Consider the following 126,487-nt stretch of genomic DNA (forward strand, 5'->3'; position numbering starts at 1 on the left):
GCACATCCAAAATATATTTTTTTTCTTGGATGCGTTTTTATCTGGGCGTAGAATTTTTTTGAAAAGTGGATAAAGCAACTTCGCCTTCTTTAGTTATGGTGCTTACGGTTTTTTCAGATATTCCTGAAACAGGAAAAATGATTTATTTTATAAAGCCTACTTTATTTTAAATTAAAAATAGCTGTGTATATAATATGTAGACAGCTATTTCTTACCAATAATGTTCCTATTTACATTTTTACCTAATTGTATCAAATGCTACCAAATGAAAATTGTAGTTCTAACTAAAAAAATAGAGGTCAGCTTGGCATTTATATTATTTATTTATTCAAAAAACCACTCAAGGCGACTTATACTAATTGACAATGATTACTCTATTCAATTATGAAATCATATAATATATTAAAAAGACAAATATAAAGGACATAGAACTTGTATATCTAATTGAAGCAAATGATTGATTATATTACTATAAAAATAAAACATACAAAAAACATCACAAGATAGTTACTGTACTCGCAATAACAACAACAAGCAGTCTAACATTTATGGTGAGAGAAAATCAAAGTTGACGCGACAGAAATTATGTACCGATGGCGGTAACGCTAGGACATCAAGTTTCCACTAAAATTGGGAAAAGTACTAAAGATGGGTAACCCTAATTTACATACCCGTCATGGCGGCAACTCGTTGATGAACATTTCCAAATGGAATTAAAGGAGCATTATTTTCTTTTTCTCTTTCACAGAAATCACGCACCGATAGTATAATATTTCTTCCGCTACTTTAAATTCTTTTCGGCATGCTAACAGATGAAATATCACAAATATGAAAGAAAAACGCTAGGAATTTCACAAAACGACTCGACAGGAACACCAACATATAGAAAACATATAATGAGTTCTATCAGAGGTATAATAACTGTGAACTGTGTAGTGAGTAGTTCTTAATGTAGTACTTACTTCATCTTTGATCGGCATCAGAAAATTATTGTTAGAGTACTTGACTTAAAAGTCTTAGTTACTTGTCTTAGAAAAAAAAATCATTCCTCTAAATAAGTCAATGTCAAATAGTTGAAAGATGAACCATGTGTTCAGTGTTGATGATTGACCTAAGAATATTAGCTTTGAAGAATTATTTTTCTAAACATTTTGAAATACATATTATGACCTATTGGTTTGATTAATATTAGGTCATAATGCCACAAACACATCGTGCAGGGAACTTGAAACAGAGTAACAAGGGACATAAAACGAGACATAGATCGAAACGCGGAGTAGCAGCAGCTGTAAAAGGTTATGTTTATTTACATAGTTTTTGCTTATCTTCTTCTATATTCAAATCAAATCAAAATCACTTTATTCATGTAGGTCAAGAAAATCATACTTATGAATGTTTTAGTTTTCATTTTACATTTACCGCCACCGTTTTCGCAAAGGCTTAGCTTTAACGAGAATAAGTGGCAGTGGCAACATGTTAATGGAGAGAACCATCACTATTAAAGGTCCATCATCTTACCTCTCTCCTAAGTCAGTTTGGAAAGGTTTACCCACGACCTCAATAGTACCCTAACACCTTTCTGTCAGATATTGTAATATGCAGATGACATTGTCCTGTATTCTTCTGACAAGTCTATACAAGATTCATCTAATCATTTAAATAATGCTCTTAATTATCTTGCTGAATATTTAATGCAACATGGACTGTCTCTATCATCATCTAAAAGTAAGGTAGTTTTATTTACAAATAAAAGAATTCTTCCTCCTATTAAAATTACAATTTATAATGTTGATCTACCAGTTGTTAAAAATGTTAAGTTTTTGGGTATTTGGTTGGATCACAAATTATCAGGCATCAAGCATTTTGATTATGTCTCACAGAAATGTGAGAAAAATATTAATATTCTTCCTCATTGTCTGGTGTCTGGTGGGGAGCTCACCCCATCACTTAATAAATTATTATATAATGCGATAATTCATACTCATTTAGATTATGGCACCATTTTTTTAATCCCAGGAAACAAAGCAGGTCTAAATAAATCAGGCTAAATGTTTATGCATATTGTTGGGAGCTATGAAATCAAGTCCTATTAATGCAATGCAAGTAGAATGTGTGGATCCTCCCTTTCCACTATGTAGACAATTCCTTGCCAATAAATTTTTATTTAAACTAGCTGGCTGCCGAGTTCATCCCTTACTCCAAAAAGTTTGAACAATTACTTGTTTTATACAACAATGATAATAATATTGTTCCTGAAGACAAAACACCTTGCAGTATCAATAGTTTCCTTTTATTCTCTCAGCTCCCAAACCATCTCTTACAATATTCTAAATTGCCTTTATTTTCAATACCTTTCAGTGCTCTTACTTTCCAACCCTCAGTAATTTTAGACTTAGGTATTGCTAAGATTTCCATAGAAGCAAATAAAACTTTTTCTCATATAATATTAGACTCAGATTTTCGAAATTGGTACAAAATCTACACAGATTCTTCAAAAACAGACATGAGTCCTGTTGGTGCTGCAGTATGGATTCCCTCAACAAGAATTATACTGAGTTATAGCTGCCCACCTACCACTTCTGTGTTTACAGGGGAATCAATTGCCATACTCAAAGCTATACTTTATATGGCAATACAATGTTTGCTGGGTCAGCTAGTTGATACTATACTTTTATTAATAGCAATTAAAAGCTCAAATCCTTGAGGGCCATTCATAACCAATCTTTCTTATCATCCAAATAATTATTTTGATTGAAATAAGTTTATGTTTAATAGAGGCTTTGTGCTTGTAGAGGGACCTTTCCATTATGTTTTCAGGAAGCTTATTATAAAATAATACAATTGCCGATAAATGACTTGTTGAGTTTACTTAGCCTAGAAGTGGGCATTAACAGTTTATAATTGTTTCTGGTATGAATAATATGTTTTTCATATAATATTATATAATTCTATTTTAATTAATGACTCTTTACAGGCAAGGTCAATGTAAAAGAGTTTGTTCGTCGAAATCGTCATATTTTGAAGAAAGATGAGCGTCGTCACCAAGCCCAACAAATTCGCAAAAATAAACGCGAGGAAACTATATCAAAGAAGCGAGCCCTTGGTGGATCTCGGAATCCTCCGTTTCTTGTATGTGTTGTACCTCTCAATGTGCAGCTTGATGTGAAGTCAGCTCTAGTAATTCTAAGGACTTGTTATGAAGACGCAACATTTAATGAAACGGAAAATGGTATTTTACACATTAGGTGAGTTATTCTTAAAATAAGATTTGCATTATTAGTCATGAAATGAATTTAAAGTTTTAGTTTTACCGTTTTTACCACAATTTTTATCATCAAATATATGATAACAAAGATGTAAATTTTACATCCTCACCCTCTCCGTTTAACTTGATGTGGTATTGTTTGTGAGAAACAGATGTAGTGAATATCAAACTGATATTGTTGGATGGCTAAAGTTTGACTGCATTAATTACGTTCAATGGTTTTTGTTACATTGTTATATTCAATAGCTCTTAGCCATATTTTGTTTATATAAATTTTTATGTTGGGCTTTTGGGCATACATTTGCGTTTTGTATTATATTTATTTAGAATTATTATTATAATTTAAAATTTAAATAAACCACTCATTAAAGGATTAAAACACATGTAAACAATTTAAACGCCGTCCACCACCACCTTGAGACGGCGCAGCCGGCCTTGTGTTTCCTTACGGAGACGCAGATATCTCGACCTAGCGATACGTCATATTTAACGTACCCCGCGTACAAAATTGAGCATAATTTTTTGCCTCATGCCGGGGTATGTGTGTGCGTTAGGGATGATATCTGATGTTGCCGTCTCGGCAATTTTGAGGGTAGGGGCCTGTCTACTCTCTGGCTCCGCGTAGATTTAGAGGACCGCGTCCGCATCTATGCGTGTGTCTACAGGTCCCATAATGGTAACGCAGAAACGGATCACCTCATGGGCTGCGTTCAAGCGGCATTTGATGACGTGCTTGCACAGATCCCCTCGCTGAAATCGTAGTCTTGGGTGATTTCAACGGGCACAATGCCGAATGGCTTGGATTACGGCGTATCACAGACTACGCAGGGCGATCTGTGCATAATTTTGCATTGTCGTATGGTCTGTCCCAATTGGTTGAGTCGCCAACGCGACTCCCGGATGTGGATAGCCAAATGCGGACAAATAATAAGGACATTAGATCTTCTGCTGACTACACATCCCGATAGTTACCAGGTCACCGTCGACGCCCCTCTCGGAACGTCCGACCATTGCCTGGTCAGGAGTGTAGTGCCTATCCGACGCCAACGTCGCAGACCACCAGCGACCCGCCGCGTTTGGCACTACAAGTCAGCAGATTGGGATAGGATGCGTTCCTTTTTTGCATCCTACCCTTGGGCAAGGTTTGTTTCCCTTCGGATGATCCTAGTGCCTGCGCCGTTGCAGTAGCCGCTGTGATACATACATATCATACACGGATATTTTTGTACCAAGCTCTGTAGTACCGATCGGTGGCAGATCACAGCCCTGGTTCAATGCGTCAGTTAAAGCAGCATCTGGCAAAAAACAGGCGTATCGAACTTGGGTTGCGGCGCTTGGCTCAAAGGATCCGAACTGCATAGTTCTGAAGAGGAAATATAACCGTGCCTCCAGATTTTATAAGCGGCAAATCGCCCGTGCAAAATCGAAGCACGTCGTCAAAATTGGCGAGCAGCTTTCCAGTTACTCGACCGGAACACGCAAGTTCTGAAGGTGTACTCGCAAAATCGACAACGATACATTCGGAACGATACGATAATACTCCGAATATATGGCAACTACCCTACTCTAACGAATGTTCGAATTCCTTATCGTTTATCGTTACCATAGACTAATATTTTGATTTTTTACGATGTTAGTGTGAATGTAATATGTTCAAACCCAAACATTATCTGTGCTTTGTCGCTGTGAAGTGTCAAAAGTCAAAACATAGTGTAGGCGCTAAGGACCATGCCAGACTCTGCACCACCAATTTGGTATCATTTACACATAATGTAAATGTAAAAAAAAATGTAATGAATATAATATGACCATTTAAAATTGAATAAATAATACAAAAGTAGCGGATAATAAAATGTAAAAAAAAGTAACTCAACCCTTCTCGTCGACTTCCTATTTCTCAGGCAGCCATTTGCATTATTTCTACGCATAGACGATCAACAAAATGACTTAAATAACTTAGTAGTAAAAAAATCCTATTGAATAGTAAATCACATATAATTATTTTAATAATATTTATTAACTATGTATATTGTATGGCAAATATATCTATACAACTTGAAACGATAATAGCAACGACAGCCTAGATGGTGTCGTTGAGATTATAGTAAAAGTGACGTTTGATTATTTGTGAAATTCGAATATTCGTCTCTGACATTTTCAACTAAGAGTAGGGTTAGGACCGATAATATCGAATAATGTTTCGTTCGTTCAATCATCGTTTCGACATTGAATACGACGTAACTAAGAGTAGGATTCGACACGACTAATGCCACGATTTATCGAATATCGATTTTAGGAGTAGGCCCCCTGGTCTATGTCAAAAGCTGCTCTTGGTAACTTCAACCAGCCGTACATGAAGCCGTTGCACATGAGGAATGATACCCTGGCCCATACGGCAAAAGAGAAAGCCGATCTCCTGTGCACTCTTTTTGCCTTCAACTCGACTCTTGACGACAACGGAAAAACACCGCCGACCATCCCGCGGTGTCAGAGCTCCATGCCTGAAGTACAGTTTAGACAAAAAACTGATCAACGGATACGGATCCGGCAAACTACAGGCCTATAGCGTATATATATATATATATATATATTACCTCCCTGCTTTCCAAAATCATGGAGAGCATAGTTAACCGCCAGCTCTCGGTATACCTCGAGGGTCACCAGTTGATCAACGACCGGCAGTACGGCTTTTGCCATGGTCGGTCGACTGGCGATCTTCTGGTATACCTAACACATAGATGGGCGGCGGCTATTGAAAGCAAGGGGGAAGGCCTGGCAGTAAGCCTGGATATAGCGAAGGCCTTTGATCGTGTATGGCTCAAGGGGCTCCTCTCAAAACTTCCATCATTTGGGCTTCCCGAGAGCTTATGCAAGTGGACCTCCAGCTTCCTCACTGGGCGCAGCATACAGGTCGTTGTCGACTATTATTGCTCGATTCCAAAGCCCGTGAACGCTGGAGTGCCCCAAGGCTGTGTGCGACGGGCTATCTCCCACGCTGTTTCTTCTGCATATTAATGATATGTTGGACACCTTTAACATACATTGCTATGCAGACGACAGCACTGGTGATGCCGTATACACGGGCCATGCAGGTCTCTCGGGAAATCGTCGACCAGTGCCGAGAGAAACTTGTGTCTTCTATCGAGTCCTCTCTCGAGAAGGTCGCGGAATGGGGTAAATTGAACCTTGTCCAATTTAACCCCCAGAAGACTCAAGTTTGCGCGTTTACCAGTACAAAAACCCCATTTGCCGTATCACCGCTCTTCGACAAACTTCCCTTAAAGCCTCGCCTAGTATCGAAATGCTGGGTCTCGACATCTCGAGTGATTGCCAATTCCGTGGTCATCTGGAGGGCAAAGCCAAATTGGCTTCGAAGAAGCTGGGGGTCATTAATAGAGCACGGCAATACTTCAAGCCGGCACACATTCTAGCACTCTACAAAGCGCAGGTCCGGCCACACATGGAGTATTGCTGTCATCTCTGGTCTGGCGCACCCCAGTATCTGCTCGATCCATTTGACCGCGTGCAACGCAGAGCAGCTCGAATTGTCGGGGACCCAGTGCTCTGTGAACGGTTGGATCACTTGGCGTTGCGTAGAGACGTCGCTTCATTGTGTGTCTTCTACCGCATTTATCACGGGGAGTGTTCCGAAGAGCTGTTTAACTTGATTCCTGCCGCCGAATTCCACCTTCGCACGACACGCCACAAATTAGGATATCATCCCCACCATCTGGATGCGTGGCGGTCCTACACAGTGCGGTTTTGAAGGAGCTTTCTTCCTCGTACTACTAAGCTGTGGTATGAGCTTCCTTGTGCGGTGTTTCCGGGACGATACGACATGGGTATCTTCAGAAAAAGCGCGTACACATTCCTTAAAGGCCGGCAACGCTCTTGTGATTCCTCTGGTGTTGCAAGAGAATGTGGGCGGCGGTGATCACTTAACACCAGGTGACCCGTACGCTCGTTTGTCCTCCTAAAAAAATGTAATTGTAACTGTGTTTTTACATTACTTATTAAATTTTAATTATTGTTTTACAACACTTACACTCATTGAGTTACGCGGTAGCTCGCGTATAGATCAGATGTGCATTTTGCGCTCGCGACGATTGCGTGATTGCGTGTAGTTTGTTATTTTTTGTGCGTTGTGTACTTGAATGAATAGTATTTTAACATGCTCATGTGTCAGGGGTGCAAAAATTGTAACTACGCCTCAGCTCGTAGGCGTTACGAACAAAGATATGCAATTGACACTTCCGCTTGGTTTGGAGTTGCCGTCTCGTAATGCTTTACATTACGGTTAGCGTCCACGAAAAATTTTTTGAGCGCCGTTCGTGAGTATCTCCAAGAAGAGTATGGCACGCCGCGGTTTCCCGACCTCACGCCGCTCGACTTTTAACCTTTGGGGACAAGTAAAAGAATACGTGTTCCGAAAAATTTGTGACACTGAGGAGGAAATTTGAACCCGGATCGTTACAGTAGACTGACACGGTGGTGCTACAATAATGTCGTGAAACGTTGCACTAAATGTTTCGGAGTCAGTGGCGGACACGTCCAGAAGAAACTGCGGTTGAGAGACGCTGAGCAAGTGGATATAATAATGAATTATGTATTTAATAATACGAAATGTGCGTTGTTTGTTGCCCCCCGCCCGCAAACCGCGCATCCTTCGCAGGTAGCATGAAGGAAATGGGTGTGTGGGTGGAGAAAGCAGGGGAAGATATAGTATAGGATTTTTTAAGATCCTGTATAATTAAAAATAGTTTGCACATCGAGTCAGTTTAAATATCACTTAAAATTCAAAAAAATCTCAATTTAATGAAAATTATTTAATTTATTTAAAAAAGTCTAATTTCAATATTTACGTTAATGATACTGATACTGTCAACATTAAATTAGAGTATGGCCTGATGTTAAGTGATCATTATTGCCCACATTCTCTTGCAACACCAGAGGAATCAAAGGAGTGTTGCCTGAGATAGGTTTATCAAAAATAACCAATATCACAAAAATCCAAAATAGCCATTCTTATTTGCAATCATGAAAATATTACTTCAGGTTAGTTAGTTCAGATTAGTTAATTCTCCTAAACTTTATTTCAGCATGCCAAATTTCAAACAGCGGTTTTGTTTTATAAGCCCAGAAGTTGAAAATGATTTTAGTCTCCTAGATGTTTTGAAAATAGCTGACACTGTTCTCTTTGTGTGTTCTGCTTTGGAGGAGCCTGTTGATGAATGGGGTGAGAGGGCCTTGGCATTATCAATGGCTCAGGGAATGCCAACACCTGTTGTAATAACTATGGATCTAGAAGGAGTTCATCCTAAAAAGAGGACAACTGAAAAACAAACAATTCAGAAACTTATTTCAAAATGGTTGCCAGAGGAGAAAATTATGCAGTTGGACAAGTCATCAGATGGTTTAAATTTACTCAGAAGAATTGGCAATCAAAAAAGAAATATCATACATCATAGAGAGAAAAGACCTTATATGTTAGCAGAAGAGGTAAATTATGTGCCAGATTCTGAAGGTGACAATGGAACATTAACACTCAGTGGGTTTCTGAGAGGGATGCCATTGAATGTGAATAGTTTAATTCACATTACTGGTTTAGGAGATTTTCAAATGTCAAGGATTGATGGTCATGAAGATCCATATCCATTGTTGTTAGGTAAAGAAAACCAAAGGCCAGATGCAATGGATGCTGAGGTTAACAAGGTTACTATTTTACAAACTGCTGATGTATCCAAACAACAGAGTCTGGTTGCAGAAAACATACCTGACCCAATGGATGCTGAACAGACTTGGCCAACTGAAGAAGAGATAGAAGACGCAAATAAAGAGACAATAAAGAAAGTAAAAAAAGTACCAAAAGGTTGGTCTGATTATCAAGCAGCCTGGATTGTGGAATCTGATGCTGAAGATAATGGAGAAGATGAATCTAGTGATGAAAGTGGAGATGAAGATGAACAATTCATGTCTTGTGAAGAATCTAATTCAGATCAAGAGGCAGCTGAGGATAATGATTTTGAGTCAGTTACTGAGTCTGAAGTAGGAGTTCCTGATGATAAATATGATGAAACAATAGATGCAGAAGAAGAGCATGAGATTTTGAAGAGGCTATCAGCTGCTAAGGAAGACAAACAGTTTCCTGATGAAGTGGACACACCACAAGACCTGCCCGCTAGAGAAAGATTTAGTAGGTACAGAGGCTTAGAGTCATTTAGAACATCTGCATGGGATCCTAAAGAGAACTTGCCTGAGGATTATGCAAGGATATTTCAATTTAAAAATTATGATCACACCCGAAAAACTGTTTTTAAAGAACTTGAAGACAGCATTGAGAATACTGTGAGTACATATTTTACATATTATGTATACCGACATAACAGGCATTTGTTTAAAAGTAATGCTAACATTACTGGTTGTGCAACTATGGTGAATCATACCAAGTTGTATAGGGTAGACAGAAAAAAAAAGTTTGTAATTAGTATAACTTCAGTTGATTGTTAATTTAATGAGAATTGATCTGCACTAATATTGCTTCACCATTCAACGATCCATCTTCGACAGCCTGTGGTCACTTATACAACCTGATTGAGGTAGTGTCAACCTTGTCTGATGTCAAGAGCCATGTTTATCTCACTTAAAGACCTACACCTACGCCTTATTAGAAAGGGGGGGAAACAGTTAAAGTTATAAAAATCATCCAATGATAATGAAATTGAAACAATTTGTTATGTTTTTAAAGTCATAACCCTCACTTCTAGGATTAATACACAAAATAAAATTTGAAAAACAACAAAATTTTATGAACGATGCGGGACTCGAACCCACGACCTCCGGCGTTCCGTGTCGGTGCTCTAACCAAGTAGATCCTGTAGATGAAGGCACAACCTGAGAGTTGAACAAAGCATACAAGATTTTATAACGAGACGTCACTGCAACGGTTAGCTCAGTTGGTTAGAGCAATAGTTCAAATTTTATTTTTTGTGGATAATTTAATTACATTTTTCAATCCAAATAATTGAAGTAAAAGGTTACAGCTTAGGAAAATATGGTTAATCTCTACATAATATTTATTTTTGTTAGAAGCCCAAAAAAACTGCTGTGGCTGATTGGATGTTTGTTTGTTTGTAGTGACAGTCAATGTGAGCCAAAATTAACCTTATGTTTGCTTGTTTTTTGGCAGCAATTTAATTAGGAAGTATGACAAAAATATTTGGAATATTTAACATTTTCTCAAATTTCAGTATGGATTCTATGTGACCATTCATGTGAAGAATGTCCGTCAAGACCTTTGGAAAGCATTCCGGACTGGCAACCCAAACTCACCAATAGTTGCCTTTGGTCTGCTTCCCCATGAACACAAGATGTCTCTGATGAATGTAGTGCTGAAAAGAACTGGTGTCAGTGATGAGCCAATCAAAAGTAAAGAAAGGCTTATATTCCAAGTTGGTTATAGACGGTTTATTGTTAATCCAATCTTTAGTCAACATACAAATGGTTCTAAACATAAGGTAATATTTATTTATAAATTAACATTGAAACCAAACTAAATTAAGTTTACTTAAATATTGTCCATTTTGGTAAAATATCATTGTAATATTATTAAAATTTAAGTTAAACCCATTGATAATTTTACTCCTTAGATAATTTATATGAGTACATAGACTGACAGCTGTCAACACGTCGAAAAAAAGGCGGCGACAGTTAGCCTCGATTTTCAATTCAATTCAATTTTTGTGATATGGCGTGTGGCTGCACCAGTCGGGCGCAAATTATTTCGCCAATGTCGAGTGGAATTGAAGAGACACGTTATGGAAATTTTGTATGAATTTAATAATAATAATAAATTTAATTTATAAGTGGCAGGTTTTTTGAGTATAGTGTTATTTTATAGTATGGTTAGTTTCTAGCCTGGAACAACACAAATATACAAAATACACTCTACATTACATATTTACAGCTTAATATTATTATATTTGACATATTTACATAAAAAATTACAATAAGGACTACACACAGACGTTAACAAACATTCAACATTTACTGGACGGGGAAATTTCGGTGGAAGAACGTCATAAAGGGGATGAAGAAGTTTAGGACAGGAAAATATTATATGAGATACAGTACCGTCGTCCAAGCCACATTCACACAAGGAGTGATCTCTAACTCTGATCTTATGCAGGTGGACAGGTGTGCTGGAATGACCAAGACGTAGGCGACATATTGTGGAGGTAACCCATCTGTCTGCATATCTGTGGGAAAAAAACCATGGACGACTTGGTATATCTGGTTGGACTGATGCATAGAATTTACCTTTAACCAATTTTGATTCATTCCAGTATGTATTCCAGGACTTGTCGAGATAAGTTTTAGAAAGTGCACTCAGATCTTGCGAACTATTTTTATAATGTTCATGAGAACCCATTTGTATAGCAGATTTAGCACAAGAGTCTGCTGTTTCATTGCCTGCAATGCCAGAATGACCTGGAATCCAGACAAGTGTTAAATTTATTCCATTTTGATGACAGGAAAATAGAGCCTCCCTAATCTGAAGAATAATTGGATGTCTTGACTTACTCCGGAATGGGTTTTCCTTGATGGATGATAAGCAACTAAGGGAGTCAGTAAATATAACAGTTTGATTCAGGTTATGGGAGCGGGTAAACAGGATTGCTTCTAATAAGGCAATGGCCTCTCCTGTAAACACCGAAGACTCCGGAGGACATTTGAATTGTAAAATAACTTTAAAGCTGGGAACTTTGCTGAGACATCTTTGAAGCATCTGTGTAGATAAGAAAGTGATTTGACCAATTCTGATGAACTAAGCATTGAAATTTCGAATAAGTATCGGGGGCTCCTTTGACCAAACCATGATCAGTAATAATGGAGGAATTGAAAACCAGGGCTTTATATGATGTGGAGAATAGAGGACTCATCGATAAAGATAACAAGGGATGAGGGAGATTGGTAAACTTACGAAAACTATCCAATAGATAAGAAGAGGGATTGCGTGGGCTAAGGACTTGAGATAGCTGGTCCAATTTGGTCCACAATGGGTGGGAGGAATGCTGTAACATTTTGCTGACAAACCGGTCACATAGGTATTGCCGTCTGAGATGTAAAGGAGGATCAACACATTCGACTTGTAGAGCGTTAGTGGGGGAAGACTTCATTGCACCCAGAATAATTCTGAGGCAACGATATTGAATTTTATTTAGCTTCTCAGACACTGTTTTTTTTAAGTGGTCTAAAACAAACGAACAGTAATCAATATAGCTACGAACTAAAGCATTATATAAGAGTTTCAGGGAGTAGGCATGAGCACCCCACCAGACTCCCGCTACTGCGCGTAGAACATTGATGCCCTTTTCACATTTATTAATTACATATTCGGTATGAGCCAATCCGTTCAGTCTGTAATCAAGGATAACTCCAAGGAACTTTGCCTTATCTACCAAGTTGATGAGTTGGTCCTCATAGTAAAAGCTAAAGGTAGGGATAGATCTCTTCCTTGTAAACACAACTGCCTGGCATTTAGACACTGACAAATATAGGCCGTGGTCGGAGAGCCATTGCCCTAAATAGTACAAAGCAGAGTTGAGGCATTGGGATATTTCCTCTACAGAGCCTGAGCTATGATAAAGGACAATATCATCAGCATACTGCAAGATGTTACAAAAATTATTAACGGACAGTTCTAGATCCTGAGTATATATGCTGTATAGCAAAGGACTGAGAACAGAGCCTTGGGGAAGACCTTTCCACACTAATCTGGGTGGGATACTGGAAGACTGGTGTTTTACGATAACTGACCTGCCAGAAAGCAGGTTACATATGAAATGTGTTATCCTCGGCGGTACACATAGCTGGTGCAGTTTTTGCCTGAGCAACGGAAGAAGTACATTATCATATGCAGAGGCTACATCGATAAAAACACCCACAAGGTATTCACCCTTACCAAAGGCAGTTCGAATGTCTGAAGTCAGTAAACTGAGGCTGTCTACAGTACTGAGGCCCTTGCGGAAACCGAACTGCGAAGGGGCCAGCAGTCCTCTGCCTTCCATGATCCACTCTAATCGGTTCTTAAGGAGGATCTCCGTAACTTTTGCTAAGGTGGACGACAGTGCAATAGGTCTGTATGCATTGGGATCTGATGCTTTTTTCCCAGGCTTGAGAAGAGGGATCACTATTTGAGACTTCCAGGAATCTGGAATTATTCCTTTTTAAAAAAAACCATTAATCAAATTTAGAAAGGAATATTTAGATTTGTTATTTAAATTTACCAAAAAAGAGTAGGGTACACCATCTTCTCCAGGGGATGAATCTTTTAGGCCTCCAAGAGCAATCTCAAGCTCTGAAAAAGAAAAGGGCGCATCCATTTCGCACATTATATAGGGAATTAAATAGGGAAATCGTCCGGATGGGGAACATATGGTGGAGCAAGTTTGTCAGCGAAAGTACTAAGCCACTCAGATGGATTGTTGGAGTTTGGATCGGAGTAGTTTCTTAACTAACCTTTACAGTTTACAGTTCTGCGAAATCTTCTTATGTTTAGCCAAACAATAGAAGAAGGCGATCTGGGGTTAAGTGATTCACAGAACTTAGTTCAGCCAAGCTTTTTCTTCTTTGAAACCATCCTTTTAGTTTTAGCATCAATACGTTTATATTTCATGAAGTTCTCTTCTGTCATTTGGGCTGCGTACTCTTTCTCTGCTACCATTCTCTTATTGAACAAGTTCTTGCATTCCCCATCCCACCAGGGAGGGGAAGGCAAATTATATGAGACAGAGAGATTTTTACGGGGAATATTGGAATCGGCCGAAGAAATAAGAGATTTGACAAACTGTTCATAGTAAGTCAAAAGGGTAACCATCACTCTGAAGATCAGGAAGGGAGTCCAACAAATCATCCACGGTTTGAGCATAGCGAGACCAATCTGCGTTCCGCAATTTATATTTTAGTAAAGGGTTAGGATTGGGGCGAGGAATTGTCCTATTATTTAGAGTAAGGATAATAGGAAAGTGGTCGCTACCATAGGTAGTAGGAAGAGTTTGTCAGGATAGCTGAGATGCAAGGGAAGTTGAAGAAAGGGATAGATCTACTGCCGATTTTTGGTTCTGATTGGGGTAAACTCTGCGGGTCGGAGAGCCATCATTCAGGATACAAAGATTCATATCCTCAAAGATGTCAACCAACAACGGAGCAAACCCATCACAGTTGTAACTCCCCCACAAAGTGTGATGGGCGTTAAAATCACCCATAATTACAGTGGGATGGGGGAGAGAAGTTAGAATAGTTTCAATTTCTGGAATAAAGGAGGGGCTTGAATGTGGAATATACAAAGAGAGGAAGGAAATATTTACAGCTCTCAAGCTGTAAATATTTCCTCTTTTTTTCTTGTGCTGTGAGCAGCAACAGCATTAATCTGATTACTGTGAGGGGGGATAGGAATAGAAGAAAACGAAATGTTTTGCCGAATGAAAATTGCACTACCCGCATAGCCGTCATCTCTGTCATCCCGCAAACAGAAGAAACCAGGGACCCGAAATCGGGCTCAAGGCCTCAGCCATGTCTCCGAGATGGCAATTATAACAGGGCTATGAAGGTTAATTAATGATATAAGATCTTGTTTCTTAGCACGGATACTTTTACAGTTCCATTGCAGAAGAACTGTTGGGGCCATTGTTCAAGATCTTAAAAAGACGAGTTAGATTGTGGGCAACGTTGGGCGGTAATGGAAGTTCGCTGCATGGAGCAACGATGCTGAGGAGCAATGACGAAAGGTCTTCTAATATTTTTCCTTGGGATTGAGGGAAGTCGGGTTGGCTGTTACCAAGAGCACAGCCATTGGGTAGAGAGGAGGGTGGGAGATTGATGATAGCGTCATGGGCCTGCTTGTTGTAACCCTTTGCTAAGGGGGTACGGGGGCGAGGAGAACGAATAATTGTCTCCCGATAGGATCTTTTAGGGTTGGAGCTGGGTTGAGATGAGTTGGTAGGTTGGGAACAGTTAACGGGCAGAGGGGAGAATGTAGGAGAGGAGAAGAACTCCCTTGTCATCTCCGCATATGTCCTGCGGACTGGGGGGAAACGAGCCGATGCATCTATATACGATATATTATCCTGAGACATTATGTTTTCTTGGCGTAAAAACTCTGGACAGTTCTTATCTGACGCAAAATGACGCGAAATGAGCAATGTAAGCAGGAAGCTTTTTCTTTTGGAACATCGCAGGATTCACCTGTATGGAGCTGGGCACATCTGTAACACCTGGGCTTAGACCTACACTGTGCTTTAACGTGGCCAAAACGACAGCAATTCAGGCACTGAATAGTCGGGAATTTATAGATTTCTACGGGAAGGGACGTATAAAATGAAAAAATTTTGGAGGGAAGCATCTGGCCTCTAAAAGTCAAAACAACCGATTGAGTGGGCACCCACTCGACAATACCTTCAATAATGTTCTTGCGGTTTAAGCGGCGGGCTTTCAAAACCTCGCCACAGCCAATCGGTAGCTCTAGGGATTCGACAAAGTCCTCCATAGACCAGTCCACAGGGACACCTCGGACTAGGCCCATCCGAGTAATATTAAAAGTCGGAATTACTGCTTTATATTTTGTCAAAGTCAGAATTTGGTTACTTAGAAAGTCATTAGCTGCTTGAGCGTTTGAAAATTCGACACTTACTCTGTTGCGGCCAACACTTTTAACACCGTCCTTAACAATGTGCGTGAATTTATTTTGGTGTATGAACAGTCCAAACTTCAATGCACGGATAGATGTGCCTGCAGATGGGTCCGAGACCTCCCTGGAAACGTTAACTATAAACGGACCTTTGTCATCCCCACTGTAACCTTTAGGGCCTTCAGCGAACGAAGGATGCGTGTACATAGTTTGTACGGATGCTTGGGGCGGATTTAAACCTGATTTTTTCCCGCTTTCTGTAGCGGGCTCATCGGATTCGACATGCCGCTTCCGAGAGGAGGCAGCCTGTCGAGACGTATTTCTAGACCCATCGGGGTCTGGTGGAACCGGAGGGGGTTCCACCTACATCCCCAACACACTAAATTACACCACCACCAATAAACAATAGGTAAAACACAAAAACCGGCCACTTTTCAACAAAAAAAAACACTCCGAAAAACACCACACGTGTGTCAACCAAAGCCAACACGACGGTACTCTAGCCTCGATTTTCAGCAACACACATACTTTTAAACAAAGTGACTTGTGTCTTGCGAGTGTGAGTCAGCTGTCAAGCACACTAAAGTAAACCTCGACGGTCATGTGTTGCGTAAAAGCAACAGGCTCCATCTAGATCTATAAATTATCTATGTTTTAATCTTAAAGAGAGCTGTTCGTGCTATATATCAGCTTGGTTATAGACAGTCTCTCAAATAACAATTTAAAGAAATCAATATTATGACTGTTCATTGTCAGTACATTTATGAAAATTTAATATATGTTCACAAAAATCGTCACCTTTTTGCTCTTAATAGTGATTTTCATTATTGTAACACTAGAAATAAGGGATTGCGTGTAACTAATTCTAGTAGGCTTCATAAGATACATAATAGCTTTAAGGGTAAATAATAAACTTCTATAATAAAGTCCCAGCCACTGTTCAGGCATTATCTATAAATAAATTTAAATTTTTTATTAAAAAAATGGCTCTGTCGTTAATCCTATTACTCCACTGCTGAATATCTAAATGATCGGACAGCCTGGGACTAGATTGTGATTATTTTATAGCGATAGAAATGAATGTACAATATTGAATATTTTTAATGAAAAGAGCGCAAAAAAAAAATGCTGGGAGAGTTTCTTGCGCCGCTTCTTCTCTCTCAGAGCGCCATTTGTTTCCGAAGCGGTAGTAGTATCTGGTAGTTATCAGAAATGACATCAAAAAGAATTCTAAAGGAATAAATTTTGAGATAAATGCCTTTTTATAAAGGAGCATTACATCAGTTCTGCCAATATCTCGCCAAAATCTGGCACGAGACTCATAAGTCATGTGTAGAGGCGAAACACGTGTCGAATTGTTAAAAGACAAATATTGGCGGAATTAACACTAAAGAAAACTCAATTCATTTTTCTTAGTAAAATAATAAAGTTAATATTTTTCCTTATTCCAGTATGAAAGGTTCTTCCAGCCAGGCTCAACTTGTGTTGCATCATTTTATGCTCCAATCCAATTCAGCCCGTCTTCTGTTCTTTGTTTTAAAGTAAGTAAGCAATTATTTTATTAAGATAAATAATAATTTTATTATAAGGATTCGAAGATTTAAAAATATTAATAAACTTTAAGGTTTCAAAGGTGCATTGGTATATGGTTGGGAGTGAACAAGTGGCTCCCTGAAGAGTGGCAAAAGCATAGCCTTAATTTTTTTATTATAATAAGGGATGAGACGAACAGGACGTTCAGCTGATGGTAATTGATACGCCCAGCCCATTATAATGCAGTGCCGCTCAGGATTCTAAAAAACCCAAAAAAAAAAAAATTCTGATTGGCACTACAATTGCGCTCGTCCCCTTGAGACATAAGATGTTAAGTCTCAGACCGAAACACAATAATGTTACACATTACTGGTTGTTGTGGTACCCATAATCTAGCCGGCATCCTGTGCGAAGGAGCTTCCCACTGGTAAAACAATTTTTACACCAAAGTTTGCAACCAACATTTACACTTTAGATAATTTACACGTCTAGATAGACTGAAAACGTGGAAAAAAAATTGAGGTTGACAGTTCACCTCTATTTTGAGCAATGCACGCACACTAAAGTAATAAACCTGGCCTGTTTACATCGGTTGTCTAACAGCAACACGCTATCTAGACATATAATAGTTATTTATGCAACTGTTGTGTAATAAGGGGTATTAAAACGAATGTGGCTTTTATCTCACGAGGCGAAGCCGAGTGTGACAATAGTATCACATGAGTGTTTTAATAACTAATTATCAACAGTTGCATACAAGACTTTATCTACACCCATAATATGAATCCTCAAAAAGATTCTGAAACAGTTAGCTTACTGCTAACATTAAAACAGCCAGTCCTAGTAGTTACCTAATATCATCCATTTCTGATTATATACAAATAAACTAAGTATTAATGAAAAAATATTTTTTTTTAGTAGTAATTTACATTTTGTATACCTAGTGCAATAATTAAAATTCACTTGAATATTATGTTCTTTTACAGCGATTAAAATGAATCGCTCATTTTATGTAAACATAACAATAAAAATATCGAAAAAAAAATGACGGGGATACGAATAACTTTGTTTTTACGGCGCGCGACGTTCTGGTAGTGTGGAACGCGCGTAAACGAAAATGTTCTTTTTTTGAAATTCATACAGATACCACGCATTGTGCAATTAAAATGTGGCTGTCTCTTCAAATTCTTTGAGTATGAAGGGATCGAAAAAAAATAGGAGTGTTATGAAATTCAGTACAACATTACAACACTCGTTTGGATGATGTATTCGTTATTAGAACATTGGGTGTTTTAATGTTGGCAATAAGCTGTTTCAGAATCTTTAATAGAATATTTAAAGCATCGGTGTAGATAAATTATCTAACATTATTTATATGTTAATAATGTACTAAATATTATAATTAGACCCAAAGCCGCAAGTTGATGAAGACCATTCCTTTATTCCACTCTTCACAGAATTCTTACAACCAGATATCTCTTGATTAGATTGTGTTTAAGAGTAACTATTTTCTTAAGAATACTTAATTTTGGTTGGGCAATGTATGACGACCCATATAGCCCAGTGGTTTATAACCGTGCCCACTGACCTGGAGGTCCTGGATTTGAATCCCGGTAGGTGCAAACATTTATATGAGGAATATGGATGTTTGTTTCCGAGTCACGGAGGTTTATATGTGTATTTATGTATGTTTAAGTAAGTATATTAAATACTTATATCATTGTCTTGTACCCATAGTACAGGTGTGCCTAGTTTGGGGCAGGATAATTTATGTAAAAGTGTGTCATTTTTATTATAATTATTATTATGTTTATTGAATTAGGCGTTACTTTGCGGAAATCCATAATTATACAAATGATTTAAGTCTTCTTTAGTGTTAATTCCGCCAATATTTGTTTTTAAATCTGGCACGAGATTCGTGCCAGATTTTGGCTAGACAACACGTCCTGAGGATACCTCGTGTAGAGGCGAAACACGTGTGGAATTGTTTTAAAAACAAATATTGGCGGAATTAACACTAAAGAAGACTTAAATCATTTGTATAATTATTATGTTTGTTTTGCCTTCTTTCAAAAATACTCTCAACTTACCATTAAATAATTTATGTGTCTTACACAAGGTTTCTCATTAAATTATTTTGAACATCTTACATTTAATATTTTTTGGAATAGTCCAAATGTTGTGATTTTTATTGAGTATTCATTCCTCTATGATTGATATTTTAATAAATTCTATACGTGTTTCGCCTCTACACGAGGCATCCTCAAGAGATGTTGACTCGCCAAATTCAATAAATCGTCTTATATGGAATAGCCCAAACAAGGGTGCGGGTTAAAAGATGTTCAGTGATCACCACCACTCACATTCCTTGCAGCACCAGATGAGTCTCGGGAGAATTACCGGGCCTTCTTGGTTGGTGTATCAGTCCATAGCCTGGTTTTCTTCGAAGCCAATTTGGCTTTTCCTTACGGATGAAGACGAAATTGTCAATACAATTGGAGACAGTGTGCCTTTACTTGATTAAGTGGCATTAAAGGGATTGTGTGGATTTTAAATGATTAATAAAAATTAGTTGTCTTTTTCTAACAATAATAATTAATAATATTTTGTTACAGGAGAAAAGGAATACAAACCTTCAATTAGTCGCATCTGGAGTGTTACTGTCATGCAATCCTGATAGATTAGTTATAAAACGAATTGTACTCTCGGGTCATCCATACAAGGTATGTTCTGTTATTGCTTAACTAGCTGACCCGGCAAACGTTGTTTTGCCATATAAAGTATAATTCACGCGATAGTTTTATAACTAATAAAATATTGCCTATATATATATTGTACATCATTTTGTTCTATTGTCAATAGTTTTTGCAGCGCACGCAAAAATAGGTTTTCGATTTTACACCTTGTGTTACAAAATAGCAATTTTATTACGGATCCCTAATTTAAAAAAAAAACATAGCCTTCCTCGATAAATGGACTACCCAACACTGAAAGAATCATTCAAATCGGACCAGTAGTATATATATATAATATGTATGTATATATATATATATATATATTATGTATTTTTTTTCTGTGTTCTTTAATGTAATCTAAGTTTTTGTCGAAAAGTATTTCTCAAATGTTTTAAGGTGCACGATAATATTTTTTTAATCAATTAGTTTTTTGTAATTTTCTTGTTATTCTATCAATCATTATTACGAATAGTCGCAAAAGGCTTTACTCTCTTATATTTTTGTAATTGTTAGAAAAAGTGCTGTGAAAAGATATAATTAAGCATGGCTTACGGCACCCTTCAGACCGAAATACAATAACGGCGGGAAAATACCCACCCATTGTATTTTATTACTGTCTTTCATGACTGTGCAGAAAACAGACAAAACACACTTAGGTAATCGCGGCTTACATCTTCATGCCTTCTGGCATAATTACCGGCATTATGTTGACGACTGGCTTTCAACAACCACGCGTTTCGATTCTTAGCTCGCACATACTCTTTGTCAAATCAATTACCGGCTGCAGTTTTCTCGAACCGATACGACTCAGAGAATGTCAAGGATAGAGAAAACTCCCACCTCAAAGGCCGGCAACACTTCTTTTGATCACTAGTTTTAAGGATGTTCATGGACGGTTGCCTCTGTACTTCCCGTAACTTGAGTCCCTTGTCTGTTTGCCCCATTTCCCTTAGTTTTAATAAGGACTAATAATTAACCCAGCCATCTTCTAATAGTTTTGGGGTCACTTGATGGTCATCAAATAATGTTTTCTGTTATGTTTGGTACCCATGTTAAAAGGAATAAACTATTAATCCGTAGATCATTTATGTCTAGATAGACTGTGACAGGTCTGAAAACGTCGAAAAAAAAATGAGGTTGACTGTTTACCTCTATTTTAGGCAATTCACGCAAACAAAGACAAAGTGACATACAAATCGCGTGTAAGACGTAGCTTGTCATGCACACCAAAATAATAAACCTGGCCTGTTTTCATCGGTTGTCTAGCAGCAAGAGGCTCTATTTTTTTATGATAATAAGGGACGAGACAAGCTGGACGTTCACCTGATACGCCCTACCCATTAAAATGCAGTGCCGCTCAGGATTCTTGAAAAACCCAAAAATTTTGAGCGGCACTACAATTGCGCTCGTCACATTGAGACATAAGATGTTACGTCTGATTTGCCCAGTTATTTCACTAGCTACGGCGCCCTTCATACCGAAACACAGTTATGCTTACACATTACTGCTTCACGGCAGAAATAGGCGCCGACGTTTTTGCTCGACAAATATAAGTATTAATCATTTGAGTGTGCTATTTGGTAATATTTTTATATTACTCATTACATTTATTCTATTTTCTAGGTGAATAAAAAGTCCGCGGTGATTCGGTTCATGTTCTTCAACAGAGAGGACGTGTTGTACTTCAAGCCTTGCAAGTTGCGAACTAAGTACGGTCGGACCGGACATATAAAGGAGCCTCTAGGTAAATACTTCACTATCATTGATTTATATAGCTACAACTTTATTGGTTTTAGATCTCATTGTAATTCACTAGCCAGGGAGCCATAGATATATAAATATAACTCTGAGAAGATAATATTTATGATTGTGATATACTTAGAATTAAGGACTTCAAACATATCATTGTCTATTCGTTAAATATTATAGCACTGTGAATATACTATGGTTTTAGGGTTCTGTTCCCTTGGGAACTATTATTATTGCACCTCTACTGAGAGTTGTCCATCCTTGTCTTCATTTCATCATCATTTTTATGTTATAAACCTTAATAGCGTTCAGCTGATGGTAATTGATACGCCATGCCCATTACAATGCAGTGCCGCTCAGGATTCTTTAAAAACCCAAAAATTCTGAGCGGATCTACAGCTGCGCTCGTCACCTTTAGACATAAGGTGATATGTTTCATTTGCCCAGTAATTGCACTAGCTACGGCGCCATTCAAACCGAAACAATAATGCTTACAAATTACTGCTTCACGGTACCCATAATCTAGTCAGTATCTTGTGCAAAGGAGCCTGCTCCAACTGGTAAATTATTAATTACTATAAAATTTGAATTGTTGATAAACCAACATATATTTAATTTTATTAATTATTTATTTAAAATAAATTATTAATAAAAGTTCATAGTGATGCATCTTGAGTGGTATGGAACCTTCTAGATGCTCCAAGTCACATTAGACCAGTTTTTAATGCACCATGCTTTCAATACCTACATAATGTATTTTTGTCATAGGAACCCACGGCCACATGAAGTGTGTATTTGATGGTCAGCTCAAATCTCAGGACACCGTGCTGCTGCACCTGTACAAACGAATGTTTCCCAAATGGAACTACGAGAACTGTATTGTGACTGACAGAGATCGTGATGATAACGCTATGATACAATAAAACTGTACATAATATTCATGTTTTTTTGTACCCTATTATACAATTACTTTCTATGATGTTGGGCAAACCAGGGTAGGAGCACTCGACGAAGTATAAGTGACCATTGCTGACCACAGTCATCCTAGTCCAGAGGAATCACAGAGCGTTTTGTAGTTTGTGGATGATAATTTAATTTTCTGGCTAGGGAGGCGTAATACACCTGCACCTACAACCAATTGGTTTGAAGATTCTCATTATACCTAATTTCGACGGAATATACCTAATTATTGGATAGCTATATGATTATAGAAGGATCAACAAAAACCAGCAACATGGACATTATTCTGGTGTGTAAGCTATATTATGGTAAAGTTTCATCAAAATCTATTCAGTAGATTTTGCGTTAAAGAAGTTCAAACATACATCCAGACATACAAACTTTCACATTTATAATATTAGTAGGATAATATCCAAGTATAACTAAAAGTACTCCGTGAATATATCTTGTCATTATCATGAATTGACAAAACAGTTATCTTGGCATGCCCAGTTATTTGTTTGCCATACCCGTGGACTATGACCAATTTGCCTTGGTGATGTTATAAATTCATTTGAACTCGATAATCCCTACTAATCCTAAAACTTAGCATTCGTTGAGGATTTGTAAAGGTACCTACGTACTAGACTTCTGTATGTGTCACATGTAATATTTAATCCGTAGTAAGTACTTATTAGAAAAATATCGATCTAAGGTTAAAAAATAAAACATTTGAGAACTTTTTTACAAAGAAATACTAAAATAATAGACAAATGTGCAGGATTGGTATAAATGAAACAAAAATAGTTTGAAATATTTATTGAATCATAAAGCGCGAGTTCTACGCAATAAATCTCACGTTATTGAACAATAATCTCTGTGAAGGCAGTGAGTGCGATTTCATGTAATTATTGACAATAAAACACAAACAATCTTAACTTATAATACAGCCAGTCAAGAAGCGGACCCATTGACAGAAGTACGGTCCTTGTTTCTTGCGCACTAAAGACTTTCCAACTCAATAATATACAGTGAACTCTTCAAAAACTGATATGTATTAGGCAGTGACAACCCTAAGTCCATAGAGCAAACTGAACAATATGCCTTAAAAGTTTCGGTCAAAATTCTGAGCGCAATCCGATTAAGATGATCATAACTTTTTGGAATTGGAACTTATAAATGTCCAATCCTTGGGATGTATAGCATTGCATGTTCCTGAGTAGGTATGATCTTTTTAATAACAATTCTTTGCTAAGTTACTTATAATTTCTATGATAAGGTTGTATCCCATTAGAATTGCTAGTGGAATATTTCTGCCAAACCCTAGCACTGGCCCTCCAAAATATAGATCAATTAAATCAGGAGTTAGGGTCATGTCCAAATATGTCTGACAAAACATACTTTCACTTATTATATCTATTCGACCGGAGTGCGTAGATAATAATCAAAATATGCATTTGAATACGATATTTATAAATTATTATAACATCATATTAATTTCTTTATGAATGCATACATTATTTCATTATATTCAGTGGCTAGTTATATTACTCGCCAATGCACTTGGCACAAGGCAAAAAACATTAGTTTTATTAGGAATTAAAAAAGAAATAGTCAATAAACAAAAGTTGAACGCTGCATCATTCCGTTCTATGAACGTAAAAGTTAGAGCGAGAGCACTGCAACATCGGCATTACTACTCTCTCTTTTTGTTAGGTATAAAATGAATACACAAGACTTTTTTAGATTTTTCATAATTCGAGCAAATACTATATTAAAATATATTTGCATCGGCAAATAATGAAATGTGTAGTAACATAGTGATGCACTTTAACGTTAGAAAAAAGAAAATTACAAACTTGAATATTACCTTAACACAAAAAAAATAGTTAGTGTAAAATTGTGATGAACATTATTAATAAAATTAATATTGGTATAATATTTTATACATGAAAACTAGTTAAAGTTAGAAATAAAGTTATACATTAAATAGTATCTTATTAAATTCATTGATACTGGCTGGTGTTTGATATTAATGTCCTAGTGTGGGCTAGAGTCATCGATAAATTATCTATATGTTAAATATCTATAGATAATTAAATTGATGTACAGCACGATTGATCTAAATTAATCATATTTAATATATTAATGTTTACCTACTATAATATATAAAGTATGTTTTTCAACTATAGCTACATATTATGTTATTGAAAGGAACTTTTTAGATTCTACATTCCCTTTTGACTATAACATGTAGATTTAAAGGAAAGAATATATTTTTTGTAGAATATCGATATTCTCTGCATTATCAATGAAAATTAAAATATTTTATGAACATTGTCATAAAAACAACTATCTATAGCAGTTTAAAAAAATGATTGTTAATGCTATCAATAACTCTGCACACACTAAACAATAAAAATATAATTTGGAACTAGCGGTGTAAATATTTAATACTTTAGCACTAAGAACATTTAAACGCAAATCGGTCACAGATACATTTATTTTTAAACAACAGTAGTATTAAGCGCGGTACTCAATGTCTTCAGGCTTTGGGCTTCTTGTTGCGTCGCTTTTTCGAGTCTGCATTATCTGTGGGCGATTGTTTAGGGTTGCCAGGGTTTGGAATCACTCCTGTCTTGCTGTAGAGGTTGTTTAGAAACTCTTCGAGGTTTGGATCATGCCTAGAAATAGTGATACAAATTTAATTATTACTTTATGCAGTTATGGTCATATATATCAATAGTTATATCGGGGAATTATATTTATATGAAAATACGGGGCGAGACGAGCAGGACGTTCAGCTGATGATAATTGATACGCCCTGCCCATTACAATGCAGTGCCGATCAAGATTATTGAAAAACCCAAAAATTTTGAGCTGCACTACAACTGCGCTCGTCACCTTGAGACATAAGTTGTCAAGTCTCATTTGTCCAGTAATTTCACTAGCTACGGCGCCTTTCAGTCCGAAACACAGTAATGCTTACACATTACTGCTTCACGGCAGAAAAAGGCGCCGTTGTGGTACCCCTAATCTAGCCGGCATCCTGTGCAAAGAAACCTCCCACTGGCAATGTAGTAATTAATAGATCTTAAATATGCAGTCAGATATTGTAAACTGCACAGTAATAGAATTATTACGTATTAAGCTTTTCACAAATTATGCCCAAAAATATGGACATAATACCCACTAACGACATAATAACACTAGGTACGTATCGGTATTATGTCTCTGTAGCGATTTTTAAGAACCTTTTCAAAGTTTCAAAGTTGAAACTGTTTTAGAAGCTATTGTCATTTCAATAATCGGTCTGTGAAACTTTTTTGTGATCTCTTTCTTCAATCCATCTATGGGATGGAGTATTAGAATTCTTTTTCTTGGTATTTGTATGAATATAAATAAGATTGAAATATTGAAGTGCTGATTGAGGATTGCGTCAGTCGAGTAGTCACTACATAGCAAGTTTATATTTATTCCTACACAATACTATGTGTATTGTACTTATATATGGGGTACACATTACCCAGGTTGTTGCTTGTTGAGATCGGGAGCGGCCTTATTTCCGAGCACGATGCGGTACTGCACTATGTGACAGTCGGGACGGAGTTGCTTCAAATTCTTCTTCTAAAAAAGAAAAAAGATTAGTTAGACCACCAATACAACGATATACCCAGCTGGGTAAGTAGAATTAATAATTTACAATATGGATATACGAGTGTGTGTGTGACTAAAACAGGTCATTATTTTCGCATAAGGGCATGTATAGATTGCATCGCCGCCGCGCGTTACGACTGCAAGTATTTTTTTCCTGTATTCAATCTCGGCATTTGCGGGACTACGAATTTTCAATCCCGCGGGATCTCGGTATTTGCGGGATCCCGCATATTGAAAATATGCACATTTTAAAACAATGAATTTATCAACTCCACAGTTATTTACGTACATATTACTATTAAAATGAGATCAATCATATTATACTGTTTTTTTTACAAAAAAAAAACAATAACAAATTCTGAATAAAAAGTAAAACAAAACAAATCGTTTTCAAAAAATACACAACGCAAAATTACAAAATCAACCAAAACAAAAAACACATTATAAACTGATAAATTATTACTTAATTATTAAGTTTTTCAGCTTTTAATAATTAACTGAAAATGTTTGCGTAGGAAATACAATATTTCCAAACTGTCGTCTGCCAAACTACTTTTACTCTATTGCCTGGTCAGAAAATGCCCTTTCTGCTTCCACCACACTTGTATTCCTTTTAAGGGCTTGTACGTGAATGAATCTTTCATTCACGTAGACACCCTTAAATTTTTATTCGATTCTAAAAGTATGTATCAATAAACATCACGAAAATACGAAACAGTTAATAAATTGAGTTATTAAGAATAATAATTCACGCAGATTATCCTATTTTGCACCGCATTGGAAGCGTGCTATACGAGTGATGGTTAACAATGTGTTCTTACAGTTACAGCAGCATGCCAAACTCAATGGCAGCAAGTGAAAGAGCGGCGAGTTCGGCGTCTACAACATGCTCTCAGTTGGATGAAAACATATGACTGGTGTTACGTGTTACTTTAAAATTAAATAAATATCGCCACGCCCCACAGATTTTATTTTATTGAGTCACCATGAACCATAACTTCTTCATTTTATGTGGTTACATTTTTCTACTTATGATATTGTCACTATAAACTTTTCATTGAGCGTGATGGTTACAAAATTTGTGATTTTAAAGTGATTTTACACTATACGCAAAAATGGTCGATGCGGGATTCAAACCTGCATCTTCAGTGGCCTAAGCATATCGTTGAAATCACAAGTCACACTCAAAAAATTCTCAAGGCAACACACCAGAACAAGAAAAAAAAGTAACATAAATAATTAAAGAATTATTTTCACAGCAGTTATAATTTGTTTTTGTCATAAGTTCATAATAACTAAAACTATATATATTGTAAAGTCAACGAACCTGGCAGCTGGCCCACTGCGTGATCTGGTAGACCGCTCCGTCCATACACGCGTAGTACATCACCACCAGACCCCACATACTGGACTCAGCCCATATGTCGCCCTGGAAATATTCTATTGATTAACGTTATTTAGGCATATTACTAACAATAATTTATTGACTACTAGCTGCCCCGACAGACGTTGTTCTGTAGATAGTAAAAAAACAACTGTTTTATATTTCAAAACATCAAAAATTATTTCGTAAATATGCTCCCTGTTGTTAGAATGAAGTTGTTTCACAGCGGAACTGTCAAACCGTGCGTCACTAAATTCTCTCATAGAAAATATGTCCATACAAAACAAATACTGAAAATAAAAATATTTATGGGTCCCAAATCGAAATAAAAACTACCCTATCTCTCAAGTTGGAGACCTCCTGGAGAGTTCTCTCAAGGACCAAACTGCACTCCATGAAGTAATCACCATTAAAATCCGTTCATTAGTTTAGGAGTCCATTGAGGACAAACATTGTGACACGAGATTTATATATATTAAGATTACATGTTACGTATTCACAGGCAAATTGACGTTTACTGTTCGCGTATTACTTACTACACCATGAAGTCGATATAAAAACTCCGCTTAGAGCATAGGTTCTCAACGTGGGCCGTAACGCCCCCTTGTGGGTGTTTCAGACTTTCGGGGGGGCAGTAGAAGACCCAGAGAAAATTAGGGGGCATTGAGATGGCGCAGATGGGGCGTGGGTAGATTAAAAAATATAGTCTAAAATGGCAAAAAAATACACGAAAATACTCTAGAAAAAAACATATTCTCAAAGTAGGCGGTGAGCAAAATAAGGTTGAGAAACTATGGTCTAGAGTGTCAATAGTAATTGTTGTATGTAGGCTTTTTATATTAATAATATAATTAAGTATTTTAATATATAAAAAATTATGGAAAAGGAGGACAAACGAGCGCACGGGCCATCTGGTGTTAAGTGATCACCGCCCACATCTTGCACCACCAGAGGAATCACAGGAGTGTTCATAAATGAATCTAGTGGGTATAGTAAACTGTGTGTACAATATTGTATATTTTACTAAAAAAAGAATGCTGGGAGAGTTTTTTGCACCGCTTCTTCTCTCTCAGAGCGCCATTTGTTTCCGAAGCGGTAGTGGTATCTAGTATATTAGAAATGACATCAAAAATAATTCTAAAGGAATCAATTTTGAGGAGATAAATGCCTTTTATGTGCCAGGATAACTTTCCTTGCCCGATGCGTTGATTGCGTGTGGTAGTGAGCAGACTTCTTTCATGATGCAGACTGAAGAGTATCTTTTGAGGAATATGGTAAGATACCTCTTTAGCAGAGTGCCGTATCTTGCACTGCGCGCAGTACCGCGCCGCGTAGCAAGGTCGCTCCGTCGCCACGCGCTTGTGGCGACGTCCGCAGTTCGTGCATCTGTCGACACCATTACAGGTTAACTGGACACTAACATACCATGAACACATAGTCAAGTGTGAGACAAAAAAAAATGAATTAAATAAATTATTGATGTGAAACATCTATAGCCGCACGTAAAACCGATTTCTGGCGTGGCGACGCATGCCGTGGCGACGCGTCGCCTTGTCACAGTAATACCGTCCTCAGAGGCAACATCGAATATAACTATTACCGAAGTCACTGATTAAACGAATTAAGTAGTCACGATTTGAAATAAATTCGTAAATTTTTGTATTAAATGAAAATAAATGTTTATTCAATAAATAGTCATCGTTATCTGGAAAAAATCGTAATATTTTATTTTATCATTATGACATATTTAGTTCCTATCACAATATGTTCTTTTCTGCATATTACTTTTACAAAATAATGTCGATGTTTCACATCTGCCAGGCGTCCCGTGACGGCTCACATTTTTTTTAAAAATATGAATTTAATCAGAGCTCTTTTTACGTGGCGGGAACTATACCTGATGGTGTTCGAGGCAAACTCCATTTTGTCGTGCAGTTGAGCGATCAGGTCACTGAACTCGCTCCACGCGGCCTCCACGTGCCGCGATTCCTGGGCCTTCCTCTCGTACTGCTCTCGGCGCTCCTGTAACGTCCATTAAGTATTTTAATATATAAAAAAACAAGAGCTTAGAGGCATCTGTAACAGTGTGTCCACTTGGTACGATTGTAGTTTACCTACTTTGGAATAAATTGAAAACTAAATCGAATAATTATTACATCGACAGTTCTATTATTATCGATTCAAATTGGAAGTCGAGTCGGCGGAGGGTAACCATAGAATTTTGAGAGGTAAATATTTCTGATATTTTAAGAAATATCTCGAAATAAACCCGTAACAAATAATTATATACAAAAAAATACATGTTATGTTAAATAGGTATAGCGTAAACACACAGACTGAATGTGCAAAGTGTCTCCGAGCTCTAGATGGCGTCTAGAGAAGGTCTAACAGTTTGTTTTTTTTTTTTTATTTAATTTGTTTCAAAATTCATTAACAATGCGGGGATTCGAACCCACGCCTCTATGTATAAATAGTATATGAACGGTTTTGTAAGTACCCATATCAAATGGTCTATCTGATTGGAAAACTAAGGAGTCACCTTAAGAACTTATATATGTCAAATACTTTAAGCTGGTATTACATCTGTGGGTGTTTCATTTTTCATTGCATATTTATGGTGCCTTTAGCTCAAGGATTACTTTTCTCCAAGGATATTAACTATATGGAAGGTGTAGGTCGGGGGTATGATGCTGTTGCGTGAATGGACAAAGGCATAAAGGGTCGTAAAATTATTTTAATTATTTTCAAAATTGATCCTTTAGAATTCTTATTGATGTCAGTCAGTTCAAACACTACCTACGGAAACAAATAGTACTCAGAGATAGAAACAGCGCAATAAACTCTCCAGCATTCATTTTTGCGCTTTCTATAATCTATATTAGAAAAGTTATTGCAATAAAAAAATCATAATCTAATGAAATAAAAGATGAAATGCATCCAAAAAGGGTTGCACTTTTGACCTTGTGGAGATGATGTCTTTCTAACCCCAAAAAAGAAAAAAATTCGTCGTACTATTGACGTTGTTAGTAATGTAACATGGTCATGTGAGAACATAGTGTTCCATGTAAAACTCTGCTGTAACTCACCGGTTCACCAATCAGGTCGAAAGCGTGCTGTAATATTTTGAAAGCCTCCTCTGCGCCAGGTTGCTGGTTTTTATCTGGGTGTACGAGGAAAGCCTGCCGCCGGTAGTAACGTTTTATTTCTTCATCTGAGCATGTCTCGCTTACACCTAAAATACTGAAAAAAATATATACATATCCAATGTTAGTTTGTTCTTTAGATATGGCGGTGTTGTACGGCGATGCGCGACTTTTAACATAAAATGGAGAAAGGGCTCATGTTCATAGGCACATAAGTGAATTTGCCAGAAACTGTCATAACCATAATGTTTACACCAGGAACAGACATAAACTGATGATGCCTACTACTCGGCTACGTCGAGTTAGTCGTCGCTTGCTGAATGCATATAACTTATAAGAATAAGGAAAATACAACTATTATTTTAAGTAGGTACCTTGTAGTGGCAATAATTAATAAAAATTATATGATTTTTCACTCTTATCACCTCATTTAATATTAACATTTGAGCTTAGTTCAACTTGATACTTCCACATATTCCAGAAATATCTTCACTTTGTTATGACAGACAGACAATTTAGTGACCCTAAGAGTTCCTATTTCCTTTGTCATTTATAAATATAATTTGGGATTTAAAAAAATATATAAAGCTATAGTATGTTTTGACCCCTACCCCCTTATTCATAATGGTCCGCTAACTTTAAACAGCCGCTAAGGAGTGTTTTTTCTCATTCTGACTTAGATCAATAGAAGGAGACAGAGTGAGAATTAGAAATGCTTTAAGTTAGCAGACTATTATGAATAAGGGGGTTAAGCGTTATATCTACAAACTCTAAAGGCAGGTTAAAACCTTAACTTGAGTAATAAAAATCTTTATCTAGAGGTCTGACTTACCTGTACGGATCTTTGCCCTGACATGCAAGTAATCTTTTCATAGCTTCTTCTCCAGTCGCCGGCAGCTGTATATTACTACATAACTTGTTAGATTCATTGTCACTCTCTGCATCCTTTTCTATAAATTAATATAATAGATGTTATTCTATAATCTTGATAACCTGTATAGCCGAATAGTTAGCGATCCTACCTACTAAGCTAGCAGTCCCGGGTTCGAATCCCGGTAGGTGCAAGCATTTATATGATGAATTTGGATGTTTGTTTCCGAGTCATGGAAGTTACAATGTATTTATGTATGTTTATTTGAATTTATGTATGTTTAAGTAAGTATATTGTATTAAATATATCATTGTCTTGTAACCCTTAACACAGGCTATATATGCTTAACTTGGGGCAAGATAATTTGTGTAAAAAGTGTGTCAATATTATTATTATCAATATAATCAGATTGCAACTAAGTAAAAGTCAACAATTGGTCAATTGCGATATTACCAAATAGGTATATGCATGAATTTTAAAAATACTTAAATTTGATTTTTCACATCCTAAAAATTATCAAACACATCAAATTATACATAAAAACATTCATATTCAATTAAAAAATAAATATTCTTTCCCGGCAATATATTTCGGCTGTTCAAACGTGCCATTTTGCGCGGGGTTTCTGTGACGTCATAGTCTATCCCAAGAATCTATATTGTACTGATAAATGTATGGCTGGCTTTTTCCTTCGGTTATAGGTACTGCGAAAACTACTGAACCGATCAGAATAATTCTTCGAATACTTTCGGAGAAGATTTTAGTATATAATATGTTGGTGATTACTTATTTAGAACCTATTTTTTTTACCGAGAAATGCCTATAAATTCGCAAAACAACTAATTCAGTCCATGATATTTCATTACATATAGTGATAATTCATACAATGAGCCGCTGCGTTTTTATTTAGTTTATAGTTTGATTGTTTTTTACTTTAAAAATGCAAAAACTTAAACAAAATCTTAAAACTGATCTCAACGAGAATCATATGTTAATGATCTTTAATAACAGAAAAAAAAAACAATGTATATGGTAATTCCAGTTAAATTATATCTTCTGCATTTATATATTATGTTTAGTTTTAGAAATTAATATTTACCAGTGGGAGGCTCCTTTGCACAAGATGCCGGCTAGATTATGAGAACCACAGCGGCACCTATTTCTGCCGTGAAGCAGTAATGTGTAAACATTACTGTGTTTCGGTCTGAAGGGCGCCGTAGCTAGTGAAATTACTGAGCAAAATGAGACTTAACATCTTATGCCTCAAGGTGACGAGTGCAATTGTAGTGCCACTTAGAATTTTTGGGCTTTTCAAGAAACCTGAGCGGCACTGCATTGTAATGGACAGGGCGTATCAATTACCATCATCTGAACGTCCTGCTCGTCTCGTCTCGTATTTTCATAAAAAAAAAGAAAATATGAATTGAGATAACTCAAAAATTAAATTAATTATCACATAATTACCTTGCAACTTTCAACTTTTTTAAATTCAGAAGAAATAAAATCTGGGTTCGAGACAAAAAAACACGTCATCAACCAGCATCATAAACGCATCTATTTTTGGAAGATTATCTGATTGTGTTTCAACAAATCCACTTTCAGTCATTGTAAATAATAATTATACAGGTCATTAAATAATAAAAAAAACATATAATTTAATATATCGCTAACCACCGAAAATAATACCTAGGAACCATACCATTGCTTATGTTTATCTAGACTTTGACGTCACACTGCACTTCAACCAATAGCATTGCGTTTGGATGTTTCATATTTCGCCGGTATTTATTGCATTTTTGTATTTTAATAATTATTATTCAGCACAAATAAAAAAAAAAAGATATTTAAGATAAAATAAATAATAATAAAGATTAGAAAATAATAATAATATTTCAACTAAATATAAGTTACATGCATATACCCTACTACCTGACCCGGCAAACGTTGTTTTGCCATATAAAGTATAATTCACGCGATAGTTTTATAAGTAATAAAATATTGCCTATATTATAGCCTGTACATCATTTTGTTCTATTGTCAATAGTTTTTGCAGCGCACGCAAAAATAGGTTTTCGATTTTACACCTTGTGTTACAAAATAGCAATTTTATTACGGATCCCTAATTTTGAAAAAAAAAAAAACATATCCTATAGCCTTCCTCGATAAATGGACTACCCAACACTGAAAGAATCATTCAAATCGGACCAGTAGTACCAGAGATTAGCGCGTTCAAACAAACAAACAAACAAACACTGCAGCTTTATAATATTAGTATAGATTGGATCACGAAATTTCGTGATTTGATTAAACAAAAAAACCGTGTAAGTAGAATTTCAATTTCAATTCAAGAAGGTCTACGAAAGTTGCCAATAAAGAGAAATTAATTGAAAAAAAAAAAGTGTTACAGGAAAGACCAATTAATAGTGTGTTGATAATGATGAAGGACACAATATTAATATAAATTACACTCACTCAGTTACTTTTTGATTTTAAATATTCAAATTTTAGAATTTGTGTATAAAGTTTAATAAATATTAGTGTATTCCATATGGAATACACTATATATAACCCACATATATATGTGGGTTGGGCTACTAAGTCATGATGTCATTTAAAGAGTGACAGTAGGGCTGCCATTTTTTTTTAGTCTGTTAATATGAATCATTTGTGAGCAGTGTCGTGTTCATAACTCAATTTCGATTAGTTTGGAACATTTTTCTGGAATTACGTCCAATTGGTGGTGCACCATAATATAAAATTAGTTTTTATTAAGTATTTATGAGCATTAATTATGTTAAATAAAATAATTTGGTTTTCAATATATAAAAAAAGAAATATATATGTACTTGGTATTTTGTTGATACATTTTCACATTTGTAGATAATAATATAATAAAAATAAATGTAAATAAATAAATGAGATAATTTCTTCGGATAAATTGTACTGGTTCCATAAGCTAGACATACATAGATAAATAATATAAGAGGATAATATAAAGTACTAAAAAAATTGCATTAATGTATGTAATGTTGCAAGAGATTGTGGGTGGCGGTGATCACTTAACAACAGGTGACCCGTATGCTCATTTGTCCTCCTATTCCATAAAAAAAAATAGAAATTCTTAATCACTTAAGAAGTACATATTATATTAGTAAATAATAAGAGTTATATGAATAAAGAAACCGCACCTTTCTTAAACCATTTCATCTTTCTCCAAAAGGCAAAACGTGAATGTCCAAATTTCCTGTCAATATATGTTATATATTTGTTGTCACCCAACTTGTTCAGCCAATCCTTGCAACTGCGCCATACTGCCTGTGAGCTCACATAGCACTGTGTGAAGACAGATGTACACCTAGAACCAACAGGGGGATGTGCAAGCAACTGCAATGTCTCAATAGTGCAAAGAATGCAAAGCATGATATTAATTGGTGTGATAATGTGGTAATAATGTGATAAAAATATTCTTAATATTTGACAAACATGAGAGTTGTTCTGGTTGAAGGGCACACTCAATCCATGAAAATTATTTCTAATATATAAAATTCTCCTGTCATGGTGTGAAACTTTGAACTCCTCCGAAACGGCTTGACCAATTCTCATGAAATTTTGAGTGCATATTGGGTAGGTCTGAGAATCGGACAACATCTATTTTTCATCCCCCTAAATGTTAAGGGTGTTCCACACGATTTTTTTTTAAATTATTTTGACATTTTTTTTTAAATTTGTTTGATTTTGAGTCAGCATTAAAAAATACATACAACTTCAAATTTTCACTCATCTACGATCAACAGTTACTTTTGTATCGCGATATTAATATTGGCAATACAACATTTGCTGGGTCAGCTAGTAATAATATAATATTGACACACTTTTACACAAATTATCTTGCCCCAAACTAGGCATAGCCTGTACTATGGCTACAAGACAATAATATATGTAATAAAATATACTTACTAAAACATACATAAAACATTCATCATATAAATGTTTGCACCTACCAGGATTCGAACCCGGGACTTCTAACCACTGGGCTATATGAGTCATCCTTTCCTTCACTACATCTAATTATAGTACCGACATGCTGAATGCAGATTCTACTTAAACAAACAACATAAAACATTTACTTTCAATTGCAAGATAATTAATTACTTGACTTTGACCTCTTTGCATACAAAACACAAATGGCTATCATATTATCAATTCTATGAGGTATATACCCTCACTTAAGCCATTAAAACTCCTGTGATTTAACAGCTGTTAATAAGGAACTTCTGTAATAGTGATTACTTACTTTGGGTTTCCTGCAGGCTAGTTCAGTCACCTTATATTATTAAAAATAATTATAACTTACACATCAAATATAAGATGACAACTCATACGGCAGACATCTGACAGCAGATATAGAAACCATACAAGTGCCTTCCAAGAAGCTCCTCCCCAGTGCTGCAAGTAGTTTTGAGCTAGACCTAAATAACCTGGTTTATTCCTTCGCACTTTGGGCTGAGTCGGTTTCTTCTTATCTAATGGCAGTTTTGTTGCCTTATGATAGCTCCTCTCCTTTTTCTTCTTTATTTTTGGATCATTTTGGTTGTCTTGCAGAACAAATTGTGAATTCATCTCATCATCATGTTTTATGTCTTCTATGATTTCATCAAAACTTTTTACTTTTTCAGTTTTTTTCACTTTTTTAAAAGATTTTTCTGTCTGGTTTTTTATAAATACAAATTGACTTTCTTTTTCTTGATGCCCATTGTTTTCATCTTCATTTGTAATGTCATCAAGAGAAGACCACTTTCGGGACATGTTGTTTCGTTTACTTTTAGATTTCTTGTTACATTTTTGATACTTCTCATTATCATCTGTTATAAAATCTCCCGAGTCACTACCTGATGAAATAGTATTGCTTAACTTTTTTTTTTCTATTTTATACTTGTTTTCATCACCAATAATTTTCATAGTTGAAATTTTTTCAGATTTAGAAGTTTTGTTACAAAGTTTTGGCTCCATACTGTTTGGTGATTTTACCTTTTTTGTTACATCTGGTTGTGTATTTTTTGAATTTTTACTCAATACATCTGAATAGCTTGGACGCATTGGTTTTACTTCAGCCACTATTCGTTTCTTGGTGCTTGTTTCGGCTAAAGGACTGTTCTCGTTTCTTTTAAGACAATCTTGCGCATAATGAGATATGTTTTCACTTTTGTGAGAATTAGGTAACACATTCATTGGGGAATCAGGGTGGTTCAAAGGATAATTTTGACCAAATGGTGAATAGGTGCCACTAGAGTTTGGCTCCCAATTACCAAGCACTTCTTTTAAGAAGTTAGATGTTGGTGCTTGATTTTTTCCTTCATGGCTAAATGTCGTATTTTGAATAGTTGCAGTTGTTGATTGACTGTTATTATTCACAGTACAGTTTTGATTCAGTGTAAACATGTGCGCAGGCTGAGGTTGGTGCAATGGAACCTCGCAAGGTGCATGATTACTGCTAAATAGTTCGTACTGACCGGACATTGGAAATATTAACTGTTGATTATTTTCGTCATAAATTACCCTCACTAATTGTCCGTTCCCTAAATTCAACATTGCGTTTCCGTAATTCTGTGGTTGAACAAGATTAACGTTGGAATTTGGATTAAATGAAGGTTTTTCTTCCACATTTGGCGCGCTATCGACTGCAGGTTGCATATTGTATTGATTGTATACTTCGTTACCGAAATTTACATTTGTATATAAGCTGTTATTCATAACATTGGTATTTTGAGTTAGTGGTGGTTCAGTAATTTCGCTATATCCACATTTTTCCCCGGCATCAACGTGATAATTCCATGCACTATTGGTAAATCTTGGGTCATCTTTTGTCGACCTTGCCATTTTTAGGTAGGCAGAATAAGTAGTTTTCGGGGGTGTATGTGAAACAAATTAACTCACAAAACTGCTGAATTTTACATTTTATAATTATATTTCAAACCTTGAATAATAAATGCGAATTTTGAACGCGTGATTATTATTTTATTTGACGACTGACGTACAAAATACAAATTGACATTAATTGAACATGGTTTTGCATTACTCTGTGACTCTCTCTCTCTCTCTGTGTGATTATCTGTGGTAACCAAAGAGAATATAATCGTTAACATTTTACCTACAGACAAAATATTCCATAGACTACATGCATTATGTTTTCTCATCTCATTCAGTGTTAAAATGATAAAATATGGCTAAATGTCTACAAACACGAGCATCCGACACATCTGACATCACTTTATTACATTCACGATGTAGTAACTAGTGAGGCGTATGTACTAGGTACACACTCCTATCATAATATGGTATTTAAACACCTACGTGGCGGTATACTGATTTACTGTAGGTACTGAGGGTCCCTCGCAGTGACTTCCCTATTAGGGGCGTCAAAACACGGTGGGAAATTTTACATTAAGTAGCTAGAATCTATTCACTCTTGTTTCAACAATTTATGGATATTTTACATTCTGCTATTAATGATTTTCTGTCTGTTAAGAGTTGAATGTGCTGGAAAGCTAGATTTACTATTTGTAAAAACGATACCGCGTTGAAAGCATATGTGTTCATTGCACTCTTGAAAAAAATTGTAATTCCCATCCACAGAGTACATTTTGTATACAGTACACCCAGTTCCTTTCCTTATAACTTCCCAACAGCAAACTACCTATTTAACTTTCATAAATCTCCTTGAATTAATAAATTTCTAAAATTTTAAAAATGTTATTTATGCTTACTACAATTCCTTTTGTACAATTTGGGGCACATCCGTCCATTATTTGTCCATATCCTTTACTCAGGGATTTGTCATATTTTAAATAAAACAAATATTTTTGCAAAGAAACATAATATTTTACATCTTACTATTTGGTAGGTATTAAGTTTTGTAAGAGCGGAGGTACTCTCACTACAAAGGAAGTTGTCATCGCCACGGTCGCTCACACTTTGATACACCAGAAGAATCAATAGAGCGTTGCTGGCCTTTTAGGAAGGTTTATGAGCTTTTTAACTACATCGTATCATGCTGGAAACACCAGGTAAGGAAGCTCATTCCACAGAGTGGTTCTAGGTACCTAAGAAATTTCCTTGAAAGTAGCAATGTATAGGTACGCCAAATATTCAAATGGTGAGGATATCATCCTCCTGTTAAGTGCATGCCATTCTAAGATGGAATTCAGCGGCAAGAATCGGGATCAACACAATGGTAGAAGGCACACAATGAAGAGATGTCTCTATGCAACGAGCACTTCCAATACTCAGCAAAGCATTGAGGGGAGTTTTGCCAAATAGCGGTCATATGACAAAAAGGGGGTTTTAATGGTTACTTTCCCCATTACGTGACCTTCTCAAGAGAGGACTCAATAGTAGATGCTGGTTTCTTCCACGATTCAGTGTGCACGATTTCGAGGCATCTAACATATCGTAGATATGCAGAATAAACTGGGTAGGATGGGTAGGTATCACTATTTTTCTTTGTATTGAATCTGGATTCATTTCTAAACATATACATATGAGTAAAAAAGGAAAGAAAAATAATGATGCTGAGTTCTGTTTGGTATTGACTGAAATAGTGCACACTATTTATCGCACCTACAAAAGTTATTTTGTGAATACAACTACAACGGCCACCTAAAATTTAATCTATAGTTTAAACATAACAAGGTAAATATGAATGTTCTTGTTTTACAACAATTCACAGTTCATTGTTAATAATGTTTATTAATTTCAAATGCAATATTTTGTGTATAGAAAGAGTTATAATTCAACGAAGCAAATACGTTGCGCAAGATTGTTATTAGTCATAACAATTTAATTAGGTGTCTGTTCAATATGTTGCATCATAGAATCATAATATTACTACGCTGAACGCTCCAGAGCAACAAACCGTTTTCTATATTCTTATATCCTATTAATTAATATATAATATTATAAATGTGAAAGTTTGTATGTCTGGATGTATGTTTGAACTTCTTTAACGCAAACACTACTGAATGGATTTTGATGAAACTTTGCAGTAATATAGCTTAGACACCAGAATAACTTATAGGCTATAATTTATAAAAATATTGTGTGAATTATCTATACATTGAAATAAAATTGGAGTGTCTGTTTGTAATATTGAAATACCGTTTTTTACTAAATGTATAATATTATGAATACATACGTACCGTATATGCACTAAAATAACATTTTTTACATTTTTTTGTCTGTCTGTCTGTTTGTTCCATCTAATCCGGTGACTTTTATTGGCAGGTAGCTGGAGGTAGCTGAAAATTAAAGCAATGTCCAAGAAACGGTCTAACTCTAAAAATAATTTAAATGGCAAAACAACGTTTGCCGGGTCAGCTAGTCTATCATATTCCCGCCTTAGAAATGCACAATGCTTATAATACCTACTAATATGAAATGTACCTAATAGTACCTACATGATCGAAAAAATTAAACCATTTTGTAAAAAGTTAAATCAGTTCCTAAAAAAAGTAATTTTACACAATAATTGAAGAATACCTACATATTTCGAAGATTAGTGTAGTAACAGGTTGGTTTTTGCTTTGGTTGCTACCTCAATACATACTATAAATTTTAATACTAAAATGAGATTTCATGTTTCCTACAGGTAAATAACTTTCGAGAAGTTTTTTCATTTGTGTATTTACAGGAATTCGATAATGAATGCAATAGCAATCCGAGCAGTACTGAGACCCCCGTAAGAAAGCTGATATCAGAGAGCAAATGTCTCTGTTCAGAACAGGGACTAACCTTTAAATCACTTAAGACGAAACCAAATCGGAAGCCTACAATTTTATTAGATCATTTTGATCAACAAGTAATATGGAGACTGATTCACAAGTTTCACATTACAAACATTTAGAAAATCCGACGGTGAAAATACTACACGCAAAATTAAAAAAAGAAGTAGGTAGATTATAGAGGTTGTGTCAGCACGATAGACGAAATACTACGACAGCACAGTCATAGTGTGTTCTGTTTACCGCTATATCACCCTCAGTTTAATCCTAATGAAAATGTATGTGGGATACGTGGTGAAATTTTATAACGAGGCGGTACTCGAACGGTTAGCTCAGTTGGTTAGAGCACCGGCACGGAACGCCGGAGGTCGTGGGTTCGAATCCCGCATCGTTCATAAAATTTTGTTTTTCAAATTTTATTTGTGTACGTAGTGAAAATTAAAAAAATTCACAATGATGTTAATGACATCAGCTGAGGAAAATTTTACTAACATAACTGCAGTAGATGAATAAAAAAATGTTTGTCTTCATGCCATTAAAGAGGAAAAGAAATTTCAAAGCACAGATGAGACTTTTTAAGGTTTTTTAAGATATTATAAAATTATTGCTTTATAATGTGTGTTAAGGACGTAAATTCTATATTGATAATCATTTATGTGTATGCCGATTTTTTGGCGAATTATGCTGTGCAACTACCAATTATTAAGAACTATGTTACGACGATTTATGTGAATAAATTTTCATCGGTTATCAATCATCATAGAATGAAGGTAATAAGAGCAGTTCTTACGTATTGATTTTGTATACAGTGAGAGTCCGTCGCAGAAACGAAGTACCGCGGCGTTAAGTCAAACTATGTTTTATATTAAACTAGCTGACCCGACAGATACTGTTCTATAGATAATAAAAAAATACTGTTTTATAGGAATTTGCCAATAATATTTTAAAACATCAAGAATTATTCCGTAACGTATGCTCCTTGTTTATCCATATAATGAAATTGTTTCACAGCAGAACTGTCAAAACGTGCGTCAATAAATTCTCTTACAGAAAATATGTCCATAGAAAACAAATATTGGAAATAAAAATAATTATGGGTCCCAAATCGAAATAAAAAGTATCCTATCTCTCAAGTTGGACTAAACTGTACTCCATGTTAGTAATCCCCATATAAATCCGTTCATTATTTTAGGAGTTCATCGCGGACAAACAACGTGTCACGTAATTTATATATATTAAGATATGTTTCAATTAAAAAAATCAATAATTAAAATAATTACATAATTGAAATTTTAGGTTAGCTATATTCCGTCTCAAGATCGTAGAGCCGCGTCTGTAGTTCTTGTGCTATGTTTTATATTATTTTCTGATATTGTGAAAAAGACATGGTGACATTCATCTATAGTGTCTCCCTTATCAAATATCCGTATTTTTTTTTAGAAATCATACCTGTAACCTACTTTCAAAATGTTCTATTTTCAAATACCGTAATTGGAGTTTAGTAATTTTACCAAGTTGATCAATGAGAAACGCTTCTCTGATCTCAACCAAGTCAGTTAAATAACATTTTGAGCACATGTGAGTGTCTGGTACCCAAGAGATGGGCATAGGAGCCGAGGCCGAAAAGCGAGAATATGGGAAGACGAGCCGGCAGATAGAATACAGTGTAAATTGTTGGAGGAGGCCTATGCCTCAAGGCACTAGCTAAGAGACATATTGTATATATAGTTACACAAGTATCAATAAGTTCAATATGTATGAAAGTTCGAAATAAATGGCTTTATTTTTATTATTATTAAATATATCAGGGAAGGTGCTATAGTGTATATAGAGTCTTCAAAGTTCAAAAGTTTTGTTAAACAGAAGACTGATGTTCCGCTTGGATTTCGTCCAGAACGATTCGATTAAACTCGACAAGTACTCTACACTCCTCGAAAGTAGTTCAGTATTACATGGTAGCAACACAGCTTCTATGTACAACACGTACGAGTAAAAAAAGAAGGACTACGCGCCGTGATATTAGGAAGTGAAGCACAGTTATGCTAGTGTGTGTGTGGTTACGGGGGATACTGTTACACAATTTTTTCTCCCTTAAATAGTCATACATGGCCACAAATACTTATATAGTATCGTTTTTACAGTTTTTCACAACGCACGACGGCATTTTTAAAATATTTTATTGAGACGCAAACTGATCTGTCACAGACGATGACAATTCTCATAATGGCCGCCTATCGGCCGTAGTAGTGTAAGTGTGTGCGTGGGGCTATGTATTTACGTTAATTAGCTTGTTTTGGAGCTACAATGTTATGTAAGGTGACACGCAGTCTTTATATTTTTACTTGTCCGTGATGTACAATAGTGTTCTTGAAATGGCGCCGAGAATATTTGACAAGATACCTACACATATCACAGAACTTAAGTTGACGTGTTTTAAAAAGAAACTATTTAAACTTCTACTGACAAAATCGTACTATTCCATACAAGACTTCTTTTCAGATACAACACTCAATTAACATTTTAAATATCATTTTACTTAATTTAATTACTTTTTACCAATTTCAATTATTATATGTTATGTTATTTCAAAATATTCGTAGTTAGTTTTTTTTATTGAATAGGAGGACAAACGAGCGTACGGTGGTGGTAAGTGATCACCGCCACCCACATTCTCTTGCAACACCAGAGGAATCACAAGAGCGTTGTCGGCCTTTAAGGAAGGTGTACGCGCTTTTTTTTGAAGGTACCCATGTCGTATCGTCCCGGAAACACCGCACAAGGAAGCTCATTCCACAGCGTTGTAGTACGAGGAAGAAAGCTCCATGAAAACCGCACTGTGGAGGACCGCCACACATCCAGATGGTGGGGACTATATCCTAACTTGTGGCGTGTCGTGGTAAGGTGGAATTTGTACGCCACAGCATGCGGGCAAGTAATGGAGAACTTTTATTGTGATTTGTAACATTTTATGTATACCAAATCACTACAAATAAATGATCTTATCTAATCTTATTTTACAACAATTAGAGGACATCTATTTTGTCTGCTGGCTGGAATACGGCGCGCATATTTATTTCCTAAAATATTATCGATCGTCTAGCTACAATAATCGTGTTTAGATATAGTATCTATATTCTAATATCCACAAGTATTTTCTAATTAAAAACAAAATCCGAACCTAATTACAACCACAATTTGTAAAACGAAGCTGTAAATGTTAATTTAATAGAGTGGCTATGAGTTTCTTGCCACTCAACCTTTTCCGAAATCCATCACTCCGGAAAAGGTTGAACTTAAATGTAGAAAGAAAAAAACTTAACATTCATAAGTGTCAATTTCTTGACTAATGAATAAAGTGATTGTGATTTGATTTTATGTGAATTAATTTGTGTTAAGGTTAAATTCGTTGAGAAATTTTGAATTTAGAACTATGAAATTAGAATGTGGATTGAGAAACCTGGCTTTGTGCCAAAATTCTATTCCTAGGTAATATAATAATAATAGGTCATAGGTAATATAATAGGTATATTTTTTTACTTTGGGTTACTCAACTACTAAATATCTATTTAAAATACGCCTGTTTTTCGTGAGAAAGCGCAAATTCACCTACCCATATCCTTAGCCTTGCACGATCGACGCTCTTCTATAAGGTAGATGTGGTTTACCTAGATTTCCGAAAAGCATTCGACACTGTCGACAATGACGTATTGCTACGGAAATTAGCGGATGTAGGTTGCTCGCCAAAAACATTACAGTTCTGGGGTTCTTACATGAGAGACAGACAGCAGTATGTATACTTTAATGGATACGAATCGGAGCCCTACTTTACGAGATCTGGAGTAAGTCAAGGCAGTAACCTTGGACCTCTCGAATTTATCGTAACGATAAACGATCTGCCGGTGGTCCTAAGGCACAGCAAATGTCTCCTTTTTGTAGATAACGTAGAGCTAATGCTGCAAATAAGAGAAAAATCGGATTGCGACCACCTACAAGACGACATCTCAAAATTGATAGACTGGAGCAGGGAGAATAAATTGAACTTCAATCCTGCTAAGTGTTGTGTCTTAAGTTTTACCCGAGCAAGTAAACCTATATTGTATAACTACAAGATAGGCACGGATACAGTGCAGCGCGTGAAGCAGATACAGGATCTGGGTGTTTTGTTTACATCGGACTTGATGTTTAGAGAGCATATAATTAAAACCTGCAAAAAGGCCTATAGGAATTTAGGGTTTATTTTGAGACACTCTAAAGAGTTCACTAACATCACAATCGTCACGGTACTTTATAATGCACTGGTAAGGAGTCGTCTGGAATACAACTCGGCGATATGGGGCCCGTATGAGGACAAGTACAGGCTGATGTTAGAGCGTGTCCAAAACAAATTCGTTAGGCACCTATACTTCAAGTTATATGGAGTTTACCCATTTTACCCACTTATGTATCCGACACTGCTTGTGCTGGGTATGGTGAGTTGAGCGTTCGTAGGGATTTTTTTCTAGCAGCGTATGTGGTGAAGTTGTTGCGCGGGAAGGAGCACAACCCGGGAGGTCTGTGCTGCTTGAGTCTTCGTGTGCCGGACCGGTACGTGTGGAGGCGCCTCCATCTGCCACTACTATCCATTCCGATGGCGAGAACAAATGTGTTGGCAAAGTCGCCTTTAACTAGAGCCCTTCGCCATATAAATGAACTCCACAACAAAGTGGACATTTTTGAGTGTACGTGGAGTGAACTCACAAGGGTATTGTTATATGTAGTATGTTATGGTAAATAGTAGTATGTTTAAGTTTTTTCTATTTCTGGTGTGATATATTATTTGTTATGTAATGTTTGATTTTATGATTAGTTTTAGTATGATTTGATTGTTGTTTGCTGTGTTTGTTATTCTTGTTTGCAAGCATATTTAAAAAAAAGTCAACATCTATTCAAAATAATCTTCGGAAAATGCAACATTAAAAAATAGGCCAATGAATCCTCAATAGTTGACAGCAGGCTTGGAAATTTGAGCTATAATTTGGGCTTGAAAATATTATATTATATTATATATACCTAGGTAACACTGAAAATGTTTAGAAAATGAAAAACGGCTTAATGTTGAAAGTTGCCAATACTTTTATTATTTTTCGAAGTAATCTCCGTTCCTCTCTACACATCGTCGCATTCGATGGAACCACTGAGAAAAGCAGTGGGCACATTCTTCGTACGCTTTCACCGCACCTTCAGGGCTCGTAAAGCGAATACCTCGAATTTTATCTTTAGTTCTTGGTAATAAATAAAACTCGCAGGGCGCCAGGTCAGGACTGAATGGCGGATGACTCATTATCTTGACAACGGCCATGGTCAAATATTCAACAGTCCGTTTTGCGGAGTGCGCTGAAGCATTGTCGTGGTGAAGGAGGATCCTGCTTCGAGGGCGCTGCTGTCGAATTTTTTCCAAGACAACAGGCAAACAGCGATTGACATACTAGTAAGTACTTCCATCTTCTAGCACAACTGTCGTGAAATGACTTTTCCGACCAAAGAATGAGGCATCATCCCCGAAAGGAAATACCCACTGAGCTGATTGTCTTTTGGTTTTTGGGTTCGTAGCAATATATCCAGCTTGCATCACCTGTGACGATGTCAAATACAGCATTTGAGTCACCGCTGTTGAACTTATCTAACATTTGGCGACACCAATACATGCGAAGGTGTTTCAGGTCGTCGGTGTATGCTGATCCATCTCCATCTGGTACAAAGCTTCCTGACGCCTAAAATATTTTCGTGTAATATTTTTTGAACTTGACTCATACCAATGCCTAGGCTTGCCCGTATCTGCTGATAGGTCACTCTCTTATCTTAATCTATCATGCGTCGCACATCACTGATGTTATCTTCAATAGTCGCTGTTAAAGGACGTCCCTCACGCGGATCATCATTGAGATTGCTACGTCCACGCTTAAACTCGCTAAACCAATTGTAAATTGTGGCACGAGATGGGGCTTCATTAAGAAATGCTAATCGCAGCCTATCATAGCTTTGTTGTTGAGTAAGCCCACAACGAAATTCATAATAAATCATTGACAGAAAATTTTCTCGCGTTAGGTTCATTTTCACGTGTGACAAGAGTTTTAGATTTACCGCCAATTCACAAAAATAAATGACAAATGAATGCAATATACTACATTAGGTTACCAAAGAGTTCTAAAATTGAAATTCAAAAAAGTTTTCGTTAGCAATGTTTCTAACTGGTCAGTTCTAAACATCAGTGTTACCAACGTATTATTTTATTTTATATATATAAGAGGGGGCAACGGGCTCACGTGACGTGGTCAAGTGATGCGTTACCGGCCTTTAAAGAGGAGTATGCTCTTTTATTCAAGGTCCCTATTTCGACAACCTTCTTCGAGATAATTGAAATTCGCTGTGCTGACTAAATACTCGTACATGCAAGTATCAGCCGGCAAAAGATGTATGAAAATCTATATCTGCCGTGGTTTAGTCACATGAGTAAATAAAGTAATGTAAATTCAAAATGGAACGATCTTTTACTCCATGCCATTCCAACCAAGGAGGTAACTTATCAAAGGTTTTATTTAAATTTAGAAATGGCTTGCAAATAGGATGCTATTTATTGGAAAAAAAAAATACAAATGAACAATTTGTAGCTTAGTTTTAACTATTCGTTATTCGTTCTTCGTTCATTATTCGTTTATATTAATTATTCGTTCGTCATTGATTTTGAAAATGAATTGTATTTGACAAAATGAGTTCAAGTGATGACAATGAGTGTGGTAAACATACTCTAACGCCAAATGAAATTCAAGAGGCCGCAAGAGTCGGATAGTTTTAATTTCCACGCATTATTAGGGAAATATCTATAGAAGCCTTGGCCACAACTTGTTAGGCATAATAATTGACGGACTGTATGCGCATTTACAGGTTCGTCCATCAATGCTTTTTTTGCTGGCAGCTGTGGTAATGTAGGTAGGTATTATTAATATAGCGCATTAGAAGAAATTTTGGATAGTGTGTTTTGACTTTTTGTTAAATTTTGTAACATAAGTAACATAAAATAACACGAATTTTACACTGAAATTAATAAAAATACAAAATACTTAGGTACTGATAATATGATCCTAGAGCTATTCTTATTTCTTGTACTATTATTTTTACCTTTGTCTATTATTTTTAAAGTTTACTACGCAACCCGGCATTTAAGTCTCAATTATTAGCAAAGTTTAACAGAACATGTTGGACGTCAACGCCACACATTGTTCGAGATTGGCTCGAGTAGGTACGCCCACTTGGGCGTAGCGTTAGTTGTCGCACATTGCGACTATGCTTGCGGTATCTACTTGGAGCGCAGTGGATCTAATCCTTATTTAAGAGCTAAACATTAATATTTATTTAAATAGAATACTAATACTAAGTATCCATATTACCATCTCTGTGCTAATAAATAATACATTGATCATAATTACAGAGGTTGTACATCTTTAACGATATTCCAACCCGTGAACAATTGCAGCCAATGCGGAACCTGAAAAGCAAATTTTCAGTCATATTTTTTTTTTTTAATATAATATAAACATGTTAAGTTGATGATATATTAGTAATGAAAATAAAGTACATGTCATGCCGTATATAGGTAAGTATTTTATTATCGTTATTTCAGTATTAATATAATTCAAATATCTTAAAATTATTAATATTATATCAAAATCAAATCAAATCAAAAATATTTTTATTTCATAGGTTAATCATATTACACTTGAAATATGCCATTTTTTTCATACAGCTCATTCGGAAGGCAGATTTCCTCAGAGAAGAATTAAGTAAGCAACTATAAGGTTGCTCTTTTCAAAACAGATTAGTTAATAAATATAGGCATTATGCGAACATTTTATTAAAAAAAAGTATATAATAACCGGCCGCACGGCCGCGCTGCTATCTGCTACCATGCCATCGTCGCGTCGCGGTCGTGCGTGCGGGCTGCTGTTGTCGAATCGTGAAAGAAATAAATCGTGAATAAAGGTACGCTTGTTACCTAACTTATAAATAGGTAGGCTACTACAGCATTTAAGAGAAATGGCACCGTGTGTGTAATTTTATTTAGCATGTAGTATAGTGCTCTCAAACGATTAGGTATTTTGTACTAAGTAGTTTAATACAAGATGCAATCGCAACTGTTATTATTTGTACAATTAGATCAGTCGACGGATGCGGCTGGATCGATGAGAATTAAAAAATTAAAAATTAATTAATTAATTAATCGCTGAATTAAAAATCAAAGGAAAATTTAAAGTAAGTTTCAATTGCTCCCGATTAGGTAAAAGACATAAATGCTTTCCCCTGAATGGAAAAATTGGGCGATAAACGTTTCATTTTTCTCTGAAAAGAAATTTCTGATTAATTTATAATTATTAAATATCAGGACAAATAAAACTTTTCCTCCCATTTTTCCCCTATCTTAAGTTCGAATGAAGAAGCCATATATTATCAGCTAGCTGATGACCGCGACTTCGTCCGCGTCGATAAAGGGTTTTATAATAATAAGCAAGTTTGGAATTGAAGATTATCTCATACCCTATTCCAGTTCTCGCTCCCATTCTCAACATTTTACATAAATCTCATTTCGAGGAAGATTGCTATGGCAAACTAAACCTACTATTGGAAATTTTATAGCATTATCGACGTGAATTTCAGTTTTTCACAAATCCCGCGGGAACCATTGATTTTTCCGGGATAAAATGTAGCCTATGTCCTTTCCCAAGCTCTAGTCTATCGCTGTACCAAATTTCATCATAATCGTAAAGCGTAACAAACAAACTTACATTCACATTTATAATATTAGTAGGGATGTCTCCCATTTTGGAGAAAGCATGTATGATTAAACGACCTATTTTACCCAGATTTTGACTTCGGGCGAAGATGTCATAATATTTTCCATTTTTCCCCATTTGTTGTAATTGTAACCATTCGTTTCAACCAACCAACCAACCGTTGGAACCACAAAAGATGGGATTCTTCAGATTTGCAGGCATAGAGTGCCGAACATAATTTTTGGGGTTTATCTATCTATCTATATAAACGAAAAACTCTTGACTCATTCATCCATTCAAATAATCACTGACTCATCATCGCCCAATCATCAAGGTCAGCTAATAAAAAGACATTCAGCAAAAATAACGTTTATTTAAGTTAAACCTAATATTTTTATTTTAATCATTTTTAATACTTAAAGAATTTTTAATAGCAGATCACCACAAATAAATAATTTAAAACCTAACTTACTAAACTTGTCAATATAAATAAACTTCCGCGGAAAATTAAATGTTATTATTTACACCATAAGTAACTTATACTAAAACTAAAATAAAACAAGTGTCACTAAAGTGAGATGCGCCGATAAAGGCACCATAAAATTATAACAAGTACCTACAAGTTACTTGACTTGTTACGGTTACGGACTGTTAGGTTAAGTTACAACTTAACCTAACAGTCCGACACTGCCGCCCGTCGCCCGCGCACGGTACCGCCCGTCCGAATTTATAATATAGAAAACAAGGAATAGTTATTTTTAACCTAATAAGTCATTATATTGACTCGCCAAACGTACACTTTGTGAAAAAAATCTAGTCAAAAATTTATGCGAAATAAAAATACTGAAATTCAACGAGGTTTAGAAGTAGTTTCTAAAATTCAAACAAAAAGGGTTCACTTTGAGATTTTTTCATATATTTATAACATTATAAGAATTATTTCAAACGTTCAAACTAAAATTTAAGGTCCAATAATAAACATATATTTTATTTGTTCATTTATAATCACTCAATAAACAACAGTTACACGGAGAAAACCTCTTGTTTGTTATCTACAAAAGCCGCGAGTGTGACGATGCCTGTCACGAGAAATCTACCGAACAAAAGAATGTTCATCGACATATAACGCTATGCTTACTTAATGCCTTACTTACAATTTACTATTTTGTTTCAACTTACATAAGTAATTCATAATTATTATTATTAGGTAATGCCTAAAAATATAACTGTATCTGCAGGTTTCAATTCATCATTTTTACTACAATATTTGTGTCAACCAGTCTAACATTAGGCAAGGAAAATTTAATACACTTGGTTTTATTTTCATTAAGAAGGAAATCATTCGTTGTGAACCATTCCACTACTTTGGGGATAGCATTGTTCACGTCATCACAAGCAGTCTGCTGTCTATGTAGTTTAAAAGTAAAGAAGTATTATCTCCAAACAATACTATCTCATGCTTATTTTGTACAAAGTAAGGTAAATCATTTATATTTACAAGGAATAGGAATGGCTCAAGAATCCAACCCTGTGGAACGTCCATGGTAACGGGAGGTCGAGCTGACCTCTTACTGTTCACCTCAACCATCTGACCCCTGTTGCCCAAATAAGACTTTAGAAGGCTAAGTGCTTCTCCCTTTATACCATATTGATGTAGTTTACTGATTAAGATTTCATGATGAACACAGTCAAATGCCTTGGATAAGTCACAGAAGATGCGAACGGCATCCTGAGAGTTTTCCCAGGCTTCAAAAATTTGCTGAATAAGCTCAACACCAGCAGTTGTTGTTGAGCGACCCCTTGAGAAACTAAATTGTTTGGTGCTCGTTAAATCATTACCATAAAAATTGTTAAGTAATTGTTGTAAAATATCCTTTTCAAATATTTTACCTAGCGTCGGTAGAATAGATATAGATCTAAAATTTGTGGGGTCAGAAGAACTACCGGCATTGAATAATGGAATGACTTTACTCCGTTTCTTCAAATCAGGAAACACACCATTCTCAACATACGAGGGGAGGCTGATAAGTAATCTACCTAACTATGAAAGAAAAGACATTGATGGCTAGTTTTTTTTTTATTTTTCTATATAGTCTCCTGCAAGTGAAATATACTTATGACATTTGCAAATAAGTGACATCATGCCGTTATAATAGTAATTTTTATTTTGCTCGTCAAAATGGTCAGTCACAGCCTCCTTCATTTCTTCGTCCGTCGAAAATCTGCGACCCCTCAATTTTTTCTTTAAATCTTTGAATAAGAAATAGTCACAAGGAGCCAGATCTGGACTATAAGGTGGATGGTTAATTTCTGTGAAGCCGTTTTTGCTCAGGGCTGACCTCGCCGTTAAGGCTGTGTGTACAGGAGCATTGTCTTGTAAAATCAGAACACCTTTGCTGAGTTTACCTCTCCGCTTTTCTTTGATTTGTTCACGAAGCTGGTCAAGCAAGTTTGCATAATATTCAGCATTCATTGTTGTATTTTTAGGCAAATAATCTATCATCAAAATCCCTTCGACATCCCAAAATACGGTGGCCATTAGTTTTCCAGCCGACGGCCGAACCTTGAACTTCCTTGGCGGCTTTTCTCCTTTAAATTTCCATTGCATTGACTCTTGTTTGCTTTCCGGATCCCACTGGCGAATCCAAGTTTCATCACAGGTCACAATTCGAGAGATAGTCTCTTCTTTTTTACCTTTGACCAGGTCTAGAAATGCCTGACAACATTCTACTCGCCTTTGTTTGTCAAAGGGGGTCAACATTCTAGGGACCCAACGCGCGCTCACCTTGGACATGCCCAAATGTTCGTGAATAATTTCATGAACTCGTTCCTTGCTAATGCCCACATCTCTGGCTATCTTCCACTGCTTGATTCGCCGATCTGCAAGAATCAGGTTCTTCACCTTTTCAACATTATCTGCGGTAACAGCAGAAATTGGCCTTCCACTACGTGGGTCGTCTTCCAGGCTCTCACGGCCATGTTTAAATTGCTTCGACCAAAACTTTATGACGAATTCAGAAGGACTTGAATCACCAAACACCTTTAACATGCGCTCTCTGATCTGCGTAGGCGTATTTCCTTCTTTACTTAGGAATTTAATCACTGCTCGATGCTCAAATTTCATCATTTTACAATTTTCTTTCGACATGGTGAAATCAAAGCCGCGCCAAAAAGACAAAAGCAAGCGAAAAAAAATAAGCATCATAATTTTGAAGGAATAAATATAGAATATGATTTTGCAGTGGCCAGTTCGATTTTCAAAACTTTCTCTAACAAAGTAGATTTTATATCAGCCACCCCTCGTATAAGTTAAATGTGACAACCAAGTATGGAGCAATATAATCTATATAAGCTATGGAGTGGATTATTTTAATTGAAAATCCATCAAGATCAGCAACCTTTTTCAATTCTACTGATTTAAAGGCTTTCATTACATCATTGTAAGTAACATGCGTGAATTTGAACTCTATTTTACATTCATTTACATTAGCCATAATTATTCAGCAAGAGTGGCAGATGACTTTAGGGCCTTGGTGGTGGAAACTAGAATATCAGCAAAGAATCTTTCAAAAGCATCCGCAACATCTTGGTCTTGGTCAAGTTGCGAGGTTTGTCTCTTCCAATCTCCTTGTTTATTACTTGCCATGTTTATTTTATTTTATCCGAGCTATTTTTAATTCTATTATTTATATACATCGATTTTGCTGAAGTACATGAGCGTTTAAATATCTTTGAATATTTTTTACACAGTTAGCAAATCTCTTCATAAAGTGAGTATAATTTCCTCCTGCTAATATGAATTCCCACCGTTGCCCAAATTATTTATATTTCCGTAAGTGTAAGTATATAATTTGGCTTAAATATAACATTATATTCACCTTTGGTAACATCACTAACAGAATCATATAGTTCATTAGGCTCCTCACAATAATTTAAACAAGGCAACTTCATTAAATTATTTGTTCTAAAATGACTTAGGCGACTAGTGTTCACAGGTACATATTTAACACTGTACTTATGTTTACTATAATTTAAATTAAAAGTGGTTAGTAGGCCACAGTGGTATGATTATAATTACAATTATTTATAATTATTGACTTTGACTGTGGGTATATTGGTAAATATATTATCAAGACAGGTTGATGTAGTCACTGTAAATCTAGTTGGCTCTAAAAATAAATTTACTAGATTATAGCATCGAAATATTGATATTAGCTTAGTCGTCAGGCAGGATTCAACTAATAAATTGACATTAAAATCTACACAAACAAGAATATTTTTATTATTATTCTTACTAATTTTAAATATTACTTCATCCATATTTTTTTCAAAAATGGCATATGATGGTGAGCTGGGGGTCTGTATACGCTTATTACAACAAGCTGCTCAAGCTCTATACAGGCTATATCAATAGTTTGTTCAACTGACAGGCTCACAATATCTGAACTTTCTTTATATTTTAAACTATTATGAATCAGTATCAGAGAGCCTCCGTGTATTACATTTTGTCTGTTGAACGAACCAGCAACCTGGTGCTTGCTAAATTTAAACATAAGCTGATGACTTTTTAACCAATGTTCTGTTAAACAAACTATATCAATATCATTACAATTTAAAAACAACTCAATTTCCAAGTGTTTCCCAGACAAAACCTGAATATTTTGGTGCACCAGGTTAATACAATTTTTACTATTTAAATTTTTGCCAGAGCTGTTCTCAGTTGTCTTATAAACTAGTCTAATATTCCACAGTTTTAATACCATAGGTATTTACCTGCTCAATAGAAGCAGGTGTCTGTCTGTCCACTGAACTGGACAAGTTAATAATATAATAATTTAGCACATGTGCTAATTGTCGAATACAATATTTAGAAAGATAATAATTATCTTTAGTCAAACAAAAATACTTTCCAATAAACTTACCTATTGGTGTCCATAAAATGGAAATGACCAGGAGGACATGTCAAGGTAAGCATATATAATTTTAAGTTATATCTATGATTATTTTCTCGTTCTGACAAATGGTAACCCAAACAATATTATTTTATTTACATTAACTAAATTGTTAAGCAATTTGAAATAATTAACAATATCCTTATTTCCTCTTCAACCAATTACTATAATTATTGTTGTATTTAAATTGAATTTTGAAGTGATAATTCTGACTAAAATATCAGAATAAGTGGCCCAGGCATACAGATATTTAAGTTATTTTGACCAAAGTTAAGATACAGATATATTCATATAAAAAAGCACGTCAATATTTTATATGAAAATACTCAAATGTTGTGAGTTACCTACATTTTTTATTTAGATGAGAAATTATTATTTAAGAGTATTTGTTCTACAATTGTTAATCATAGGTATATGTATAATTATTTATCTACAATCCAACATAAAAAAAGGTTTGAATTTTTTTTTGTTCAACCCATTTGCAAAACATCGTAATAAAGACCTATAAAATAGTGCAACATTTGTTTTTATTTATGTGTCGCCCTCTATGGCCTTTTCCAGTACAACAGTCGTTCTCTTTTCTAGGTGTCCCCTTTTTTTTAGCATTACTAACGTATAAACGACTTCCAGTTTCACTGTCTACCTAAGTTATATTAATCTGCAATACAGAATACCTGCAAGCAATAGTGTCAGTACATGTAATCGTTGATCAATTACTTTACAGAAATTACGTAGCAGTTACAAATCTTTTTATATTAGCCGTTCACAACCGAGGTCGTATTGTTCAAAATGTTATAAAGGCGTCAACGAGACTGTTCGGACGTTGTTGAAAATATTGCAAACATTATGAAAACAGTGTAATATTCAGAATGTATCGTTTTCTATTGGTATTGATCGCTGCCAGCGGTGCAAGCGGGATAGTAGACCCGGCAGCACAACAAATTATTCTATTTAAAGAAAAAACATCGGTAAGTTAAAAAAAAATCTTATTTTATGTATAATAATAATATTAGCGTAAGTGCATCTATTATTAAATTAATAAAAATGGTTGTGTTTATTATCAATTCATTAGTTGATCAATTTGTTATGTCTAAAGTGATAACCCTCACATCCAGGATATAAAATACACAAATAAAATTTGAAAAACAAAATTTTGTGAACGATGGACTTGTGAATGAAAAAAAAGATGCGTTTTGTAAAAGTTCTAACGAATCATGTCCCGTTGGTTACGTTTTCTTTATTATAGTTTTAATTGATTTTAAAGGTATCGCTCATCTCTTATCAAGTTATCAACAGTGATATATGATTGGCCCATTGCCATTGTAATTTATTACAATTATAATATTTAAGTTAATATAAGTTAAAGTCTTTTTGGGCGATGTATACGCTTCTACATAATACCAGAAAATGTACAAAACAAATGTGTTACGAAGTTCAAAATAATTAAAAAAAAACTATTATGTGGTGGAGGTTATTATAACATACATAACTTTCTTAATGATACTACAGGTTGGGAATGAAGCGACCGCCCTCAGGCTATTTAAATAATATTTTTTTATAACGAAATTCTATTAAATTATGTGCTAAGTTGTTGTATACTACGCTATATAAGAAACTATAGGTTTATAGCTGTCCGACGGGAACTCCTTAATTTTCCGGGATGAAAAGTATCTAAGATGTTGACTGGGGATGTAAGGTATCATCAATCAAAATTTCAATTAAATCAGTCCAATAGTTTCAGAGATTAGATTGTATAAAAATTTTCAAAAAAATCTTCTATTTCACCTCTTACATCCACCTGACTCGATTTTGCGCATTGTGTTACTTTGTACAGAAATTTGACCTCTACAGATCTATTATAAGTATAGATAATTTCTGGTGGCAAAACTCTCCTCCAAATAAATAATAAATTTAAATCTTTTATTTGTTTTTATATATATTACGTTTATATATTTTACAATTCTTTTTAATTTAATCATCATCATCATCAGCCGGAAGACGTCCATTGCTGGACAAAGGCCTCCCTTAAAGATTTCCGGTACGGTCGGTCTTGTACTGCTCTCATCCTCGTCCATCCTTCCTCATCATTTAATTTAGTAACTAAACATAATAACTTTTTCTATGATGAAAAATGTAGACGATGGATATAAACTGTTGTATTACACACGCTAATCATAAAACCCTTTCTTATTCTAGGGTCCCATTGGTATTATGACTACAAGTGCAGGGGCGCCTATAGAATACAGAGACACAAGAACATTGAACTCAAGATTGATATTTAATGAATTCTTCATGGATTCTCTGACACATCTATCTCGCGAACGTATTCCTGAACGTCTAGTGCACGCAAAAGCAGGTGGTGCTTTTGGCTATTTCGAAGTTACACATGACATGTCGGATATTTGCAAAGCAAAAGTATTCAACAGTGTAGGAAGAAAGACGCCGATCGCAGCCAGGTTTTCACCAGTGGTTGTTGAAAGAGGCGGTAATGATGTTTCAAGAGACGCTCGAGGTTTCGCAGTCAAGTTTTACACACAGGATGGTAATTTTGATATTGTTGGGTTTAGCACGCCAATGTATGTTTACAATGATCCAATTTTATTCCCGACTTTTGTTCGGGCCCAAAAGAAAAATCCTGCAACGAATTTATTTGACGCAAATACTCTTTGGGACTTTCTAACTCTTCGGCCTGAAAGTTTTCATATGTTTCTATTGGTTTTTGGAGACCGTGGTATTCCAGATGGCTACAGCCATATGCCTGGATTTGGTATACACAGCTTTGAAGTGGTTAATGAACATGGAAAGAAACATTTTGTAAGATTCCACTTTATGCCAGACGCAGGTATTAAGAATTTGAGAGCAGAAGAAGCAAGAAAAATAGCGTCTGAAGACGCGGACTATAACACCCGAGAATTATACAAATCCATAGCAAAAGGAAATTTCCCAAGTTGGACAGTAAGCATACAAGTATTAACGCTAGATGATGTAAAATCTGCTTCATTTAATGTGTTTGATGTAACTAAAGTTCTTCCTCTCGACAAATATCCCCTCAGACCATTAGGAAAAATGGTTTTAAACAAGAACGCAGTTAATTATTTCGCAGAAATTGAACAGTTAGCGTTCAATCCTGCTAATTTAGTCCCTGGTATACTTGGAGGTCCAGATAAAGTTTTTGAAGCTCGTAGGTTAGCTTATAGAGACGCACAATATTATCGGTTAGGTGCTAATTTCAACAAGATACCAGTAAATTGTCCAATTCTCTCTGAGAATTTAGCATATAATAGAGATGGAGTACCACCAGTAAAAGACAATGGTCAAGACACGCCTAACTATTATCCGAATTCATATAATGGCCCCGTTCCTTATAAGGATCACAAACGGGGAGAATTAATAGAGATTTATGAGGAGGATGCAAATAATTTCGAGCAAGCAACTGAATTGTACGTAAATGAAATGACTGCAGAAGAAAGAAGTAGGTTAGTAGAGAATGTGTTATACAGCTTAGGATCTGCTGCGAAGTTTCTACAAGATAGGGCAGTAAAAATATTTTATATCATTCATCCTGATTTGGGAAGTAGGATAGAACAAGGACTTCTTGCCAATGGAACAAATAATTATTGGGATAGATAAAATAGGCGTTCTAAGCATACGTATTTGAATTGATACTTTCTACTTTGCCGATGTGTTAACATATTTTGCTTATAAACAAACTTGTCTCCTCTAGAATCCTATTTGATTCTCAAAGTATCAATAAGTTGCGGATGGACCTACACATGAATTTAAAGTATATTGGCTTTTGCCGTTCCTACTTACTGTGATACTTTTAGGAGTGTAAAGTTTTGGTGCTTAGCTGGTGTATAGTTTATTATTAACGTGTTACTATTACTTAAATTAGAACCCGTATGTGTAATAGATGTGATGACAGTAATAAAGTAAATTAATAAATTATTTAAAACAGAAGAAAACAAGTTCTGAATAAATTTGTCGAGTTATGTTTGGCTGCCATATATTTTTCTATTTTTATATTGAAGAAAATGTAGGTAAGTAAACACGTAAAAGTTTTAAGTACTAGTGTTTAGTGTGTAATAAACAACAAACGTGAGGTTGTTATTAACTTCTTAGTCGTGAAATTTTCTTTATTATTCTATTACCTGTGCTTACTTACCAGTGGGAGGCTCCTTTGCACAGGATACCGGCTAGTTTTTGGGTACCACAACGGTGCCGGCGGTACCACAATGCCGGCTAGTTTATGGGTATCACAATGGGTACGAAACGGTACGAAGCAGTAATGTGTAAATATTACTGTGTTTCGGTCTGAAGGGCGCCGTAGCTAGTGAAATTACTGAGCAAATGAGACTTTATTAGGAGGGCAGAAATATGGGACAAGTGTCGAAGAAACATCAAGCGAGCCACAACTCCTGAAATAACGATTGTAATCGTCTGTGAAATAAATATTCTGAGTTGTGCTACTCTGGTAACAGTGGCACAACTCAGAAGAATACAGGGTTTGAGGGAAAAATCATTTGTAAATAGTAGGTATGTTTAAACTAGTAATAAAATCTCTTTTTTCGCATTGTACTTATTGGTTTCTGACTGAATTTGATGACATTAAATAAATGAGACTTAACATCTTATATCTCAAGGCGACGAGCGCAATTATAGTGCCGCTCAGAATTTTTGATTTTTTAAGAATCCTGTGTGGCACTGCATTGTAATGGGCAAGGCATATCAATTTCGATCAGAACGTCCTGCTCGTCTCGTCCCTTACTTTCATAAAAAAAATACAAATTAAGAAGCTAGCTAGCTGATATTGTGTCTGATGGCCGGCCGGCCATAGTATCGCCAAAACAAGCTGGAGTTGATGTTCGCGAAATGATAAGACATAATTATTTAAATAAAAGGGGACATAACCTTATAAAAATCTTATTCATGTATTTGTCATCAGGCTGTTTCAAGATGGACATTCCGAATTCCAATTCTTTGAAGGGTTTTATACTATCGGAATATTGATCGGAATCGATATAAATGTTGATACTTGTGTTATATGTATGTGTTTTACGGTGGTAAGGAGCGGATCTCACACGATCGATTTAACTCAATTATAAGAAGTTCCTTTGTTTACTCAAATTATATTGATAAGAACCTATCCTACATTAATTGCGCAACAATTATAAAGATTTATATATTTCGTTCACGATTTCGTGTTTGTGTGCAGTGCAGATGTAAATTTTGCTCTAATTTCTGAAATGCCTCTAACATTGTATTTTTATTGTGTTCCGATACTGTATGCTAATCTCATTTGTATTGTATTACTTATTTAAAAAAACAACTCTAACCACACTTGCTTGGTTTAATATTAATTTTTATGAGTCGCCATCTTATGATGCTAATACACCGAAAGATAGACCATCATCTGGTCACAGATTACATTATATCATTTAAACTAGCAATTCTTGTGTATATATAGTCTGAATCTCATAAACGGCTCCAACGATTTTCATAAAATTTTGTATACAGGAGTATTCGGGGGCGATAAATCGATCTAGTTAGGTTTCAATTTTAAAAAATGTAGTTTTATCTGTGTTTTAATGAGAAATAGCTACAATAACATTAGAATACAAAGGTAAAATTCGCCACTATATACAAGACTATAATAGCTCAGATGGGACATTGGGTGATCCGGAAAGCAGAAGACCCTGGCTCAAATTAGTTTTTTTTGTTCAAGTTTTGTACATTCTTAAAAATCATCATTATATAAGATCTTGTCATTAAACGGTGATAACAATCTATCCGTAACTAGAGGTACGTTATTGAAAACGGTCGTTAATAATTAAGATAGTGTAATCTTAATAAAAGCCCAAAAAAGATTTGCACAACACTGTTGCACACGTTCATTGAAGGAAACTAGACCATGACGGTATTTACTTTATTATTTACCAACTGAACCTTATCTATACTCGACTTTACCCGCGGCCTTGCCTTGCTGGAAACTAGCTCATTACCTTTAGAGATTTTTTTAGACTTAAAATCGGCACTGACAGTTGCGTCAGTGATAATTGATCACTGGTGTCTTTCGTCAACGTACGCAATAGTGAGACCAATTCAATTAATATTATGTATCGGCGCTGCCACGGACTTCGTCATATCCCAATTTCTGTATGTAATAGAAAGGCATGCGAGTACTCGAGGTAATCATGAACTTTTACGTAACTAGAGTAATTACTGAAAAGAGCAGGAGTATCTATGTACATAAATAAAATTTGAAAACAAAATTTTATGAACGATGCGGAACTCTGAGACACGATCTCTCGCGTTCCGTGCGAGTGCTCTTCCAAGTTCCAACTGAGCTAACGGTTCGAGTGACGTATCGTCATAAAATCTTGTATGCTTTGTTCAGCTCTCAAGTTGTGGCTTCATTTACAGTATCTACTTTACAGTTGATAACCTGCTCAACCCCAATATTTGAATATTAGGAAATTGACTTTTAAAGTAATAACCCTCACTTCTAGGATTAATTCACAAATAAAATTTGAAAACATAATTTTATGAACGATGCGGGACTCGAACCCACGAAGTATTTATGTACTAACAGACTGCAGAATAGTTAAAAAAAAAGTCTTTGTAGTCAAAATATTTTTAAGAATACACTCAACTTTGTTAATTACCGCCCAAATACTAACCAGTATTATGTACGATAGATAATTAATGTTATCTGTGCAGTCGTCGTTTTAAAAATTTTTCGTACTGAAGTAAAAGTAAAAACAATGTCTCTGGTAGTTACTAGTATTAACATACAGGACTAAGTTTATTTGAGTATTTACTAATTTTTGCTTTTTTAGTCTCAAAACGATGATAGTTTAGTAGTATGTATTAATTAATAATTGATGTTACTACCGGATATCGTACATAAACAAAATCCCTTATCCTGAAGATCCTGATAAGAACAATGATGCACACTATGTTAATTTATTAAATTGACACCAATCCTTGACCAGTGTGCAAAGTTTCAAATTAATCCAACGTTCTGGAGGGGTCGAAAACCATGTCCAAAGATTTCGTTACACATTGCATACATAGATACGTTTTTGTCTGCCATGAAGCAGTAATGTGGAAGCAATATTGTTTCGGTCTGAAGGACGCCTTAGCTACTGAAATTACTGGGCAAATGAGACTTACGTCTCAAGGGTCTTTAGGTTTTTTAAGAATCCTGAGCGGCACTGCATTGTAATGGGCAGGGCGTATCAATTACCATAAGCTGAACGTTTTCGTCTCGTTCCTTATTATCATAAAAAAATTATAGTGATACAAGTTGACTTGTATATGTGTATATGTATTTGCTGATATAAAACGTATTACAATAATCATTATATTCGATTGCCGTCTAACCCTATTGCGGAACTGTGGACGGAACAGAATAATATAAAAATCGCAATACAAAAATAGATGTTGATCGTAGACAGGTGAAAAATTTAGGCTTGTATGTATTTTTTAATGTTGTATCATAAAAAAATAAATAATTTATCTAAAAATTAAAAATTAAATATAGGGGTGAACTACCCTTAACATTTATGGGGATGAAAAATAGATGTTGTTCGATCCTCAGACCTATTCAAATGCACACACGATTTCATGAGAATCGGTCAAGCCGTTTCGGAGGAGTTTAACTACAAACACCGCGACACGAGAATTTTATATATTAAATTATCGAGTAGCATAATATTTTAACCAGAAATTGTTGCTATGTTTAAATTGCAATTTGGCTATCCGATAGTATGGAAAAAATGAATTGAACGTCCTATTTTTTTAAAACTTCCCTGTAAACAACATTTCTAGTTCTTCCTTTGGGTTGAAGACTAACTTAACTATCTGATGAACTGACTCAGGAGCACGCCGCATACAACTGGCAATGCGAGAAGCAATCATTTCTGAGATCTATACCGGCTACTTTCAAAATTTGGCCATGTGCTTTATTAATTGTCATCGCGTAGCATAGTTTAACCGGAAATTGCAGACGTTTAAATTGGTAATCCGATGGTATCAAAATAATCCTAGGGATAAAGACTGTTTCTCCTTGGTTGACGCCAGTATAAATGGTGGCTTCCACCACATGTTTATGCAAGGTCTTGACCTGAAGTCTGGTTACATTGCAAAGTTTTGGTGGGTTTTGATTGCGCTTTAAAATAATGGGAGCGCCGACTTTGAGGTTTAAGATGTGAGGTGATATTTCTGGTGGCTCAAGAGTGTGAGGAAAGTCTGCAGGATAATGCACAGCATAATCGACCTCCAATACAGTGTCTAAAGATTCATATTTAATTTGAACAGCGCGAAGCTTTTCTAGCAAAATTTTACTTATACTGTAGTCTGAGTCGTTTCTTGAAGAAAGAATAGCTCTTTCATTCAGCCATGCAGCGAAATTTTCTCCAGATTGAACATAATTGAGGTAAATTCTGTCCGTTAAGCTAGTCAGATCTCTCACAACATCACCAAGATTACTGGGAATCATTATTTTACCTCCCTCCTCTAAAATGTTTTCATCACGAATGTTTAGCAACAAATTGGAGAACTCCTCCGCCTTTGAATCATGTTGAACATAGACACCTAGCTACCCAAAGATCCTTGAAAACCACACTGTGGATGACCGAATCACATCCAGATGGTGGGGATGATATCCTAATTTGTGGCGTGTCGTGCGAAGGTGGAATTTGGCAGCTGCAATCAGGTGAAACAGCTCTTCGGAACACTCCCCGTGATAAATGCGGTAGAAGACACATAATAAAGCGACGTCTCTACGCAACGCCAAGTGATCCAGTCGTTTACAGAGCACTGGGTCCCCGACAATTCGAGCTTCTCTGCGTTACACGCCATCAAATGGATTGAGCTGATACTGGTACCTGTTCTACATGATTAAGTAATAATTTTTTATTTAATAATTTTCTCATCGAAAGGCGTAGGTGTCAAAGGTATTTTATAGGCACCCATACAAATCATACCACTACGGCCGAATTTCATAAGACTTTCATCCAAGATTTCAACCCCAATTTCACCCCCTTAGGAGGGTTTTCGTAAAATATTTTCTTAGCTGGTACTTACGTCCTAAAAAGACCTACCTTCCCAACTTCAAGATAACAATAGTTAACAATAAATACATGTTCCCGTACAAAATTTCGTCCCCTATTTCACCACCCTTAAGGGGAGATTTTCCAAAATAACATATAGGTGTAGACTTTCATTATTTATAGCGAGTAATCTAAATTACGATTTTTACGTCGCTAACTTCAAAAACTGGATTTTTATATAACCTTCCAACACCCATTTCATCTCGTTTGGGAAGGGGGATTTTCATAGGATCCTTTCTTATTACACTTGCCCCCTAGAAAGAACCTACTTTTCAAATTTTACATTTGAATAACTATTATAACAACTTTTCTATACAAACTTTATTCCCCTATTTTGCCACCCTTTAAAGGGGATTTTCCAAAATAACCTATACATTTTTTATTATTTAAAACTAAAAACCTACATGTCGTTTTCCATGTCTCTAACTTCAAAAGCAAAGGACTTTCATACAACCTTTCCCTCCCTTTATCTTTTTTAGGGGTCCTAGTAGTAGTAGGTCCTAGAAAGAACCTACCTTCTAAATTCCAAATTTGCAGGCTTTGTAGTTTCTGAGATTTCGTGATTAGTCAGTGAGTGAGTGGGTGAGTGGTATTTCGCGTTTATATATATAGACTAGCTGATCCGATAGACGCTCTTCTGTCAATAGAAAGAAAATGATTTACGTTTTCGTAAATAATTTTCTTATAATAGGCCATAGCTAAAAAGTATCTATGACCCAGAATAGAGTTTGATTTAAAAACCTGCCAACAACAACAATTTTAAGTTTTAAAATATTTTAATACTTATATAGAATAAAATTAGTTTGATTTGAATAATTAATAATAATAATTTTGTCATTTTGAAAAAAAAGAAAGGTCCGAAGTAAGTATGTTATGAATGTAGAGGACGCACGTAAGGTTTGGAGCGTGTATGCCTCAATGCCTACCCCGACGGGAAAAAGCGTGACTGTATGTAAGTAGTTTGTATTTTCAAGGGAACGAACCGGCTTACCTTAGTCAATACCCAATAATAAAATTTATTTAATTTACAAGAAGTTTTCACTTTAAAATTGTATGTGACCGGTGAAGGTAAGTGCTCAATGGTTTTCACAGTACAATAATTTGTATTACAAAGGTTGAATAAAAGTATTAAGAGAGGAAAATGCGCCCACTGCCAGATATTCTGTTGTCAAAATAAGGTTGACAGATTTTATTTCGTAAGACTTTGCTATTTATATACAAAGGCGTTAAATATATATATAAAAACAATAATAAGTATATCCAATGGTCAGTAAATTTGCTGTATTTAATAAAATAATACTCATCTATTAGGTAAGTAATTTTCAGTAAGTACCTAGTTATTTCTACTGCAGCTGTTACTTTAATAGCCGAGAAGGGAGACGGCAAAATAAATAAGTTTCCTTCGGCCGCTGTGTCGTTTCAATAACTGAGTTCAAAACTATAAACAACGAGTTTGCATTAAAGATTTCTGACAAAACAGAAAATTGCCTATTGTACTAGAGTAGCAGCCTGGCCGTGTCGGTTGCAATCAGGCAAAACAAAGGCGTGTTAATATTATTTATGTGTCACAGACTAAGCCGGCTATGTTTTACCTGTTGCGGAGTTGTATTTCATGATTCCAGTATATTATATATTTTTATCGATGTATTTAACTGTTTTCGTGCAGCAAGCTATACGAATAGCTGAATAAATTGTATTTAAAACATAGCGAATGCAGTTAGAGTACTTAACCCAATAGGTAATATTTGTTTCATAGTCATCGATATTGTTACTGTCCACTGCTGGAACAAGGCCTCCTCCAAAGAGCTCCACGATGATCGGTAATGCGCTGTCCTCATCCAACGTATTCCGGCGATCTTGACCAGATCATCGGTCCACCTTATAGGGGCCTACTGGGTCTTTCGGTACGTGGTCGCCATTCGAGGACTTTACTGCCCCAACGGCCATCTGTCCGGTGAACTATGTGCCCTGCCTACTGCCATGTATGTTTAAGTATATCATCGTCTAGCATATCCATGCCTAGTTTTGCCAACTCCTTAGTATTACATATTAAACTAACTAACACACACATTGACAAATCAATATTGTGCACACATTATCGGTTAGTCAGGTTGTCAGGTCATATTCTAAGTATTGACACACTTTTACAGAAATAATTAATTAGTAAATAATTAATAATTAATCTTGCCGCAAACTAGGCATAGCCTGTAGTATGGGTGCAAGACAACGATAAATTTAATACAATATACTTACTTAAACATACATAAATACATATAAACTTCATGACTCGGATACAAACATCCATATTCATCATATAAATAATTGCACCTACCGGGATTAGTATCCGGAACCTCTAGCTAAGTAGTCAGGGTCGCTAGCCATTCGGCTATATGGCTATATAAGTCTATGGTCTGAACCAAAAATACCTTCTCTCGTTGGAATTTGTCACACCAAAAATTTTAAATATTAACTGATGTAAAACTAATGCATCAATCATCATCACATTTATATAAAAATTACATTCAAATGCACTATGTTCATTCATAACATTCTTGCGATCCGGATGAAGGTACTAACAAAGTTAAGAATCTGTTATAATTAATTAATTATGAGATGTTGAGTTATCAAATGATTAAATTTTAACATCTCTATTGTTTGTTTATTATTTAATAATTATTCTCGCTTTTCCTCCAACTTCCTATCTTCCGATGTAAGTGAGAAACTTTCAAAGTTTGTAATAATTATTATACGTAACTGTACCGGAATCATGTACACATGTAGGTACCTATTTGCCGTGAAATTATTTAGCTTCCGATATATTTTTTTTTCGTATTTTTGTAGACCGAGATTATCCAACAAAGACTAATCTATGTTGAGATATTAAGTGTTTGATTTTTTTCTTAATTTTTAAAATACGCGACATGTAATAGGCGTTATAATCTTTAGCCCTTGGACATTTTTCTTCGAATTCTTTCCTTCACTGCTTTAATCGCATTTTTTATACGAATACTACGTGGACAGCTCGATCTTTTTCTGTCACAACCAGAAAAGTTTTCGTATCAATAAATATCCCGGAATACAAACGTTAAAACCAAGCGGATGAAAAATTTCAATAATTTTATGTTTGACTCTATAACTTCTTTTTGTAATGCTATGACAGCACTTCGATTGTCTGTATCACTCCGTTCATTTTAATATCACAGTAACATTTTTTTAATGGAAAAGAAGGACAAACGGGCGTACGGGTCATCTGGTGTTAGGTGACCACTGCCGTCCAGGAGCGTTGCCGGCCTTTCAGAAACCCATAAGGTACCCACGTCGTATAGTCCCGGAAACACCGCACAGGAAAGCTCATTCCACAGCTTTGTAGTACGTGGAAGAAAGCTCCTTGAAAACCGCACTGTAAAGGACCACCACACATCCAGATGGTGGGGATGATATCCTAACTTGTGGAGTGTCGTGCGAAGCTGGAATTCGGCGGCAGGAATCAGGTTAAACAGCTTTTCGGAACACTCCCGTGATAAATGCGGTAGAAGACACAATGAAGCGACGTCCTCGCAACGCCAAGTGATCCAGCCGTTCACAGAGCACTATAATATACCTATGTATATACCTAATATTTGATTTGGTACAGACTTGAATTAACGCAATGTTTCCACATGCATATGGTGGGGATGATAGTTTGTGCGTTATCCTAAATTAACAATAAAATACGCAAAAAACAGAAAATACTAACAAGAATGTGGGCGGCGGTGATCACTTTAGATGACCCGTACCCTCGTTTGTTCATCTTCCATGAAAAACACAATGGAATATTCATATAAAATGATATGTTCTCTCTCAGTACATATAGTATAGTTTAAATATAATGTATTTTAGAAAAAATATTACTGAATACAAGAAAAGTTGTGATTTTAATTGATTTAATTGAAAACGAAACAATAAATTTTACGTGCCGTGTAAAAGGTTACAGGGCTCCTTGATAGGTCTTGGTATTGGCTAAGCTATCTAAAATTGTATATTATTATAATAAGTAGGTTAAGTAATTTTGTTATCATTTGATTTAATGATAAGTAATTAATATATTTCTCTTCTGTTCTATTCTGTTCCAAATTCAATCGTTCTATTATTGTGTTTTTGTCGTAGCAGTATTTATGGGCAGAGTTATTATAATTACATATAGATTTTGGGATGCATGGGAATTAAAGGAATTCATGGGGTAGAATTTATTATTTTAAGTAATTCCTGTTACCCCGCTCAAGTAGTCAACGATTCCTATAACGTTGTGAGCAACAAATCTTGCAAGGAGAACTAAATTATTAATCTATTTCTTGTGTTACTTGGTATCAAATCCTGCTTTCTAGTAAACAGAGCGCCAGTGGTAGGGCGTTGTGTAACGCACCGGAAGAAACGTGGTACAGTCAGAATAAACATACATTTAATAAGGTCCAATTGTGTCAATGAATAATAATTTATCAAAGAATAAGATACAAATAGCATTAAATTTATTCAATATCGTATCCAAGTGAAATTTAATTCGATCGATGCAATTTAAATTAATATACTACAAATTCCATACGCTAGGTCTGGAATTGGTATTGTTTGCAACCCTAATAATATTTTTATATTAAGCACTTATTCAAAATGTTTCATTTTCATCTCGGAAATGAGTCTAACGATTTTGATGACACGTACACGGCGATTTTTGGGAACGAAAGAACTGTCCAGGGTCTCCTTACTGGTAAAACGCGTACCCAGCTTTTAAGTCAGTCATTTTCTACGAATATTTCTCTTCTATCGCATACAGAACCACATCTTTCACTGTTTTACAGCAGGGCTTACCGGGTAAGTACTTCAGAACCGTTACAAATATATATACAATCAAATTCAAATTCAAATTCAAAAACACTTTATTCATGTAGGTCACAAAAATTACACTTATGAATGTCAAAAAAAAATATATAAATATTGTTTCTTATTCAATTTACCGCTACTTCGTAAAGGGTTGAGCTAATGAGAAGAAGTAGCAAGAAACTCATTGCCACTCTTTTAAGTCAAGATTTACATTTTAGTTGTTTTACAAATAATTTCAATTACAATATATGCATAGTGACGCAACAAAATACTCAAAAGTCAAAAACTGAAAGGCTTACAAGAGTTATTGAGTATAGTAGATGCATCAATCCACACATACCGTAATTAAATAGAGGCATTATGTGAGCATTTCATTAAATAAAATATATAATAACTTTAACTTTAAAGGAAATAATAATAATAAAAAAACACATCAAGCAGACCTCCCGGTAACAAGATCATCCAGCCCCCACGAGTAGCACCCGTTCACGAGCATGACGCACGGCCATCGCCTCCCTCGACCATATTTTAGGGAAGGGAACGACCCGCCCCACGTCGCCGCCACAAGCAGAGGCATTTAAGCGAGCATGACGATACCTGCCACGAGAAATCTACCGAATAACAAAATAATTCAAGTTCATCTACATATTATGCAATACTTACTAAATGCCTCTACTTACAATTTTGTTTCAAATTACATAACTCATGATAATGATTATTAAAATTGATTAAAAAACAGAAACAATATTAATATTTAAATTATATAACTATAATGACATTTATCAAACTAAGACAGACATGTAACAGCCCAGCAGCTCAGTCCCAAGGGTTCTTTAGATCCAGATATTCAGATATTTTATAGTACCCTTTTGTATACAACTTCTTCTTTAGCACTGATTTATATTAATTTAAAGGTTAGTTCTGAATGTCAATAGAGACCTTATTATAAAAACGTATACACAGACCTCTGAATGAAGTTGTGACTTTTTGGAGTCGACTTACATGAACAGCAAGCCTATCCCTATTTCTAGTATTGACATTATGAGTGTCACTAAATTTTTTAAACGAATTTATATTTTTTTTACATAAACAAGGTTTTCATATATGTATTGCGATGTCAAAGTCAAAACTTTTATTTCCTTAAATTTTTCCCTTAGTGACACTCTTGGTCCTAATTTATAGATGGCACGAATAGCTCGCTTCTGCAGTGTGAAAATGGTGTTAACATCGGCAGCATGTCCCCAAAGTAAAATACCGTATGTCATCAGACTATGAAAATAGCTGAAGTAGACCAACCTCGCGGTATTTTCATCCGTAAGTTGCCGAATTTTTTTAACTGCGTATGCTGCAGAACTAAGCTTTTTCGCCAAATTCATAATATGAGGACCCCACTGAAGTTTGGTATCTAAGGTAATCCCTAACAATACGGTTGTATCTACAGGTTTCAACTCATCGTCTTTTACTACAATATTTGTGTCAACCTGTCTAACATTAGGCAGGGAAAATTTCATACATTTGGTTATTTTTTCATTAAGAAGGAGATAGTGAACCATTCCACTACTTTGGAGATAGCATTGTTCACATCATCAAAAACGTAAAGAAGTATCATCTGCAAACAATACTATCTCTTGTTTATTTTGTACAAAGTATGGTAAATCATCTATATATACAAGGAATAGGAATGGCCCAAGAATCGAACCCTGTGGAACGCCCATGGTAATGGGAGATCCAGCTAACCTCTTACTGTTCACTTCAACCATCTGAAACCTGTTGCCCAAATAAGACTTCAGAAGGCCAAGTGCTTCTCCCTTGATACCATAATGATGTAGTTTCCTGATTAAGATTTCATGATGAACACAGCCTTGGATAAATTACAGAAAATACCAACGGCATCCTGACAATTATCCCAGGCTTCAAAAATTTGCTGAATAAGCTCAACACCAGCATCTGTTGTTGAGCGACCCCTTGAAAAATCAAATTGTTTAGTGCTCATTAAATTGTTACCATAAAAATGATTGAGCAATTATTGTAAAATAAGCTTTTCAAATATTTTACTTAGCGTCGGTAGAATAGATATGGGTCTAAAATTTGTGGGGTTACAAGAACTACCGGCTTTGAATAATGGAATGACTACTCTGTTTCATCAAATCAGGAAACACACCATTGTCAACACATAAGTTAAATATGACAACCAAGTATGGAGCAATACAATCAGCTGGATGGAGTGAATTATTTTAACGGATAAGCCATCAAGATCAGCAACCTTTTTCAATTCTACTGATTTAAAGGCTTTCATTACATCATTGTAAGTAACATGAGTGAATTTGAACTCTATTTTACATTCATTTACATTGGACATAATTATAGATTCAGCAAGAGTGGCAGATGACTTTAGGGCCTTGGTGGTGGAAACTGGAATATCAGCAAAAAATCATTCAAAAGCATCCGCAACATCTTGGTCTGTATCCAAGATTTTATCATTTATTTTTAAACTAAAATTTAAGTTACGAGGTTTGTTTCTTCCAGTCTCACTGTTTATTACTTGCCATGTTGATTTTATTTTATCTGAACTATTTTTAATTTTATTACTTATATACATTGATTTTGCTAAGGTACATGAGCGTTTAAATATCTTTGAATAATTTTTTACATTTTCTTTCTGAGTGATTATACAATTTTTCCTCATAAAGTGAGTATAATTTCCTCCTGCTAATATGAATTCGCACCGTTGCCCAATCACTGAAAGACAATGAATTATTTTTCTGTATATACTTTGGCTTAAATATAACAGTATATTCACCTTTGATAACATCAATAACAGAATCATATAGTTCATTTGGGTCCTCATAATAATTTAAATTAGGTAACTTCATTAAAGTATTTGATCTAAAATTATTTAGGCGACTAGTGTTCACAGGTACATATTTAACACTGTACTTAGGTTTACTATAATTTAAATTAAAAGTGGTTAGTAGGCCACAGTGGTATGATTCTAATTACAATTATTTATAATTATTGACTTTGACTGTGGGTATATTGGTAAATATATTATCAAGACAGGTTGATGTAGTCACTGTAAATCTAGTTGGCTCAAAAAATAAATTTACTAGATTATAGCATCGAAATAGGGATATTAGCTTAGTGCTCAGGCCGGATTCAACTAATTAATTGATATTAAAATCTCTACAAAAAAGAATATTTTTATTATTTTTATTACGAATTTTAAATAAAACTTCATCCATATTTTTTTCAAAAATGTCATATGATGCAGCTGGTGGTCTGTATACACTCATTACAACAAGCTGCTCAAGCTCTATACAGGCTATCTCAATAGTTTGTTCAACTGACAGGCTCATAATATCAGAACGTTCTTTATATTTTAAACTGTTATGAATCAGTATTAGAGAGCCTCCGTGTATTGCATTTTGTCTGTTGAACGAACTAGCAACCTGGTGCTTGCCAAAATTAAACATAAGCTGATGACTTTTTAACCAATGTTCTGTTAAACAAAGTATATCAATATCATTATTATTTAAAAACAACTCAATTTCCAAGTGTTTCCCAGACAAGCCCTGAATATTTTGGTGCACCAGGTTAATAAATTTTTTATTATTAAATTTATCTAATACGGGTGTGCTATGCTTTATATTCAAGTTATTATTTTTTGTTGTATTAGATTTCAAATTTCTGTCGGAGTTGTTCTCAGTTGTCTTATAAACTAGTTTAAATGGTTTGGAAAATATTTCACAGTTTTAATACCAAAGGTAACTACTAACCTGCTCAATAGAAGCAGGTGTCTGTCTGTCCACCGAACAGGATAAGTTAATAAAATAATAATTTAGTACATGTGCTAATTGTCGAATACAATATTTAGAAAGATAATAATTTTCTTTAGTCAAATAAAAATACTTTCCAACAAACTTATTGGTGTCGCCAGGACTGTTTCCCCGACGGTTAGTTAGAATCACTAACTTCCATTGGCCACGGCGCTGAAATACTTGCCTTCAACTAGCATCAAACCTTTTATTCCTTTTTTCCGTTGCTCTTGACTGAACGCTTTTTAATTAATCCCCGACCCAATCCAAGCATAATACACTTGACAGGACAGTACATAGACCTCTTGAATAGCTTTCTGCAATTGATGTCCACAAAACCCGCGTTGTGTTTTTCAAAATTATTGACTTAAACTTGCGATCCTATCCACGTTTTGCTCCAGATTCGAATTCTTCTAACATATCCCTAGGGATCATCATTAACATCAACTGAATTGGAGCCGAGCGTCAACAACTTTAGAACGACTAGCTCGCATGAGGTTACCAATATTGTTTTAAGAAATTTAAAATATTTCTACTATGTACTATTAAAAATGTAAGCTAAGCTCTATTATATTATTATGATGTAAGTTATCAACTCATCCAAACATTAAAATTTTGCAGAACGCGCATCTCCCAACAGTCGATGTGCACTTGTTACGAGAACACGCATCATATAATCCTCCTAAATCAAAACTCTATCACAATCAGAATAAAACCGTCAATTTGTGTTAGGAAGTATACTTATATTTATTACTAGCTGACCCGGCAAACGTTGTTTTGCCATATAAATTATTTTTAGAGTTAGACCGTTTCTTGGACATTGCAACATTACTTTATTTTTCTAAAATAAAAGGATTGTCTAAAATAAACAAAATAGCCTAAGTTACTCCTTATTACATCAGCTACCTGCCAATAAAAGTCCCGATAAATCAATCTAGCCATTTCAGAGATAAGCCGGAACAAGCCGACAGACAGACAGACAAAAATTTTAAAAATTTTTATTTTGGTGTATGTTACAAACAGACACTTCAGTTTTATTTATACGCAAGACGACTTATACATGACATCTTTGCCGACTGTACGCCATTAATCAGCCGGTATGAAGAATCCACGGTAATTGTTACAAAACAAAACAATATATGTGAAACTGCCACGCCTAGTCCGGTACCCCATCAGAGGAAGATGCGTATCAAATACGCAACAATAAGTAATAACAGAACCCTCACAGCCAAGCTCTTTTACATTCATGATTTAATGAACAATTACAGAATAAGGGAAATCTTATTCGTAAAAAAATTGGTTTGTGGAGAGTCGATTTTTCGATGTTTAAGTATTTAAATTATATTTATTCAAAAAAAAAAGCCTTTGCTTCATCCATACTAAGGAGGGTCCGTAGCAACTACGTAAGTAGGTACTGACTAGGAGCCGATCTAATTAACAGATATGTTTTATTTATTTATTTTTATGAAAATAGGGGACGAGACGAGCAGGACGTTCAGTTGATGGTAACTGATAGGCCTTGCTCATTACAATGCAGTGCATGCCGCTCAGGATTCTTGAAAAACCCATAAATTCTGAGCGGCACTACAATACGCGCTCGTCACCTTGAGACAAGATGTTAAGTCTCATTTGCTCAGTAATTTCACAAGCTACTTCCCCCTTCAGGCCGGAACACAATAATGCTTACACATTACTGCTTCACGGCAGAACTAGGCGCCGTTGTGGTACCCATAATATAGCCGACATCCTGTGCAAAGGAGCCTCACACTGATATGTTTGAAGCGTTTAAGCAAAAAAAGCAATAATGGCCAAGTATATCTCAATCCATCGCTCTCGTTGGCATAACAATGAAAGTTAGAGATAGAGAAATCTAACTTATCATTGATATGTTTTTTTTTTTTTTTTTTTATGGAATAGGAGGACAAACGAGCGTACGGGTCACCTGTTGTTAAGTGATCACCGCCGCCGATACTCTCTTGCAACACCAGAGGAATCACAGGAGCGTTGCCGGCCTTTAAGGAAGGTGTACGCGCTTTTTTTGAAGGTACCCATGTCGTATCATCCCGGAAACACCGCACAAGGAAGTTCATTCCACAGCTTTGTAGTACGTGGAGGAAAGCTCCTTGTAAACCGCACTGTGGAGGACCGCCACACATCCAGATGGTGAGGATGATATCCTAACTTGTGGCGTGTCGTGCGAAGGTGGAATTCGGCGGCAGGAATTAGGTAAAACAGCTCTTCGGAACACTCCCCGTGATAAATGCGGTAGAAGACACACAATGAAGCGACGTCTCTACGCAACGCCAAGTGATCCAGCCGTTCACAGAGTACTGGGTCCCCGACAATTCGCGCTGCTCTGCGTTGCACGCGGTCAAATGGATCGAGCTGATACTGGGGTGCGCCAGACCAGAGATGACAGCAATACTCCATGTGTGGCCGGACCTGCGCTTTGTACAGCGCTAGAATGTGGGCCGGCTTGATTGTATTGCCGTGCTCTATTAATGACGCCCAGTTTCTTTGAAGCCAATTTGGCTTTGCCCTCCATCTATATGTTAGGTATACCAGAAGATCACCTGCCGACCGACCATGGCGAAACCCGTATTGTCGGTCGTTGATCAACTGGTGACCCTCTAGGTATACCAAGAGCTGACGGCTAATTATGCTCTCCATGATTTTGGAGAGCAGGGAGGTAATAGCAATAGGCCTATAATTTGCCGGATCCGAACTGTCTCCTTTTTTTGGATCGGATGGAGAAGGGCTGACTTCCATGAGTCAGGGACTACGCCTTTGGAATACCAGATGTACCAGACCAATGTACCAGAAAAGTATAGAAACAGCATGCAAGGATAAGAGCGTCCGAATGATAAACGTAGACAATGATCGGTATGCTGCTGTCGGTGAAGAAGCTGTTGAACCACATGAAATACCGTTTGGGAACTGTCGAGAGAAATATTTGTTCTAATACTCGATCAAAGATATTCACAGATAGCATTATTAATTTATAGAGCAATATAGTTGAATTTGTAGTAATCTAACAGAAACATCAAACGAACTCATAGTCATTTGATTATGTTTGTATATGTCAGAGTCTCCAGCCAATTCCGTGCCTACTACCCGGGGTCTTCTAGTTAGAAATCGTGCGTTAAATGTTGCTATTGCAGTGTTTATTTATTGATGACACCGGCGTTCGTTCGCTGAAACCTACTTACCTACTAAAGATTACGTCGTCCGAAACGTGCAAGATGGATGAATGGAATTAGGTTGTGTTAAGTGGTGCGATATGGATTGTAGAATCTTTTGGGTGAATTGATTTATAGCTTTGAGACTGAGTGGTTAACCATTGAGTCACTGTTATGTCTAGTGTCACCTTTAGTCACAGTATAAATAACAGCACTAAAGAACTATTTGTAAAAGTCTACACCTATGAATTTTCAAGTTTTCGATGTCAATATGTCTCAAATTACCTTCAATTGTGGTGTTCTCCTACATTGCCGCAAGTGCGTATGAGGTCTATAGCTTCATTGCAATTCAATAAAATTTGACGAGCCAGTCGGTCGGGTTGTTTAGGAATGAGAATGTTTTTTGAGTGTTTTCCCACGGCCACTTTGTATGTATATTTCAATCTATCTACTGTTTTTAGCATTTCAACAACAGATCTAAGGAGCAATATGGCTTTAAGGAAACTCTTTAAGGAAATGTCATTTGTATTATAATTGTATTTTAAGAAATTCTCGTAATGGCATGAACCTTTATCGAACCAGATATATTATAACTTCCTTGTTGACCATTGTTCAATGATGGGATGATCTCGTTTTGCTTTTCAAGTCACTCTTTTTTGTTCACCTTCGCTTCCATCCGAATCCTACCTAGATATTTATTAATCCGACCTAGTAATTTAAGATCACTGCTTTCATGTGGATAGTTGATAATGAATTAAAATACTAAGCTTGGCTCAAAAATTTAGGATTGCGATTGAATATTGGAAGCGGCTGTTAGTAGTATCAGATAGTACGGATACTAAATATATGTCGGTTTAACGCCTGATGATCTCGATATTTCTTGATATGATGATAAAAATGTTTCCCAAAGAGCCCGAGTCAACAAGACTTTCTTCTGATGTTATAACAAGATCGAGGCTTTCAATAAATCGATGCACCTTATAAGGAATGGAATTAAACAGTTTTCTATACACTTTGCTATCAATTTTATTTAGGCGCTTAAATGTTTGATCTCACTATACAATCTCTATATAATAGTCTTTTTCGGTGAATCTTTTTTATGGAAACGCCATAGCTTTCAAAGTTTTTCATCAAATTTAATGATATAAACAACGCCTTAAAGCTGTCGATGATGGCAATAATGTTATAAATTTATTGAATAAGCCGTTATTATCTAAATGTTATGTGCTATTAAGTCCGCTAAGATTAGTCTTCGACAAGCATTAATATTATTACACCTTCCTTGGAGGGTTGCAATGCTCCTGTGATTCCTCTGGTGTTGCAAGAGAATGTGGGCGGCGGTGATCACTTAACCTGACAGTTTGTCCTCCTTTTCCATAAAAAAAATTTTCGCCTCTCCACGAGGCATCCTCAAGAGTTGTTGCCGAGAGTATTTAAACATTGACAGCTCCACCTGAGTTATTATAAAATAATATCTTGTATTGGTAATTTAAAATAGCCAGTAACGGGTAAGAAGGGAGACAACTTACTACATGTTTCTCATTTGAATTAAAATCTTCTTACATATTCAAGAGACTGGAGTCGAATTTGATGTTAATGCGTTACTGGGGTAAATTGACTTGACAAAGGGACATTATAGTAATCCTTTAAGGGTTTCTTATTTCTTTTATATGTACGGATCTCTAGAAATAGGTCAATAGTGCCAACTTGGCCCGAAGCCCCAAAGTGCTTGCTACCAGTGGTATCAACGCGTCTCCATACGGCCACTGGAAATTCAAGAACTGATGAAGACTATGAGTTACGTTCGTTAACGAGCGCTCGTGCTGGGGTAAGTGGGTGATACTGTTATCACGATACTGGTATGATTCTAGATATATTTTTTTTTATTTGTGCACATTGTATTTAACAATTGATACATGCACAGCAGGACTCGCCAATAAATCGGCATAAAAATATTTGATAAATTTCTTTGATTACCGCAAGTGTTGACATTTAAATAAAACACTTCTTAAAGGATTAAAATGCGTGTAAATGTAACTGTGTTTTTACATAAGATTTTGCGTAAAAGTTACATTTTTATTATTATTTTAGCTAACCCGATATTTCAAGACCTTTCCAGATCTTAATCGGTTCCCGGTGAAATAAATCTATGAGTCTATCCAGCATTGTATTGCCGCCAGTATTCTTGATACACTGCTACAAGAAATTGACTAACATTGTTACTTTAAAGTGTGTTGTTGTAATTAGAAGGACATTTCATCATCATCATCATCAGCCGGAAAACGTCCACTGCTGGCCAAAGGCCCCCCCAAAAATTTCCACGACGATCGGTCCTGCGCTGCCCTCATCCAACGTATTCCGGCGATCTTGACCAGATCGTCGGTCCATCTTGTGGGGGGCCTGCCAACACTGCGTCTTCCGGTACGTGGTCGCCATTCGAGGACTTTAGTGCCCCAACAGCCATCTGTCCGTCGAACTATGTGCCCAGCCCACTGCCACTTCAGTTTCGCAATCATTTGGACTATGTCGGTTACTTTGGTTCTCCTACGGATCTCCTCATTTCTGATTCGATCTCGCAGGGAAACTCCGAGTATAGCCCTCTCCATTGCCCTCTGAGCGACCATGAGCTTTCTTATAAGGCCCATAGTTAGCGACCACGTCTGTGTACCGTTAGTAATCACTGGCAACACACACTGGTTGAAAACCTTCGTCTTTAGACACTGCGGTATTTGGGACGAGAAGATTTTACGGAGCTTTTACGGAGAAGGACATTTATTAGTAATTAATTCAATTTATGCTGAATATCAAGGCCATACATACTTTAGGAGCATTGTAACTTGTAAATAATATTATGTTAAGTGAGTGCTGACTGCGGAAAACACCAATTGTGTTCTTTTACTGTGAATGAGTCCGGTTTTATTGAACAATTGCGCTTATTAATGTGAATGAGAATCGTGTTACTTTCTTTAATTTAATTGAAATTAAAAAGAGAAAAAAATTACCATTAGTGGAACATGAACCATATATTTTGAGAATGTAAATTTAATTGCTGAGATCGTTAGAAACTGTACAGTATCTGTTCATTGTGTTTTTTTTTAAATATATTGTACTACATTTCCTTTGCTCTTTCGTTAGTATTCTTTGTTGACCAGAATTCCAAATAAACTTGTCATCCTGCATCAATAATTGATATCAAAGACTTATCTACAATATACTAGGTTATAGACAAACAGAGAGTGCGATAACGAATAACATCTATAACCGAGATACAGCGAGATAGAAAAGGAACGCGAATCTATTGTTATATATAACTGATTTTGACTGACAAGTCGTAAACAGTCAGCTGCGTTTAGAATTAGGAGACCAATTCTGAGTACAAAAACCCCTTTCTACTAGGCCTTTAACATAAAAAATCCAACGTTTTGTCGCATGTAATCGTATATACCAATTATATTGTTCATATGAATGATATAAAAAGCACATCAACAGAAACATAAACGATTTAAGAAAATTTATTGAAATAGGTGTTACTTTCCGGAAATCCATAATTATCCAAATGTTTTGAGTTTTCTTTAGTGTTAATGCCGCCAATGTTTGTCTTTTAAACAATTCGACACGTGTTTCGCCTCTACACGAGGCATCCTCAGGACATGTTGACTCGCCAGATTTTGGTGACATTTAGTAGATAGACGATTGTTGAATTTTTTAACATTTTAAATCGATTAATTGTTATTTTTACATACAAAATTGGTTTATGGTGGTCTGAATAGCGGGGTTTTGAAAATATTAATTTTTCTACTTAATCTATTTTTTTTATCTCTTCATTCATAATGAGGTGGGTGACATGGAATGTAAATGGCAGCATTATGTTTTGTTTTTTTATAATTTATTAATGTTATATTTTATTTCTAAATAGAGCTTGAAGATAGCCGGTAATACAGTCCTGTATTGTTTCTTTTCATAATTAACGTCAATCGCAAGAATGCCTTGAATTGTAATTTGTATATAAATAAATAATATTCATGGAAAAAATTGAACGATGTTTGAAATTTAATTGTTAAAAAAATAATTTCTCATTTTTTTTTTCATGACTTTATAACAAGCTCATTTTTCTTTGTTTATTGACAATTATCAGAAAATTATAATTAAACTAATCAGGTTACATTAAATTAGTGAAAACTTGTCTGCATTTAAACTACTTTAAAAAAATAACGTTTATGTAAGATACAAGGGTATATTACATAAACGCTTAAGGTGCACGTCATATGGTTTACTTTTTTGGCAAACTTTTTTTTTTCTTTTCCTGTCACTATCGATCAACAAAATTAATAATTGGCATATATTCGTACACACGCGACGATGTGTGTCCAGTAGTCTATCTAGTAGTAGTAGTAGATCTTCTAAGACACAGTTAGCTATTCTTCGATTTCGTCAAATGTGCAGTGCAATCCTTATTGATTTTTTTAAAAATAATAATAACCTTTCATAATCCCTATCGTTGGTGTGTTGCTAAAAAAAATTATTTCTGTCATAGTGACGTCACAAAATGGTGTTCGGTGTTTTCGGCCACGTGACATACAGATAATAAAACTGTGTTATTCATTTTGAAACTATAAAGAATTCGTATTTCCTATGGTAAAAACTCTATCAATTATATTTTCTATAATCTATACTTTCATAATTTAATTTTGGTATATGAAACTGACTGATTAAGCGGCGCCAATGGATGAAATCGCTCTTATTAGATTATATTCCAAATACCAATAAGAAATACGAGCTGTCATATCTTAATAATGAGTTAATCACATAATGATATCGTGATGTCAATTAATATCCAGTGTTGACACTTAGAGAGTATGTCGCCAAGAGTCACGAATTACGAACTGCCGCGTGTTAAGTCAACAAACAAGTGACATAGAGAGGTGTCACAATCAAGATAATATGATCGGTAACTGCGATTAGAAACGGTTAGTGAAATGATAAGCTGTTATAGATATCTTCTATTCTCTCTACCAGACTACAGTAGAATTTTTGTCGTGTTCGACTGGCACAGAGAACGGTCCACACCCAAGCACACACATTGTTTTGATACCCGACGAGACGTTGGTCCTCGTCCTGTAATCGTTTCACTCCACTCACACTCGCGCACGGACTGACTGACGGACTGTCATACTCCACATACAAACATGAACATACGTGCACACAAACATTTACACTACTTACATACATACACACTTACATACATTAAACATGCGAGTGTGTTTTTCTTACCATTTCATTATCATTTCATTTCATCTTAATCATCATCTTTTCTCTTTCCCACAAGCACATAGCCTCCACACAAGAGCTTCGAGTCTCCTTAAGAGACGCCCCGCGACTGTTGTTGTGTTGTCTTTGCGGCCTCCACGACCCACGTCCTATATAAAAGCCTTCAGGGCTGATAGTAAAAAATGTTTATTCCTCTACTCCAAAAAAAATACAGAGAACGGTGTATTTTACTGCAACTCGCCCGATGTCTAGCTCGAATAATGCTGATTCTGCATTTACGATGACAGTTCATGACGATCACCCAGATACTGTGTGTTTTCTGTTTAAGTGAATTATAATTTAATCTAAACTATATTTAGGCGTCGCTTACATTGTGGATACTTCAAGTCCTATAAGGTTTAAAACTAAAATCAAAATTAGGTAATTATTTAAATAATATGCAGATGACAAGGCATAGCGAGAAGAACTATAAAGGTGAAATTATTAAATTAATATTCTGTACTGTGCATATGTACAGACCAACTCAAATATGGTTGACAATGGAATCCCCAATATAACGTCTACGTTAAATTACCGTATTGAAAGAATATAAAAAAAATTTGAAATTCCTTCAACACCGAGCCGTATGGTTTTCTGATACCTACTTTGACAGGTGTAAAAAAAATCATCTGCTACCGCTTCAGCAGAAGCGTCGCACAGCAGATTTAGCGTATTTGTGCAGTATAGCGAACAGTAAGATCGACTGTCCAGAGTTACTTAGCATGCTTGGACTAGTAGCGCATGCCTTTCCAATACGTAATCCTAGTAGCCTTTTACATACTCCCATGGCGAGTTGTAACTATCGTGCAAATAGTTTCAATACTAGATCCTGCAGAAGTTATAACGACTTCTTAAATTACGTAGATCTAGATTTATTTTCTACATCTACGAGGGCGGCACTAAAAATTTCGGTAATCAAGGAAGTGACACAACATTAATATTTAAAAATGTATTTATTGCTTTTCGAAGTATTCTCCGCGAAATTTGACACATTGTTCCATACGATGGAACCAATCATTGAAGCAACCATTCCATTCGGAAGTTGGGGTCTCCAAAATGGCCGTTTTGTAGGCGTCCACAACGTTCTTCAGGTGATGAAAATCTCTGACCACGCAATTTATTCATTATTTTAGGGAAAGTATCGAAATTAGGGCTTAGGTCGGGGCTGTACAGCGGACGGTCTAATAATTCTATGTTTTCTTGCTCTAAAAACTCTTTTGTTCTGTGCGCGGTGTGAGAACTCGCATTGTCGTGATGGAGGATGATGCGGCGGTTGCAGTTCTCTTTACGGAGTTCAGGAACGACCTGTGGCAAACAAATGCTAGCATACCATTCTGCATTAACCGTTCTTTGTCCCTCAAGAGGAATAGTCGCAACATGACCGGTTTTGGAGACAAACGTGGCCACTATGTTTTTTGCAACACTCCGTGAACGAACAATTTTTGATGGCTTTAACTTATTTTCGAACACCCAAACTCGTGACTGGTTTTTTGTTTCGGGTTCGTACGCGTATATCCAGGATTCGTCACCTAGAACGATATTGTATACAGCATTTGAGGATTCTGCGTGGATTCTTTCGAGAATTCTGACGCACCAAGTAACGCAAGCCGCTTTTTGCTCTTCACAGAGCAAATGCGGTATCGATCGGGAAAACAAGTTTCTTACACCTAATTGTTCATGCAAGATTGTTTGTATTTGACTCATGCTAATGTCTAAATTTGCCTGAATTTCGCGGTATGTCACACGTCGATCTTCCTCAATCAGCTTTCGCACAGCATCAACGTTTTCTTTGGTGACTACAGTTATTGGACGACCTTGATGGGGATCATCACTGAACTTGACAAGTCCACGTTGAAATTCCGCAAACCAGCGATAAATTCTGGTTTTGGATGGGGCTTCATCACCAAATGCAGAAATCATCCGGTCAACACACTGTTTTTGTGTAAAACCACTTCGAAAGTCAAAATAAATCATCGCTCTAGAATTTTCTCGAGTCAATTCCATTTTCTCAACGACAAAACAAGTTTGACAAGACCTTGTGACAAGACCGAGAATCTTTTTTTAAATAAACAAATGGTATTCGATTTTTAAAACCAAGGAGTTTTCAATTAAAAAGATTTTAATATGACAGGAACAGTGGAAATATTCCATTCCCGATACTTTTAGTGCAGCCTATGTAGCACCAAATTAAAAATAACCTTATCTAATAAGTTCTTCGAGTGTAAATAATTAAAGTTAAGATAGTTTTAAGGCGTAAAATTAAAACATACCAATAGTTCTACATAAATGTGGAAACTTTTAAGTAGCCTTCATTTGTTTTAATTATTTCATAAGTTATAATTGTAAGCTGTAAGTCTCACAAATATTTATAAATACATAAATCAAAAAATCAAAAACCTTCAGAATAATGTTGCAGTATAGCAACCTTCAGTCTCTAAGGCTTAGACACAGTAGACATATGTACGTCTACTGTGGCTGAGATCTATAACGCGCACATAGACTTTGCTTTAGCATAATCTTTGATTTCGTTTTTATAGTCATTTGACAGCTGAATTTATGCTGAGCTTAAGCTATGGCAGCCCAAAGCAAAATTCAAGTTATGTTTTATCACACCCAGCTAAGTTTTCCATTAGTAAAGTCTGAGCAAAATACGCTCTATAGATCACAGCCTAAGGATGATCATCAGAACTCCAATTCAATAACTGATGATGATGACTTAGCGAAAGAACACAGTGGGTTAGTCAAAAAAGCCAGAATAAGAGAAAATTTAACACCCCAGTGCCTCCAACATCGAAACAAGGTTCAAACACCAACGAATCCGAAGCGGCGCTTAAAGTACAATCAGCCATGAACACCATCTATGATTGGACAAGAAAGTGTCGTATCAAGTTAAATGAGTTAAAATAAAATAAAATTGATTTTACAAATAACATATCAAACTTTCACCCGGTACATCCACAACCCAGTAGTGTCTTACGAGGATAGAATACCTTGGCATGACGTTAAAGGAAAAGTTTTGCTGAAAAGCTCAAATCAAAAAGGAACGGGAAGAGTTGCAATAACGCTATAAAAATATGTAGAGGTTACTTGGAAAGCAGTATCATTTAACAACTTAGTCCTCTAAAAATATAATAAGTATTCAACTTTGAGGTTCTACCAAACATACAAATATACAAATTATACAGTACTTTCAGAATAAGGTGCTTAGAGGAAAACTACTCTTTAATATTGTAAAGAAATGTCTACATTCATCAAGACCTTATGATGGATCTAGTTGACATACTTCTGCGATATTTATGTATGTTTTCCAACAGGTTTACTTCTTAATAATTACGACCAGAATTCACATTCATATTATAAATAGAGATGCAGACCCAATTACAGGCAAACACAGCTTGCGTTTAAAAGCAATATCGCTCGGTGTGGATACGGATTGAATATTTATAAAAATATGGAAGATTATTAATTATAACTTTTACATTTAGTTAAAGAATTAGAAAAAATATCTATACTAGTAGCGTAATAATTCTTGTGTCCGCAACACTTCCTGGACTGCAAGCCGATTTTACCCAAATTGGTCCTGGTATTCATTATATTATATACGATAATAAAAGAAATTCATCGTGAAATTAGGATAATATGGTGTCGCGCTTATTGCTATAATAAATTACTACATAAGTAGATACAGACTAAAACTTCCCTATATAGAATCAAGTAAAAAATGAAGTACTGGGGACATTATGTCATAATATGCTAAATACCAAATGGTACAGATTAATAACAAAATTGCGTGCTGTGTTCAAGCCCAATATATGTTACATCATTGAATACATATTGTTGAGTTGGTGGTCTACTGAGGAATTTATTTATTTCATTTAATTAATTTTATATTTAAAAGTAAGTAAAATTCGCTGGTGGCTTGGGCACGGGGAAGGGCGCTGGTGTGGGACGCTACTTGCGTCGACACTCTGGCTCCTTCTCATGTCCATGTTACGTCAGTTGGTGCTGGGGCTGCTGCTTCGACTGCCGAAGACAGCAAGCGTCGCAAATATGTTGGTCTCAGTGAGTCATACATCTTTGTGCCGTTTGGTGTCGAGACACTTGGCCCGTGGGGCCCAGAGGCGCGGAGAATGTTCAAAATACTATCTTCGCGCCTTAATAAGGCTACTGGAAACCCAAGCGCTGGCAGCTATTTCGGTCAACGGATCAGCCTTGCTATCCAACGGGGTAATGCTGCCAGTATTCTTGGTACGCTTCCACGTAATGATAGTTTTAATTTTATGTAGTCGTAGTATTGTAAATATAGTTATAAGATTTGTTTTGATTAAATACCTACTTATATAAAAGTAAAATTCTCAATATATATATATATATATTAGAACTATTTTTTGTGCATGTATTTTTGTAGTTCCTGACAAAAAAAATAAAGAACACATCACATTAATTATAATTAAAAAACTTTTATAATAGGATGAAATCATCAATTAATTACAAAAAATCTACATACTTCTATTGCTCCCATTGTACCTCGAACTTTACGTACATTAGTTTCGAACCCATGATTGTTTAAGTTATGAGGTTAGTGAGCACCATCAGTAAAACATATGTTACACTTTCTTTTGATATATTAAATATGTAATACTCTTTGTAATAAATAGTATGCTTACACAACCTATGTGCATAGTTACATATTCCTTCGATAAGTATATTTAATAAATCTTCGTTTGAAATGAAAACTTCTTTAAGCACGCTGAGCACTTAATATTGTAGCCTGTGGGTATTGTGAATGGCACTAATACATATACAGTTTGAATCATTTGTTGGTTTAATTAAACAGAAAAAAAATCCTTTTATGGCGACAGACTGTTTTACGTAGACTTAAGGCGGAAACACACATAAAGGAGTTTGGACTCAGAGGGAGAAGCTTTTAGAAGCTGAAAAATAATAAAAAGCGTTAACTATACACACAACAACCGATTCAGTACTAGCCGCGTCACGCTGCTGTTAGGCATAGCACTGGCGGCAGCGGAGAGTAACATCGTCGCGCAGCGCTTACTTATAGAACAAATATTCTTTGCGCAGTGTGGTGCCACTACGCTGACGAGTTGTTTTATTGTGGCCTTTTTCATATATTCGAATTAAATAATACTTTTCAAGTCACGCCGGTCCGCTGCAGTGCCGCGTTGCGCCAATATAGTGCGGTTAGACCTTTACTCGTAACCCAATTAACATCCATTTAGAGTACACTATCTAAATAAATAAGCAACACTTTGTTTTTTTTAACCTGTCAAAACGGTGATGGTAGTTAAATAATTAACAATTGCCAAATTCAAAACACTGAAATGATATAACTAACCGCAAATCTAAAGCTGCGTTAACACTAAATTTAGCTTAAAATATATTGATTGAGTAATAAAACCTATGTAATTAGCACTAATTAATAGAAATAAAATATTTTAATTTAATTTTTTAATCATATATATTTTTTTGAAATAGTATCTATGACACTAAACTTTTGGAATGTTTTTTACACAGCTCGTTATGGGCATGTACCAGTAACTTAAAGGCTAAATATAATTAAATTTCACTGATAAATGAAATTTTTTTACTAGTAGGGTGACATCATAATCCTAATAATTCTTGTTATATTTACTCATGTAGTTAGTCTAGGTCTATAGATAGATTTACCGCTTTTTAATAGTCATAACATTTTGATATGCTCGGAAAGCCCAGCAAGTGACACAGAAGTATCACTTGCTGGGCTCACGCTCTATATTATTATTATAATATTCACGCTCGTTAGGTATTCAATTATTAATAGCTGTAAGTTTTCACCTGTGATCGCTCGTGGTTAGTTGTGCTTATGGTTAATAATCCTTGGCAAATGACAAGAATCCTTTCGGAGTGTGTGAACAATCCACATCCATTGCAATGTTTCAACACATACTTGTTTTCAAATATTCTCGGTAGATACACACAGAATTCGGCGAAAGCAGTGGTATTTTCTTTCTGATATAACAAAATTTAGATACTTGGTCGTAACACTGAGAGAAAACTATACATAAGAGAGAGAGTACGTTAGCAGCGAGTGAGTAGGTGTGTACACAGCTTTACATCAGATCATATCAATTCAATAGGCAGTTTTGAATTACATTTCCTTCCTCTTTCTTGGTCTCTGATATAACCACGTTCTCATAAAGATATATTTAACTAGCTATTACAAGGCATACTAATATTACTTAATTGTTGAAGCATGTTAATTAACTCGTTCAAATTGATACGTAGATAAGTTGTATAATTCGGTAAAAAACATATTAAATGACCAATAGAACGTAAAAGGATTAGATTATCTTTTCAATGTAGTGTATGATTTCATTCTATTGAAAATTTATCCTTAATCACGGTTAGTCTAAACACAGCCAATGTGCCAATCCCGATTGAAGGGTTTGACCTTTGGGATTGGTACATTGGCACAAAGTGCTTCTATCGGCACTGGTTTCCAATATGTTTCTGGAGAAAATATACAAATAGGTCCTTTTTTTGGTGTTCGGAGCTGTTGTTGTCGACAGTTCATGCAGCTGTATGCTTTTTAAAATGAAGCAAATAAACGCTAAACAAATAAAGTGAACCGCAAGACTGTGCTGTTTTTTATGCACCTCAGTAGCACATCAGCAGTATTCATTGCTACAACTATCCCTGACATCATCTGTTGGGAAAAACTGGAACGAATGTCAAAATCAAGACTGACTATGCAAAGTCAAAGCTTTTTTTTTTATGGAATAGGAGGACAAACGAGCGTACCTGTTGTTAAGTGATCATCGCCGCCCACAATCTCTTGCAACACCAGAGGAATCATAGGAGCGTTGCCGGCCTTTCAGGAAGGTGTACGCGCTTTTTTTGAAGGTACCCATGTCGTATCGTCCCGGAAACACCGCACAAGGAAGTTCATTCCACAGCTTTGTAGTTCTTTTTTTTTTTATATGAGAGGGGGCAAATGGGCAAGAGGCTCACGGGATGGAGGTGAGGCAACCGCCCATGGACATCCGCAACAACAGGTGTGTCAAGAAATGCGTTGCCGGCCTTTAAGGTAATGCTTTTTTCTTGAAGGTCCCTAAGTCGTATCTGTTCGGGAAGACCGCTGCCGGTAGTTGATTCCACAAAGTGGCTGTGCGAGGCAAGAAATTTCGAACAAAACACGCGGTTGTGGAATGCTAGACGTGTACGTGATGCGGATGGTACTTTGCACGTAATGTCCGATGGTGGAATTCGGCCGCTGGAATCAACCCGAATAGCTCCTCTGAGAAATCCCCGTGATAAATGCGGTAGAAGATGCAGAGAGAACCCACATCTCTACGCAATGCTGGAGAATCAAGCCGATCGGAGATGACTTGATCGTCGATGATTCGAGCCGCTCTTCGTTGTATGCGGTCAAATGGAAGAAGCTGGTACTGGGGAACACCAGAGGTGAGAACAGTACTCCATGTGAGGCCGAATTTGCGCCTTATAAAGTTGCAGGCGGTGGCTTTTAGTGAAGTACTGTCTCGCCTTACTGAGTACACCAAGCTTTTTAGAGGCCAGTTTGGCCTTCTCTTCCAAGTGACCACGGAACTGAACGTCGCTCGATATATCGACGCCAAGTATGCTAAAACAGGCTGTGGCAGTTAGAAGAGTGATCTCAAATCGAGGGGATAAGACAAAGGGAGACTTTTTAGTGGTGAACGCACAAACTTTTGTCTTCTTGGGGTTGAATTGGACTAAATTATGTCGGCCCCATTCCGAGACTTTGCAAAGCATAGTCTCGATTTCAGACACAAGTTTGTTCCGGTTCTCGTCGACGCTATCCCGGGACATGTTGGCACGGCCGGTGTAGGAAGCATACCCTGTGCTGTCGTCTGCATAGCAATGAATATTGCTGATTTGCAGCATATCATTGATATGCAGAAGAAACAGCGTAGGGGATAGCACGCAACCTTGCGGGACACCAGCTTTTATGGGTTTTAAGTCGGAGCATGCACCGTTGATAACAAGCTTGATGCTCCGATCATGTCCGCAGCACTATGGGGCCCTGCCATCGGGCCCGCTCGATTTGTTTATGTCCAAGGTGAGAAGCGCCTTAAGCACGGCACAATGCCGGATTTTTACCTCCGGCATATATGAATCGCACCGCGGAATATGCGGTGGTGGTGCACCTTTGTCATCCAGAGTCGAGTTGGACGCGAAGAGGGAGCCCGAAGATCAGCTTTCTCTTTCGCGTCATGGGCCAGCGAATCATCATCCCTGTGCAGTGGCGGAATGGCTGGCTGGCAGAAGTTTCCTTGACAGCCTTGGCGAGCGACCAGAACGCACGAGTTCCCGAGGGAAGGCGTGCAAGTCTCTCGCCAATTCTGCCAATGTGCTTCGACTTCGCGTCAGCAATAACTATTTTGAAGGACCTGGAGGCATGATTGAAGTGTTTTTTTTTGGAACGTAACTTTTTAGTACGTGGAAGAAACCGCACTGTGGAGGACCGCCACACATCCAGATGGTGAGGATGATATCCTAACTTGTGGCGTGTAGTGCGAAGATGGAATTTGGCGGCAGGAATAAGGTTAAACAGCTCTTCAAAACACTCCCCGTGATAAATGCGGTAGAAGACACACAATGAAGCGACGTCTCTACGCAACGCCAAGTGATCCAGCCGTTCACAGAGCACTGGGTCCCCGACAATTCAAGCTGCTCTGCGTTGCACGCGGTCAAGTGGATCAAGCTGATACTGGTGTGCGTAAGCTTAGTTAAATGCAGTTCAACTCCAAGAAGAAACACGTTTCTACTAAAAAGTTGGAATGAATTGTTTACGCTAATTTCCAACTGCCAACATCTGCCCGAATTTCACCATTCAACATCACGTTAAAATTAGAATTCCACCCTCACCTAGATAACTTGAATTTGTTTTCATCGTAAATAAATTATCAAGCTTAACACTTAAAGGCTCGTGCAAACATTTGTTTTTCCCCGTATTTTTGGATGCTGCAGAGACGTGGAATTTGCGACAAGTGAATAAAAAGAAAATTGATACTCTGGAGATGTGGTGCTGGGAGGTTTGTGGACTGAGTTTTGCAACAACTAGAGAGAGACGGTCCATTGAACGAGTGTACCAGGCTGTCGGCAATCAGTAAAAAGTGGTGAATGCTCGTGAGACGGGTCACATCTGGCCCAAAAGACCTTATTCCGTGATAACAACGACCACTCTGCCAAGAATATCACGAAGAAGAAGAACATTTAAAGACCTTAGAACATCAAGAAGTTGTTAATAAAAATAAGTTCGCTAATTAATATGTATTATAAGTAATGTTAGACATTAAGATAATAAAACGATTAATATATGAATAAGGAAATGATGATAGTTCAAGCGGCGTCTGTGTACAACATTTTCACTCTTGTAATTTATACTTAATTAAAATTTATCATAATTACTGTAAGTTGCTTAGTGTAATATGTATATCCGCTTTTAACAAACGGGTAAAATCGTTAAAAATAGAACTAATTGATTGATTTATGATGTTGTGGCATAGAAAAACTGATTGCACGGCCCTTTCACATATGACTACTTGTATATACTATCACATATACTACTTATATCGGTAAAAAATAGCAGAATATGTAATAAAATCACTAAAGAATTTGCCCACTATATCGAGCTATGAACGTATCAGACACGGAAAGAAATACTACATGAACTGCTATGCCTACTAGAATGTATAACCATCAAAATATACTTCAATTTATGTTCGTGTTTGTCGATGGCGAATAGCTCTAGTGTTACTTATACTGTTATATTATATTGTTTGCTAGTGGTCTTAATCTCTTTTCAAAACAAATAATATTTTTATCTGACACGGTTATGGTATAATATTAAGTTGTATTGGGCAGACATCCTAATTTGTCAGCTGACGTAGAACAAATCGATTCCAATAAGTATGTAGATTTTTAGTTTTATAGCGATGTCAGAGTAAACAGTATGTAATTAGTTTTGTAATATTTTTGTAAAAGTGGGCATTTTGGTTTTCGCTCTCTAGTTTCTTCTCCGTCAAAATGTAAACTGTCTAACTATCTGACTGAGGGCGGACGGACAATGGAGTCTAAATAAAAGCTGGTTACTCATCGGGTATATGATCCAATAAACTTTGACTGGGGGTGAGGCTAAGAAGATATTGCGTCGAAATGAATTTTAATTCTAATTTTATAGCTGAAAAACAAAATTACTAAAGTATCTAGTAATAAATTACAATAAACCAATTACCTACTTTCTTCGATTTGGACCTTAAAACTATCTGATGTAATCATAACATAAAATTAGACTATAATATAGTCTATGGTAAGACCTATGGCACTGCCTGTTACATTGTACTCTCTTATATATAAATTGAAAGGTAAAAAATGTGTGGTGGTACTTGGTTCGCATCTCAAGTAAGTTGCTTTCTTCTGCAATCCAAGTTAAACGAGTTACTCTCCACTCATCAAACAGAATGCGCTATCCTGGTTTTTTTCACCCACACAGGACAACATTTCACTTATTGGATCATCTAGTATTGGGATACTGGGTTTCTGGGTATATTTCGTGCGATCGAAGGAAAAGCAAATTGGCTGCTGAAAAGTGTCATTAATAGAGGAACTTCACTTCATTGTAATCGTCAGGGCATATCAATTACCATCAGCTGAACATCCTGCTAGTCTCGTCCCTTATTTTTCATTAAAAATCCACCGATGCCACTAACGCACCTAACACTACATACTTAAATATCGTTCCCTAAGTCTGGATGAGTGGCGTTCTTCTACAGTTCGATTTTGAAGAACTTTTTGCCACGTACAACCAAACTGTTCATTGGATGATGTGGATGATGTTTCAAAAGCAACAAAAGAGAGTTCTCTTGCCATCAATTGGCTTTTACTTACAATTTTCAGGTTTTCCCCAGAAAAGGGGTCTTTGACAAAGCGTAGAATTGATAAAGTGATATATTTATTAGTTAAAAGTTTGAATGTATCTCGCAACATGCGACATATTGAACGGAAAAGCAATCATTTCAATGTGAAACGTCGCGGACTATTTACTCCATAACCAAATGGCCGTTATGTAGAAAATTGATATCTTGTTACAGAAACAAGCAATTGTTTATTGAATTATTATAGGGAAAGTATGAAGAAAGTAGTTACTTGTTCCGTGGATGTGTGCTTGTAAAAACTGTGCTAATGCTGAACGATCTACAGGCGTAGGTACCAGTTAGTTTTTATAAAAGATAATTGACCGATCAAATCCGGTTGAAAGAATAAACAGTTTATAAAGTTATTAGGTTTATTTTGATTTGATTGAATTTGTCAATTATGGAAGCTCGTTCATATTTCGAGTCCCGCGTCGTCTATAAATTGTGGTACAAGTTAAATTTGTAAAGTCGTATTTATCCCAAAAGGGGAGGCTCCTGTTAGAAGCCGACTTCAAAAAGGAGCTTTTTTATGCCAATAAGGGACGAGACGAGCAGGGCGTTCAGCTGATTTTTAATTGATACGTCCTGCCCATTACAACGCAGTGCCGCTCAGGATTCTTGAAAAAACCAAAAAATTCTAAATGGCACTACAATTGCATTCGTCACCTTGAGACATAAGATGTAAAGTCTCGTTTGCCCAGCAATTTTACTAGTTACGGAGCCCTTCAGACCGAAACACAATAATGCTTACACATTATTGCTTCACTGAAGGAAAAGGCTGTATCAATTTGTACCTATCGAACTCTATGACAGTTAAATTTCTGGATCCAAAGGATAAACAACCCAATTACTATGACTCTGCTGTGCGTCCGGTCGTCTGTCAGTTAGCGGGCTGTATCTCAAAAACCACAATAGTTTGAAAACAGACATGTTGTTAGAGTATTATTAACAACAAATATTATTAACCGTATGGAGAATTCCTAAGAATTCCTAATTCCGGTCAATTCTAATCCTCGAAAATTCACACCTTGAAAGGGAACCCTTTTTAACCAACTTCAAAAGAGGAGAAGGCTCTCAATTCGACGGTATACTTTTTATATTTGTTACCTCAGAACTTTGGACTGGGTGAAACGATTTTGATAATACTTTTTTTATTTAATTTGGTCTAGATCTGACAATGGCATCCATGAGAAAACCATAAAAGTCTTAAATTTACGAATTACTCAATATCGCGCCAACGGATTTCGATGATTCTTTTTTGACAAAGTAACGGAAATCTTATATTCTTAGGTATTGGCTTTTATGGATTGTTGACTTCGCATAGAGTGTACATAAGATGTCTATAGCCCTCAGAATAGCAGACATCTTGAGCGTAAATAAACCGGGTTACATTAGCAGAGGCCGTCGGGAGCTACGCACGCAGGTTCTAGTGAGCCAAACCACGGTAATGTTATCATACAGTATTCTAACTCGGCTCTATCCTTGGATTTAAAACCTAAGGCGGCAGCTTCGATCCATATCATGGAGAAGACATCTTAGACTAAACTCCAATTTATGGAAGTAACAGTGATCCATCACTGAGGGGGAGCTCGGTTATAAACAGTGGCTCCTCCTGGGCAACATATTATTAGAATAAGGCAAGTGGGACGCTGCTGGAAAAGACTGAGATTTGCGTAGCTTCTCTTGTGACTTAAGAGGACAGAAAACCGGAATGTGTATATATATACCACCTTCGCACGACACGCCACAAGTTAGGATATCACCCCCACCATCTGGATGTGTGGCGATCCTCCACAGTGCGGTTTACAAGGAGCTTTCTTTCACGTACTACAAAGCTGTGGAATGAACTTCCTTGAGCGGCGTTTCCGGGACGATACGACATGGGTACCTTCGAAAAAAAAAACGTGTATACCTTCCTTAAAGGCTGGCAACGCTCCTGTGACTTCTCTGGTGTTGCAAGCGAATGTGGGCGGCGGTGATCACTTAACACTAGGTGACCCATACGCTCGTTTGTCCTCCAATTCCATAAAAAAAAACAAAATTGTATGCGACTCTACACCGTAGCATTCATTTGTTTCACTGTTATTTCTTTTTGGTTGATAAATCAATCGGAGACCAAAACAGAACAAGTCACCTGATGTTTACTTAAGGCTTACTAAGAGGCTTTATGTATAAAACTATCAAAAAAGATCCAGTCGCTTAGGAGGAGAATATTGACGAAGTCATTACACCAGAACTTAACATAAAGCCAGTCTGAGTACCATATTACGATATGTTTCCTACTACTCGATTAGTTTCAGTTTCACCAATAACAATTGAGTCGGCTGTTAACCTGGATACGTCTGCACCTCTCTCGCCCACATTCGTGCCGCCGGACGTGCGAACAGCGACTCTATCGTACGACACGCAACTAACTCGATCACTCGACGCACTGTCTTGATTCAGGTCGATTGTATTCGAATGTCTGTGACGGCTTTTCTTGAGAAAGTTCAAATAACGCCCGGTGTGCTTACTATCAGCTGATATTCTTATTGGGTTTATGTGTGTTTCTCTTGTTTATATTTTTATTACTTATCATAATTTGAATAGTGTTTGTTATTACGAAATTGCGGGATTTGTTTTTATTTCCATTAGGGCAAAGAGCAAATTACCACAAAGCTGTGGAATGAGCTTCCTTGTGCGATGTTTCCGGGACGACATGAAATGGTACCAATGGACTTCAAAAAAGGCGCGTAAACCTTCCTTAAGGCGAAGAGTAAGCAGAGAACACGCAAACATGGTGTCAAAGTATAGCATTTGGATCTATGAACACTACTTCATCCTGTTACACATATCCTTAAGTCTTATTTGCAGGTTGCTAATGCTTGCTGTTGGTTACAGTTAACACTGCCGAGCCTTTTTGAACTACCACTTTTCTTTGAAGTTAAACAAGTTTTTTGGCATGGTGTGACGCATTTTTTTGGTACTTCTCTCATAAAAGTTATTCTTATAGCTTGTTCCTTTTTTGTGTAGATTCATTTATTCAGATAAGTAATGAATAACGAGAATTGTAAGCATATAAACTGCTTTCCACGCAAGAGTTTTGAAAATATTGGCATTGTTACATAGATGGCGGGCCGGCAGCGGTGAACTCATATCGCTCAAGGTCGCTGGCATTTAGTGTCGCCTTAAAAGCCAGCAACGCTCTTGTGATTCCTCTGGTGTTGCAAGAGAATGTGGGCGGCGGTGATCACTTAACACCAGGTGACACGTACGCTCGCTTGTCCTCCTTTTTCATAAAAAAAAACCAATTCAGCTGCGATCAGAGAATGTGTCCTTGTGTCTACAACAACATGTGTCTATGATCATGCGAAATTTAAAAATGAAATTTAATGAAATTTCGTTGTAAATGAAGCGGGATTCAGGCTGATTCGGGTTGAGAAAGGGATTGCATTACTTCTGCTCAATTATAACATTCGATCATCTCTATATGCCTCCTCTTCCTTCGATATTCAAATTTAAATATTTTTAGTTAAAGTAGGATTTTAAAAACTATCGCCCATTCGAAAATGTATGCCTCAGACCTGAGAAGAACGGGCGCAAGAAACTCAGCGGGCTTCTTCTTTTTTTTAGTTTCGTCTTCTTTAATTTCGTTTGTTATGATTTTTTTGAATAACTGTTATTCATGTTTCCTGCTATTCATTCTATGCGTAAAATCACTGGAGTATTTTTGGCTTTTTTAGGTAGGTGTAACCTTTCTCGATTGTACTCAAGTTTTATCATCCTGGAAACACTGCATGATTAAATTTATACTAATATTAACAATAGATCTGCTTACCTTTTCTATCTTTCTATATCTCTCTTATCACCTCAGCCGGAAGACGTCCACTGCTGCGCAAAAGCGTACCCCAAAGATCTCCACGACGAAAGTGCTGTGCTGCCCTCATCCATACTATTCTGGCGAACTGGACCATATCATCAGTCGACCCTTTGTCAACACTGTGTCTCCCGGTACGTGGTCGCTATTTGAGTACATTACTGCCCCAACGGCCACCTATCCGAGCAGTCGAGCTAAGTGCCCTGCCCGGGCTTAGCTCGACTGCAACTTTAGTTTCGCAACTATCCGGGCTATATCGGTGACTTTGGTCTCCTACTGATCTCCTCATTTCTGATTCAATCTCGCAGGGAATCTCGGAGCATAGCCCTCTTCATTGCCCTGTGAGCGACCATGAGGTCTCTCATTAGACCTATAGTTAGCGACCACTTCTGCGTTCCGTATGTCATAACTGGCAATACACACTGGTTAAAAACCTTCATCTTCAGACAATGTGGCATTATATTATATTGTTGTGGTATTGTATATTGTTAGTCTTTGAGCCCTGTAATTCATGGGGTGTCGTATTTGGGTATACAGGGTGTCCCAAAGTTATGGGACATGAAGGGAAAGTACCTTTAATATCGAAGATAGGCTATTTTACTGAAAGAAGACTTTATGATATTTTTAAAAGTTAGTAATTCTGCATTCACAGATTTTCTAAAAATTAGTTGCCTCGTCTGGGAATCGAACCGACTTAAATGTAAAAAAAAACACCCCTACTCTTATGATGCCAATCGAAAGAATGGCCAAAAACTAATAACTCTTCTTAAGTAACATAGTATTTTAAATGAAAGTAGTCAATTAAGTAGGTATTTTTTGTAAATTAAATGCTCAAAATGTGATCCCTCTTGTCTTACGCAAATCGTCAATATTTTAATGAGTCCGCTGCCTGTTGATTTTCTTATAATTTTATGGTGAATGCTCGATATGATATGGCACAATTCTGTGTGTAACTCGCCCACGTTCTCGTATCGCTTTTTGTATAGTATATCTTTCACGTCTCCCCAAAAGAAAAAATCTAATGGTGTAAGGTCCGGGGATCTGGCCGGCCATCTAATCGGTCCATTCGTACCAATCCAAGTAGGAAAACATTCATTTTACGTTGTACAACGTAAAATGAATGTTTTCACGACATGACACCCTCTATGGGCGCGCGCATCGTAAATATTCTCTCTGATAATTTACCCTGACGCGCAAAAAAAACATAACTTTAAAATTAATCAGAAGGTTAAGCATAACACGTCATTAATCTTTATTAGCATTGCGAAAGCTTTACCAAACATCTAACAGCATTATGTGCACTCGAACGCGGATATCCAATCAATCTAACTACCGCACATTATATCACAAGTATTTACCTATTTAATCTCCGGATAACATTGATTACAATATTGTTGCCTCCGGGCATCGAACCCATTACAGTTACATATTCGAAACATGATTGCGTTCTAACTGATAACTCTATACATGACAATTGCGTAGCCAATACTTACCGCCGGTGAACTCCGCCTGTACTAGACCAGCTCCGTAAATTACATGTTTGGCAGTTTATTAATAAATATTTAATTAAACCTAGTTTAATAGACGGAACGTTATTGTGGACCGAACGAGCGATAAATTTCAACTATTAAATGGTCATTATTAAAATAATTTATATTTACGACGATAAAATTGTAGAGTCGATGTGTCTAGATAAAAGTATTTTTTTCCAAAAACCGATAAAGAGAGTACAGCTCAACAAAAAAAAAAAAATTAATTTATAAATTATAATTAATTAATAAGTCATCAGTATTAATATATAATATCGAATTAAAACCTGGAGAAAAAACGGATACAAGACAGAAGGCGATATGAATAGTAGAAAAAACAACCGACTTTAGCCGTATAATTATACATTATAATTATACATAACCTAATGTGACAACCCAGTCTTATTCTGTATATATATTGAACAGCACTTCAATTACAGCCTCGCCTAGTATCGCAATATTGGGTCTCGAAATCTCGAGCGATTGCCAATACGCGGTCATCTGGAGGGCAAAGCCAAATTGGCTTCGAAGAAGCTGGGCGTCATAAATGCTGCGCAGAGCTGCTCGAATTGTCGGAGAGTCTGTAAACAGCTGGATCACTGGGCGTTGGGTAGAGGCGTCGCTTCATTGTGTGTCATCTACCGCATTTATCATGGGGAGTGTTCCTAAGAGCTGTTTCACTTGATTCCTGCCGCTGAATTCCACCTTCGCACGACACGCCACAAATTAGGATATCATCCCCACCATCTGGATGTGTGGCGTTCCACTACAGTGTGGATTTCTTCCACAGCTTACAAAGCTGTGGAATGAGCTTCCTTGTGCGGTGTTTACGGGACGATACGACATGGGTACCTTCAAAAAAAGCGCATACACTTTCCTTAAAGTCCGGCAACTATCCTATGATTTCTTTGGTGTTGCAAGAGAATGTGGGCGGCGGTGATCACTTAACATTAGGTGACACGTACGCTCGTATTTTTTTATGAAAATAAGAGATGAGACGAACAGGACGTTCAGCTGATGGTAACTGATACGCCCTGCCGATTACAATGCAGTGCCGCTCAGAATTCTCCAAAAACCCCAAAAATTCTGAGCGGCACTGCAACTGCGTCGTCACCTTGAGACAAGATGTTAAGTCTCATTTGCCAAGTAATTTCACTAGCTACGGCGCCCTTCAGACCGAAACACAGTAATTGTTGTACATTACTGCTACACGGCAGAAATGGGCACCGTTGTGGTACCCATAATCTAGTTGGCATCCTGTGCAAAGGATCCTTCCACTGATCGTTTGTCCTCCTTTTCCATAAAAAAAGGATATATATATATTTTATACCCAAAACAAAATGCTCATTGCATCAAAAAAAAATCACTTCGTTAAAAATAACCTGTCTGTTTTCAAATGAACTAAATTAGTGAAAATTTAATTTGTTACATTGTAAGCAGTTACATGCTGACCATAATTGTACACGTCAACAAAAGTAAATAGTTTGTTGAATATCCGTGATTATTTAAAAGTATTTGATTGAACTTCACTTAAGATAAAATAAACTTAAACATTGATACTTAAGAGTTACTTATAAAAATCAAAGCGTTATAAATGTATGCGATGAAATTTCGAAAGTGTTTTTTGTTAATAATGTATTATCTATGAAAAATTAACATTGTACTTATCGATGCATTGAGAGGAAAATTATCGTGCAAAACTTTTAAAAAGGAAGGAAGGAATATTGGAATTAATGCACCTTGCTATCACGGACTAGTAAAAAAAGAAGGACTCCGCGCCGTGATATTAGTAAGTGAAGCACCTTTATGCTAGTGTTTGTGCGGTTACCCCCAGGTAAACCCCCTGTTACACAATTTTTTCTCCCTTAAATAATCATATATCCACAAATACATTTATATTATTGTTTTTACACATTTTCACAACGCACGACGGCATTTTTTAAATATTTTATTGCGATGCAAACTGATCTGTCACAGATGATGACAAATCTCAAAATGGCGGCCGATCGGCTTGTATTAGTGGAAGTGTGTGCGTGGGGCTATGTATTTACACATTTACCGGCTTGTTTTGTAAGGTGACACGGAGTCCTTATTTTTTTACTCGTCCGTTCTTGCTATAGGATTTGTTCCACATACAACTCCATAATTTTAAATTATGCTTTAATAATTAGCGAAAATTACTTGCTATTGCTTAATATTGACATAAGATTTTTTTCTATATATTAATTAATTGATAACTTCAATCATATTTTTTAAAAAGTTTTATTTAATTTACCAGTATTTTGTTTTAATTTTTAAGTCTTGTTTTTGCCTATTGTCATCTATTATGAAATGCTGTGAATGCCTTTAAGTAATAGATATACTAGACTATATAGAATCTTAATAATGTGAAAGCAAATGTTATGTGTATCTATTGTTGGTGTTCCAATAAATAAATAAAAAACTTGAGGAAAACTATCTACATTAGCAAATTGTAAGTGAATTTTGAACTCATAAACATTTGTAATCTATTAACTATATCAGTTGTAATGTTGACCCAGCATACCTTTCTAAATAATTAGTATTTTGATACCACTTAAGCTTGTTACATAATAATTTGTAGTATTGTCTGTTGGTTTGCACAATACGCGGCACAAAGAAGTAATTAAAATATGTTTTGTGTTATCTGTGCATAATTGTTGGCGTTTTTGTTATGTTGCTAGCTTAACACTGTTTGCAACGACGTATGTATGTCACTATGTTAGTGTTACTTAGAATATATAAACGTATAAGCGACCCGACAGCCCGATAATGTGTGAACAATTTCGGTTTGTTAATGTGTGTGTTAGCTATTGTTTTGATATTAAAAATACTAAGGGGCTAATAAAAATCTGTTACAGTAAGAATACATTCGCCATATACCAGTGGGAGGCTCCTTTGCACAGGAAGCCGGCTAGATTATGGGTACCTCAACGGTGCCTCTAATTCTGCCGTGAAGCAGTAATGTGTAAGCATTACTGTGTTTCGGTCAGAAGGGCGCCGTAGCTAGTAAAATTACTGGGCAAATGAGACTTAACATCTTATGTCTCAAGGTGACGAGCACAATTGTAGAGCCGCTCAGAATTTTTGGGTTTTTCGAGAATCCTGAGCGGCACTGCATTGTAATGGGTAGGGTGTATCAATTACCATCAGCTGAAAGTCCTGCTCGTCTCGTCCCTTATTTTCGTAAAAAAAAAATCGCTTAGCATTTCTATCTTGCTGTATCTTCGTTAAAGATTATCATCTTTCGCGCACGTTTGTTTACACTTTAGTATATTGTAAGACTTTGGTCACTACAGTTGCATACCTGTTGGTTTCATGAGCACATGTCATGCTAAGAACAGTCAGCTTCTATTAGTTTTACAAATCCTTACTTCCGTTGGAGAGCTGTTGATGAATCACATTCAATTATATCAAACAGGTATTTATTTTTCAATTACCGATAAAATAGTCCAAGAGCCCGCTACGTTCTGATTTATAAAATTATTATTATATTTTATTATTTTATAAAACCTGAATGTTTCTCAGTGTGTGTCTCTAATAGAGGTCCCCGACTAGAAGCTGTCTGATTACCGAGAAAACAACTTTTGATAGTTCCTCAAGTACCTAACATATTTAAAATCCAGTTTAGCTTTTAAACAATAACGTTACTATAATACATTACAACTTAGAGTGTGTATATTGCACCTGTACTATGTCTGACAATGGATGAACTGGTTTCTTATAGTATTCTAAACATAAATAAATAAACTGAGTGATACAATTTTAAAAAATGTGGTGCAATTTACACACTTTTGCCACCAATTTCGTATTTTTTAAATCACTTTGATCCTTCATGGTGTGTCGTCGCGGGCTCTTGGACTATTAGTGTTGATAAGTAGATTGTAAGTTCATTCCACAACATTGCGGTCAAAAGTCTAAGGTATATTAATTAATACGTGAATAAACAACATTTGATTTCCTTTTGAAGAATATTTCGCGCATGGAGGAGTGTGAGATCTTGCATAGTGAATGTTCAAATAGAGAAGAAGTGCTGAAGGTTTTCATTGATTTGCGTTCTTTGCATAGTTTCAGCTAAGAGTCAGAATGTTAGATAAATAGCAAACAGAAAAAAAGTTAGTTTGGTCATTCCTGTAAAACCACACAACAGAAATGAAAACTTTATCAATGCGAGGTTGATAATACATTTGCCTGAGACGATCTCCTGTTAATATTCCAGCAAATTGTAAATATAATCTATTTTGAAGTTTTTGAAATAGAAAAATAGAGAACTTAGATATATTTTCCAATAGTCTCCAGTAATTTAATCGTAACTTACGGAAACATCCCTATATATTTTTAGGGTATTGACAAAGGTTTCGACATGAACGCAAACAGTAATAAAATTTTGATAGGTGAATTCGGAAAATAAATTATATAAATGCACATTTAGTTAAAATGGAAAATGCTAGATGGATGTTGGAAAACGGTTATGGATCCCTAAGAATGATGTATGATCTACTACGCCAGTTTGACATATTCATATCTACATTTATTTTATTTTATTCATTTAGGCAATGCAAACAGATTACACTAATATCTAACCTAAAGTCCTAGATAAATTACAGTTAAATCTTATTGCAATCCTACAGAGTAGTACAGCTGTAGTAAGATTTTAAAATCTACTTACTTATTTTACTTTTAGTTTATTAAAAATTAACGATAATCTCGAATCAAAAACAAAACATTGCAACGGTATAATTATAAATTGCAAGTTTGAACAAGTCTATTTGTTGATCAAAATGAGTAATTTTCTTTAATGTTACAAGATATAACAATACCCATAGAGTTGAAATAAACCTTAGCCAGTAGAACCATTAGTTTCCGATATAAATGAGCTGAATAAAGCTGTTGTGGCCGCAAGCATCAATCATAAGATTGCGATTATGAATTCGTCAATGAGTATTCATTAATAGAAATTGCTTTCTATAGTAACTCAATAGGCAATTACATACCACTTTGAATTTACAGTTAATCCGTGTACAGTATTATGTAATATTGAAAATATTTTTGGACTAAAATGTTAGCAAATTGGTGGCAAGTATGAAGTGGGCCGGACATATAGCAAGATGTAGAGACAATAGATGGACTTCAGAGGTAACTATGTAGGAAGGGCCAATAGGAAAAAGGAGAGTAGGACCACCTAGGAATATGTGGATAGAAGACATTCAAGCGACAGTAGGATACTTATAGAAAAAGTTAGCAATGGACAGACAAGCATGGAACAAGCTGGATGAGGCCTATACCCAAGAAGGGGTTCCAATCAATAATGATGAAGACAGTGCATAACTACAGTCTTATCTATGTAAATAATTGTAAAAATAAGTAATGAGATCATAGATGATAACTGTGAGAATTTAATTTAATAACAGATTGGAAGTAAATAGGTTTTATTATTATTATTCTCTTTATTATAATTTCACCTTATTTTATACATTTAAATATATAATATATTTATCAAAACAATATTAAAAATAAAAAATAGAGTCCCGCTGGTGTTGGGTCACGACAATTCCGCCGGTGGTTAGGGCGACAGACTGAGGAACTTCCGCACGATGCGTGCCGTTCCCAAAACAGCTGCTTATTATTATTATTATAAAGTGGTATTGGGGAGGATTTAGAACCTGGAAACGTATCTCTCAATACTATCCTGGATTTGCCTTGGGGCAAATAGAGAACTACAGGGAGACCTCAGGTGGGAAAGATGTTGTCAAAAAAAAATTCAGAGCGAAATGGAAAGAGATGTAATACAATTCAATTCAGCTCATAACGCGAATACAAACCAAATTTATGACAGATAAATACTGTAATTTGCATATATTATATGAGATTTTATTTAAAAACTTACACTGTCAAAATAATTACGTTTACATTATAATGTCAAAATAACAGACACAGTATATATACCAGAATACTATTTATTTTCTTTTGTGCGTCTCTCTGTTCCGATCAACCTCCGTAGCGGCTGGAACGTGTTCCGGAGATTGGTCGGTTGTAGGGAGTATATACTGTGGTTAATTTAATATGAATTATAATTGCAGCCAAAAATTCAAAGTTTTGAACAAAATCCAACTAAAAGGTTTCGACTATAGACTCACAATATAATAGAGTACAGACGAACAACGTGTGCGAGCGGGAAGGATATCTCTAACGTAGATACTGCAAGAAAGAACACTTTCTTATTAATCTATTGTTAATGAAACCGATTATGATTGACAAATCGTAAAAAGTCAGCCCCGCTTAGTATTCGTCCCTTAGTATTTTGAATGTTAAACCAATAGCTAAAGTAACATTGACAAATCAAAATTCTACATAACATTATACTCTAGAATGTTTTATGTCTAGTCTTAGTATATGAAGCCTCGAAATCATAATGAAAGTTTATAATATTATGTTAGTAGTGGGATCGAACGTACAACCTGATACACCATAGCCAGATTTATATATTGCTTATATTACGCAATATTTGGAAATAACATCAGGTATGGTCATCACAAGTGGGAGACTCCTTTGCACCGGATGCCGGCTAGATTATGGGGACCACAACGGCGCCTATTTCTGCCGTGAAGGAGTAAACATTACTCTGTTTAGAGGGCGCCGTAGCTAGTGAAATTACTGGGCAAATGATTGTAGACATCTTATGTCTCAAGGTGACGAGCGCAGTTGTAGTGCCGCTCAGAATTTTTGGGTTTTTCAAGAATCCTGAGTGGCACTGCATTGTAATGGGCAGGGCGTATCAATTACCATCAGCTGAACGTCCTGCTAGTCTTGTTACTTATTTTCATAAAAAAAATATAGTATTGGTGGTGAAAATATAGATGTACTGCAGAATTATAATATATATGTTTGATGATATATGTTTCTTTTAATACTTCTTTTTATTTTAAAGCATCTAATTATTTTTTTATCGACTTTTTTGTATTGAGATTTATGTATATTCAAATTCAAATATTTTTATTCAAAACTAGTAGACCCGACAGACGTTGTTCTGTATATAATAAATAAAATAATATTTTTTATTAATTTGTCAATAATATATCATAACATCAATAATTACTTCGTAAAATATACTCCCTGTTGTCGTAATGAAATTGTTTCAAAGCAGAACTGTCAAACCGTGCGCCAATAAATTTTCTCATAGAAATTCTGTATGGACACATCAAAGGAAAAACAAATTTGTTGTTTTTATTTAATTCCGAGCATTTTCATATTTATTCAAAAAAAATTCAATTGCATCGTGGTTTCATAAAACAAAACAATTGCTTTTTGCAAATAGGGTTAAAAAAATTGAAACGGACAGACGGGACTTGCTCACGAAGGATTCTGTAACATAGTACAAGATGTACTATTTACTTTTTGATTACCTTTGTAAAAGTAACATTTTCGTTATGGAATTCGCTATCTGCGTTTTCATTATTTGCTGTTATCACTGTCTCAAAATTTTACAATTCGTTATTTACAAAACGTCGTTTTACAAAACATTACAAAATAACATCTATATTAATTTAAAAAAAACGGCTAAACCACCTTCAACTATCTTATTACACCGTATAACGACTGGGCTAGATGTATTTCAGCCATTTCAATTAAACCAGATTTCCGCGCCATATTTACGAAAAATTTCAAATCACAGTACGAAAATCATGGACATATTTGAATTCAAAACGAACGCCAAATTGCAAACACTACGTAAATTTCATAACGTCAATTTATGCAATTGAAGCTTTGTTTTCATAAATTGCTTAAGTAAAACCGCGGTAAGGTGTTAATATAGCCAGGGTCAAAAGTCAAACAGGTACAACGCGTGACATAAAACCTGGCTAATATTTGGACACACGATGTGTCAATGTTTGCTAGTTGTACATATTGGTTAACTTTAAGCCAATGCCATGAAAATATTTTGGTCAAAGCTTACTCAAATAAATATTATTAGAACTGGAAAGTTAAAAGCAAAATAGTGTTCGTTATAAATTATATAAATTAAAAACAATTCGCACATTGCAGACCTTATTTTGCCACGGTTCTAACCTACGTTTCTGCCTTAGTCAACGTAAAAACGTACCACATCTTTACGCAGAATAAAACTAAGTCATTTTTTGTTGGCTGTCTGTGTATGCGCTAACTTATAGTGAACCACGCAACGTACTTTGATGCACTTATTTACCGTAATATAAAAAATAACAGAAGTTATGTATAAAAAATATTTATTTATACAAATTTAATTTGTACCAAGGTCGATGCGGTATTTTAAACCGCACCTCTCGGGTTCCATCCGAAGGCTCTTAGCAATTGAACCAACCGTCCGAGTGACACATTGTCCATAAATCTTGGGATGTCTTGTTCAAATCTCAGGTTGTGGTTCCATCTACAGGATCTACTTATACGAAAAAAGTCCAGATACTCAAAATAACGGTTTTTCCCATGGATAGCTAGCTACAACTTTTACGCATAGACTTACCCCCTTATTCATAATAGTCTGCTAACTTAAAGCATTGCTAATGCTCACTCTGTCTTCTTCTATTAACCTAAGTCGGAAAAATAACACACTCTGTAGCAGCTGTTTTAAGTTAGCGGACCATTATGAATAAGGGGGTTAGAATATAAGGAGCTAATGAGAAGCGTAGCTGACGTTTACCACTTGTCAATCAAAGTCGGTTACCGTAACAATAGCTTAACTTTTCTTTTCTATATTGCTGTATCTCCGTTAAAAAAAAACGATATCTTGTTCTCTCTCGTACGGTTTGTTCGGCTATATGCTACTATATTGTGAGTCTGTGCTTCTACGTGTTGCGCGTTCACATTACAAAGTAAAAACATACCAAAACACAAACTTGATTCACGGACTAGTAAAAAAATAAGGACTCCCTGTCACCTTGCATAACAGTGTAGCAGCAAAACAAGCCGATTATCGTGTAAATACATAGCCCCACGCACACACTTGCACTACTACAGGCCGATAGGCGGCAATTATGAGAATTGTGACAGATCAGTTTGCGTCGCAATAAAATATTTTAAAAATGCCGTCGTGCATTGTGAAAAACTGTAAAAACAATAACATAAAAGTAATTATGGATTATTTAAGGGAGAAAAAATTGTGTAACTAGTATACCCCGTAACCGTACACACACTAGCATAAAGGTGCTTCACTTGCTAATATCACGGCGCGGAGTCCTTCTTTTTTTACTAGTCCGTGAGTTGATTTAAAATTTTCTTTTACGTTCTGTTTCCTTTTTCTAGCTTCCTTAAGTTACTATATTGCAACAATCATTAATGCACATTATTACATGATTCCGAAACTTTACGATTATAAACGTATTCTTTAATAACCCTTATTTGAATTACACGGCAATTATTTTTTTAATACAAAAATTAATTAATAGTAGGTCAAATTATTTTATAACCAGCTTTAAAACCATCGCTTTAAATGTGGATTAGTGTGTAAGTGGACCAATTAATATCGCAATATTTTTCCTTTCTTAACGCACATAATAATTCTTAATTATTTATCGTTATTGTCGGAATTTAATCGAATGCATTCGGTAAGGAGGTTTTAGTGCTACCTACCTACTTAATGATATTTCAATAGTGTGTAATAAATATTTTATGTGCATTTACGAAATGCAGTTAGCATTAATGTTATGTAAATCAGGTTGTAAATATAAGCCTAATGAATAACCTCATAGGTCGAATCCAGTGTCGTACTGTACTGTTTATGTTTCACTAGCTTTTAACCGCGACTTAGCCTGTGTTAAATAGATATCACACTCCGAAATCTTTAAAAAAGTTGTTAAGCACAGTGCGGTTTTCAAGGTGCTTTCTTCCACGTACTACAAAGCTGTGGATGAACTTCCTTGTGGGGTGTTTCCGGAACGATATGACATGGGTACCTTCAAAAAAGCGCGCACACCTTCCTTACAGGCCAGCAACGCTCCTGTGATTCCTCTGGTGTTGCTACAGAAGGTGGGCGCCGGTGATCACTTAACATCAGGTGACCCGTACGCTCGTTTGTCCTACTTTTCCATAAAATAAAATAAATAGTAATAAAATGAATAATTGTATTTCTAATTTATATAAGTAACTCAAAACCCGAGAGAAATAAGTGAGAAAAAAAAATAGGTATAATATTTAGAAAATTATTCAATGGCTCACTAGTTTTATATACCTCGAATCACGAAGGCGGACGGTGACACACAAGTGATTCTATAATAGTTCCGAAAAATTTTCTGAAAATCGTATCGCACCCAGGATAAAATATATAAAAAAAGTTATAATTATAGACAGAACTCAATCATCAAGTGCCGAGACAGCGACTGTAGATTCTCCCTAATAGGACATGGATATATTCATACAAGCTTTGTAGTACCGATTGGTGGCAGATCACAGGCCTGGTTCAATGCGTTATTTAAAGCAGCAAAGTATTGGAACTGCAAAGTTCTAAAACGGAATAACAACCGAGCATCTAGCACGTTACAGTGGCGAGCAACTTTCAGGCTCGTCGTCTGGAAAATGCAAGCTCTGAGTCGCGTCAAAAGCTGCACTTGGAAACTTCAGCCAGCCTGCCCTGCCACCGCTAAGCACGGGGCACTCCCCTTGCCTATATGGCAAAAGAGAAAGACGCGTTCACCTGGTTACTTTTTTCTGCAATACAACTATTAACGGCGACGGCTAGACAACGAAGACCATCCCGCAGTGCCAAAGCTTTACACCGAAAGAACAGTCCAGAGCTCTATTTTCCTTAGAGATTAAGAAGTCTAGCAGTCCAGATGTCATTTATTCACTTAGTTGACACTGGTTCTAACTCTCGTTTATTCTGAAGATCATATTCTAATCCGGGAGGATTACATGATGATGATTTTAGAGACGTAGTCCTGGACTCCTGGAAGTTAGCGCTTGTCCATTCGATCCCAAAAAATGTGACAGCTTGGATCTGGCTAGCTACAAGACTCTTGCTATTACGTCACTGCTTTTCAACATCATGGAAAGTATTATTTACTGCCAGCCATTGATTTATCGAAAAAATTACATCTACAATACAAATTAGGGGCCAAGAGATGAGTAGCTGGCCTGTGGGGTGAGCATATATAGTAAGAATAAAGACCCATAATACTATAAGCCTACAGACAATTCCAGAAAAGTGGCTGTGCGAGTCAAGATGTTTCATGCGAATATAAATTTAAACAAAATAGTTAAACTGTAAGTAAACTGGAGGTATTTAGTGAGAATATCTAGAAGAACATTCGTTTTTGATATTTGGTTGAGTTCTCGTGACAGGCTTCGTCATGCTCGCTTAAATGTCACTGCTTGTGACGGCAACGTGGGACGGGTCGTTTCCTTCCCTAAAAAATCGTTAAGGGAGGCGATGGCTGGTCCAGGCATCATACTCGTGAACTGGTGCTACTTGTGGCGGCTGAATGATCCTGTTACCAAAAACTCCGCTACATGTTTTTACAATTAAAGTCATTATATTTCTTATAATCGCTTATAATTTGCTCACCTAAGTACCTACTTTATTTTTAAGGCGTGTGTAGATTGATGCATTATATCTACGGTACTCAATAAATCTTGTGTTTTTACTTATTTGTAGTTTACATTTACTTTTTTCGACTTACTCGTGTAAGGCAATAAGTACTTGACGTTTGAGTATTTTTTGCATCATATTATAATATATAATGCATATGTAACGATTTGTAAAACGATGAAGCTGTAAATGTTCAATTAAAATAGTAGCAATGAGTTTCTTACAACTTCTTGTCATTAAATATCAACTTTTTCCAAAGTGGAGGTAAATAATGAAAGAACAGAAAACTTTTGTCATTGATAAGTGATTTCCTTGACGTACATGAATAAAGTGATTTTAATCAGATTTTATTTGATATAAATCCCTCGTCTGTAGAATGTATTTAACCGGAACCTTCTTTAAAAAGGCGAGTTTATTCATGTCGTTTTTCACTAATTAGTATTCAACGAACAGCTACGGAAAAGAGAAATTATGACCACTTTTATAGATATTACTCAACATTTCCGTGATGAGCCAACAATATTTTTCATTACACTTAATCCACTTATATGACATACATAATGAGACAAAAACTGAAGTGCGTCTAATTTGCATTTGCTTATGCTGGACACACACTCTCAGAGCAGACGAGGCAAGGCGAGTGCCTGATTTAGTTAGTGCTCAGACTTATTGTCGTCATAGCTTTACTTCCTGGTGCTCCATTTAATTTTTTGAAGTTATACTTCTTTAGGCGTTATGAAAAAATGATGTGAAATTAAATGATGCGCGTGCATCACTGTAACAAAAAATTAACAGGTTGAAGTTGGATCCTAAAATTTTCTGACGTTTGCGACATTCGTTATTTTTTTTTTTGGTTTCTTCGTCCATTATTAGGATAGGCAAAGGGTTTTAGCCCTTACAGCCGTATTCGTTATTTAATAATTAATTTTCAAAGTCATCGTTGCAAGATTTTTACAATATTGTTCTTTCTACAAACGTAGAATAGCGCGAGAAACAAATAATTTTAAGGATTTTTGCTTTGTTAGGCCAAAGAAGTATAATTTCTTCCGTGCATACATAAGTACACACATACTTTTTTAACAGGGGCGTGACGCCAGCGTCTAGCGCAAAGCAAGGGAATTAACCACATCCTCGCTCTCACACAATCTCGAGTAGTATTCAATTAACCTCAAAATAGTACGAATACGCGTCTTGATTATATATCAGTTGTCATGACAGATTATCCTTATACATTATGCTATACTTTGTTAGTTAAGATATATACATACATACATACACACATAAAATCACGCCTCTTTCCCGTAGGGGTAGGCAGAGACCACTTCTTTCCACTTGCTACGATCCTTACATACTTGTTTCGCTTCGTCCACTTTCATTATTCCTTTCATACATGCTCTCCGGTTTAGGGTACTCTTGACATCGCCTTTTTTCAAGATATTACATAAGAAATATAAGATAACCATAAATAACGCTGCATTATGTCAAATAAATATTTAGTATACCTTCATTCAGATATTCAACCTTACTACACAAATCACAAATTAAAAAATGTATAAATGTGTGATATTTTAATATTGTTAAGCGGACAAAACAGTTACTTCAATCATATCTATCTTGCAGTAAATGAAACAGGTAAATTAATTAATTTAGTGTAGACTGCTAGCACTTTTGGAGTCCACTTGTAACTAATCGTGCGAGAGCCTCTAAACGAAACCGCGAGAGTGTGAACCCAGCCTTACGCATTACTATCCGCGTAATAACTTAACTTAAATATTCTGTATTGAAGTGTTTATACGAATTACTGCACTATTCCAATATGTGGTTTTATAGAGAAAACTTTGTCGTGTACAACTAATGAATTCCCATCATTAATTCGTAAATCTTCAGTTGTATTTTTATGTGGTGGTTACCTTTTTTAATTACTATAAGGATTATAGAGTCACTAGTTATTTGCATCAATATTAGATTATATTGTTATATCTCATGGGACCCAGAGTCGCGGAGAATGTACAAAGTACTATCTATAAGCTTCCTAGGACTACTGGAAAACCCAAGCGCTGGCAGCTATTTGGGTCAACGGATCAGCCTAGCTATCCAACGTAGAAATGCTGTTTAGTATTCTTGGTACACTTCCCAGAAACGATAATTTTACTTTAATGTAATCATAGTATCGTAAATATAGTAATAAGATTTGTTTTGTTTGAGTAGATAAGTGTATATATTTGAAAGTAATATATGATATTAGATAGTTTGCAAAATGATTTGTCCTATCCAATCTCTTTATCACTAACCAATTTCCCCATATCTCTAGACTTTTTCCCTGCATTATTAGGAATTATTCCTTTTACTAGAGTGATCTGTAAGAAAATAATTTTCCCATCTTGGATTTCTACGTATCCCATATTATGTATAATTTGCATTCTTATTTTACCCCATTGATCAATCACATTAATATGGTAATTAAATTGAGTGTGTGGTGCCATATACATTTATTTACATAAAACAAATATTATAGTTACAATACTATGACTAAATAAAATTATAACTGTCACTAAGTGCAAGCGTACCAAGAATACTGGCAGTATTTCCACGTTGGACTGATCCGTTGACCGAAATAGCTGCCAGCGCTTGGGCTTCCAGTAGCCTTATTGAAATAAATAAAAAACAATTAATAAATTAAAATTAAATTGGTGGTGACATTATTTCTGCAATAATTCAAAAGATTTATTTACATAAAATTATAATTTAAGCTTGCATTTCCATTATGTACAGAAAAGTAGATACTTACATAAAAAAATTTGAGAATTATGTGTTTAATAAAAAAGGGGTTAAAAAAGCTTTTCAGTGGTTGTACTAAAACCTGATGTATGGTAAAACCACTAGGTGTACTTAAAGCCTGTGGATTGAGCAGTTGGCACCTGGAATAATTTAGTCTGCAATAGTAGCCCAAAATCCTATCGATATTATTAATATTCTCAGTTCTTACGGCATAGGTACGTTACCGGGAGTAAACAATTATGCTTATGTTTGGTACCCATAATACCAATATACCATTAACAGAGACTCGTTTTTTTACGGTCTATGCTGACAGTACACTTGCATCATCATGATTGAGGAGTTGGAACCGAAGGATTAGGTACCAGTGGGAAGCTCCTTTGCACAGGATGCCGGCTAGATTATAGGTACTACAACGGCGCCTATTTCTGCCGTGAAGCAATAATGTGTAAACTTTATTGTGTTTCGGTCTGAAGGGTGCCGTAGCTAGTGAAATTACTGGGCAAATGAGACTTAACATCTTATGTCTCAAGGTGACGAACGCAATTGTAGTTCCGCTCAGAATTTTTGGGATTTACAATAATCCTGAGCGGTAATGCATTCTAATGGCCAGGGCGTATTAATTACCGTCAACTCTACGTCCTGCTCGTCTTGTCCCTTATTTTCATAAAAAAAACATAATATTGTATTGACATCAGCCATATTTAGTTGCAAAGTTGTATGTAGTTGAATTAACTGTACCAATATTTGAAAGAAAAAAAATACTGGCTTTACACATAACCTAGTGGAGGTCTTTTATAATTAACAAGAACATATGAACGAATGGCAAAGGTTATGCATTCAATTCGTTCATAACAATTTCACCCATATCGTGTTTGAGGTAATGAAAAATGTCCCATGATTAAATGTTACGCTCAGACGCCGGGGGCGAAGCGTCGGTAATTTGTAGACAAGCTTTCAACTACGAAGATAATCTGCAGTGAATTTAATTGCCTAAAATATATGGCACTGTTGTTATGTAACGTCGCAACTCGAATAGAAAACAATGCGAATCAATCAATGTACTGAGAAATGACGTTTTGTGATAGCACTGTTTACAAAGATGATGTTGTTCAATAATTATGATACTAAAATTTTTTTTTTGAAGTGAAACTTCTTTAGGTGCATGAGGGTAAAATTTTTACGAATGAAACGCAATAGAGCGTCACGAAAATGTGGGACGTTTTGTTCAAGAAGAGGGGGAGGTTTTTGTTCAAGGAATAGACGCCGATTGAGGAAGAGTGTCTCTTACTCTCGGGCTTCCCTACTAGCCTTGTATCGTGCAGATTTAGCGCGCAGCCGTTAGTGAGTAGAACATCTTCCCTACTAGCCGGGTATCTGACAGATTTTTTAAAAATCTAAGATGTCCGCCGCCCAAAATTATTTTGTGATGAAAACTCCATTACCCGCGTTGGGCACTTTTTAGTAGGAGATAATCTTATGTTTTCGCGTCACTTCGCTCACGCTATAAATTAATAATTAAATATATATAATTTTTGGGTGAGTGAATTTTCGTGAGTTCGTGTCACCGAAATGCTTATAAAGCTGACGTATTGTGTAACTGTGTTTATCTTGTGTTATTGAATGGATTTATTGAAAAGTTCAAAGTGTAGTAATTTTGAATTATTGAAATAGTGTTTTGTTTGATTAAAATAAATTATTATCAAATAATAAATTGAAATTAATAAATTAAATGTTTTAAGCAGTATGAAATTACAAATTTTAATAATAAAAGTTTTAAGTTTTTACTTCTATCCACATTCTCTACAACTACCAATTTTTGTACTTGATGTCAATTGCGATAAACATTTCTTTTTTAAAAAAGGGCAAGAGTCTCAAGTGCCGCTCAGGGCTCTTGAAAATCCCAAAAATTTCAATTGCGTTTGTCACCTTGAGGCAATAGATGTTAAGTCTCATTTGCCGAGTAATTTCACTAGCTACGGCGCCCTTTAGACTGAAACACAATAATGCTTACACATTAGTGCTTCACGGAATCCTGTGCAAAGAAGCCTCCAACCATCACCGCAGCAACAGAACTGAGTCATGAGTGATAAATTGTCATTTTGTATAATAAGAACCTATATAGGTTATTTCCTTTCCTATTTGCATCCGGTCGAAAAGAGAAATTCCTTTAACTCTACATATAAATAAATTCCTCGAAATCGCACTTAATTCTCTGTCATTATCATAGTCGCATTATCTCAAGGATTTATTGTTCCATACTATGAAACCTTAAAATCTTAGATTACATTGCTCTTATACACATCACTCAGTCATGACAAGTTTAACGCATTTTCTAGACTATAAATATCGTGCTGTTGGTTATGTGAAATGCAGTTTTATAACAACGGAGCAGGGTTCAGTATTAATAAGTTGCTTCGATTTAAATTGTTACTATTGGTTAAGTGTAAGATAAAACATTACATTAGATTTGCGCGTGCTCGCGAATCAAACTCCATTGATCAATTTAATTGTGGCCATTTGTGACGTTACGTCATTTGAGGTGCGATCTTTGTGCTATGGCCATGGACTTAGCATACAAACTGGACTGTACTTTGAATAAGTATATTTACAAATATAAGTTTTATTACTAAGATCGGACCTATTTACCACAGGGGAGTGTTCCGAAGAGTTGTTTCGCCTGATACCTGCCGCCTAATTACACCTTCGCACGATTAGGATATCATTCCCACCATCTGGATGTGTGGCGCTCATCCACAGTGCGGTTTTCATGGAGCTTTCTTCCACGCACTACAAAGGTGTTGAATGAGCTTCCTTGTGCGGTGTTTCCTGGACGATACCTGCGACGGTACCTTCAAAAAAAGTGCGTACACCTTTCTTAAAGGCCGGCAACGCTCCTGTGATTCTTCTGGTGTTGCAAGAAAATGTGGGCAGCGGTGATCACTAAATACTAGGTGACTTATATGCTTGTTTGTCCTCCTTTTCCATAAAAATTGATTTATTTGATTTATTTGTCATCCTAAAAAAGGGATCATTGAAATTTTGTGAAGTTAATATTATTATATTTAAATGATTTCATAAAAAATTTTGAGTCGCAGAAAAATCTGACTTTCACCATTTTCTATGAAATATTTGATTGGTGATTAAATTATCTAATACGTTTTATTTTATTTTCAACTGGTATCTCTTTGAAGTGGCTTGAAATAAATTGTTTTTGACATACTATGGTGAACAGCTCGTATATGAGACTCAAGTGAGACAACGGGTTATAGAATTTCAACCAATTTCCCCAGACATGCATTTCACACCAACGGTAATGTCGTCTATCCAGTGGTATTTACTCTGATAACTGTGAAAAATGTATGGTTCGATAAGAATAAAAATTCCTTAACCCAACAGAAGAAAAAATTCATTAAAAAAAATAGGTACATATCCGACTTTACTCAAAAGCATTGTAACACTATTGGTACAAACGTGCATCTGGCTCTAATTTTAGTAGTAGGACGTTCATATGATAAGTCCATGGCTGTAGCAGAATTTGAAGTCCGTACTTTTCGAGTGAGTTGTATTTCAACTTTTTAAAGGCATATTATTTTCAAATTAGATTCCAGAGGTAGGTATAGGCGAGGCTTAACCTTATTCAAATTTACACGACTACAAAACGTAATAACTACTTTATGTGTCATATTCAATTAAAAACAAAATTTAAACATTTTTAACAGAAAAATAATAAATTAAAAATTTTGAAGGTGGGATATATATATATAATATCTGAGTGATCGGACAGCCTGGGGGTACATTATGATTATTTTATAGCAATAGCAATGAAAGTACTTTATTGTATATTTTTATTAAAAAGAGCGCAAGAAATGAATACAGGGAGAGTATCTTGCGCCGCTACTTCTCTCTTAGGGCGCCATTTGTTTCCGAAGCGGTAGTAGTATCTAGTATATTAGAATGACATCAAAAATAATAGTAAGGGAATCAATTCTGAGAAAATAAATTTATGCGTTTTATTAACAACAGCAAACATTTATTTCTGCTAACTGTTTTTCCCCACAACTAAGGTGGTACACCCATTATCGTATTAACAGCAAGAAATATAGGATTAGCGAGAAATCGAAAAGAAACTGAGTTACAAGTGAGGGTTCTAATGATCGATATCCACTCGGCGTTCAATAATTATCGAGTGGAATCTAACACGAGCTCGTCTATACTTGTTATTGAAAGTGAATCAAGTGATTAGTAAGGTATGATATGTCGCTCCGAAGGTTACACCATATTATATGCAGGAAACTAGCTTTTGTACGCGACTTCTCCTGTTTTTACCTCACTTATTGTTTCGATTGGCCTGTATTCGTTACTTTACTAGTTACATTTATTTGTCCTAATGTTTCAAGACCAGTCAAAACATAAAAATAAAGGGGAGCCATACTCTTTTGAAGTAAATCGATACTTTCCTTGCCCAGTGACTAACGGCCGTTTTCAATAACCTATCTATCCTTAGTTTAACTTACTAGAGGCAGACAAATCTATCCTTTTACGCTTACTTACATTTCAATAACCTATTAACAGATAGCATTGGACTATTACTATGTTGGACATAACTATGGATAGATAAGATCTTGTCTTTAAACGCTGACAGCAATGTATATATAACTTAAACTAAGGATAGATAGGTTATTGAAAACGGCCGTAAAATACCACAAACTAGATGTACCTACTTTCAAATTATTAATTAAAGTAAGTACTCTTATATAGCCTGATGCCTTAGATAATTTATACGTCTAGATAGATTGTGACAGCTGTGAAATCGTCAAATAAATTGAGGTTGACTGTTAACCCCTATTTTAAGCAATGCACGCACACTTGCACAAAGTTTCATACAAATCGCGACTGTAAGACGTAGCTTATCACGCACACTAAAGTAATAAACCTGGCCTGTATTCAGCGGTTGTCTAGAAGCAACAGGCTCTATCTAAACGCATAAATGATCTAAGCCTAATGCAAATTTGAAATTTTACCGGAATGAGTCTATAGGATACATTTTGAATATATATTAATAATAATATAATATTGACACACTTTTACACAAATTATCTTGCCCCAAACTAGGCATAGCCTGCAATGGGTACAAGACTTAATTCAATGTACTTACTTAAACATACATATATACATATAAACATCCATGACTCGGAAACAAACATATTCATCATATAAAGGCCGGCAACGCTCCTGTGATTCCTCTGGTGTTGCAAGAGATTGTGGGCGGTGGTGATTACTAAACAACAGGTGACCCGTACGCTCGTTTGTCCTCCTATTCCATAAGAAAAAAAATATATAAATGATTGCACCTGCCGGGATTCGAACCCGGGACCTGTAGCTTAGTAGTCAGGGTCACTAACCATTCGGCTATATGGGTCGTCAAGTTATGATAAGTTTTGTTCAAACATTTGAAGTCCTTTTTTGATGGAAGGTTTTTTTTTGGATGATTAAAACATTCCACAGCGCAGCGTAAATAAATTATTTCCTACTATAGATTTGTATACCATTCATACATTCATTTTTGATAGATTGATTAGACGACCTGTATAGCCGAGTGGTTAGCGATCCTACCTACTAAGCTAGAGGTCCCGGGTTCGAATCCCGGTAGGTGCAAGCATTTATATGATGAATATGGATGTTTGTTTCCGAGTCAATGGATGTTTAAATGTATTTATGTATGTTTCTATGTATGTTTATATGAATTTATGTATGTTTAAGTAAGTATATTGTATTAAATATATCATTGTCTTGTAACCCATAACACAGGCTATAATATGCTTAACTTGGGGCAGGATAATTTGTGTAAAAAGTGTGTCAATATTATAACTATATTATATTATTATATACTCGTACCTATCATTTACGTTGCGCCAGTCTTCATAAACAATATAAGAAACTTTATAATCGAATTTATTTATTTCGTGTTATATTTTATATAATGTTGCGTCTCCACTACAACCTTTACTTCTAGACTCCACTCTATAAGAATATTTTGCCGAATGTCTGACATCTATACGACATGGATACCTTCAAAAAAAGCGCGTACACCTTCCTTAAAGGCCGCCAACGCTCCTGTGATACAAGAGAATGTGGGCGGCGGTGATCACTTAACACCAGGTGACCCGTACGCTCGTTTGTCCTCCTTTTCCATAATAAAAATCTTTATTTTGGTGCATCATGTTTGTAAAACGAAACCCGCCATACTTCGTTGTGATTCAATCTCATACTATAAAAAACAATGTATTCAGAAGTAAATCATAAGAAACAACTTATTAATGGAATACAAAAAGCCATTATAAGATTTCCATTTACGGAAAGCTCCTCCTCTGCCTCTTGTGGTCACAGTATCATCTCTATACTTTCGGTAGGCTTTTCGTGATTGCGTCTCAAATAAAAGTAGATTGTATACAAGGGAAGGAATTAATTTCCATACGAGGTATTGAGACTACAGTCCGAGTATATATTGTTTTTTTTTATGAAAATAAGGGAGGACACCAGCAGGACGCTCAGCTGATGGTAATTGATACGCCCTGCACATTACAATATGCTGCTCAGGATTCTTGATAAACCCAAAAATTCTGAGCAGCACTACAATTGCGCTCGTCATCTTGAGACATAAGATGTTAAGTTCCATTTGCCCAGTAATTCACTAGCTACGGCGCCCTTCAGACCAAAACACAGTAATGTTTACACATTACTTCACGACAGAAAAAGACGCCGTTGTGGTACCCATAATCTAGCCGGCATCCTGTGCAAAGGAGCCGCCCACTAGTAAATAAATGACTCTGACTGAATTATGTATTAATGACTCATCTGTATTAAAAATAGTAATTTATATAATAATTGAGATGATATTACTTATACAAAATGAATCACGAAGTCAGAACAGCTTGTGAAGTTAAATTTTTGTTTGGAATATTTACGCTATTTGATGTATTATGTCAAATTTAGCTGTGCTGATGTCTATAAAAGAAATGGAATCTGGTGAAAATATTTCAGAATCGCTTCAACTCATTTTTAATAAATAATTATGCTATAAAACCAAGATATGGAATCTTGGTACAATTTCCCCATTTTGGTACGTATTCCGCCAAATTACAAAGTCATAAGTATTGTTTAAATTTGAAATATGAAACTAACCCTAAACTCTTTTCAAGCGAAATATTACTTTTATATAAAAAAAAATCATAGTTATTTAACCAAACTTATTCCTATTTTTATAATTTATTCCCGCCCTACAGAGCAAAGCAATTACTATTAGCCCGACCAAAGCGAAAAGCTTCTGGCGCTGTTTGTATCAAACGAACCCAGAATAAAATGTATAAAAATAAAAAATGTGTTTCCATTTAAAACATATACATACATAAAAATACATTTATTTTATATTACTATTTAAATAATAGAATTTTATTAATGTTAAAGGAAAATTAAATTTTTTGTTATTTGATATTTTTCAGTTTTTGAAGTCGGTTTTTTTAAACGTATTTTTTTTTATTTTTTACTTTTTAGTTGATAATTAGAACATATAATCAACCTGATTTTTTTTTTATGATATGAGACGAGCAGGACGTTCAGCTGATGCTAATTGATACGCCCTGCCCATTACAATGCAGTGCCGCTTGAAAAACTCAAAAATTCTGAGCGGCACTACAATTGCGCTCGTCACCTTGAGACATAAGATGTTCCGTCTCATTTGCCCAGTAATTTCACTAGCTACGGCGCCCTTCAGACCGAAACACAGTAATGCTTACACATTACTGCTTCACGGCAGAAATAGGCGCCGTTGTGGTACCCATAATCTAGCCGGCATCCTGTGCAAAGGAACCTCCCACTGGTAGGAACCTCCCACTGAATGAAAACTCCTTAAAAAGTCATACACAAAAAACAATTATATCATCGAGGTAAACAAAAATTTTCATATATAATGTTCATAAAATGAAAACTATAGGGTCAAACTATGTAAAAATTTTATGGAACCAAATGGCATATATTCTGCATCGAACTAAAGATAAATTACGTAAATGGGATCATAAATCTCATTGTAATCGGTGTACATACATAAAAAAATACCGAATTGATAACCTCCTCTTGAAGTCAGTTAAAAACTTAGCAAAAGCAATATAAAAATCTGGAGTAGAATAATTTCGTCGTTGGAGGTCCAATCTCTATCGTTAAATTGTTACCGTTCATGAAGGTTTGTAACTTGCTATGCAGAATTGTTAAGTCAGTTGAGATTTGAATAAACGTTGGCTTAACACAAATGAAACGCGTTCCTGTTCGAATAGCAATTGTTAGTTATCAAATTATGTAACTGGCCGAGTGCACTTGTTTCGCATAAGCAGTTAACTATTTTTTTTGCTACTATTGTAAAGTAATATCAAATCTTCATTTAGTAAACGGTAAATAGAAATGGACCAAAACATATTATAAATACCATACTTATAATATATAATGAAACTTATTGTATCTTCCGGTTGAAATAATGATGAATGAATTGAATTGACTTGAATGAAGAAGATTGAAGTAAGCCTAAGACAAGCTCGGGCAAACACGTGAGGTTGTCCAACTTCTCTAATGCCCAACGGCCCTTTCCATTTCGTTGTTGAATTAAAACGTATACCCCTCATATAAGCTCCGGCGTAGTCTCGTCTTAGACTAATTTTTTTATGGAGGAAGATTTCACAGGCGCTGATACATGATTGATTGATAAAGAAACGTGCTGAGTTTCTTGCGTCCGTTTTTCTGAGGTCTGGGGCATACTTTTTCAAATGGGTGGGAGTTTTTGACGTTGAATAAGTGATATTAAATGCTATTATGAATAAAAATATTTGAATTTGATCTTGAACGTTAATTTAGCAGTACAATTCAATCCTACAATCCAATCTTCTTTTTATGGTGTTCGGCGGTAGAATTCGGGTAATATATTGCTATAGTTAAGAATACTCACAGCTATACCTGCAATGTAGGTAAGCAGTGATTCAATGTTCAAATAGCGAAGGTTACGATCAATAAAGCTGTGGTACAATAGTTTATTTTGTTTGTTAGACCTTTATAAAGGTCTGTGTTGGTCACGAGTTGTTTTACACTAGAAACTGTGTCGCCTAACTTGGCACCACACCGACGAATTCACACGCGGCGGCGAAAATGTGGCGTGAATCGGGATTTTTATGCCACACGTAAACACAACTGTCATATTATAATACTGTTGTTTTCAGTGAGTTTTTTATATAATAATATTTGCACATAAGCTCCTATACTATGATATAGAAAAAAGAGGGTTATGATTTTGAGTGGTACATGTATGTCACTTTATTCTTTCATAAATTTTAAACCACTCAGATTAATATAGGTAAGTTATAAATATTAAATAGGCGAAAATATTGAAGAGTTTGTACATAGCAATTTCAAAGGAAAATTTTTCTTTTTTCATACGTCAGCGTGATTTTACAGAAGTGGTATGTTAGAGTTAAAATTACATGTTATTTTTTGTCATGTGATTATCGTGCTATATGTATGTTAAAATTTTTCATAAAATTCGTTTAGTTTCGTCATCGCTACTGCCGCCGGATATGTGGCGATGCTTTTTCCTTTAAATATTTATCAGACGTATTAACTTTAGTTATATTGCATTTGTATTTATTTTTGAAATGTGATTGAAATTGCTAACAAAATTGGATATATTGATCGTTTATAGTTATTTTTTTTTGTTAACATATGCCTTTTATATATACTTGCCGCCAAGCTCACAGCCGGTCCGAGGTTCGAGTCTCCTTAAGAGACGCCCGGTGACAGTTGTTTCGCCTTCCATGGCCCACGTCCTATGTCACTGGAAAAAGCTATCGAGCTCCAGCATGGGGGAGGTTTTTAGTCGGTAGAGGGTGTCCGCGTAAGCAAGCCCGACATTTGGGCCCCATTTGGGGATCTAAATACTTAAATGTATTTTCCTCCCCTCAACAAACAATAATTTGACATTCCAGTAAACCTTACAGGGAACTTCAGAAACATTTCTTGACCTTAATTTGATCTATTTTTTGATAAAGGTGCATATATGTGCTTGAAGGTCTTCTAATAGTAAACATAGTCTCAATCCTTAATTTATATTCTATATCTCATGCTATATACCCAAGGAATTACGAAGACTTTGCAACTCGGCATTCGTAGCTATTTGTTCAAAAATACCGTCGTTGTTTTGCTTCGGGAATCGCCATCGACTGAAGGGATTGCTTGTAACTAATTCTAGTAGGCTCCATAAGATTCGTAATAGCTTTAAGGGTAAATGTATACACTTTTATAATAAAGTACCAGCCACTGTTCAGTCATTATCTATAAATAAATTTAAATGTTTTATTAAATCTGGCTCTGTCGTAAATAATACTACTCCACAGCTAAATATCTAAGTGATCCGACGGCCTGGGACTAGATTATGATTATTTTATAGCAATAGTAATGACAGTACAATATTGTATATTTGATTAAAAAGAGCGCAAAATAAAATGCTGGGACAGTTTCTTGCGCCGCTTCTTCTCTCTCAGAGAGCCATTTGTTTCCGAAGCGATAGTAGTGTCTAGTATATTAGAAATTACATCAAAAAGAATTCTAAAGGAATAAATTTTGAGAAAATCAATGCCTTTTTTATGACTTTCATTCAGAGAGCGAGTAATAATAAATACTCCATTTTAAACCTATAAATTTCACGACAAACTATAGCCTACAAAGTATTAAGCACGTCTCGATATCAAAAAGCTTTTAAAGCCCAATACTATCGATTTATAGACAACGGCCACGTATTGTGTATGAGATACTCGACAGAGCTTTTAAGCACTTAATACTTGCTCGGCTGATTGTGGTTTTGCTTCGGAGGTTGTTGATACTTCAAGATAAATATATATAAGAATATAAATATAGGTAAGACATAAGGTAGAAATATATCTATATATAGTTATATAGTTCGTATCAAAAACATTTTTATGCTTTCGAAAGCAACAACAAAAAGACACATAGCTTTAACTGTTTAACGTTCGAGTCCCGCATCGTTCATAAAATTTTGTTTTCAAATTTTATTTGTGTATAAAACCTTAATTTCATTTTAACTGTTTATTAGTAATGGCTAGGCTTCCAATAAATTTTTCATAAATACTATTTCATTGAGCTATCATTTCAGGCTTATGCATTATTTGGAACTGCGATATTTCAAATCAAGTAATTTATAAATTCTACTACTTCCACATCTTTTATGCAATAATACATTTTAAATATATCTAACCTTAGAACCAAGGCCCCAGGCTATCCTTTGCTATCACTGTTTTCCAAGTTAGTCATCAACGGTTGACCATAAGGTTCACTTAATAGCAGGTTAACACCCCAATCCATTACGTTCATAATATTACGTCGCCATCTAGATTTTGTATTACCTTTAAGAACTTAGAAGATTCACAAACTAAAGCTCATTATATACCTTCCTTTAAGCTCGGCAACGCTCTTGTGATTCCTTTGGTATTGCAGGAGAATGTGGGCGGCGGTGATCACCTAACACCAGGTGACCCGTATGCTCGTTTGTCCTCCTTTTCCATAAAAAAAGCTCTTTATTGTGAACGCTTGTTCTTTGTCTTGTAAAACATTCCAACTCGGTATACATCTTAATAATAACACCCAAACTTTTCTTTGATTTCAGAACGCTATTACAGATTACAGAAACCCTCACTGCAACAGCCTGTAATGACATTCAACGTCGATACACTGAGTGACGTTCATTTCCGTGGAATGGCAGGCCGTATTGTTGAGACAGTATTATCTTCAAGTCACTGCCTGCATCTATATCTGATCCTCACCTGTGGCGAATGCTCCCCACTTCCTACTCTTTCCGTTTGACTGCATACAAAGAAGTGCGGCTGTAATCATTGACAACTTCTGTAACATATTATATAACAATCCGTTATATAATAAGCTATAATAAGCACTCGAAGAATTTGTCTAGTTTAATACCACAGGATATTATGTCAAAATACGAAATCTTGTATCGCGTTGGTTTATTTTGAATATATATAGATATTGTCTATAGGGAGGACACAAGAAAAACAGACACAAAAACATTTATTTCACATAACACTCACAGGATATACTTAATATAAAATATATAAATATAAAAAGATAAAGGTACAACACAAACCAAAAAAGAACGTATTTAAATAGTAGTAGTTTTAATATTGGAGAGTTCCTGTGCAGTGCAGGAAATGTGTCACCGACTCAGGATTTTCTGTGACACGGCCGTGGCTATGAAACAGCACTGATTTTCAGAGGTGCCCGTTTAACTTTGGAGATACAGTGCGCTCGACATATAATAAATAATTCCTAATAATAATATATACATAAAATTCATTACAAAATACATTGATGTAGGCAGCGCTAGGGTTATCACTTTCCATTATGTCAGCCGTTTTAAATAGAAAAAAAATTAAAATAATTTTTACTTAAACTTTGACTTATTTTTTTTTGTGTTACACTACTATAAAAGTAGTTTCAAACATGTATCTATTTACAAAAAGAGAAACAAAGAGAAATAGAAAGAATATATATTTATATTGCTTTAAAACGATATGTCCATAATATGGATGTATTAAAAAAATACACTTTACTTATGTTTTTTCATAACTTTGGCTGTCTTGCTAATCTATTAGATCCCAAGACAAATCGATTCTTTAAATTAGAAGTACTTTTGATGCTGTTTGGAGACTAATAAAGACAGAAGCTATATAGGTAATTCAGCGCAAATGTTATATAAAATAATATTATACCATTGTTAACGTAGTTTAGTTCACATTTTGCAATTTAGTAACCAAGTTATTAAGCGGCAGAGAATTATTGAAGTTCGACAAGTGCAAAGGTCACTTCTCTCTATAATATACAATTTACGTAAAACTAGTAAAACCTGCATTATGCTCGTTTGACCTGAACCTCGTGAACTGTTGGAAAGTGATGCATTACCAGGCGAAAGTGGAGTTCCTAATGTATTTGTGTTGGCCTGGATCTATATCTATATGGAGCATCGCAAGCGGTCAGCATTGTTTGGTGATAACGTGTATGGGAAGAAGGCGAGGAGGTTGTATTGTGTGTTAACTAATGAAGGCTGTATAACTGAAACACTTAATTTGTGATACACTATGAACATATTATATGGCAAGTTAACTCGACCTTTGAATAGAATTGGATTAGTATGATAGCAAAGAGTGTAGGCTAAAAAAATTCTTTCAAATATGACATACTTTCCAAATTAAATCTAAGATAAATAGTAATTTCTAAATCCATATCTGTTAATATGATATTTGAAGACGCTCAATGTTTAAAAACAACAGATGGCGCCACTGGTATCGATATTATCTATAATCAGCTTAAGTTTATTTTTAGTTTTAGTTCTCTATTTGTGCCGTAAAGCAGTAAGATGTAAACATTACTGTTGTGTTTCGGTCAGATGGGCAAATGAGACTTAAAAATTAACATCTTATGTCTCAAGGAGACGAGCGCAATTGTTGTGCTGCTCACGAGTTTTGGATTTTTCAAGAATATTGAGCGGTACTGCATTGTAATGTGACATTATCAGCAAGTTACACGTGCTATATTTTATTAAAAACCAATTTGGAAACAATTTATTAGTTATGAATTTATTTAATTTTATGAACGAAGCGAGAGCTAAAGAATAGCAGTAGTAGCAGTAGTCTGTAGGGTATGTTTGTTGCCAGGTGGGACCTGGGTTCTGAGATGCCACAAGCTAATTAGCATGTTGCTATTTATTTTAAAATTACGTGTAAAGTTAGAATGTCGTGCCAGGTACCATTAGGACATTAGTATTGTTGTAAGGCCATTTTGCCCAACGTTGTGGCCATAAAACGTAGGCATCAATCCGCTCTCCTGTGAGCGAGGAGCCGGACCGGGGAGCGACATTTAAGGGACAAGAATTGAAAAAAAAAAACAGTTTTTTTATATTAAGTATTAAAAATTATATATTTATTATTTCGAGAAAGGTCTTAAAGTTATAGAATGGATTAGTTCAAAGGATAATAGAACCACAAGCAGCTGGGCTTCAATTAAGTACTTTTTATCCCGGATTTTTTAAGAGATCCTGCCAAAAGCGCGGAGGCAAATTCAAGGTGGGCTCTACATATTATAAGAATGATAGCGAAAGAAAGCTCTGGAAGTAAAAATAAACATTTCTTTGGTTCTCAGTGTGGCGCGTACAACGATTATGACATTAGTTGTGAAATCCAAGATGGCCGCCGCGCAAAATATTTATTAGTATGTATTATTATTATTGTAAAAATATGGGTATCATTTTCAAAATAAGGGGGTTGCAAAGAACGAATTTGGTATCATTCTTGTAATACAAGATGGGTGCCGCATTAAACATGATATCAAAAATATGGATATCGTTTCCGCGGATTTCAGAATTTTATTTTTAATTTTTGAAATTATTCAAAACCTCCGCTATAAATTTTTGAATTAATAGCAAATAAATTGTTAATTGTAATAACCCAACTTTAATTTTATATGTTTCTAGTGGTAATTGCTAAAAACGTCTAATTACTTACTTAAAACTTATTTAGTACACACCTGTGTGTTTCTATCGGGAAAATTTATTTTAATCGTGTTTCGGCCTTTGTAATATTTTGAATACCATGGTTAAAAATAATAAATCACACCAGACCTGCCAGAAAGACCAACCAGTGAAAAATAAGGAATAAACGGTTTTGAAGGGTAGACCCAGCAAGATTGTTCGTGAGCAACTTAGCACGTATCATATCTCTCTAATGTAGTGGCCACATTGACGCGCGAATAACTAAAATAAACCTAACGTTTAACTACACGTTGTTTGTAATTTGCTTAACGGCAATGAGTTTCTTGCCACATTTTCTCATTAAAACCTTTTCCAAAGTGGTGGTAAATGATAAGAATAAAGAAAACTTTTGACATTCTTAAATGTCATTCCCTTGACG

At 35.7% G+C, this 126,487-nt stretch overlaps 3 protein-coding genes across 3 annotated transcripts; 2 read left to right on the top strand and 1 right to left on the bottom strand.

Moving 5' to 3' along the window:
* The first annotated feature begins 1,078 nt into the window (after positions 1-1,078).
* On the top strand, positions 1,079-22,904 carry LOC126973100 (pre-rRNA-processing protein TSR1 homolog). The gene is made up of 8 exons (XM_050820241.1): positions 1,079-1,295; positions 2,975-3,245; positions 8,365-9,610; positions 10,513-10,779; positions 17,402-17,491; positions 20,099-20,206; positions 21,842-21,962; positions 22,736-22,904. Exons 1-8 carry the CDS (start codon positions 1,199-1,201, stop codon positions 22,888-22,890), a joined length of 2,355 nt encoding a protein of 784 aa, XP_050676198.1. The 5' UTR covers positions 1,079-1,198; the 3' UTR covers positions 22,891-22,904.
* An 806-nt stretch (positions 22,905-23,710) lies between these two features.
* Positions 23,711-38,004, bottom strand: LOC126973099 (dnaJ homolog dnj-5). The gene is made up of 9 exons (XM_050820240.1): positions 36,316-38,004; positions 35,150-35,316; positions 31,923-32,040; positions 31,034-31,187; positions 29,845-29,969; positions 29,231-29,333; positions 27,891-27,992; positions 26,433-26,533; positions 23,711-25,590 (listed from the first exon to the last, which is right to left on the bottom strand). Exons 1-9 carry the CDS (start codon positions 37,836-37,838, stop codon positions 25,452-25,454), a joined length of 2,532 nt encoding a protein of 843 aa, XP_050676197.1. The 5' UTR covers positions 37,839-38,004; the 3' UTR covers positions 23,711-25,451.
* A 17,218-nt stretch (positions 38,005-55,222) lies between these two features.
* LOC126973105 (catalase-like) lies at positions 55,223-58,615 on the top strand. The gene is made up of 2 exons (XM_050820247.1): positions 55,223-55,462; positions 56,691-58,615. Exons 1-2 carry the CDS (start codon positions 55,364-55,366, stop codon positions 58,122-58,124), a joined length of 1,533 nt encoding a protein of 510 aa, XP_050676204.1. The 5' UTR covers positions 55,223-55,363; the 3' UTR covers positions 58,125-58,615.
* Positions 58,616-126,487: the final 67,872 nt, after the last annotated feature.

This window comes from Leptidea sinapis, chromosome 28, assembly GCF_905404315.1.
Source record: "Leptidea sinapis chromosome 28, ilLepSina1.1, whole genome shotgun sequence".
In the NCBI taxonomy this organism is placed as follows: Eukaryota; Metazoa; Arthropoda; class Insecta; order Lepidoptera; family Pieridae; genus Leptidea; species Leptidea sinapis.

Excerpts from the sequence above, each read along its gene's own strand:
- LOC126973105 (XM_050820247.1), top strand. The coding sequence starts at position 55,364 with ATGTATCGTTTTCTATTGGTATTGATCGCTGCCAGCGGTGCAAGCGGG. Across the intron at positions 55,463-56,690 it reads TATTTAAAGAAAAAACATCG|GGTCCCATTGGTATTATGAC; the intron begins GTAAGTTAAAAA and ends TTCTTATTCTAG.
- LOC126973099 (XM_050820240.1), bottom strand. The coding sequence starts at position 37,838 with ATGGCAAGGTCGACAAAAGATGACCCAAGATTTACCAATAGTGCATGG. Across the intron at positions 32,041-35,149 it reads GATGAAATGGTTTAAGAAAG|AAAAGGATGCAGAGAGTGAC; the intron begins GTGCGGTTTCTT and ends ATTAATTTATAG. Across the intron at positions 29,970-31,033 it reads TCGACCTGATTGGTGAACCG|GAGCGCCGAGAGCAGTACGA; the intron begins GTGAGTTACAGC and ends TGGACGTTACAG.
- LOC126973100 (XM_050820241.1), top strand. The coding sequence starts at position 1,199 with ATGCCACAAACACATCGTGCAGGGAACTTGAAACAGAGTAACAAGGGA. Across the intron at positions 1,296-2,974 it reads AGTAGCAGCAGCTGTAAAAG|GCAAGGTCAATGTAAAAGAG; the intron begins GTTATGTTTATT and ends GACTCTTTACAG. Across the intron at positions 3,246-8,364 it reads AATGGTATTTTACACATTAG|CATGCCAAATTTCAAACAGC; the intron begins GTGAGTTATTCT and ends ACTTTATTTCAG.